Source organism: Podarcis vaucheri (assembly GCF_965113315.1).
Source record: "Podarcis vaucheri genome assembly, chromosome: 15".
NCBI classification, from domain to species: Eukaryota; Metazoa; Chordata; class Lepidosauria; order Squamata; family Lacertidae; genus Podarcis; species Podarcis vaucheri.
The window spans coordinates 35265812-35401898 of NC_138753.1; the positions used below are offsets into that span (position 1 = coordinate 35265812).

The following is a 136087-nucleotide window of genomic DNA, read 5'->3' on the forward strand; positions in this document are numbered from 1 at the left end:
GGAGCGAGCAAGCACAAGCTCCGCATGCAGAAGGGGCCAAATTCATTCCTTACAGTGGAATCTAGACCTGCTGTGGCCTGGCTGTTTGCCCTAGAGTAGGAGCAGCAAACCAAGTGCCTGCCAGACATTGCAGACTACAATTCCCATCATCCCTGACCATTAGCCACACTGACTAGGGGTAATGGGGATTGTAGTCCAAAATTTCTGGAGAGCACCATGTAGGCTATACCTGTTCCAGACCATTATCAGATTGATCTCCCTCCAGGAAGCGAAGATCCTGACAACTAACATGTACACGTGTCAATGCGCTAAATGGCACCAGGAAGTCAGCAGCTTTCGCTTTGTTAGACTTGTACATTTGCTTTTGTGTTTGTTAACAGGTGAAAGCCAAACCGATGAACCACCTGCCAAGGAAACTGCTTTCTCCACCCTACAAAGTTAATGGAGATTGCATTCACGCGACTAAAAGTAAATAGCATTATATGGTTCCACAGGGATGATTTGAGGTGGCATGACTTAGGAGTGTGAGATGTGTTTTCAGAACGAAGACGCTTAGATCTTGTAACCTTGCAACCAAAATAATCACAGGGCTGGAGCAACTCCCTTGTGAAAACGGGTTACAACACCCAGGGCTTTCCAGTTTAGAAAAAAAGGAAGGGGAAATTGGATAGTTGGAACAGAGTGCAGAGGCCTGGAGGAAAGATCTCATTATAATCTCTCCACCTAGCTATTACAGTTTAGAAATTAATGTTTCAAGAAAACAAAAGGTTTCATGTATCCATTTATTTAATTCACCACACAGGGGGGGGGGGAATACAAATTGATTGAAAACAAGCCTGAACTTTTTCCCCCTAAAGTGTCTTTTTTTAAAGCTGCAAAAACCAGAAGCACACTTATGGGATCAAATAGGGAATGGAGGTGACCTAAAAAAGAGAGAGAAAGCCCCTCTAACCAACCACCCCACCCCACATTTGACAGGAATGTGATCCAGCAACAGAACTCGATTCAAGTGATGTTCAGCTTTTTAAAAAATTGAACGCAGAAATAGCAGGCAAGCTTTTACCTGCTTAAAACTTTAGCCTTTTGCCCGAGGTAAAAATACCACAAAATATATGAAGGGGGGACATTCCCAGTTTTCTTTCAGAATTAGAGAAACAAGTACGATGACAGAATCCACCCACCAGTGCTTATTCACCAACAGCTCGGAGCCAGAAATCCTACTGCACTCCAGAAATTTACACTATGTGCCAGAAGAGGAACTTCATCGGCTGGTTGCAAACCAAGAGGTCATTTACTGGCCAGTTGGCGGTGGGGACACGCAATACCCATCCTCTCCATTTGTTGTGTGTTTCTTATCTGTACGGCTACTTAAAAACCAAATGGTCTACAGCTGGCCCATGGACTTCCATGAGATAGCAAAGATTCATGGGCAAAGTGGCTTGGGTGTGGTCTACCCATGTGGTGGAATTGAACTGCACCACATTAGGCTGCTGGGGGGTTGCAAGGAGAGAATCGGGTTTGAAGGCTCCCCTGTGCTCATAATGGACTGCAAATTTATAATTGCACAGTAGACAACCAGATAAGCAAGTTTCCCGCAGAAGAGCATTCAAAAATGCAATTGCTCCATCTGAAGTGGACTCCATGCCACAAACTGGCTTCATTTCTGCAGGCAGAATCGGTTGAAAGGAACTGCAGAAAGGATGGGGGGGCCCACTGTCCTTCAGAGAGGGACAACTCGTGGCTTAACAGGTTTCATTCCATTTGAGAAAGCAAAGGATTTTGAGAGGAAATACACAAGACAAAATGCAACCTCAGGCAAACATCAAAATTACTTTCTCATTCACATTTCATTTCCACTTCCTTGTGGTGAATAAAAATAAAACCAGCCTAAAAGAACACTTGCAGTGTGGTGAAAGCCACCAAACCTAAACTCACATTATATAGAACAGGCTGTTGTGCATTACAACCTGCTCTGTTGAATTACCAGAAATTCGGATTTAGGAAAGAAAACAGCACTGCTATGCAATTACACATACACACACTCATGAACTACCATTTTCAGTGGTGCATTGGTGATCTATTTTACACAAGTGCCCTTCACAATTAAGAAGCGGTGCCTCAAATTAGGTTTCTGAAGTGAAGAAACACTTTTAGACTTATGTAACAAGCAATTAAATTCTTGGTTTTTAGAAGCGAGGGTCTCTTTAAGTGCTAAGACAGTGCATATGTGACATCAAACAGCAAATATTTACAGTTTTATTTTCCTTCAAAATGATCGGCCAAGGGTATATAATCTTTAAATTATTTGTGGCCTTCGGTGGATTGGAACAGCCCCGGACACAACTGCCATCCTCCTGTGACGTTTTGGAATGGGGATACGGCACTATCGATTTACAAATCAATCAAGATTCTTCTCTAAGAAGTTTGGCACAGAGTGAGGGGAGGAAAGGGATTCAAACACCCCCAATCCAAAGTCTTTTATACCAGCAGCCTCCTGATCATTTGACGTTTAGTCTCTAGTGAATCAGAAATATGCCAAATCTATCAAGAATTAGGAAGTCACAAGCCGAGTATGACGATCCTGCCTTTTCACGTATTCTGACATCTCTAGCAGTTATGTCGTTGAAACGTTGAATAATTATTTCTCAAAATTGCCATCTACAAACAGAAGACGTCCGAATGGTCTGTGTGGCAAAACATGCCTCAGCTACTGCAATGGAGCACAAAGGGAACTTCTGGTTCAATACCATGGACAGCAGTCGACAGCCTTCATCAAAGTCAACTAAAAACTCACCAGATCAATTATTATGAAAATGCCAGGGAGCCAGGAGGCGAGGAAGCCAAGCTGTGCATTAGGCACAGTGCCTCCTAAATCCAGCCCTTTGACACAGTAGAAATCATATACCACATCATTTGGAGAGATGCGCACGCGCGCACACACACACACACACTATCCCCTTTGGGTTCTTCTGTTGCAGTATGGGGGGGACACAGTTCAACTTCAAGTAGCCAAAAGGTGTACAAACACTGGATAGAAAGACTGAGGCATAATCATTTCCAAAGTGCACGTGCACAAGAAAAAGCACTTCTTGCTCCTCCCTCCCCCGGGGCACAGCAGCAGAGCTGATAGGCTTCAGGGCTGTACTCATTCATGACGGAAGGCAAGACTTCCTCCATGTTTTGTGTGTGCCCATACTGGGAACAAGGTTTTTTTTATTCAACACAGCATCACGTAAGAATTTCTGGGTTTACTTTAGATCTGCACAGAGAGAAAGAAAAAAGAAAGAAAAAATAGATTTAAATCAACTTACAAATGTACTGATGGTACTCTACACCAGATTAAAGAGAGAGAGAGATAGACATTTAATCTTACACAATGTTGGGTATGTAAAGTTAAGTTAACAGCTTTCTTACAAGTTTGAAGGAATGCCCTGAAGACCTGGGATGGCTAACCTGCAACCCTCCACAGACGCATTCATCTATGAACAAGGATAAACTTGTAAATCTTAATAAGCTACAGATTAATGCTGCATCTTTTCTGGCCTGCTGCATTTGTTGTAATTTACTCAATATGGAATGCTTTGACCTGGCATATCCTTTATTCCAAGACCCGACTTCTTCCCACTCTAGCTGAAGCGCAGTTCTATGCTTCCACCATAAAGCTTTTACCAAACTTGCACAATAAGCATTCAACTCCTGCCTCTGGTTTGGTCCTTTCAGTGCTGATTAGGACTTACTGCACAAACACAATATGTATCTCATGCAACTATATTCATGCGCCTATGATTCTCAGTTGGTAATCAGTAAAAGAGACACGCTATTTAAGAACAGAGAGAACAAAAGGAGAGTACAATTTTTTAATAAGTTGGCCCCTTTACCCTTATATTCACCTGCAGCTGTCTTTGGAGAGAAAAGTCTGGCTTGTATCAGGGATGGGCAACCTTTTTCAGCCCAAGGGTTGCAGTCCCATCTGAGCAAGCTTTCAGGAGGCAGATGTCAGTGGTGGGTGAGGCCAGAGGCAAATAAGGGCAGAGCAAAAACTGGGGATTTTAGTTTTGTTCACACACCAGTCTATCCTATATTCTGGCAAAGAAGAGGCATTATCAGAGTTCAAGGAAACACTCCAGCCAGGCAAAAATACTCAAAGATGGTGCAAAGCCAATGAGGGGTGTGGCCTGGGGCTGCATGTGGTCCCCAAGTTTGAGGCTCCCCATCCCTGGCTTATATTGTACCTTTGTACAGATTCTAACTGCAGTTGCTCAGAGATACAATCAAATCCAACCTGGTCAATAACTTCAGTTGAGTTGCTTAAGAAGCTACAGGGCAAGAACATACCTTTGGTTCCAGTAGCTGATAGTCACTGGATTTGGGTCTTCGGGTTAACTTCGATTTTTTCCCTTCAAGAGCAAAGGCAATAATCTATGGGTGGAAGAACAAACAAGTAGATAAATTGACAGCAGCTAGAGTTAATTTATCAACATTTATATCCCAATGCTTCATTAAAATGTGCAGACCTCCAATTAAAACAGAAAACACAGCATAAAACAAGATGAAAAGGAAAGAGGTCAGAAGATAGTCAACAGCAGGGAAAGCCAATGGGGTGTCCTCTGGGTGTTCTTGGGACAACAATTCCAATCATTCCAAGCCAGTACGGCCAACAGAGATATGAGAAATACAGTCCAACAACATTCAGGCTTACTCCCTAGTACAGTGGTACCTCGGGTTACATACGCTTCAGGTTAGACACTCCGCTAACCCAGAAATAGTGCTTCATTTTCTTTTGCCTGGGTGACACTCAAGGATGACTGAAACAAGGATGACTGAAGCCTCCAAGTACAGTGGTACCTAGGGTTAAGAACTTAATTCGTTCTGGAGGTCCGTTCGTAACCTGAAACTGTTCTTAACCTGAGGTACCGCTTTAGCTAATAGGGCCTCCTGCTGCCGCCGCACGATTTCTGTTCTCATCCTGACGCAAAGTTCTTAACCCAAGGTACTATTTCTGGGTTAGTAGAGTCTGTAACCTGAAGCGTCTGTAACCTGAGGTACCACTGTATATGTTAAAGATGGACAATATGTTAAGGAGTTTAACAAGAAAGCGTAGTGTTTTGAAAACTGTAGTGCCAAAATTTTTATTGTAAACACCAATTAAACATGTATTAACAATTTCTGCTAAAAGTGTGGTATTAACAATGTGCCACTTATGTGAATTGCATATTAATTCATGCTTATCAAAATAATAAATAAAAAGTGTTGCTGACACACACACCCCCACAGTGGCAACTAGGCATTCTGTTTTGGCACCCACAACCCAAGTCCCCAGAGCCATTTGGCTTCTAGGTTTTCTATCCCCTTTCTAACACTGGCAGTTTCACTCAAGATATACTGCTGATACACAAACCAATGTATCCTGGCCCTGGTCCTCACCAATGTATCGCGCAGGCCTAAAGCACACCTCACCTCTGATTGGTCCAAGAAAGTGGTCCCACTACACACCCATGACGCATATTGGGACTGGTGATGGCTAAGTTTAGTATACTGAAACACATCTCCAAAGGACCTCCCTGGGAATGCGCAACGAGGTACAAATTCTAAAACAAAGTAAGAGAAGGCAACCCATCCCTACACATCCCACTAATTTAATGGAAACTCTTATATTCTGCACCACTCAGGAAGATGGGACAAAGTCAGACCAGGGAGAATAATCCTGCACAGAGAGCAGGGGGGTAGATTAAATGTGCTGTAATTAGAAAAGCCAACTTATCACACAAATGTCAATGAATGCTTCTTGTCCCAGCCTTCACTTGAAAATACCATATTTTTCGCCCTCCTTTTTTTTTGGGGGGGGGGGAATGAATAAAAAACATTTCCCTTGCCCCCAGAACAGGCTGCTATCCACAGCCTAGGGAGCCCTGCGGGAACTCCCACGGGCTCCCCAGGCTTGCAGATATCTGCCCGAAGCGCGGGGTGCTCTGCTTCAGCGCGCCCTGCGCTCCGGGCAGCAGGCTGCTATCCGCAGCCTAGGGAGCCCTGCGGGAACTCCTGCGGGCTCCCCAGGCTTGCTGATAGCTTCCTGAAGCCTGGAGAGCGAGAGGGGCCGGTGCGCACCAACCCCTCTCGCTCTCCAAGCTTCAACGAAAGCCTGCATTCGCCCCATAGCACGCACACAGATTTCCCCTTCATTTTTGGAGGGGGAAAAGTGCGCCCTATGGGGCGAAAAATACGGTAAGTTTGACTGAGAAATATAATGATCCTTCTTTTAATGACAGCACTATTATGTCTAGCCAAACTTCTGTCACTACTGCACATATTCTGCCAAGCACCAAGACTGGCTCACACTCACAAAAGTTAAAACACCCACCTTTCGTTTATTGTGGTAAGCAATATATAAGGCAGCAACAACAATGGCTGTGGTCACCAAATAGGCAAAGAAGTGGCTGTTTTCAGGCCCATTCTTGGGCGTTGGACTAGCCCGGGAGTTCCCCATATCATGCTTAGGCTGGGTGTCTTCAAGAGTCCCCTCTCCCTCTCCACCTTCTTTGTCGTTCTCTTGATCTTCTTCAGACTGATCATCTTGAAAGTTTCCATGGGCATCTGCCTGTTGGGGAGGTCGATCGGAATCAACAGGTTTTGCCTTATCGAGAGAAGAATGTGCTTGAGACTCATCACCTTTGGAGCTTCCAGGGACACCTGGCTGTTGGGGAGGTCGATCAGAATCAACAGGTTTTGCCTTATTGAGAGAAGACTGTGCATGAGACTCATCACCTTTGGAGCTTCCAGGGACACCTGGCTGTTGGGGAGGTCGATCAGAATCAACAGGTTTTGCCTTATCGAGAGAAGACTGTGCTTGAGACTCATCACCTTTGGAGCTTCCAGGGACACCTGGCTGTTGGGGAGGTCGATCGGAATCAACAGGTTTTGCCTTATCGAGAGAAGACTGTGCTTGAGACTCATCACCTTTGGAGCTTCCAGGGACACCTGGCTGTTGGGGAGGTCGATCGGAATCAACAGGTTTTGCCTTATCGAGAGAAGACTGTGCTTGAGACTCATCACCTTTGGAGCTTCCAGGGACACCTGGCTGTTGGGGAGGTCGATCGGAATCAACAGGTTTTGCCTTATCGAGAGAAGACTGTGCATGAGACTCATCACCTTTGGAGCTTCCAGGGACACCTGGCTGTTGGGGAGGTCGATCAGAATCAACAGGTTTTGCCTTATTGGGAGTAGACTGTGCATGAGACTCATCACCTTTGGAGCTTCCAGGGACACCTGGCTGTTGGGGAGGTCGATCAGAATCAACAGGTTTTGCCTTATTGAGAGAAGACTGTGCTTGAGACTCATCACCGTGGGAGCTTCCAGGGGCATCTGCCTGTTGGGGGAGTTGCTTGGGATCAGCAGGTTTTAGCTCATTGGGAGACTGTGGAGGAGACTCATGACCTTGGGGGTGTCCAGGAACTGTATTCTCAATGGGAGTCCCTGAAATGAAAAAAAGAAAGAACATTTAGTATGTCACACCATGTAGTTTGCACACAAATGTAAATATACTGCTGTGCTGTGCGCCAGTTGAACTGGTAGGCCACCTGGTGCTCAAACCTCCACCTCTAACAGAGGTGTGCCTCTGTTGTCTTTTTCCATTCTGCCAAGCATGTTTTGAAGCATATCTACTACAAAAATGAGCATTGCAGTGTTCTATACTGCACAGTTCAATTGTGCATTCATCAAAGCTCATCTCATCTTCACAGCGCCCATTATCCCCCATCGCTAATATGCCCTGTGTCTCCCATTAACCGACCTGCACCTCACCATCTTCCCAAATGAAAGGAGCCACTTTCCCAGTGAGGGTCCAGGTAGCCAACTTTAAGGAGTAACTACTGACTAACAAGCAATTTTAGGCAATGCACTTCATGGCTGATCCTCGAGGGCCTCGCTTGTCCCTAAACATGGTTGGAGAGCTCTGCTGTGGTCAGGGGCCTCCGACTACTTTGGCCCCACTTCTACCCCCACCCTGGGCCGGATTTAGGTTTGATGAGGCCCTATGCTACTAAAGGTAATGAGGCCCTTTATATGTCCAGCTGTCCTTTGTCAACAACAAATTGTCACTGTTTTTTGTGTTGAATATATGCTATATGGGATGTGGGTGGCGCTGTGGGTTAAACCACAGAGCCTAGGACTTGCTTATCAGAAGGTCGGTGGTTTGAATCCCCGCGACAGGGTGAGCTCCCGTTGCTCAGTCCCTGCTCCTGCCAACCTAGCAGTTCGAAAGCACGTCAAAGTGCAAGTAGATAAATAGGTACCGCTCTGGCGGGAAGGTAAATGGCATTTCCGTGCGCTGCTCTGGTTCACCAGAAGCAGCTTAGTCATGCTGGCCACATGACCCGGAAGTTGTATGCTGGCTCCCGCGGCAATAAAGCGAGATGAGCACCGCAACCCCAGAGTCGGTCACAACTGGACCTAATGGTCAGGGGTCCCTTTACCTTTACTATATGCTATATAGTAATTTATGGACCTAATAGGTATCTAAAGCCATTTGCACATAACAAATAGGAGCCTACACAACACAAAACACTGTTGCTGTACGTAGGTTTTATTTTATTTGTTTTTTTATCTTATATTTTGGAAATCTACATCCAGTTTTTTTCTTTAGTTTTTTTGGGGGGCCCAAGAAGTGGGGCCCTAAGCTATAGCTTGTTTAGCTTATACGTAAATCCGGCACTGCGCCCACCCCGCAAAAGGCCTGCTCTGAACATACTACGCCGCTGCCTCCACAACCAGTAACGCCCCCCCCATAACACCTTAACTTGGCCTTAACTCCAGGGAAATGCGGGTTCAGAGTTCAGACCCTGAACCTATTCCCCACGGAACGGCCAATGGCGCGGAGGAGAAAGAGGTGGAAACACCGTCAAACGCAGGAGGCAAAGAGCGGATAAGAGCGCCCAAGAGCGCGTGCAGAGCGCGGCTCTCCCTCAGAGCCTCTCAAAAGGGGGGGGCCTGGGAGAGACGCTTGCGGGAAACAAACTCCCCACCTACCTGGGTCACCAATCCCTTCCTTCTCCGAGGCATCCTCCTCTGTGCCCGCGGGCGCCGAAGCGCCGAAGGCAACCAGGCCGCATAGGAGCAGGAAGCCCAGCCACGCCGCCGCCATGCCGGCCTGAAGGGGTTCCTTCCGCTTCTGGCCAAGGAAACGGAAGTGAGATGTCTACTTCCGGTGCGCCCCCATTGTCCGCGTTCCTGAAGCCGCTGCTATCGCGAGATCGGGGCGGGGCGGGGGCCCCGACTCTCCTCCGCGAACGCTTGAGAGGAGGAGGAGCGAAGGAGCGGGCCGATAGTAGAGCTACGAAAAGAAAAAAGGGCAGAGTGACACGCAGCCCGGATTTTTTGAATTAAAAACAAAAAGAACAACCCCCTCAAAAGCTGCCCTTGAAATGGATTGGAAAGGGGAGGGCGAGCGTGTGGGATCCCCCAGCAGTTGTTGGCCTTGGCCTTTTTCCAAAGCAGCGCCTAGGGCAGGGGTCAGCGAACTTTTTCAGCAGGGGGCCAGTTCACTGTCCCTCAGACCTTGTGGGGGGCCGGACTATATTTTGAATTTTTTTTTTTTTAATGAGTGAATTCCTATGCTCCACAAATAACCCAGCGATGCATTTTAAATAAAAGGACACATTCTACTAATGTAAAAACATGCTGATTCCTGGACCGCCCGGGGGCTGGATTTAGAAGCTGATTGGGCCAAATCCGGCCCCCGGGCCTTACGTTGCCTACCCATGGCCTAGGGCAAGCGTAGTGAGAGGATGCGGAGAATGGAGCGGACTCAGCTTCTACAACTTGCAATGAATTTGGTTTCAGGAAATTAAAATGGGCTGCTTGCAATGCATGACCATGTACCATGATAATCCGTAAAAATTTTCAGGGCATGCTGTCATTTAAAGAACACAAGCGATGGCTTCTTGTATGATGAGCACCCTCCCCCCACCCCCAACATTTGCTCTCTTATATGGTCTGAATGGCTGCAGCGCTTTTTTGTGGCAACAGTGCTTTTTCCTTTGCCTCCACTTAGAGAGGGACAACGGATGTCGATCAAAAAAGATCACAGCGTGGAAATTTGTTAAAAGGCTAGCCCAGTGTGATGTACTTCCATCAACCCCAAGCTAGCATGGCCAATGGCCAATCAAACCTTTTGCCCACAAGCTGTTTCTCCAAAATTTATAGCTAAGAAGAGAGCTACCAGAGGATCTTTTAAGTGTATAGATGCAGTGCTGCAAACTCAACCCCCCTTGGAATATGATATGGTGAGGGACAATCCTGATGGTGTAACTACAAATTCCTGGCTGAGCTATTGGAAATTTTGCTCCAAATGAAATAGGTAGTTCTCTCCCGAGAACCAAAAGGTATACTAGCACCATTGAATAGGTTCCTACTGAAAAGATGAATGGAAGCAATTTTTTTTAGACTAAGTTGGATACCTGGACAAAGTGGAAGCGACAAGCGTGGCCAATGGTCATGGGTGATGGAAGTTCTCGTTCGCAACATAATGGAGGGCACCACGTTGGCTGCCCCTGAATGGGCTAAATCACAGTGTGTGCTTTTTAGCATCCTCAGTGTTGAAAGGAGCAGTTAACTGTACAGTACTATGGATCAAAGGGGACGCGGGTGGCGCTGTGGGTTAAACCACAGAGCCTAGGATTTGCCGATCAGAAGGTCAGTGGTTCGAATCCCCACGACGGGGTGAGCTCCCATTGCTCGGTCCCTGCTCCTGCCAACCTAGCAGCTCAAAAGCACATCAAAGTGCAAGTAGATAAATAGGTACCACTCTGGGGGGAAGGTGAACGGCGTTTCTGTGCGCTGCGCTAGTTCGCCAGAAGCGGCTTAGTCATGCTGGCCACATGACCCAGAAGCTGTTTACCGGCTCCCTCGGCCAATAAAGCGAGATGAGTGCCGCAACCCCAGAGTCACTCACGACTGGACTTATGGTCAGAGGTCCCTTTACCTTTACTATGGATCAAAGGACTTAGAGAAGCTCTTCCAAAGGGGTAAATGTGCTGATAATCTCTTACAGCAACACATGTGAAGACGACCTTTTAAGACTTAACAGGTTTCTGTTGGTGTAAGCTTTTGCCAACTGGAGTCCACTGCAGCCATCGAGGAAGGTAGCAGATTTAAAGCACATACACGTCTGCTATATGTACATCAAAGCTTGTTAGAAGGTCTAAAAAATTACTCTGACAATGGTAATGGAGCGCCATCTTGTGGCCTATATGCTTCCTGAGTTCTTAAAAATCAGGGAATGAGTGAAAAGCTTAGATTTTACCATAAACTGGTGGGGTTCTTTTTTGAGACAGAGAGTTGTCAGATCTTTGAGAAGTTTGTCCTGGTGCCCCCTCCCCCCAATTCTATGGTATTCCGTGGAGGCGGGGGAATTAACACAAGATATCAACTTAGAAAGAAGAGAGACAATTCACATTACATGGTTTTTAAAAGTGGATTCAAAAATAATAATTGCAAACTCATTTGGATCGGGCATTTACCCTTCTTTGGTTATAGTAAAGGCTCAAGGTTTTATTCTAAGGCAGAAAATAGAGAAGGGAAAATAACTAGACGGAGAGTCATTAAATACTAGCATCATTGTACTAAGATGAAACAATGTAGTCTCCTGAGCCTTTGTTTGAGTGAATAATGCTGGGAATGGGTGGGGAGACCATAACCCTCCAGATGTTGTTAATCCTCTCATATACTATCTTAATTACAAATAATCAATATAAATGTAGGCATATTTATACTTTGTCTCAATTTAACCATTATTACAGCTGGTGTAGAGAGTTGTAATAATAAAAGCATGTCTATATGCTTCACACTCACTCACTCATTTTTGCCCTTTCTTCGTGGATTAAGGCCGATTCAACACATAAAATTATGGCCCAAACTTTGGGGTGCTTCCAGATGTGGACATTTTAGCAGCACCACATCATGGCTTTAAGATGGAAAGAGAATAGCCACCCTGTTGCAAAATGTCTAACAATGTGTAGTGAAGTGATAGCCAAATGTTGGAAGCAGGGTGATCTAATAATAATTTATTATTTATACCCCGCCCATCTGGCTGAGTTTCCCCAGCCACTCTGGGCGGCTCCCAATCAGTGTTAAAAACAGTACAGTGTTACATATTGAAAACTTCCCTGAACAGGGCTGCCTTCAGATGTCTTCTGAATGTCAGGTAATTATTTATCTCTTTGACATCTGACGGGAGGGTGTTCCACAGGGAGGGCGCCACTAACAAGAAGGCCCTCTGTCTGGTTCCCTGTAGCCTCACTTCTCGCAATGAGGGAACCGCCAGAAGGCCCTCGGCGCTGGATCTCAGTGTCCGGGCTGGACGGTGGGGGTGGAGACGCTCCTTCAGGTATACAGGACCGAGGCCTGTATTGGGACCACTGTGATCACAAGTTTAAATACCCCCCCCCACCAAAATTTACTTTTGGATCACGATTACTCCACACTCAAGCTACAATTTAATGTCGGGACACACACACAAATTCAGCATGAAGGCAATGCCTTTCGGATAGGGTAGGCTTACGAGTGGATTCCTAGAGAGCAGAGTTGGACCGTAATGAAGGAAATGGCTCGAACCTAGAAAACGGTTGAGACGTTTAATATAGGCCATAACCTAGTGACAGGTTGGGTCACCTTCACCTGTGGAAGCACAGAGATATTCTATTAAATTGGAAAAGTTGTATTTTCTGAGTGAAAGGGGCAGAAAAAAAGGAAGCAGTCACGATGACTGGGGTATGTAGCTTTTCTTGCTGCCGCAGAACATTTGTAACAGGAATGCAGAACCGTATTTTTTTCCATTGAGGGCCCAGTTTCCTTGCGGGTAATATGTTGGCAAGATGTACACCATTGGAGTTCATGGCCAAAGTCAGCAGCTGGCAGAGCCAAAAGTTAGCAGGCTGCCTTTCCTTTCTCTTTCTGCCACCCCCACCTCACTCATACATGATACACACATGAAATTAGGCTGGATGTTACTCCTTTGGATTGCGGGTTGCCCTCGCTTGATTTAAAGGCACTGGCCAGAATTGGGGCCTTGGCATTTTTAATCTTTAGAAATGAACGTCTGGAGCTCTTCCCATACTTTGGAGGACATACCCACATGAGTTGGGGGGAGGGGGGAAGGGAGGGAGGGAGGGAGGGAGAGAATCACCACCGCATCTTATTTGAGCCACAGGAGACTGCTAAGATTTCACTCATGACTTTGTGGTTTTGTGAAATGTCACGGTCTCTGCTAACTCTCTGAACAGCCAAGGGTTTTTAAGCCTGCTATGCGAATCCTGATTTCCCCCAAACCGAAACCTTTGCCAAGATTTTTCTGCACGGAGCAGCAGCCGGGATGGGATGGCTCCAACAGCCCTGCAAATGAAACCTAAATGGCCTTGTCTTTGGTTTTGCCACGCTTTTTAAATGGGTTTGCCACAACCGGTTACCAAAAATATTCATTTCCGTGAACGTGACTATGGGCTATGGGAACACTCCTTTCTAAGCTAGCTCTTCCTTTACGATCAGCACGTTTCTTTTGTGTATGCAAGGGAGACCGTTTTTTCATCTGGAAATAAAATGTAATTAGCATTATGTTTTATTTTGCAGCTGCGCCTAATGAATTCATCCAGAAAAGATGAAGAGCTTGGAATAGTTCCCTCCATGCAAACACTGCTGAATATGCTCCCACATAGAGAAAACTGAGCCAGAGCAGGTGAGTTTATACTGTAGGAAAGAAATTGGTTAGCCAGAGGAAGCTAATTTGGCGCTGCTGAGTTTCAATTTGTTCGGCTACCGTGCCTGATGTTGCAAACCACAATCTAGGACACTGAATGACTCATCTATAGGTTTGTGCTGAACTACCAAGAATCTGTTGTTGTTTTCCTTGGTCCACCAGCACCATAAGAGAGACACATCACAAACTATTAATGCTTGAATCCTGTGCACACTTACCAGGAAGTAAGCCCCCCTGAACCCTTAACTTCTGCATAAATATAGAATTACATTGCATGATTGTGATCCCATGCAGACTTTACCAGGAATAGGTGAACAAGGAAACAGCTGTTTCAAGAGTATATCATAGAATCATAGAATCATAGAGTTGGAAGAGACCACAAGGGCCATCGAGTCCAACCCCCTGCCAAGCAGGAAACACCATCAGAGCACTCCTGACATATGGTTGTCAAGCCTCCAAAGAAGGAGACTCCACCACACTCCTTGGCAGCAAATTCCACTGTCAAACAGCTCTTACTGTCAGGAAGTTCTTCCTAATGTTTAGGTGGAATCTTCTTTCTTGTAGTTTGGATCCATTGCTCCGTGTCCGCTTCTCTCATATAAACATGTAAGCTCAGGTGGCATGACTGAGATTACATTAAATGATATGAGCCATTGATGCTTGTGCGACTGAGCCATAGTCTTGTCAATGTCAGTACAGTGGATGCTCGGTTTGCGAACGTGATCCATGCAGGATGCACGTCCACAACCCACAGCAGCACGTCTGCGCACGCGCGGGTTGCGATTCAGCACTTCTGCGCATGCGCAAAGAGCGGTTCAGCGCTTCTGTGCATGCGCGACTGCCAAAACCCAGAAGTCACCCATTCCGGTATTTCCGGGTTTCGGCCCCAACCCAAAGTCTGTAACCCGAGGTATGACTGTATAGGCAATTGTCAAGAGCCTAGGCGGAGGCAGGATTAACAATCCATTATCTTATATCCTATCTTCTTAAGATCTTATCATTTATTTAAATGCTGCCTTTCAGCCAAAATAGCCCCTCAAGGCAGCTCACAAAGAATAGAGAAACATAACTGTAAGAGTGCGAAGGACCATCTCGTCCAAACCGCACCCCCCCCCCAGCAGGAATCTCAACTAAAGCATGCATGACTGATAAACACACAAATGTAAAGGATAAAAATTCAAAAACAATGTATTTAACATTTTTAAGGTATTGAAAAAGTACCTTAAAAATGTACATTCCTGTGCCTGAAAAAGGGGCAAAAAGCATTCCCCACAAAAGTGTTGAGAGAGAGCAAAAGTTAAAAAACAACAACACCTGGGCAGCTGCTCTTTCTTATAAGGGTCCCAGGCATCATCATCATCATCATGTTGTAAACTTAGGAGCAGCAACTTTTTGCAAGGTCTGCTTTGTAAATCAGTGGTCTGGGTGGGCGGGATGCCTTCAAAATAGAAACCTGAAAATCCTTGGGGCACCCATGGCTCTAAGTAAATGTTTCAGAAATCCTCAGAATCCCCTTGCTCCTCAGTTTCTCTTTATTTGGGCATTTATACAAGAATTTAGGGACGCGGGTGGTGCTGTGGGTTAAACCACAGAGCCTAGGACTTGCCAATCAGAAGGTTAGCGGTTCGAATCCCCGCGACAGGGTGAGCTCCCATTGCTCAGTCCCTGCTCCTGCCAACCCAGCAGTTCGAAAGCACATCAAAGTGCAAGTAGATAAATAGGTACCGCTCCAGCGGGAAGGTAATCGGCATTTCCGTGCACTGCTCTGGTTCGCCAGAAGCGGCTTAGTCATGCTGGCCACATGACCCGGAAGCTGTATGCCAGCTCCCGCGGCAATAAAGCAAGATGAGCACCGCAACCCTAGAGTCGGTCACAACTGGACCTAATGGTCAGGGGTCCCTTTACCTTTACCTTATCCTTAAGATTTATACAATAATTTAGCTCTGAGTGTGCTAACTTTTAGCATGAATAAGATTTTAACTTTTCTGTAGCAGTTAGAAGCCGCTCAGCAGTGGGACCAGATGGACTGACTTCTAGATATTACAAATCGTTGAAGGAATGGTTGACTCAACCATTAAAAGAAGTTTGTAATGAGATCTTTGAGGGAAAGAAGGCACCTGAATCGTGGAAAGATGCATATGTTTCACTCATACCAAAGACAGAGACTGAAAAGACTCAACTGAAGAACTACCGCCCAATATCACTACTTAATGTGGATTATAAAATTTTTGCAGACATTTTGGCAAAAAGATTTAAAAGAGTGTTGATGGAAAGGATTCATAAGAACCAAGCAGGCTTTCTCCCTAAAAGACACCTGGCAGACAATGTAAGGAATGTAATAGACATTTTGGAAAAGCTAGAGGTGAATATAAACACTAAAGCAGTATTGATTTTTGTGGACGCGGAGAAAGCCTTTGATAATATTTCTTGGAGCTTTATGATGAAGAACCTTCATGGGATGGGGGTAGGCCAAAGTTTTGAGAATGGTATGGCTGCAATATACTCTGAACAAAAGGCTAAATTGATTGTAAATAATGTAGTAACTGAGGAACTTAAGATAGAAAAAGGAACACGACAGGGGTGCCCAATTTCCCCATTGCTTTTTATTTCCGTTCTGGAGGTGTTGCTGAATATGATTAGAAATGACCAGCAGGTTAAAGGAGTGCAGGTCGGAGCTAAACATTACAAGTTAAGAGCGTTTGCAGATGACTTAGTTTTGACTTTACAAGAGCCAATCACTAGTACGAAAAAGGTTCTAGAAATAATACAACAGTTTGGCCAGGTAGCTGGATTCAAATTGAATAAACAAAAAACCAAAGTTTTAGGAAAAAACTTAACAGATATGGAAAAGGAGAAATTCCAAGAAGAGACAGGGCAGACAGTGGTTAAGAAGGTCAAATATTTAGGGGTTTATTTGACATCTAAAAATGTGAACTTGTATAAAGACAATTATGAAAAATGTTGGTCAGAAATTAAAAAAGATCTAGAAATATGGTCAAATCTGAAATTGTCAATGTTAGGCCGAATTGCGGTGATCAAAATGAATGTATTGCCTAGAATGCTATTTTTGTTTCAGACCTTGCAGATTCTTGACAAGATGGAATGTTTCAAGAGGTGGCAGAAAGATATTTCGAAATTTGTCTGGCAGGGCAAAAAGCCCAGAATTAAATTTAAAATATTGACAGATGCAAAAGAAAGAGGGGGTTTTGCCCTGCCGGACTTAAAATCGTACTATGAGGCAGCAGCTTTTTGCTGGCTGAAAGAATGGATGCTCCTCGAGAATACGGACATTTTGGATCTGGAGGGTTTCAACAATGCTTTTGGTTGGCATGCATATCTATGGTATGACAAAGTTAATAGTATCTTTAAAAATCATATTGTCAGAAAAGCACTATATAATGTTTGGATAAGATATAAAGATCTGTTGGAAAACAAAACCCCTAGATGGGTGTCACCAGTGGAGGCTAAAGCAGTGAAGAAACTCAATATGGAGGTCGGATGGCCGAAGTATTGGGAAATTTTGGAACAGGATGGAGATAAGTTTAAACTACAAAGCCAGGAGAAATTGAAACATAAAGTACAAAATTGGTTTCAATACCGTCAAATAATGGAATTTTTTAAACAGGATAGGAAGATTGGCTTCCAGGTGGAAAAATCAAAACTAGAAACTGAGTTATTAGAACCCAATACTAAGATTTTATCTAGAATGTATAACTTGTTGCTGAAATGGAATACTCAGGACGAAACAGTTAAATCGGTTATGATCAAGTGGGCACAGGACGTTGGGCATAATATCATGTCAGCTGACTGGGAATGGTTATGGAACACCGGTATTAAATTCACGGCATGTAATGCATTAAAGGAAAATATTATGAAAATGGTTTATAGGTGGTACATGACCCCAGTCAAACTGGCAAAAATCTACCATTTGCCCGATAATAAATGTTGGAAATGTAGAGAGACCGAAGGTACCTTTTACCACCTCTGGTGGACGTGCCCGAAGATTAAGGCTTTCTGGGAAACGATCTATAATGAAATGAAAAAGGTACTTAAATGTACTTTTCCTAAAAAGCCAGAGGCCTTTCTCTTGGGCATTGTCGGCCAATTGGTGTCTAAAGGGGATAGAACTTTTTTTCTGTATGCCACAACGGCAGCAAGAATACTTATCGCGAAGTATTGGAAGACACAAGATCTACCCACTTTGGAAGAATGGCAGATGAAAGTGATGGACTATATGACATCGGCTGAGATGACAGGCAGAATCCGTGACCAACGAAAGGAGACGGTGGAAGAAGAATGGAGAAAATTTAAAAGTTATCTTAAGGACTATTATAAACTCAATGAATGTTAAAGTGTTGCGGTTTTCAGAGACAAAGGGATACAGTGATATAAGGTCAGAATATAGAAAAGACTAAGATGACAGAGGTCCGAAGTAACAATTGGGAGTTGCTAAAAAAAAATAAATAATGGACATTGGGATGCAGAAAGGGGGGGGGAGGGGAAGTCCAAGAAAAGAGGTTTATGAAAATATGCTATGAAACTATACGTGTATGTTTGTCTTTTTAAGTGTTTGTTTGTTATTTAAAAACTTTGTAAAACCAATAAAAATTTTATAAAAAAAAAGAAGAAGCCGCTCAGCAGTGAGGAGGCTGGCTTTTCAAAGAAGAAATACACACCCCTATGCGCTGCTTATGTACCGTATTTTTCTGCCTATAAGACGCCCCCATGTATAAGACACCCTCTATATTGGGGGACTCAAAATTAAGAAAATGGGGGGGAGTGCCCCCATGTATAAGACTACCCCCCCTTTTAACATAATTTTTTAGTAAAAAAGAAAACCTAGTCTTATACACAGAAAAGTACGGTAAATTGTCCTGAGCAGTCAGAAAAATAAACACACAAGCTCATTTTTATCTCTGCTAGCACCGCAATGCTCACACAAATGCTACAGCAAAGCTGCCCTCCCAGGAAACAATTTTAGGTCTAACCAACACAAAAACCAGGCTGTGCACTCACGGCGCCTTTAAAAAAGCATCTTTGAAAGGACCTTCTTTCCCTAGAAGAGTTATGGGCACTGTGGGTTACCACCCACAGAATTATGATTCTTAGCTAACTATAGTGCCCAGCATTCTTTGAGGGAAATAAGGTGCTTTGAAGGTGCTTTGAAATCAGAGTGTGTAGAGAGACAGAGATTTAGTTGCCGACAACTTTCTTTCTCTCTCTCTAGGCCATCATAAAATAAAGACTAACAATGCAACAGCAGGCACAATCTGTTTCCCAGCAGGAATGATAGGTCTTAACACATGTGGAACTCTTGTGGCAGTTAGCTTCCAAATTGTATGTAGCATTACCCCACAATATTCTGTCCACACCAGTGGGCATGGCATAGATGCTGTGGGTGGGTGCTGGAGCAGTACAATCCCAAAGTGCTATTTTGTTTTATTTTTAAAAAAGAAATAAATACTTGCCAGTCTCCAACATTTTAGAAACATGGTTAATGGCAGCAACCAGAAATGGTTTAAAAACTAATTTGGGGAAAAAAGAGAAAAGGTTATGGAATGATGTTATAGTGCTATACTCAATTTCACTAGAAACATACATATATACATATACATACATATACATACACACATACACATACATATATATATATACACACACACATATATACACACACATTTATATATATATATATATATATATATATGCAGGTTTTGGTGTCTTCGGGTGTCTTCCCGTGTAAGAGTCGGGGTGTCTGTGCGACGTTTCGACGAGGTCTCACTCGTCATCTTCAGGCTGGTGCTTTCGGCTTCTTGTTACTGGAACAGGAACTGGAACAGGAACAGGAACTGTTCCTGTTCCAGTAACAAGAAGCCGAAAGCACCAGCCTGAAGATGACGAGTGAGACCTCGTCGAAACGTCGCACAGACACCCCGACTCTTACACGGGAAGACACCCGAAGACACCAAAACCTGCATTCCTGTACCCGTGAAAATCTACGAAAGCATATATATATATATATATATATATATATATATATATATATATATATTTGCTTTCGTAGATTTTCACGGGTATAGCTCGCCCCTATACACGAAGCCAAGCCAGAGCACAACTAAATGCAACACAGCCATCTTCTCAGAAAAACTCTTCACAAGCTCAAGAGGTCAAGACACGAGAGCTTTAGCAACTAATCTACACTTAATGACACATGAAAGAAACAGGACACGAAATTAATTTTGCAGATTCCAAATTGCTCTTTAACATGGAACATCACCACAAGAGAATAATCATGGAAGCCATCGAGATAGAGAAACACCCTCACAACATGAACAAGCGTGACGACACGTCCCGCCTGCCAGACATCTGGAAATTAGCCCTCCCCACAAAAACCGACACCAGAACCAGAGGCACACAGAACGCCGTCACCAATCAACCACACCAGACCCAAACCCAGACCCTCTCCACAGACATATTACAGACTCCATCCAGCAACCAAACTATAGTGGCACCTCCGGATGCTGCACCCCCCTGCAATCCCTACACAGATCTGGCCGGCACAAGGCACAAAACCATAGCTCGCCCCTATACACGAAGCCAAGCCAGAGCACAACTAAATGCAACACAGCCATCTTCTCAGAAAAACTCTTCACAAGCTCAAGAGGTCAAGACACGAGAGCTTTAGCAACTAATCTACACTTAATGACCCACCCAGTGATATTCAGAATATCACTCATGAAATCACCCAAGATATCCCTCAAGTAATTAATGACCCACCCAGTGATATTCAGAATATCACTCATGAAATCACCCAAGATATCCCTCAAGTAATTAAGGAACAAAAGAAGAAAAGGCACACTAATCTAGGAACTTCCTCTCTGCCCAGAACGTTGGAGGCTATACACCACACCCCTCAACAGTATTTATAGGAACTCAAACACCAGACTCTGCTCTGTTCCAGTAACAAGAAGCCGAAAGCACCAGCCTGAAGATGACGAGTGAGACCTCGTCGAAACGTCGCACAGACACCCCGACTCTTACACGGGAAGACACCCGAAGACACCAAAACCTGCATATATATATATATATATACATACATATACATACATACACATATACATATATATACACATACACACACACACACACACACATATACATACATACATACACACACACACCCTTGTGCAAATTAATTGAAACAAACAATGAGTTTAGTACAGTAGTTTATTCTACAAAACTCACATATGCATGTACAAAACTCACATATACGTAACGGATATGACCTCCGCTATTTTTAAGCAGCAAGCTGACTCTTTGGTGCTTCTGCCAGGGGTGGGAGGGTTTGCAGAATGTTGCCGGCTGCTGTGTGTGTGTGTGTGTGTGTGTGCGTGTGTGTGTGTGTGTACGTGTACATATAAGTTTCTGCAGACTGGGGAAAAACCAGGATCTCAATAATTGGATGATGGCCTTGAGTGGATGTCCCAGGGGAGGAAAAGAAGTCAAGGAAGCATGGCAATTTGACACCTGCCAAACAAATATGAGTGCTTTAGTGGATGGATTCACATCAGAGTTTTTGGGGAGCCGGAACTCACCGACACCCAGTTCCAGCACACCTCTCAGGTGGGCGCCATTGCCCTCACAAGAGAACAAGGGAGGCATTTGTGGCGAGTTCCAGCGCCTCTTTTTCTAGAAAAATAGCACTGATTCACATGATCCCCCCCCCCCCCGTTTAACTAGCATGTGCTGAACCAACTCTCATAACTCATTTCGGCACCAAACTGCAGGGCTGCATGCATTCCTTATATAGAACTGATTTGTCCTGGCTTCCTCTTGCTTTTCTGCATAACTACACTGAATACAAGGAAGCCGTCCTATATCCTCTTGCAGATTCCTCTCCTCCTGCTGCCCTGGCAGCCATGTGACTACAATTGGAAGCTCTTTAAGCTATAAATTTCTGCCCAGGGAAGCTGAATTAATTGGTTCCTCCTGCGGAACCCATTCACACAGGCATTCCAGTATCAAACTACTCTGGGAGGCCACCACGGCAGGAAGTTCATGAACTAGTTTAAACGACTTTTTTAAAGGCTAGGAGAGAGATGCAGTCCCATGTGAATGCTGCACTAGTTAAATATACCTCCATTCCTGTTAATAATAATAATAATGATAATAACAATAATACCCCACCCATTTGGCTGGGTTTCCCCAGCCCAGGGGTCTGCAACCTTTAAGACAAAAAGAGCCACTTGGACCCGTTTCCAAAGGAAAAAAAAAACTGGGAGCCGCAAAACTTGTCATTATAAAAATAACTTTTTTGTCACTTTTTTATTATTTCTTTGTTTGACCCCTCAGAATTACTCCTCCTCATAGAAATAAACGTTAAATTAACAAGTTACCTTTTTTGTGTGTGTGTTCTTCACTCCCCTTCAAAACAGTGATCAGCGTACATGCCCCCTTTCAATGTAGCGGGTGGGTGGGCGGGAAGGTGACGTCGGGACGGTGCGTGACTAACGCACGCACCGCCCCCATGCGACGTCACAGCCAGTACAGCGCCCGCCACAGTGGGGAGTGTCGGGGCACACAATGCGCCTCCTCCCCTCGCTAGTATCCGCCCCGGAGTCGCGGCAAAGGTGTAAATGAGCCACATGCGGCTCTGGAGCCGCGGGTTGCCGACCCCTGCCCCAGCCACTCTGGGCTGCTTACAACACCTAAAAAACTGTAAAACATTAGACATTAAAAAGTTTGGGAAATGCTGATCTAGTGCAACCGCCTGCAATTCAAGAATATGCAGCTGCCCCATACAGGGATTGAACCTGCAACCTTGGCGTTATCATCACGGTGCTCTAACCAACCGAGCTCGATGCAAGTAACATTAAGTCATCTTAGCTAGACCTATCAAGAAGGAAAAATCTATTCTGCAGCATCATACAAGCACAGCATATTGGCTTTGTTGCCTCCAGTGGCTACCATGTCCAATCTGAGGTGTGCCTCAGTGTCCCTGCAACAGTGCAAAGCATCTTGCGGTCTACCTCTCAGATTGCATCCTCCGCCATGGTCATTTCCGCACCCCACCCCATCTTGGCAGCCAGCTTTGCCCACAGGGGTCTCCATCACAATGGATAATGAAGTCTTCACCTGGCTGGAAACGCTTGTAAAGCACACACATATCATCCCTTTCCTTCCCTGGAGGGTTAATTTGGTCAGAAGAGAAGATCAAAAGGAGAAACAATTAGCAAATTGAAAGAGTTTAATGATGCTAATTAAAATGTATTAAGCGTAGCCTCTGCCTCTGCACCAGCTGCTTGGGCAGGCCAGCGGAGGCTGGGGGGAGGCTTCAGCCTCACCCCGATGTGCAGAACTAGGAAGGAGGACATCTGGCATTCCTCCCCCATGGTCTGTCACAAAAGGTGGGTTCAAGGAAGCCCTCGTTTCGTCTTGTGCCGTTCGATGGTTTTGCATCCAAGTCCCTAATTAGTTCTCTCTCTGCAGGGTCCCCCTGGGACCTCATTAAGCATCTCAGTTAGTAGAGGAGGGGGGGGGGGAGAGAGAAAGAGTTTGATTTGAAGAGAGACTTAGGAGGTGGGTGGGCGCATCTCCGGCACTGACCACAATTAGTTATGCAAGCAAAAGTGGCAGAAGCAAACCTCTGTTCCAAAAGAAAGATGCACAAAGCTAGGAGCACGAACCACAGATGCTACCCACACTCAAGAGGGCCGATAACAAGCTCTTGAAAAAGTGCTTCACCTACCCTCAGCCGCTTAATGAGATGTCCAGTAGAGCCCCAAAGAGGTACAATAATAGTTTTAGGACCTGCCTACACAAGCTCATTATGGCAGGGGAAAGGGGGGTAGGGAGGGAAACAAAACAACTCCCCCCACCCCGCAAACAAAGGCTTGGAGAGGGTGAAAGAGAAGAGCAATAAACTGCCACGCAGGCCTGTGCGCCTTTTGACAGCCCAGACTAAGACTATTAAACTCCCAAGGGAAGTCCATTGGGTTTCTAGGAGAGGCTTGGGGAAGTAACTTGAGAACTACCTCTTCTGTTATGTCTGCACAGCTGCTGGAGGTAAGCTAGAGATTTACCATTTCAGTTTCTTATTATTCCCCACCCCCCAGCTCCAGCAGACTGTTCCTCCAAATTGCTGTGTTGGCCTAATGCTCCAGCCCTCGCCCCTGCTCTTGCCAGCATTGATGCCACTAGGGGCTACCAGAGACAGGCAAACCACAAAGATACCAACAAGAAGCAGACCGGGACTGGCGGTACCAACAGAAGGATGCAGACATTACCTGCCACAACCTGCATAACTGACCAGTGCTTTTAGAGGCTTATTTCTGGGAGGGTCGGGTGGAGAGCAGGAAGAGCAAATAGTTATATACGCATTTCACGGGTGAAAATAGGGACAATCTTGTACTCCCCCAATTGCCAAGCAAAGGTCACATTCACAGCATACATTGAAAGTACTGTGATGTCACTTTAAACAGTCTTGGCTCCCCCCCCCCCCAACAATTCTGGGAGCTGTAGTTTGTTAAGGGTGTTGATCGGTGATCTCTATTCCCCTCCCAGAGCTACAATTCCCAGAGCGGTTTAACAATCAAGCCCTCTTCATAGGGAATTCTGGAAAACCATGCCCTGGTTTTGAGGGAGCCCTTAAAGCCCAGTTTCCTGGTTCATGGGAAACAGTGGCTTACGAAACTAAGAGGGTCGTTCCTGGGCTGACTTAACCATGACGTTTCAGACCAGGATCGTTACAACTGAACTGAGCCAATGGGATGGATCTAAAGAACAGCTTTCAGAAAGGACGCAGCCCCAGAAATGTGCTGCAAACGCCTGAGCAAGAATTTTCACAAGCATATACTCAATGTTGTAATGGTATTTCTTACACATCCACTTGTGCGAGCATTTGACAGGCAAGAATCTGTACTATCAAAGGCACATCCTAGAATTTAGTTTCACTTTTTCTTTGAGCAATTGTTATGTAGTGCAAGGTGTAAAAACAGCCCTTCCACAACCAGGAAGCACCTTCTGTATGCAGAGGGGTACACTCTTTTTCTTTTCTTTTTTAATCCATCCCATCCTCTGCATGAACAAGTTCACAAACACTGGGTTGGTAGTTCACACTTCTCAAATGCTATAAATAGCACAATCAGTGCCACAGGTTCCCTGTTGGGAGGACTAATGTTGTTAATCTGCTCTTGATGTTTTAGCATGCCTAAGAGAATAGCAAACTTCTGGGAGCTTTAGGCAGCAATCCTGTGCACTTTTACTAATGAGTAGATCCTACTGAAGTCAATGGGACATGCTTATGAGTTCCCATGCACATAGGACTGTGCTGTTAGAGAGCCAACAGACACAACCTATGATGCCAAGAGACAATGATGCCTATGGTAAACATATTAAAAGAGCCAGCCTAAATTTCAGGGCCAGTTTCACAAACGTTACAAGTCTAAAACCATTGTGTGCTGTCTTTTCCCCCCCATCAATGCCATTAAATGCTGAAAAAGAGCCATAGGTCTGTAGAGAAAGTCCCAGGCTCAGTCCCCATCAGTCCCCTACCTGAAAACCTGGAGAGCTGATGGCAGTCAAGTGTAGACGATACAAAGCTAGATGTCCCAATGGTCAATACAAGGCAGTTTCCTAAGTGGATCACCAGGAAGTGTATCCTACAGCTTCATCCAGGATGTCTCTTCAATGCCACATAACCTGCCTAATTTCCTTTCATGGAGATATCACACACAAACAGTCCCTAGTGTACAGACAGACACACGCTGAGGTTCTGCACCAGCTTTCACCAATCAGGTGACCTCCTGATGTCTTGGACTACAACTCCCAACAGCCCAAGGCAACCCTGGCTGGGACTAATGGGAGTTGCAGTCTGAAACATCTGGATGGAGGGCACCAGGCTAACAAAGGCACACAAGCAGAATGCAGGAATACTAAAAGCAATAGGCGTCAGATAAATAATACAAGCTAATGAGAACAATCATCCCAAAAGCAAGAACACAGGACTGTTATCGCCAAAACACACCAATGGTATGAGCTTTAGGAAACCCTTGTTGGAGATTAGCAGACGCTTCTTGGAGGAGGCTTTGCAAGAGAACATTTTATGTGCGGCTGCTACAGCTGCTACTAGTTTTCTGGGGCCCGCCGGCCTCCCTCTCTCTCTTGGTCGCTGCTGTTGAGACAGGCTCCTTACTGTGTGTTGGATCTGGCTAGTAATTCACTTCCTGAGCTGTGACATCAGAGCTCTGGCTGGTTTTTTTCATCCTCTATGAAAACAATGAAGTGTTGTGTTTCCTCGCAACTCACCTGAGAATTGAATTCTGTTCAGTTCAGAAACATAAGGAAAGTGCCTGAAGGACTACTCTCATAGGGGCAGTGCCCAAGATGCAAAGCCAGTCATGAATGAAATCTTGTTACTCAGCAACAACTGGGATATCAGAAGCTGCAGAGAAATAGCAAAGGATCTAGGTAGATCTTAATTTGTCTTCATGGGGAGGGGTCAGGACGCTCCCTGCTTGGGATGTGGTGTGGAAAAAGTCTCCAGAACCTGTCGTCAAATGGTAACCAGTTAGGTTGCGGTTAAACTCTACAGATGCTCTTTCCAATGAGAGCTGTGGACAGCATCATCAGGAAAAATCCAGGATTCATAGAATTAACATGATGAGAAAAGTGCAGTACTGCCAAGATTGAGACGCTGCTTCTGAGCTTTTGAAAAATAACCAGCCTGCCATTTTTAGTATTCATCTCTGTAGGTTTCCAGCTTATTAAATAGTAAGAAAGACCTGTTTGGGCTGCCTGGTTGAAAAAGATGGCAACCATACTATGCCACTGTGGTAATCAGTTTAAAGGCAAAGGAGAAGAACAGCTTCCCCCAATCTGCTGCCCTCCAGATATTTTGGAGTGACAAACACAAGCCTGACTATCTTCTTAAATTAACTGGGGCAATTAAAAGAAGTTTTATTACTGATGCACTGGATGGAAATCTGATATGTGGACACGTACCCAAAGACATTTGTACCTGGTAGACTGGAAATTTGTTTTCTTCCACTTCCTCTTCTGAAGGAAAAATACCAGTCCAAAGGTGGAGCATCGGGCTGCTCTAAGTGCGAGGAGCAAAGAGAGGAAGAATGCAGGGACTCTGTGGGCCAAGCAGCTATTCTGAGGGTGTGAGACTAGAGGAACTTAACAACTAAGTGACTTCATGCCATGCTTCCTACTCCAGCCGCTCCGGAAGCAGACAATGTGCTCCTTGGCACAAAGCAGGGCTGTGGGGCTATTTTGCCTGTTGCACCCCTTTAGCTGGTGGAGAATCCAGACCCAAGAGAGCAGAGGGGCTGTGCAAAAAATCATCCAAACAGATGTTCTTTTCCGTATGGGAAAATGCAGTGTAAAACAAAGAAATATTCTCCTGCTGAAGCCCAACATCTGTTTGAAGCTGTATGGCCCTGGGTCAGACTTTAATTATTCTGACAGGTCGCTTCATGCCCTTAATTTTCCATGAAATCTGATTCAAGAGGCTGCTTGTCTGCAGGCAGCTCTTGGGGTTCTCAGAGCGAGGTTGCACATGACCCAGGTGCTCCTTGCCAAACAGCCAATGTTTTCTTGAGACAAGACTTCTTCTTTTCTTTATAAAAATCAACTTGTGCTTCTCAGGAAAAAAGGCCATTGTTGAACGGTTAACAACATGGAACCCTCGAATCCTGTTTTCTGTGGAAAAATAAAAATGATGGAGACACACACACACACAGTTTCAGTAGCGCTTGCTGGATGATCTTCTTGCCAAGGTTTTGATTCCTTCTTAAAGCTGCATCCCGAGACACTGTAGAAAATTCAGATAATTTGTTCCTTTGCCTCTGGACCTGGCTTGTTTCTTCTTCTTTTACTGAAGATCAAGTTACTGATATACGAAGTTATTCTGCTTCCTTCCTTCTCTCTCTCTTTCAGCTCTTTCTTCTATCAGGTACTTTTCTGAGCCAATAAATCACAAGCCCTGACATGCAAGTGTGCGCTCTGCTTTCTCCCCCTGGTGTAACTGAACTGGCAAGGAGCACTCATCTTTTTCAACCTCAAAATCCTGGCCTGGGTAAGTCTCATCTTGCTCTAGGAGCATGAAGAGCTTTCAGGAGTGGCTTTCTTTTGGCACAGAATGAGTTTCAGAGTCTCGCAGCCATAAGCTTGCACACCGAAATTCTTGGCAGAAGCCACAGAAATGCAATTTGGAAAAATATCCTTATAAAAGAAGTAGCTATAGTATCATATTTGCCCATTTGCAGCCCTTCCAAAGTGCCAGGCTAATAAAGTATTTCATTAAAAGTGGTAAGGCCAATTCACCCGACATGGCCAAGAATGCAATCCTGCAAAATCTTGTAACATTAAAGAAGTGGAACCATACCTGAAAAACATGGGAGGGACTCATGCCATGGCCAGTAAGGTCTCATGTGTGTCCAGCATGTGCCCTCTATCTAGGTAACAGGTATCTATTGGGACACACACAGTAGACAAGTAGGAAACTGGCTGTTGGGAAAAGTGAGGCTCATTTTCAGAGGGTTAAAACTGCCATAAGGACTGCAAATCTCCCACCCACAACAGGCAAACTTGAGCAAAATGACCACAAGGTTACTCCCTTCCCCGCAAAACCTGTACTCACTTTTAGCCAGGAATGCCTGTAGAAGAGGTGATACTTTACTACCGGGTGTCACAATCGTAGATTTTCACCTTGCTACAGCCTTCAAAAACACTGCACATTTTCTAAATGGAAAGCACTTTCTAGTACAACTTTCTAGTACTATGTCAACAGATTCCCCATGCATAACAAGCACACGTATTTAGCTACATACAAATACAGCAAGGAGCTATGTGTTACCTGATGGTCCAAGAGTGGATCGTTACTGGAGAGAGAGATTGAGGGTAGCGGAATGCAGAAAGTACTGAGTATAAAGAGTGGGTAAGCCATTAACACGGAAGAGCTGGCAAGCAGCCTTGAACGTTCTGATAGCAGTTTGCTTTCACGCTTAAAGGAGCCAAAACAGAGTCTATGAGGTAGATTTCCACTGGGCAAACGCTCTCTGTAGAAGCACTATCACCTGGCCAGCTGCACTGGTGATGCCCAGGTGTAAATAAATGGATAGCTGGCTAATAGCTTTGCCTTCTGATGGCAGAACAAGGCACTGGAGTCTGCTTATCAGACTCCCTATTTCAAGACCCTAGGTGTCACACACCAAGACCAATTACAATTTTCCCATGTACAATAACTCTGCAAAAGACACATGTGCAGTCACCCCATGTTGCAATCTACATACATTTTCCACATGCTGTTTCTAAACGGAAGTGCTTTCTGCACAAGGAAGTCACAGCATATGAAATGCTCCTGCTTTGCAATTCTTCATAGCCCAGCCTGCAATTAAAATGCTGTGCAGATTGAATCCAAATCTTAAGTTTCATTTCTCTAGCCTTCTTTTAGCCCTCCAGTTAAGCAGCTGCGGACCAGATGAGTATTGGGATGGAAGGCCACTGGGAACCTCGCAGAAAGCACTTCTTGACATTGCTGAAAGGAGAAAGAGAGAGCTACACTGATCTAACCCAGCCTAGCATTTAAAGCAAACTAACTATTAAATGCTAGTCAATCAATTATATTCATCTTTGGTACTGAGCTACATGACTTTTTAATTTAAAGAATTCAAGTAGTAATTTTTGTCCAGTTGCGAGACTACAGCACTGTAGTTGTGGGACTACATTGTTAAGATCAGAGATAAGCCTCTGTAGACTTCCATGGATCAAACTTTGAATGGTAATTACTGGATAGGTGCTTGTTAAAAGGGCCTGCAGAAACTGGGCCGGTTCCAGGCTAGATGCAATTACCCACACTTTCTGTAGTCAACTGAGATAAATTTTAGGCTGTGGGGTGTGCATGTGTCATTTTACAAAGGGGCACTTGCATGCAATATATTACTCACTTGATCGTACTATTAGGGTTGGAGAAGAGTGGGGATTCAAATTGAAGTCATTTTTTCTTTCTTTAAAGAGAACATTACATAAACTGAGTAACCATATTTAGTGAATAATAAGATAGAAGAGTAGTCACAATCTAGAATAAATCACATCTACCAATACCCAATGAAACAGCATATGTGTGCATGAGGGAAATCCTCTTTTTTGTGCTTAATACTCAAGTCTGTATGATGAAAGATGTTGTCTAAGAATGTTAAGGGGTAACTAATGCAAGTTAAAGCAAAACGGGGTGAAATGAGAAATTCCCTAATCTGGCACATATTATTTAAGGCTTAGTTATAGTTCATATATGGTAAACTATTATGGCTTTGCAGTAGAAGACTGCCTTGCCAGGTAGTTACTGGAGCCTCATTATCTGTCAAATGCTTGGTGACCGCTCAGGCTCATTATCTTCCTATTTACATAAATAAAATGTAAACTAATACAAATACCTATTAGTGCTGTTCATACTGGTTCAAACCTGGCTGCAGCTTTTTTTTTTATGGCTCATTAGTCCTTCCTTAAAAAACTGCAGGAATACCAGGAGGCAAAATCAATTCAGTGACCCTTGATAAGGGTAAGACTAACCTTTCCAAAACATGCCTGGGTACTGCACCTATTCTCTACTAATTCTTTCTCCTTTTATGTAGCCTTTGAAAGAGAGATTTACAGTGGTGCCCAAAGCAAACAGGGAGAAGGATGTAACCTAGTTGTGGTTCTTGAGAATGAAGGGAAAGGGGTTCATCACTTCTGGAAAGGGATATGACAAATACCCATTATCTCTCTACGACACGACTAATACAGATGCTGGAGAGAAAACTGTTGTGGAATATTAGAAGAGGAAGAGCAAATAAGAAGGAAAAATGCCAGTGGTCCACAGGATAAAAATAATCAAGGCTACACCTAAAATGCAAATGGAGTACAGGATGGAAATTCTTCCAAGTTCATGTCACTTTCTCATTGAACACTCGCACACAGCAAATTAAGATGCAGATTTATTTTCCTTCGTTAAAATAACAGGCGATTCCCCAAAGCCTTTCCCCCTACTTCCTGCTACACAAAATAATTCTGTAAGGAAACAGGGTGGATTGTCCTGCCATTTTCACGGATCACTCCAGAAAAATATAGGGGCCTCCCCAAGGCTGGGCAGATCTCAACGTGACAGCGAGGCACTGTATTTATCTGGTATTGTGTCTTCTAGTAAATGTTGGAAGTCTTTTACAAAAAGGATGGCACTGCAGGATGGCTGGAGCAAGTAGGTAAAATCAACACTTCGCCTGGCCAAGGGAACGGGGAATAGTAAAAGCAATATAACAAAACATGCAAACACCGTTGAGAGATGATCCATCTGTACAAGTCCATGTGCCCAGGGGGCTCTGACAGGAACAAAAGGCTTGGCTTTCTTTCTTTTTCATCCTGTTCAGGGTTTCATAAAAAAAAATTGTGGGTTTTTTTTGTTTCTGTTTTTTATAAAAATAAAAAAATGGTCTTTAGATAGACTACTGAAAACAACTCTGAGAGTAGAGCACTTTCTTCCTCAAGAGTCACCTTCTGGAAGAGTTCAGAAAGGGTCAAATATTGACCAATAATGGCTTGTCTGCTTTGTAATCTCAATTGTGGCTTCAGCAGGGAGGCGGGGTGGAAATTCTTCCTCATTCAGCCGGTTTGGTTACCAACGAGAGCGGCTGGGCCTGCAACATAGCCAAGGCAGCTTGAGGAGATGGAATGGCTGCAAAGGAAGGAGGCGATGTCAGGAGGGCGGCGTGGGGCATGGAGGCAAATGGAAGGGGCCTCGAGAGGAGTGACGATTGGCTTGTCAGGCTAGAGGAGGAAGAGGAGGAGGCAGCCTTGCTTGACAGGAAAGAAGCAGAGTGCAGAGAGAGCTGGGCTCTGGCTTCAGGCTTGGTAGTCAGGGAGAGAGGCTGAGCCTGTTCAGAATGGGTGGCAGCAGGAGCTGCAGGTGATGCCAAGGCTGTGGAGGGAGTGGCTGGAGAATCCAACATGCTGCCATGAGAGGATGCAGGGCTGTCACAGGATTTGTCAGCTGGCAGGTATGGCACACAAGGCTTCTTGCTCTTTGACACCACAGAATCTGTAAGTGACAAAAAAGAAAGAAGGTTATTTATCGGTTTATTCCTACACGCCCAGTGACTTGCTCGTGGCTGCCCCATGAGCAACATATGGCTGTTCAATTCCAAATGCATTACTGTGTTGACAATGCTAGATTAAGCAGCAGATAAATGCCAGGTAGTAAAAGTAGCCAAATGGTTAGATGGGGGAAAGTTCCTTTGCTACAAAAGCCTTTTTCCTGTATTTCAAAGAAGGCATTCCCAGACAGTGTTGCAAACCGGTGTAGGGACTGGCTTGCATCAGAGCAATCCACAACACTAGAAGACCCTCTAGAAGGCCACACTGAAAGCCCCTTAAATTCAATTTCAAGGATGCTAGACAGTTTTAGGGATTTTGTGAGTTTCCTTAGCTTTATCTCATAGAATTGTAGAGTTGGAAGCGATCCGTCAGGGTCATCGAGTCCAACCCCCTGCAATGAAGTAATCTCAGCTAAAGCATCCATGACAGATGGCCATCCATCCTCTGTTTAAATATCTCCAAGGAAGGAGAATCCACCACTTTCCGAGGGAGTCCATTCCACTGTTGAACAGCTCGTAAAGTCAGAAGTCGGAAGCTCCTTTCTTGTAACTTCAATTTATTGGTTTGGGTTCTACCTTCTGGAGCAGGAGAAAGCAAGCTTGCACCACAAGTTTTGGCTCTCACAAAAGCTAAAACTGGTCTACAATTTAAAATGTACAGATCCTGGAAGTTCTTGCACGAACTCTAAAAGGTTTGGAATTACCGGCTTCTGCACCACATTCAAATCTGGTTTCTTTGGATTCTCAGTTATTTGGAAGTGGCAGCCCTTACTGATAAAATGAGAGCAACTGTTCAAAAGTTCAAATGTAGCCATTTGATATTAAGTGCATATCTTGTTCATTATTCAAGGGGGGGGCACAGACTTGATCAGCGGCTAACTCTTTTCTCCTCTCCACCTGCCTCCTCCATCTGCTTTTCTAATAATCCTATTGGCATCTTGCTATCCCTGTGTGTAGAAGGAAGCTATATAATGCTTGTTCTTAAGTGTTTGTCCTAGGATGGGAGTAATTTACACTTCATTTTCTATTTTACAAGGATTGGAGAGGGGACTGACAAGCAGTAGCAAATATTAGGAATTCAAGACTCTCAGTTTCCCTTCACAGTGAGGGAAAAATTAGAATTGTCATGCCCATTATGGACTGGGGCCAGACTACAGAAGGGCAAGGCATTGGTACTTACTCCCTGTTTCTTGGATTTGTTGCTGAGGTTGTTTCTCTCTTTTTCTCTTCTTTTTCTTACCCTGAAAGGGATAAATTTACAAAAAGTTGTGAAAGGAAAGGAAAGGAAGTCAAGAATATATAAGACTCCTACAGAGTTTCTCTGAGTTGTAAACTTGAATTTTAAAAACAACAACTGTGGAGTATAGGTAAAAAAAGATAGCAGAGAGAAATACTAGGCCATTAAGAAGGTCTACATACTATCATAACTACATTTATTTTGGTTATAATTATGCTTGGAAATCCAGCTGTTTTTTGCTTAAATAGGAAGAAGACTGCTATGACAAAGAACCGCCATCCAACTGGCAGCATACATCTTGAAGAAACTGTCTCTTCACAAGGACAATTTCTTCAAGATGCATGCTGCCAGTTGGATAACGGTTCTTTGTCATAGCAGTCGTCAATGTGGAGTTCCAAGGAAGCATTAAACAAATGCTTAGAAAGTAGTTAGCTTAATCCCTTTACAAAAACCCTTGGAAACGTATGTGCAAGTGTTCAGCAAACACTTAAGAGGTGATGGTTACCAGCAAGGCTTTGTTTCCAGCTGGAACTCACTGGAATTCAGTTCCGGCACATCTCAGGTGGGCACCATTGCCATTATAAGAGGACAAGAGAGTCGTTCATGGTGAGTTCCACCACCTCTTTTTCTAGAAAAATAGCACTGGCTACAAGGGTTATCTTCCCCCTCTGCTACTATTCCATCCCGTGATTGGCCACCTAATCCCATACTTCCATTTCCTTATTTTAACATTGTCATCATTCTTCTGCTTTCTCCTTGTTCCACTTCTCTCTCCCCATTTTTTAAAATCTCTCCAATAACAGCAGCAGCAGCAACAACAACAACAGTGACAAAATCCATGAAATGCAGCTTAATTTGTATGATCACAAAGGGGTAGACATAGATTTCCTGGAGCCAATTATTTATTTTTTGTAACAGAATACATACATCCCTGATTATAAACTTACATAGTTATCTCGTGCAGACCAAGTTGGGTAGAGCTGAGAATGAAGTTGTCGCTCCTTCCGGGCTAGCTCATAGTACTTGGCTTGCTCCTCACGGGACAGCGAATGCCACTAAAGTATGATGTTAGCAGAAAAGATACTGTAGAAAGTCATCTAATGAAATTTGGGGTGCCACCTCCCCTCTCTAAAAATACGACTGAAAAATTTTCTTTCCTTTCTACATAGCTACACAGTTTGAAACAATATGCTATGTTTGGCTCAAGGCCTACATATGAGCAACCATCTTTAACTAGAAGCTTGTAGCCAAAATATATATATATACGAAAGCCATCCTCCGCCCTGCTTTTTTGTTCCCTTTTCCATCTGGATCATCAGATCACAACAGTGCAGCAAGAACTGGTAGAATGACTGCTCTGTGCAACTCTTAAAGGTACAGGAGCCCTTCAGAAGCTACATGCCTCCCTGGAACTCAGTGCCTAGCCTTCCTAGTTTGTCCACATATTTCCTGCTGACAATGCACACCTCATGCCTCTAGGGCCTCTGTGAAATATTGCTTCAGTCATATATTCTCTTTGATCTCTCTTTTCTTCGATGTGGTCTCTGTAACAGGTCCCTACTTTTCAGAATCCTGCCTGCATTGTCCCATCTTAACATTTTCCACAGCACCCCTATCCATCCACCCATAGCCTACAGGACCTCTAGACTTTCCATACTGTGAAGTTTCTCCAGGGCTTCCATTTGCCCCGGTTCCAAGCATCCTCTGCCATTTTCCTCAGGTTTCTCCCCCCTCCCCCCCCACACCTAGTTTTCCTTCGGGTTCTCTCTTTGGTCCACTGCCTCCTCCACACCCTTCCTTCAGTCATCTTGTGATGGATTCCCTGCCCCTGGAGACTCCGTCCTGGCCTGTTCCACAAAACCTCTAAGGCTTATATGCAAAGTCTTCATCTCGGCCAAACTGACAAAAATCTGCCTTTCCCCACAAGGTGGACTTCGAACATTCTAACAGCTTGGTTCCCTGAACAGTTCCTGGACATCCTAAACCAATACAGGAGCTCAGCAAATCGGTACGTGATAATCCATTGTCACAAGAACAATAGAATATGGATGAAACTACAAGCCAACTCTGCGCATGCAGCCCAGTAGCCTAGCTGTCGAGTGAAGAAGCCAATAATTTGTTTTGTACCCTTCTTCCTAGAATCTGGTTGATAGCTGCACTCTCTTTCAGTGTACACTCTGCCACCACCTTGGCCCGCATCTCCTTCATGTACAACATGAATGCATTCAATGGTTTTTTTATATGGGGTTTCTTCTCCTCCTCCTTCTTCACAATAACAGGTGTTTTTCTGCAATAATAATATCTTTCATTACTGTCCCATAGTCCCAGTCATAACCCACAGGCTCTCTCCTACCAACCATGTGCAGGCAACAAAGAATAAGATGTTCGGAGTGAAGAATGCTCTTTCTAACAGGCAAAGTCCAGTGGTACCTCTGGTTGCGAACAGGATCCGTTCCGGAGCCCCGTTCACAACATGAGCAGAACACAAACTGCGTCTGTGGGTCATGATTTGCCACTTCTGTGCATGACATCATTTTGAGCATCTGCGCATGTGCGAGCGGCGAAACCCGGAAGTAACCTTTTCCAGTACTTCTGGGTCGCTGCGGGACGCAACCTGAAAAGACGTAACCTGAACTGAACGTAACAAGAGGTATGACTATACCTCTACTAAAAACCAGTCAGTTGGTTAGATCACATGCATATTGTAATGTTCTTTCCATTTATTCCATATCTGTGAATTAAGACAGCATGCTAGCAATGGAAATGGCACCCTTGCAGCAAGTCGCCTATCCCTCAAGTGTAACATTTAGGAGCTCTAGCTGTGTGAAGTATAGCAGTCATGTTTTGAGAATTCTTGCTCTTGGGTGCAAAAGAAAAATACATGCTGCATAATGGCTGTAATCATATGTAAGATTTAATAAGTGTTACAGCTGGAGTTGGGCAGAGAGGTTGTGTATGTGGGCAGAACTTGTAGCAAGGATGCAGTTCTTTCCCCCCCCCAAAGATATTTGAAAAAAATATTTTTCAAAGATATTTGATAGTTCTTTTGCAATACCTCCATGGAAGAGTAACTTGTGCTTCAGTTCATGCACACTCCTTCTTGCAACATATGTAGACCAAAACCCTGCTGGTTGCTATCCTGTGATATAAACTAACTGAACCAGCAGCCTGGATGAACAAAAATCTCTTCACCTACTGCCAAAAATAACAGAGAGAAGGCAAGCCTCTAGGGACTAGGGACCCATGACTGGGGTGCAATCACTTTACAGGTCACCCATCCCACTTTGCTTGATCAGGGCCTCCAAAGAGGATATGTGTTCTGGAATGTGAATGCCTCTGCCATGTGTCAGTTGCTTCAAACATCTTGTATAGACAGATCTTTTTTGCCCTGGCTTTCCTTGACCCGTACAATTTGACCCTGTTACTACTGAATTATTATATTATTTTTTTGAGGAAAAACCCACAGTGTAGCATAAAAAATGGCAGTGATAGCAGCCTTCCACAGCTAGACTAAGTTGTAGTGACCTTATGAGAAGGGGTGGAAATTCAAAAAAATAAGGTACAGTGGTACCTCGCAAGACGAATGCCTCGCAAGACAAAAAACTCGCTAGACGAAAGGTTTTTTCGTTTTCGATTTGCCTCGCAAGACGAATTCCCCTATGGGCTTGCTTCGCAAGACGAAAACGTCTCGTGACTTTGTTAAACCGTTAAAACCGTGCTTCGCAAGACGAAAAATTCGCTAGACGACAAAACTTGCGGAACGAATTAATTTCGTCTTGCGAGGCACCACTGTACATTGAGAAATAATAATTACACTACACTGATAGTGGCCCTTTTCCCATTATATCTCCTGACAAAATAAAGTATCCAGGCAGCACCTGGCTAGTCTATTACTTACGAGCTTCCTTCAGGACTCAAGCTGGGTTGTGTAGGCTCTTGTTTTACAATGGGTGACACAATGGTGGGATGTGGGATTCCTGAGGGATGAAGTCCATGACCAGGAGGAGGAACCATATGAGGAGAAAACCTGCTAGACATCAAACTGGAGCACAATTGCAAGTGAGATGCTGAAAGCAAATACCTCTAAGCTTAACCATTTCAGACTCTAAACATCATCCTCATGCTCCTATTTCCTCAAGCCCTGCTTTCCAAAAATATTGAGTGTCCTAAACATTTCCTATCTCTCTTTTTCGCGGTACCTTGCCAAGCTACTAGAGAACAGTGAAGCAGATGACCCAAGGATTATGCAGAAGGTCAACGGCAGAAATAGGAGGCAATACTATAAACAATCAACTTATTACTGCCCCTACTGAATCACAGATAACTTTCAGCAGAGCTAACACTTGAACTACAGGGGGGGGATGAATATACACCTGTACATTCTATCTTTTTGCCTTTATTCTGAAGCAACTCCATACATTTCTCATACTGAATATATTTGAATGCTAATTTATTTCTGTTCTGTTGATCTCTGTTCATTATTAGAAAAATGTGTTCATTTTCCTTTACAAGCCTCACTCACTGTTAGTCAAGACATCTATCTGTAAATGCATGCAGTGCTCAGCATGCCACAAGTACAAAATTGCCATTGAGTATAAACACAGGATCATGGGCTGAAAAGTGTTCCAGTTTCTCTATCCCCTGTGGCTTTATTTCCCATTCAGCATGCAGTCCTTTTGCTGACATGACAACCCCATGCAATCTAACAGACAGTAGCATCTACTAGAGAAAATGGATGATTTATACACACATGGAACAGCAACCATTTCTGTAGGTGGGAGCTCACATGTCTGAATGCTCCTCCGTGGGGGGGGGGACAAGATGCAAGGCAATAGACACACAGTTTTTCTATGTGCTGAACTCTTTTTCATGAGAAAGCATGTCCCCATGTGAGCTCTTCCCTGCCATCTAAAGTGATAGGTGCCAGACATAAGTTCACCACCTCAGTGAGAATTAGGCCTCTTTCTCCTACTTGGACCCACCTGGACATTGAGGCATTCATAGCCAAGGCAGGGTATGGATGTCTGAACCCACCTGGAGGAATGGAATACACTGGCTGTCCTTGCCTAAAACAAACAAGAAAAATGAAATCAAGAGCAGGTTCTTCAATGCAATTGCCAGCCACAGATCCAAATACATTTATAATCCAAAACTACCCCAAATTACAAATTTTTATCACTGTCTATGAATTTAAGTATCAATCTAGAAAATGTTTGTGTGTTAAACTAAGATTAAAAAGGTAAAGGTAAAGGACCCTAACCCTAACCCCTGACAGTTAAGTCCAGTCGCAGACGACTCTGGGGTTGCGGTGCTCATCTTGCTTTACAGGCCAAGGGAGCCGGCGTTTGTCCGCAGACAGTTTTTTGGGTTATGTGGCCAGCATGACTAAGCCGCCTCTGGAAACCAGAGCAGCGCACGGAAACGCCGTTTACCTTCCCACCGGAGCGGTACCTATTAATCTACTTCTACTTTTTGGTGTGCTTTCAAACTGCTAGGTTGGCAGGAGCTGGGACCGAGCAACGAGAGCTCACCCCGTTGCGGGGATTTGAACCGCTGACCTTCTGAGCAGGAAGCCCAAGAGGCCTGTCAAGATTCTACCCAGCCATGGAACCACTGAATATGCATGGAATCTCCTATCAGGCAACAGTTTTTCTTATTGAGAATCACAGCTTTCAATGTTTTCAAATATATAATTTTTGCAAATAATGTGGCAGTTGTTTTGACTTGGAAAATATGGTATTAATGGCCAGGAAAGGCTTTTATATACATTAGCTGTTTGTTTATATATTGTAAGTTGCTTAGAGTTACTTGGGTAAAACAGTGACTAATAAATTTAATAAAATAAAATAAATAGCTCTCCATATACTCAATATAGTTAGTGTTGCTGATCCTATTCATCATCAGACTCCAAACCACACATCTTGCCTCCCACCTCAACTTCAATCCTCTCCACAACCACATTCCATGGCCGGAATGACAAGTTAAGTGAAAACCTGAATTTTGCAAACAAAACTTATTATACCAAGTAAGTGAACATATACATTGACACACATATATACACTTACGTAATTTATTCCAAACACACTTGCTAAAGCAACTATCACCTCCAGCCAAGGACTCCTTGAATATATGAGAAGCCCAATACACATACAGAGCTTCCACAGATACATACTCTATTCACTTCAGTGAAGGGGGTCGTTCCCTACATGCAAAGGAATACATGCATAGAATACTCATGGAACTCGGAATAAGGGCACTGTCTTTTAACACTTTATGGTGTCTCCCCATTGAGCAACACGCTCAGTTACAGCTACATCAAAATATTGGATTTCTCCACTGATTTAAAGTGAACATGTCTCATATCCTTTATTGAGGGCATTTAAAAATATTTTCTCACTGTGAACGAGGAAATATTAAATTGTTTATTCTGTCCTTTTTCATAAAGCTATGCCTCTTTCTCCCTTTCTAGTTACTCCATTCCATTTAATTCCACCTTCTCCCTGGTCCCCAAGCTTTCAGGTTGTTTCCCTTTTAGTCAGTTAGTATCCCATGGTCAATCAGTCCTTCCCTTGATTATTTTTTCCTCACTGAAGATTTTTCTTAATATTCCTGCAAACCTCAGAGTAACCCTGAGTCTGCCAATACCTCCCTCTTCTCCATGAGTAGTACCATTTTTGTTACATGTGGATGAGCACGGGAAAGCTTGAATCGAAAACAGAAGAAATGATGCAACAGACTCAAAACTTACCATTATTTTTTTTAAAAAAACACCACCACTTAATGGTCACTTCTAACATTTTTATAATAATATTTTATTCTTTTTTCCATATAGAAAATTACATTTGTTACTCAACAATTATATTCTAATTCAACAAAACTCCTCCTCACCCAACATCAACTTCTGACATTTTATTTGACAGGAAAATAATGACTTTCTTGACAGATAAGTAATTTGAAAATTAACACCTGTAGAAGGCAATAGAAAGACCACTAGCCATGTGAAAATATAGCAAAGTAGTCTTTGTCTCTAAATGCTCTTGATCAGAAATAATTTTTCCCCATGAATAAGGGACTGGGCTGGCCCAGTCTGTGCTGTTCCAAAGCTCTAGGGAATTTTGGAACCTTAAAACCTTCAATTACTCAACTGGGTGAAGAAAGCATAGGATACAAATGTGATAAGTAAATAAATAAAATCTAGCTCATCATATTAATCTATAAGGTTTAGTACCCTATGCATGTGACTCATCCTAACAAAGCAAAAACCACAGAGGTCCCTTGAGCAGATGAAGAGCTAAAAACCAGAGATTGTGGTTTGATGGAACTGAAACAGAACCTTATTTCAGATGCTCGCTGATCATTTAAAAAAAAGGGGGGGGATTTCCACAAGACCAGAGAGGAACCGTTCCTACTGGGCAGGGGAGCAAGAAATGAATAGATTTAAACTGGTGGTTCTTACTGTGGTACGAGCCACCCCAAGGGATGAGGAATTTGCCCAATGGCACCAGGAGACAATGGGTAATACGGAGACAGCTCTGAAGGGTGAGGTGGTCGTGGAATTCCTGGTGATGGAAAAAAACCAATGGATGTTAACACAGTTGTGATGCCCTCAGTCCAACTTTCAGTTTCTAACTGGAATCCTACCTTACCTGAATTTAGAAAATATAAACATATTTTCCCCCAGGAATTTCACACGGTACTGTTCAATAAACTTGCATGCGTCTTTTGACTTTGTTCTGCTTCGATTCTCATAACTATCTAGTTAACAATTATCTGGCAATTTACCACATGCTGGGTGGGGTTTTTCTGGGGAGGAGGTGTTTCCACACGTTCTTAAAACTCACCTGTCTTAGGGTCAATTTCAGGGGAGAGATGGGAAGGTGGTGAACCTGGCGAGAAGTGGTCATTACTGTAGGTGATGAGTGGCGTCAGCGGGTGCATATGATGTGGATGCTGCACTACAGGAACTTTGTTTGACTACAAGAGAAAAGCAGGACTTTAATGCACAATTTAGTTGCATTTCAAAATCTTCTGTTACCTTAGAGAAAGTCAGCTGAGAAGAGAAATAAGTAACGTTTATTCATACCAGACTTCCTGTAATAATATCCAAGAACTTTTCTCAGGTAGAATGTCCATTATCAGCCTTGGCAGGGATGTGTGTACTATTAAAATGGGCTACATCATTTCAAAGTATTTTGTCATGTATTAAATATAAAGTAAATGTTTAAGTTTAAGTTTTCAAAATGGCAAAGAATGGTTTTATTCAGCTAAAATCAGTAATCTAATTCTTTTCTAAAGGACAAAATTACCCAGTTTGGAGAGATCCTTCTGGACCTCTTGCAATCCACTAAGGTTTTCACAATCCTGAATCTTGCCACCAACTCCAGATAATCTATGAACAAGTTAAATACTACCATTCCCCACATATATCCTTGGAGAACTCCACTGCTTACTTCCCTCCATTGTGAGAGCTGTCCATTTACTCCTGTCCTCTGCTTCCTGTTTAGCCAATTACAAATCCATTATCCCATGACTGCTAAATTTATTCAGGAGCTTTGGCAAGGGACACAGTCATAAAGCTTTTTGGAAGTCAAAATATATAACGTCTACCAGATCCTGGATCAGCCCTATTTATTTGGTTCATACTCTCAAAGAATTCCAAAAGTTTGATGAGCCGGATTTTGTAGAAGTCATGCTGATTCTTCCACAGTAACATTTGTCCTCCTGTGTGCTTAATAATTCTAGTTTTAATGTTTTCCAACAATGTACTTCAAGCAGACATTATGCTCACTAGTCTGTAATATCCTGGCTTCCCCCAACTCCCTTTTAAAATTTGTTATGTTGGCTAGTCTCCTCTGGCAATTCTTTCACTCCTTTGTCATCTAGTGGTTCAACTGCATACATTCTTTTTCCACTTGTCTTGTTAATTCAAATTTACTTTGCCATAGTTTGTGTTCCTGTTTATTCTCCTTGCTTGGACAAGACTTCCACTTTTTAAAGGTGCAAGCCTTCTTGGCTTTCAGTGTCTCCTCTACTTTGCTCATGAACCTCACTGGCATCCCCTTGAACTTGTCCATACCTTTCCTAATCTGTACCAGGCCTGCTCTGGAGATTATCCCCTAATTCTCCTGCACAATCCAGGAGTAGAACTCAAAACGAGACCTTAAAATCACTTCATGAGAAAATCATGAAACCAGACACAAAAAATTGGGAAGAACTTTATACAGGTTCCTTACAACTGGAGATGAACTGAAGTATAATTTTTTTAATGTTCCACCTACAAAAGAAAATGAGGATCATAACCTGCAATACTCATTCTCTTTAAATCAACCTGCTCCTGGTAAAATTTGGGTCATTTGACAAAAACTGTATAGAATATGATGGAAGAACTTTTGCTTTCCAGTTACTAGCACACTGTAAAACTGGTTGAACAGCACACACTATACCAGTCTTGTGTCCACTTCTGAGCACAGTTCAGGACTGGTTCTCAAAATCCAAAGTAGCTCAGGACTTTAAAAGACACCTTCTACTGCATCAACATGCCTAGGTTTTGAGATGGTTTTTGCAGGCTCTGTACCATATTCATCTGTCTTTGGAGGCAAGGCAAGTGGTGACCAAAGTTAGGACCTTTTCAGTGGTGGTATCTTGATTTGGAAGCTTCTGTCCAGGAAGACAGTCCTGGCACAATGCCCTTACAATGCTGAGTAAAGGCCCTTTTATTTGCAAATGTTTTTAAATATTTAGTTTCACTTTTCTTTTATGCAGTAGGTTTCGTTTGTTTTGTTTTAATGATTTCAATCATTTTACTGACATTGTTTATTATCATTTTAATTTTTAAAAGCTGTTTCTAAAGCTCTTTGAGTGAAGAGAGGGTAATCTAATCAAGTAATTGTAATAAAACAAAATGAATATCCCTCAGTAACTATACTCTTGCAGTACTCGGAAACGGGATCCATGCCAAAAGACATGCACAACTCCAGAATTGTGCCGCTCAAGGTGACTGCCATGACTGTAACAACTACTGCGAAATCTCCCTGTGATGGGGGTTTCTCCATACTATTACAAATTTCCCAATGATTATTTTATTATTACAACTTTACTAATGACAAAGGGTGCAAAGGGTTTTAGGGGAGGGGTAGTACCTCTGTTAGGGGGCACACTGTGCTCCTTCTGGAGTAGTTTGTCCACCTTTGGTTCCCACCCTGCACTCAGCTCTCACCTGTGTCTCCTACAAACTGTCAGCCTGCAACAGCAGCCACACCCTGGGAAACATCTTTTACTGGCCTACTATACCAGGTGAGGGTAGTCAGTGGGTCTCAAACCCTTGGTGAGTTAGGGACTTCCCCTGTATGCGAAGACAGGCTCCAGTGGATTGAGCAGACAAGACCAATAGTGGGCCCAACGGTCAAGAAGGAGGTAACTGCACATGCTGTAGTGAAAAATGAGGGGCAGATCGGGCTCATCAACCTGGGAAGGCAGCCCATCTGGTAGAAGGAAAACTTCTGCTGCCTTGCAGCTATTACTCATTCATGAAAAAGCCTTCAGGAACCCTGAGGAAAAATCTGCACCTGCTACCTTGTGGGACATCTTCAGGAGAAGAAAAGGCTAAGGAGTGAACCCTATAAAAATCTGGAGTGAAGTCCCTAAGACAGCTAGATGGCACCTTGTATGCCTCCTTCTAGCAACTCCTGCAGCCAAGCTGGTGCCAAACATATTGCTCTGCTTTCCTTTGGACCACATCAGCAAGGCTGAAAGTGGGGTATTGTCATCTGGGCAGCCCAGGACCTCCATACACCCTGCCCAGGCTTGCCCCCCAGAGAGGTCACTTTGGTGCTGCTAACACAGTGGTTTGACTTCACACCCAGAGGCACACTCCGCTGACTCAAGACAGACAGATGCCAACAACAAGTGCAAGTATGCAGCATGAATTTTTGCAATTTCAGTTTCAATACAATGTATACTTGTGCTTTCTCAAGAAGGTTACATAAGGCAACAATATGATTTTCAAGGAGACAAACAATCCCTATATGACAGTAATGGTAAAGGTAAAGCTAAAGGGACCCCTGACCATTAGGTCGAGTCGTGGCCGACTCTGGGGTTGCAGCGCTCATCTTGCTTTATTGGCCGAGGGAGCCAGCAAAGCCAATGGTTTGTCCACACATATATGCCATGTGGCATTTATCTATATGCTTCCAACTTTCCTATCACCAAGCAAACATGGATTCCTGATACTGGGTCAACAATTTACCAATTTTAAAGATGGGAAAGTGCCTAGTTAAGCGTTCCTAGTTCAAAAGACAATCTGTTAACTGCATAGGTTTTCAACCTTTTTGAGTCCACAGCTCCCTTGATCAACTACATTTTTCTGCGGCACCCCTGTGGGGCTCAGGAGCCCCATTATGTCACCGCTTGCTTGCAGAGCTGTCAGCCTCTCACCCTTTTTCGAACACCCTCCCTTTGGGAGTGTTTCATCAGCCTCCTCTCCCATCTCCTTAGGAGTCCTCTGACGATCATTCAAGGCAACCCAAGGTGCCACGGCACACTGGTTGAAAACCACTGGCATAGCAGAAACCTCAAAACCAATGCAAAGTAGAATCCTCAAGCAAGTGAGCCAATAAAGCAAACCCACAGCAAAAACCGTAAACTCTTTCAGACCAAATCACTCAAGAAAGCAAGCTACATTATCCTCAAACTGCCAATAATATGCCATTATATGATCAAGGAATAAACCTCCTGAAAACATTTCTGTTTACATGCATATTGAACTTTCATACTTACGTGTTCTTCCCCTTCATACAAACACTCCTCTTCCTCCACTCCCACTCTGAACTCTCTTTTTGAAACCCACTCAGCCAACATGGTTCCACATTACTCAAGCTTTACCTATCATAAGCTATCGTAGATCACCCAATGTAAAAGGTAAAACTTTACATTAAGATTTAGTTCATGGCGGGATTGGACCTATTACAAGTGGTGATTTTAGGTGTGGAAAGTGTTCCGGCTGTGCACAATCTCAGTAACTAAAACAATCCACAATCCTAAATATGGAAAGGTCTTTACACTTAGAAATTCCCCCACGTGCCAATCCATTAATGTAAAATATGAGATTGTGTGCCCTTGCCCCTTGGTATATGTAGAACAAACGAGCAGAGCACTAGGATTACAAATCAGTGTGAATATAAAAGTAGAATTAGAACAAAGAATATTGGAGACCCCATTAACAGAATATATGAAGTTCATAACTTCCGAACAGATCCACATATGTACTCATAAAGAGGAAGCTCAGTTTGTCAGCAAAAAGCATGTTTAGATTTCCATGTTACAAAGAATAAATTTAAATGGTATGAATGAAAACTTTGATCTAATCAGCTTATTTGGATACAACAAGCAAGCAAATAATGTCTGTGAGGATTGGCGCAAGAGGGCTGCGGGAAAACTAAAAGGTACTTTATATCACTTATATTGAGAATAGAGGGGTGGCTTTTATCGTTCATTCAAACAAAGCTTCCAGGGATGTTTTTGCCTTATGAATTCCCAAAGCCTAAGTCAAGGTATCACGGCTTGGGAATGAAGTGCCTCAGTTTTCACTCTTTTTGAATACTTGTGCTAACTTTAAAAGTAGCCCATGAAGTTAACTATTGCTGAGAAATGGCCATCAATTATTTTCACATGGGAAACTCAGGTTCTGTCTATTCTACCTTACTCTGTAGTAAGTGCGGGGGGCGGGGGGGGAGAGAGAGACTGAAATGATTATCACAAAAGAGGAACCTGAATGCTTAGCAACTTATTATAAGTTTTCAAGGACTTTTACTAAGCATTGGTACCTTGTACTATACAGGCTCTTGAAAAAAACAGCTAAAGTCTGCAAAAGAACCCTGAATATTCACCCAAATGTCTAGTTCAACAACAACTTTTTTGTTTCTTCTAATTTCTTGAATTATTATTTGGTGGCAGAACTTAACCATTTAATTTAAAATAGCTTTTCTATAGACGGACATTCTCTTTTATCCCTAAACAATCAGGATTTGGGTGCTCCCTCAACAAAAGCAGACGCTGAAGAAGAGTGTTTTCAGCTTTTCTGTTGTATCTGTATCTTTGTGCAAGCTCCTAATACTGTCAAGATCCAACAACGATAGTGATTCTAATCTGACAAACCTTCTGATTTTCAACAGTCTTCTTTTTCTCTCCTTTAGGCAGAAACTCCTCCAACTTTTTTTAGTTTACATAAGAGTATTCCTATAGATACTGTCTGACCAGGAAGGGTTAATGCAAAACCAAGCAACAAACACTTACCAAGTGTGCAGGAGAGGGCGACCTTGCATCCTTTAGTGTAGCTCCAGCTGGTACATCTAGAAGTGGCCACTTTACCTGCAGATACTGAAAGATATTGAAATAAAGAAGATAAAGCCACAAAAAATCAAATTGACAACAGATTTCACAATAACTTCATGGCCCAAGAAACCAAACAAATGCAACTTTCAGCATTGTTCAGATACAAAAAGGCTTGAAGCGCAGGATTATGTTTTTCATATCAAAAACCTCCTCACTAGTTATGATGCACTTTTAGTCCATCTCACAGGTCACAAAGATGGCATCATAGTAATGGGAAATCTCTTATGGTTGCCTCCCAGATCACCTTGGTAGCATATGGAAGCTCAGATCATATGGTTTCTTCTTCCAACACAAGCTACGGACATTGGATTGGAAAGAAAAAATGTGACTGGCACAACTCCATATATTAAGAAGGTCTAAAATGTTGCAGATAACACTGTGTCTAAAATATGTAATCCACATGCAATGACATTAAGGCAATTTCACGATTAAAATGCCGCTGATGTTTGTTTGTTTTTTACCTTCTTGCTCATCTGTGATTTATTGATCAGCAATGCTGACTAACACACACATACACAAATATACACAGAGAGATTTGCAAGATAAGGATGGAAGTGTAAAGGAAGAAAGAAGGGGGAGCATATAACCAAACTTATTCCCAGCAATACTGGTGTACATGAGCTACTGACACTAATTTGAGAATAATACCGTCCCATTTAACTCAACAGGGCTTGTGAATGTGTACAAGTATTGTGAGTGTAACACAATGATCCAGCAAATTCTTGTGTATGTTGACGCTTCCACAGAATTCCGTATCTCAAAGACAATAAACGTCATTTTCCAGAAAGTATTTAGTTGATTATTTTTTAACACCAACTATGTAAAACAATCTGCCAGTTTTGTTTTTTAAAACACTGACATTTAATACAGCATGGCACTAAATTTAATTTAGACCAGTTTCAATGTAGTGCTAACATGGAATTTTTATTTTATTTTATTTTCCTGACACTTTGCTAGCAAGAATACTAAAGCAATTTAAATTAACTTGCACCGTTGGATCTCTCACACAATCAGTTCCTCTAACTGTAAGACATAATGCATCTTAGAATTACTAGGTATTTTGTGTTTTTAGCAGAGGAAGAAAATTATTCCATGCCCTATAGCTGAACGCAGTATGTCCTGTGAAATGTGGAGATTTGGGAATGTGGAGTGGATGAGTTGCAGCTGTGCTCTGGAATTTCCCTAGCACACAAATCTTCATGATGTAAAACAGCTGGAAGGAAATCCCAGCATGCTCTATTTAGAGGCAGAACAACCAATAATTTAAATGGAAGATTAACCCTTCAACTTAAAACAAACCTTCACATTTCCTCCAACATATATTTCTACTATCTGTTGCAAGTAGAACGTGATGAATAAGGGCTGATCTGTTACAACAGGCCATAGGAACAGATTCAATCCTAAGAAGGCCACTATCTTCTGAAAAGCTTAAGTTTGGCAATCACAGAACAATACAAGAGAAGCAAAAGCTGTTTTGCTTCATCAGATGGGCTGCATTTCTTCTGCCACCCAGCCCATCCAAAAGACCACACTCGCACTATACATTTAAATCGCTATATCATTTTAAGCAGTCAGGGCTTTCCCCAAATACACATAGACGCTGTAGATTGTTAAGGGCACTGAGAGTTGTGCGTAGACCAATATTCCCCTCACAGGGATACAATTCCCAGAGTATCCTGTGAAAGGACTGTTAAACCACTATGAAATTCTAGCTCTATGGGGAATAGGGCTTTTATGATGTGAACTACCCTGAGAACTTCATCTTCATCATCATCATCATCTTCATCATCATACCTTATAGTGCTCCTGTACAACAAATTGTGCTTGTAATATACGCTGACTTTTGTACTGCCAGAGACAGTATGCCTTTCAGTATCAGTTGCTGGGAATCACAAGTGGAGATAACACTGATGTGTTTGTGTCCTGCTTGCAGGTTTCCCATAGGAATCTGGCCACAATGAGAGCAGAAGGATGGACTAAATAGGCCAGGTATGGGGAACTAGATCTAGTTTCCTCCAATAAAATCATTTCTCCCATTGAGATGCTTGGCTCATGAGATAAAAAATGAAATGAAACAAGTAACAAGAAGTTGAATCAATAACAGCAATATTTTACAATCCGTACAAGTTATCCTTTTTTGGTTGTGGAGACACTTTTTGCTTGAAATGCAGTAAAGGGATCACTGCTGTTGTGCCAATGCTGACACCCACCACCACTGCAGCTCACCCTAGACTATTCCTCTGAATTTGCTTTAGTTGCTTTTATGTGTTTTATACTGCTGCTTTATTGAGTTTTAGGCTATACACTGCTTAGACATTTTTGAAATATTAAGCCTTTTATCAATGCTTTTAATTAATTAAAAATATACAGACTTTTCTAGCAGAAGAAAAATGAGGTAGAGCAAATTTCTGATGTGGCTCTGACCCCTTTTGAACCCCTCTTTCCTAACAGTACCCACCTTCATGCAAGAAACTATGTGGAAAATGAGAGAGGGCTGCAAAAGACAAATATATCAGCACATCCTTGTATATGCACAATGCTTTAGGAGACATCTAGGGTTATACAAAGGATAGCTAGCACTCAAAAAAACAAAAATTGTTTTCACCCTCTTGCAAGAACCCTCCACACACTGCACTGTGCCAGGAAAGGCATAAAAAGTCCAGAGGCCAAGCTAATGATCCATCTGGTTTCACTCTGTGTATTGGGACAAAAGCAGGAAAAAGACAAGAGTTGTAATGATGCAACAAGCCTAGAAGCAGAAACTTACTGAAAGGGTGAGCAAATAACCTTTGGGCTGACCCATGAAAAAAGTCCAGAAAATCAGGTGGCTGGACAGGAGATTATCTGGGAGTTGAAGCAAGGGCTTCCCATCTTGAATCAGCACAGGGCATAGGTGGAAGAGGCTGTAACAGATGTTCCATCTCTCCACAATCAGATGGGGGAAGTTTTAATTGTAGCCTAGGTGTGTTTCTAGTTATTTCTCAGTATTTCCCCCATATATTCTTATTCCACTTACCTTAACCTAAAATAAAACTCCAAAATGTACCATGAATGAAGTGGCCTAGACTGGGAGAGGGACAAATGTGGCTTCCCTGGGAGCAAAGGTCAGCTAGGTAAAGGCTTGAGTGGAGCTTCAAACTTCAGACCCCAAGTGATCTAATATTAAGGAGGGCAAGTGGAAGTTCAATTATGTCAAAGTGGATCTCCTGTATTAAACGGCCGTCAACTGAAACCAATGGGAGGATGATTATTTTGCAACTGCTACAGACAAAGGGAACCCATTCCTTTACACTCTGATTAGAGTCACCAGAGAGAAGGTGATACACTCTCCATTTGTTCTTTACATCACTCAGCCAGTGTGGTGTAGTGGTTAAGAGCGGTAGATTCGTAATCTGGTGAACCGGGTTCAAGTCTCCGCTCCTCCACATGCAGCTGCTGGGTGACCTTGGGCTAGTCACACTTCTTTGAAGTCTCTCAGCCCCACTCACCTCACAGAGTGTTTGTTGTGGGAAAGGAGAATGTTAGCTGCTTTGAGACTCCTTCGGGTAGTGATAAAGCGGGATATCCAATCCAAACTCTTCTTCTCTTCTACTGTATTCTGTGATGTCTATTACTTAGTAGAAGGGGAAACACTGAAAAACATTGCAGGGTGAAATATTTATCCATACACCCTTTTCCTGTAATTGGAAATTTGGAAGAAGATGCAGAAATATGCATTTTCCTCTGCAAAAGGGAAGCGAGTCCAAGGCCAAATATGCATGGCTGTGAAATGTTCCCAAGACCCAAACAACATTACACATGCCATGGAGTTTGACAAAAACATCTGGTTTGGGTTGAGTTATAGCACATGAGACAAATGAATGCTCCTGACCTTGTCCTTACGATGTATGCATCCCTGCCATCTTCAGGCAATGATCTGGCTATGACATAACATCAAGAGAGAACATGCACAATGTTCAACTCCAGCCCAAGCAAAATTATACAACCAATATTACTCTATAAATGCTATTGTGTGTACTGAGAAGCTTGATGACTGTTATGGTGCTTGAGCGTGAAAAGAATGGTACAGCTACGCTGACTGATTAATAGGAGGCATGATGTGTTGGAACTTCCTGTTTTTCTGATTTAACGCAGCCTACCAGAAAGGTGAATATTGGGCTTTTCTAAGGTTTGTAGTGGACAAAGACCTCTCTGTACTTCTGAGATGTAGTAAAGATATAGTTAACACCTCCACAGCAGTGTTGAGCTCCTATGGAAGGCTGCTTTATTTGCTAACATTTGCACCGTATCCAGGCCAGATTCACATTCCTCTGCAGGAACAGAGCAAACATTTTAAAATAAAGAGCAATTGCCAAAGGTTTCCGAACACAGAAGATTCTGGATTCCCCCCCCCCTTGCTTTGGAGATTGAGAACAAAAAATTGGAAGGCAACCAATATACCAAGCACCTTTGGACAAAGGAAGCAGGATTTGTGTACGTTTGACATGGAACAGGAAGAGAGCTTATCTCATTCCTATAAAACATACAAACAGTCCACTGTGACAGACCAGTCTTGCCCACAATGCAGAACTGTTTCCCTTCAACCTTTTACATTTTAACTGTAAAACTGAGCCTCCAAACTCAAAGCAGAATATAGCCAAAACTAACAACTCCATAGCACAAGTGAATGAAACATACAAGTGAGGGCCCTTGCCCTGAGAGAAGGAAAAGACAACTGTAACAGCAGCCGCTGCCACCTGTGAGCCAAGAGGAACGTTTCCCGAGACAGAAAACTCTGGAAAATATTTAAAGAGTACTGTTCACATTTTACAAAACCTGTCTTCCCTCAGGAAAAACAATGCAGGCTACTGCATTAATTATACCTTATTCATATAAAATTGGCACCACTGACATTTGTAAGCACTGGTTTGCAAAAGTTTAAGGCAGAACTTTCCAAACTGTGTGTCGCGACACATTAGTGTGTCGGCTGCAGTGTGTAGGTGTGTTGCGTGAACGCTCCAACGCTCCCCTCACTCCTCTTGGGCTGAAAAGGGGTTAGTTTAATCTCTGGTTTGCTGGTAAAACTGAATTACTGTGTAACGAAATGATGCATGTCTAAAAAGTATGTCACCAATGTGAAAATTTGGAAAGCTCTGGTTTAAGGAAATAGTCTCCATAACTGTATGTGTCTTCTCCTAACTCACTCATTGCAGTGATTTACAGAAGCTAGTTGTCTGGCTGTACAATCATAAAAAGTAAATACATATAATCTGGCAGCCTCCAAATATTATCCCATAGTCCTTCAAAAGCTTACTTGCTATGTGTTGTTTACTCACTCACTCGCCTTAAGAAGGTATATTGTGAATGTTAAACCATAACTCAATTTTAATCCTACATACATTCCCATGTAGAGTATGGAAATTCAACATGGACACAGACACTACTTGTACATCTTATGCTTTAACCCAGTTGTTCTAGCAGTTTTTGTATATATATAATTCTGTGCACACAAAAGCACAAACTGTGGAATGTATCCATGTAACCGAATCCCTACCTCAAGATGAGTGTGGTTAAAGAAAGTTCTCAACACACGGTGGCTCAAATCACATACTATTCTTGTTAGTATTACAGAGTATATTTTCCAAGTTGCCCTTCTCCTACTACTAATTTGGTATTTCTGGAAATGATTTTTCAATTGTTTAAGTTTGATTTATATGCTTTTATTGCATTTGTGTCGATTGTTAAATCACCTTAATGATCTTTTTAAAAAGAGTACAGTCCATAACAGTTAGGCAGAATGAAAGGAGCAAATACTTTAGGCCATTACTTTATGACAGAGTGGAGAATCCGAAGCCCTACATATGTTTGCTGGACTAAAATTCCCATCATCCCTGGCCACGGCCGTGCCAGCTGGGGCTGATGTGAGCTGAAGTCCAGCTACATCTGGAGGATCAAGTTTCCTGCATTAGGAGGACAATGAAGTGAGAGAAGGAAACGATGCATTTGCTCACTGGAATACTGTGATGATAAAATGTTACTGCGAGATTCATATAGCTAGTGCTGAATTCTTGCCCTTTACATAAAACTGGGCTGAGGATCTGTAATCAGATCTTATTCTTCAAGGCTCCTATAACAGCCAATTGTGGAAAAGACAGGGAGCCAGGGCTGTCATCTGTACAAGGAGTATGTTTGGTATGCAGCTGGCCCCATGACCCCCAACTAGCTAGCGCAATGACCTACAGTACACTCTGGGCTCTGAGTACAGTAGAAGTAGTTTCCTAAATGACTGCCTTTGATCTGCTCTCCAAGCCCGAAGATCAAAGCATCTGGTTAGATTGGGGAAGTCCCTGGATCTGGCTGCTGTACAGCTCCAATCTGTTTCCAAACATTGAGTGGTGATGTGAGCTCACTTGCAGTTTACTGCAGAGTCATTTTCAAAGACACTCACACCACCCATAACTACTAGGACACAGTGTGCACCACCCCATTTGGTGAGTCAGCTTTCTAGGAAGCACTGGCAAGAGCTGAGAAGCCATGAAACCCAAAATACCCACAGAAGACGTGCAGAAAGTTCTACCCAATTAAAAGTTCTCTGTGTTGTCGTTTTCCAGCTGGTTTATTTTATGCTCCACCCTTCACCACTCTTGGTCACAAAGGGGGCTTTCTAATCCATTTGGTAAGCAGAGAAGCTGCTGGCGAATGAGGCGGGGGTGCCTCTATGAAGGTTGTATAAAGGCGCCTTCTCATTTTAAACAATTTAAGAGGGCAGCATGTGGGGGTGGGGAAACACTCCGAAAAATATACAAGGAAAGAGACTAAGCTAATGGTACAGGGGCAGTGTGGAAAACTGAGCACCCCTCTAAGTGCAAGACTGCCTCAAACAGACGTTCACTGTACAGCCATGTGTGTATTAAAAAAAAAGAGAAGAGTTAATGGCATATTGAAGCTATAAAAGTTTCAAAATGGTTACATTCCAGAGAGATTAGAACAAGCCCTGGTTGCTTGTTACCTTCCCTCCTCCTCTGCAAGTGGGGGAATGAAAAGGATTTTAACCATTTCTCTCCCACATGCTGTTGTGCCACACACACAGTACAATGCACCCTGCTGTCTGCACATTAACCTGCCATTTGCCAAATAGCTTCCCCTCAGCTGGGGATTAACATTCATCAATTCAAACAACAATCCAGTGGTCCTGCAATCCTAGGCAGGAACAATGGGGTGCAGACAACAGGCCTTGGCTTGCCCAGGACTGCTGTAGTCACTGCATGTCAGCAGTCTCTTCTCTTGGCGAAGAAGCCTGCAGCAAACCAGGAGGCGGAGGAAAGGAAAAACAAAAGAAGAGTTGCTACAACCAATTACAAACGTTAATGACCAGATTTCCTGCCCTTGCTACACACATGGCGTAGATGTTATCTGGACATGAGCAAATTTTACTCTAGTTTTAAACACCCTAATCTAGGGTATTCGGATCTGATTGTATATGTTCCTCTCTGTGTAGACCAGGCACTCACAAGCACCATTCACACATCTCATATTGTATGACATTTAGTATTATTATTTTTTGCAAACAATTTTAATATTTCTCTCATATCTGTCTTCACAGTTGGGCAATACTATAGATTTTGGAATTGTTGGGGAAAAAACTCTCTATAAAAGCCTGTTCTCTGTGAAAATAAATGTACTTCACTTGAGTAGTGGGGGCAGAGAAAAACCTCCTCCTACTGGCAGCTTCAACAAAAATCACGGGGCAAGAGGATTGTCCATCCTTCAGGGTAACTGCAGGGAGTTGCATAGGGGGGCAAACTATTTCAGATAGTTTATCATTGTTTTCCCCCATTCCCATCCCAAATACGGTTTCCTGTATATCACGAGTGATACTTACAGGCTCTCCAGGGCCTAAAGACAGTGTTCTGTTTGGAAGGAGAGGGAACAATGAAATATTTAGAAAGCAGGGCAAAAACCTGCACTGCCAGTCTCCTGAAAGAAACATGTACTCAATTACACTGTTTCCAGGATAAAATGTGCCTGGGGCTTACAGTATTCTGAATGTTGGCTGATGAGGATAACTGGATTACTAAATTGCTACTGACTCCCCTTAGTGAGTGAAGATTGTGGCAGTTCCTATGGGGTCTTGCTGGGTCTTCCCAGTTTCCACGCCTCATCTATTTTTAGTGCTATTCTAAATTATAATAGCCATTTTTGCTGCACAGTAAGATCAAGTGATGTAACCTGGCTGATATAATCTAAGAAATATGTATGTATAATAGAAATAATTACATTAGGTTTCTCTGTTTACCCCTCCCCCCACTGTCCACCTTGTCCAAATCAAATCTAGATTGCAAGTCCTAACTTAGATGCACATCCTTGAAGCGCTGTATGAAAAAACAAACAGCAATAATAATGCTTGAAGCCTTTGGAAGAAGCTGAGCTTTTTTTTCAGGAATACTAAATTAATCTGCCCAAATTCTTGCCAGATTTGTTTGATTTAGTTGCCCAACATCCCTGTACATGAGTGAAATGTGGAATCACTTTTCCAGATGTAATTGTTTAGAGGAAAGGGCTGAAAACCAATTCAGTGGAAGTTAATATAACAAGTTTCACCAAGCAAGGTATTCTGTGAGAACTGCCCTCAAATCAGAAGTGTAGATAGGACTGGTTTAATTCACTAGAGAAAACAACATCACTGGTTACTAAAATATCTCAATTGGTTGCTGGGGGGATGAATGGGGGGGGTTACATCTCCAAAAATGGCTGTTGGGGGAGAAAGGCCTACCACTTGTCCAAATGTCCTTGGCGTTTTAGCCTCACCATTCATTTATGGATACATCCTTTCTATACATCATGGTTTCTATTTATTTGACCGGGCAGAAGAAATAGATTCACCACTGCAAATGGTTTTTTAAAATCATCTTACAAATTAGCACTAACACACTCTTTCAAGGAGTGTTACATAAATGTTTCAATATATTTTAAATATTGCCAGGGAAGCATGTAAATTTAAAAAAATTGGTAAAAATTACTTGCTGATGACATGCCACCAACAGGAAAGCTAACTCTTTCAAACTAAGAACCAGTAAGTGTGAAGATGTGCTGAGTGGCAATAGGTTCATTTCTTGATAATGTCAAATACATATGTTGAAATCCCAACCCTTTATAACAATTAAACAAAATCACACTAAGGCTATAGACACCAAGAGAAATCACGCTAGCTTCCAGTCTTCTAAACAAAAACCCAGACTTTATGCAGTCCAAGAAAAGATGGGGAAACCACTGGAAACACAGAAGGACAATGACTGGATGGTGGTGTTATGTGGATGCCCCATTAAAAATGAGTGAACAAACCTTGGCAATTCCATGCCAAAAGTATTGTGTAGAAGCACCCGTGTCTTTAACAAGTCAACAGCAGAAATAGTGGGGATTAACACTCTTTATAAAAAAATTTATAATCAGCATTTTCTTCTCCAAATGGAGCATTCAAAACAGCTAAAAACACAACATATAAAAAGTAAATCCAGTCAATTAAAATACAAATGCATGCACTCGCACCGAAAAATGATTTTTAATATAAACCCAGAAAACCAGAGCTAAGTAAATAAATAAATCACAATTAAACAACAATAAACTTGAACTGAACTGGAAAAGAAATGTCTTCAAATGCCAGCAGAACACAAAGAGAAAGGTCAAGGTGTTTTACATATGAGGTGCTACCACAGTGAAAGCCCTTTTTTGCAATGCCACCAACTATGCCTTGGAGGGCAGTGGCAAGCACATGATGTCATCATCATCAATCTTACGAAGGTGGGCATGTTCACATAGAAGGAAGTGGTCCTTCAAGTAGCCTGGTTCTAGGTTGTTAAGTACTTTAAAAGGTTGTTAAGTAGAACTTTGAATTGCACTTGAAAATGAACAGGCAGCCAGTACGGCTGATATAATAATAAATGGGTCACATGATCACAATGCTTGGCACCAGTCTATATTTTCACAGCATCATTCTGCTCTGATAGAAGTTTTTAAATGGTCTACATAGAGCACGTTGCAATAAAACAGTATGGTTTCAAGTTAAAATCATTCTCCTTTCTAACACCAAAAACAAAAGACAAATGCAAATCAACAGTACTATCAAGACATGGCAAAAGATACTGGGTTGTATTCAACAATGGTCACACAACGGTCAATAGGTCTGCTGACATTAATAGATGTGTCTAACTTGGGTCTATTAATTTCAATGGGTCTACCACAAATGTAAGTTAGCTGGATACAAGAAATAGTACACAAACAGTTTCAGAAAAAGCCAAGGTGGTACACTATTTTCTAAAATTGACAGCCATAATTTTGCAGCCAAATTCCTATAAATTTCCAGTGCGCTAGTGGGGACAAAGAAGCGATTAGGAATTCAATAGCTTTGCAAATTAAGCTATTATGTTTTTAAGCAGCTAGCCTAAAAAACGTGTCCTCAGTGCCTTTACACTACCCAACCCCCCACACCCACAACAGGCACTTTCTTTGCCTGTTTACATAGCTACAGTATTAGCTGCTGGGTCACCAGGTTTTCACCCCCACCCTTAACAATTAAATAAAGCATTTGGAGAGGGTGGCGTAATTCAGCAGAGCATATTTGCTCCTTGAGGGATACAAGCTAAAGTTTAAACTGCAGTTTGTTTGTTGATGTAACGTGACAGATCACAGGTCTGCATCCTAACAGCTGCAAGAGTTCTAGCAGGACACTCTGCCTCGGGACTATTAACCCTAGGAATGAAAATGTTTTAGAGCTGTGAATTCCAAAAGCATAACAACAAAAGAAAAACTTTTCCAAATTGGGTTATGTGTGAGGAAATGCAAAATTCCAGGTTATAAACCCGCAGAGTCGCTTACATTCCTTAACAACAGCAAATAGACAGAATCTTTGGGCCTCTGTGGTTGTTCATATTTAGACCCTGAAGAAAAGAAGTGTGTGTGCCTCTCTCTCAGTTTTCCATTATGGACAGCATAGGCCCTTGTTTTTAGATTTTCCTCCCCACCTCACAAGACAGTATAGCATGCATAATTGCACTTGCCTCAAATGGGAGAAAATGTTTGCCCTCCCTGCAAATTACTGTTAACTTCTAAGTCAAAACAAAAACCCTCCCAAGGTTTCACAGCAACTATCCCTGCTGCATGTCAAAATTAGGTCAGCTATTAAATTTAATATCAAATCTGCTGGGTGAAGTGAAAAGCTTGTCTCTTATGTGCAATGAAAGGGCTGTATGACCTATGTGGAGAAGATACACTCACTGGGGAAGGACTGAAAAAACTGATGTTGTGGCCATAGGCAGAGCTGCAGGAAGCCTCTGAAAGGCAACGGGGCCTCTCAACCCATGGGAAAAGGGAAGAGGCAGAACACTGGAGCTTCAAATCCAGGCATACCAAGGTTGAACAGGATGGTGGCAACAAGTGGGTCAAAGGTCAACCAGCCAGCCTGCTCTGGTTTCCATGGATATGTGGCCTATTCATACAGTGCACAGAGGGCTCTTCACAGCCACTTACACACAATTGAGCTACTACTCCAAGCTCTGCAGGCCTCGTCTTGGTAGCACAGCACATTAGATGGTAAAGTTTAATGGAGTCAATTAAAACAGAGAATTAGCACTGAACTAGTCCTAGAGAACTACAGAGACACTGTCAGAATTGTCTCATCACAGGAGAATGCCAGTGTAGCATGGACGGAATAATCTGAAGATTTTACTCTGGTATGATATTACCTGCATGTCATCCATGTTATCTGTTAAAACCAAACCGGGTACAGTATCATGAATAGCAATAAGCGCTTGTGGGACCCTAGACCCTGGTAGAAAGCATTTTTTGCACCTTGAGAAAAGCTTTTTTAAAAATGAAAAAAAAAATTATTTTTAGGCTGTTTTACAAACATCTAAAGGATCTCACAAAGGAAGTATGAAGAGTGATAAAATATTGATTCTAATATACAATACCAAAACATTTCCAACATTTTAGTTCATATTGAAACAAAAGGAATCTTAGTTCTAAGAAATCTTGGGAGAATAAAAATGTGTTTATAGCAAACTCAGGAAATTTCCATGGGGAGGGAATTACACAATGAAGGTGCAGTAGCTGGGGGAAGCTATTTTTCTATTAGATGTTAAGTTTATCTTCCAGACCAGGGTTCTAGAACCCTCTTAGGCCTTGTGGCTCATTCGAAAATCTAAGAAATGCTTGTGGGCACCACAAAATACCTATTTCACAGAAGAAAAACTGGTGATACTAAGAACAGCCCCAACACACACACAACAGGCAGAACACCTACACATACACACCAAAGGAAGTAAAACAAACAAAAAGAGAGAGCAGGCAAACCCCCAAATCAAAAGAAAACCAGGAAGCCCACATTCAAACAACCAGTCAAAGCAAAAGCTTCAATTTTTAAAAAATTAATTGGGAAGGGGAGGGTGCTTTGGCACATGCCATGAAGAATGTCTGAGAATTCTGTGGTGTCCACCGGTGCCATACCGAGTTCTTCAACTCCAAACAATGATTGCATGCAAAACATGTCTCCCAAGGGTGTTGGGAGTTGCAGTCCAGCAACATTTAGAAGGCCACATGTTTCCTACTCTTGATTTGAGCCATTAAAGATAGCACTCTGGATTTTTGGACCAGGCTTCCAAAAAGCAGCATTTTCAGTTCAGGTTTCATGCAGATATTCAAGAGACTACAGTACAGTACTCCAGAGATTAGGTCCGAAGCTTCAAATGTCAACATTTTTTAAGCCTACACAAAGCTTTCTCCCAGGGACCATGGATCACGTTTTAATCATATGTTTGTATTTAAGACATTAAAACAATTAAAATTAAACACACACATATACTGTAAAACCCAATGAAAGAGTTTAAGACTTCTGAAAAAAACGTAACATATACTTTAACAAGCTACTGGTGCATGTTTACCTAGTATGCCTTTGCAGCCTGCAAAATACAAAGTTCTTTAGAAGTGCCAAGTCCTAAAATATTTGCTAGACTTTAACAAAGCTGTCACTTTTCTTGATTAATCAGGAAACAAATTGTAAGCGGCAATTAAAATTTACCCCCCTTCATGTCCTTTACTTATCTCCCCCTCTTCCCTATTTTAGACCATACATATGTCTACATTGCCCCCCTTCCAAAGCCTTTAATAATCCTTATCCTCTCTCCTCAAAAGAGGAGAGCTTGTAGTTGTCTGTGAAATTCACAATTTCACAGACAGCACCGGCAGTTGGGAAACTCTATTATTTCCTTTCAGAGGATTTTGCAGAGAAACATTCATGCCAGTATCATAGACCCAGTAAGACCTCATGATCCCATGACACTGTTAAGCTCTCTGCAACCTCTCGAGAAGCAAATGACATTTACTACCAGTGAAACAGGAGCAACAGAAAGAGCCTCCCTCCACCTCACCCCAGCTGAGAGAATGTGCAGAACTGTGGGCAGCTTCAATAAACCACCATTTCCAATCCTGTAGTCTGTTTTAGGCAGTAGGATTCTTGCCATTCCAGTCACAAGATCCTCCTGAGATAAGGGGACAATGAGAGTACACCCCTCCCGTCCAAGATATAGATTGCCCCACCTCCTCATTCAAAGCCTGGGGAAATGTCATTCACATAAAGAGGGAAAATGACTGCGTTTTGCATGATTCCCTTTTGTTTTATGAAGAAAAGGCATCATGGTACACAAGCAGAAATAAATACATTCCAGTGCTGGGCCTTAGGCAGCAGCTAGGTGAGAGCCAGGAACCAGGCACCGTAGGTATTATTTTGCACATGTGAAGACCCAGACTCCTTGGAAGCCTTTGCATTTCTTCCAGGTCAGGGGAGATGCACTGCAGACCTTATAAAACAGGGTTGATTGTTTCTGAACTACAAAACCTATGATCTGACCACAGGCCATGCTGGCTGGGCCCTGTGGGAGTTGTAGTTCAGCAACATCTGGAAAGCCATAGGCTAGCCACCTCTGCTACAAAACCACTTCACCCCACAAGAACTATTCAACCTATGTAGTGGCTGACTACACAGGGCATTAGAATACGGATCTATAAGTTCCATATTCAAGTACAGGCAGTTCTTGACAGCTTGCCACTTTCTTGAAAAGCTGATTTTTCTCAGATCCAGAGAGCTGTAGGGGTGTGGGGAGTGGGTGAGTGTATTACTCCCCAAAAATATGACCAACCCACACTCCATTAACACCTCACCTCTCCTTCTTCCATTAAACTTGGCTGCAGCAATGTTTTGGGGGGTAAGCTTCACAGAACAGCTTGCTAAGCTGTTTCCCCTGCCCAGTTAAACCTTCCTGCAGCAGCGTTTAACAGGAGGGGAGGTGTTTCATACAACAACTTTCTAAACTGCTGGGCTCTTCACCCTTCCTTGAACCTTGCTGCAGACACATTTAAAAGAAGAGGGGGTGCTTTACAACCCCTCCATTAAACAACTTGTATGGGCTGTCCTGCTGTTCCTCAAGCTGCAGTTGGCATGGCCACCTATTGGTGGCCATATGAGCTGCAGAGCATGACAACATTTTACATTTTTATGTATATAGGAAGATAAGAACACAAATCAAGGTTTCATTTATGTGAACACTAATGCCACAAAATCATGTTCGAAGTTTCTTTAGCTATTGATGGTTCCCCATCTTGAAGGGTAACATTATTTAATCCAAGTAAAGTTATTTCAGTTTTAGATAAAATATTTTTGCAGCCAGATCACAGAATCAACCACAGAGTTGGAAGGGGTCTTGTAGGCCCTAACCCCTTAAAATCCAGAGCTAGAATATCTCCAAGAGAGAGTTGTCCTCTACTTCAGGACCTCCCAAAAGGGTCTGCCTGCCTCCAGCTAATTGATTTCATTGCTGTGCTGCTTTTACCATGAAGACATTTCTCCCTAAAGCCCATTAGATCAAGCCATGTCCCCTGGAACAGCAGAGAACAAGTCTTTGCCTTCTTTATGTGACAGCCCTTTGTGTATCTGAAGAATGCCACCACATCTCACCTCTGCATTTTCTTATTTACACTAACAATACATATCTAGCTCCTTTAATCATTTTTAGTAAGATTTGTTTTCAATATTACTGACCACCATTGCCTTCCTCACCTAAGCCCTTTCCAAATTTACATTCTTAAAGCACAGCACCCAAAACAAAACACAGTATAAGGGTCTGGTGACTTCTGTTTCAAGTGTATCTGAAGAAGTGTGCATGCACACGAAAGCTCATACCAATAACAAACTTAGTTGGTCTCCAAGGTGCTACTGGAAGGATTTTTAAAAAAACTTTTTTTGACAGTATTCCACATTAGGTTTAAGTGGTGCAGAATGAAATGGAAAGGTTGCGTCTCATGGCATGGAAAATGTGGTTCAATGAAGGCAGCCTTTAGCCTAAAATTATGTTTTTATATATGCTATAAGCCGCCCAGAGTGGCTGGGGAAACCCAGCCAGATGGGCGGGGTATTAATAAATTGTTGTTGCTGTTGTTGCATTAGCCCTTTTTTTCAGCCACATCACACTACTGAATCATACTCAGCTTATGATCAACTAGAATTCCAAAAACCTTTACACCTAAACAGATTAAACAGACATTACATATGTATATAGTTTTTATTCTATTAATATTTAATTGTTTTTAGTTATAGTTTTTTCTATGTTTTTAGAGCTTCTTGTTTTTATCTGTAAGCTGCATTTAGTCTGGTCAGAGGAAATGGCAGGGTATAAATATAAATATAATAATAGCTATCCTTTATTAGGCATAGCAAAAAATATAATAACCCAGGTATTCTCCATCTTATAGCAGTGCTTCCCCCTGCCACCTGCACTAAAATGCAGAACTTCACACTTATCTCAGCTGAATTTTGTTTTATTAGTTTCTGCACAGTAGTCCATTCTATCAAGTTCATTTTAAATGTTATTACTTACTTCTAATATTCCTTACTTCTACTTACTTCTAGCTATCCCTCCTAGTTTTGTGTTATTTGAAAATGTGCTAAGGATTCCCTTTGTCCTCTGATCTAACCTGTGGTGGGGAACCACAGGCCCAGGAACAAAATCTAACTGACCCTTGGGACTCTCCCTAGGCCACACCCCTCACCAGCTCTGTTCCACAACCTCCTTCAGTAGCTTAAATGGGTGAATTATAATGCCTCTTGTTTGTCTGGGTGGAGAATGGAGAAATCTGACTTTTGTGTAGCTGGAATGTGGCCTGCTCTACAAAGATAAGCATATCTTCCATTTCTCCACCCACTTTTCCCTCTGGACCCACTCTCCATAGGTATATAGTTCCTGGAAGGGTCCCTATGAAGGAATGTGGCCTCCTGGGCCGCAAAAAGTTTTCCCACTCTTGGTCTAAACTGCCAATAGAGAGTCCTGAATCACCCCAATTAAAAAAACCACCTCTCCTGTTTAATGAGAAACCAGTGATGAGCACTATTTGAACATGGTTTTCCAGCCATATGTGAATCCATATGAAAGTATAAAACATATAACCCTGTAAAATGTTTTTCAAAAAGCAAGATACTCCATAGTAGACCCACAATCTATTGCACTAATAACCAAATCTAAAAAGGCTATTATTCTAGCAGAAATTTACTATTGACAGATCTATGGGTGGAATCCAATTATCAATGTGTTGTTATCATTGTAAAGATGCTAACAAAATGGCCTCCCTCGCAGCCTGTTCTAAGAACATAAGCCCGGCTGGATCAGACAAAAGGCCCTCTACTTCAGCATCCTGTTCTCATAGCAGTCAACCAATTGCCAATGGAAAGCCAGCACACAGGTCTTGAGCACAACAGCACTGTCCCATCTGATGTACATCAGCAACTGGTATACTGAGGCATCCTACTGCAGGTAGCTCACAGCCATAGTAACTAGTAGTCACTGATAGCCTCATCCTTCATTAATTTGCCTAAGCCCCATCTAAAACTATCCACATTGGTAGTCAATGCTACATCTTGTGATAGGGAATTCTATGATTTAGCCACGCACTGTGAAAAAGTACTTTTGTCTGTTCTGAACCTTTTCACATTCAGCTTCACTGGATGAGTGAGAGGGAGAAAAGCTTCTCTCTATCTGCTTTCACCACACAATGTACAGTGGTACCTCAGGTTAAGTACTTAATGGGTTCCGGAAGTCTGTTCTTAACCTGAAGCGTACTTTCCCATTGAAAGCAATAGAAAACTGGATTGATCCGTTCCAGACGATGAAAAATACCCCTAAAACAGCAATTTAACACGAATTTTACTGTCTAACGAGACCACTGATCCATAAAATGAAGGCAATAATCAATATACTTTACTATAAAATAAATAAGACAGTATTGTAGATGAAAAAAATTAACATTTTCCCCCCTTACATGCACAGATGACAATCATTGTTTGGATGGGGGGCTTTTATCCATTTCTGCAGTCACACAATCAACCAGAAGCTGAACTGAGCTCCACACGATCCCCAAAACAATGGCAGAAGGCAGAGTCCCCCAGAAGTTCCCCAAACGAAGGAGCAAAGCAGAGACAAAGACACAGGGCAGACTCACATAAACAAATCCCCAAATCCCCTGCAGAATCCCAAAATTTTCCACACCCACCCTCCCACAGGGATAATGTTGCATTATTTTATTGTTGTTAGCCAGGCTTCAGCTGGAGAGGGCGGGATATAAATAAAATTTATTATCATTATCATTATTATTATTAGGTGGGCTCACCTGGCTAGGTGCCACCCATCTTGCTACAGCTGGGGGTGGGGCAAGGGTTAGTAAACGGCTTTTCGGCCCAGGCTCATCTTTGTTTTCTTAACAGCTTCACTGCTCTTGGTCTTCATTAGGTAAGTGTTCCTTACCTAACTTTCGGGCTGGGATGTGACCTGCTGGGCATCCTGCAGATGTCGGGGCCTGGCTCCCGGCATTCGCGGAGGCCTCTGAGTGCTCCCACTGCTGGAGCCCAGTTGCGGAGCCTCCATAGGCCCTGCAGATGTCCGGGCTTGGCTCTGGTCAGCAGCAAGGCCTCTGAGAGCTCAGAACACTCACTTCCAGGTTAAAAACGTTCGTAACCCCCCAAAAAATGTAACTCGAGGCATTCGTAACCAGAGGTACCACTGTATAATTTTATGCAGCACACTGCATCACAATTTAGTTTAACTGTGACATAAAAGTAAAGCACAAACCAGGCCAATGCCATGTCTTACTTTTCAATTATTTCCAAAAAGAACTCAGGTGAATGCTGTATATTACTTAATAGGCAGATTCTTTTGCAATTCTGATTGGTCTTTCAAAAAACATTTTCTTCTGCAATTTTAACATTATTTTTACTGGACTAACTCTCTGTGCTTTACTTACCACAGAGGAAAACGTGATCAATCTGATTAACAGCATCTAGATAGCACAATTATTACCTAAAAATGCAAGTTTGGATGATCCTGTACCTATCAAAATGGTGCCATCTAGAAACAAGTTACCGTATTTTTTGCACCATAACACTCACTTTTTTCCTCCTAGAAAGTAAGGGGAAATGTCTGTGCGTGTTATGAAGCGAATGCCTGCGGGTGGCGGGGGGATCTGCTGCAGTCGTGAGCAGAGGATCCATGGTTCCCCTTCCTTCCCTCCTCTGTGGTTACAAAGCATGGATCCACATGGATCCTCAGGATATTTGCATTGGGCTACTCCAAACTCACTGTCAGATCACATGTCTGTGGCCACAGCATGAACCACAAAAATCATATATCCACTATTTCATTTAGAATATTTTTTTTCTTGTTTTCCTCCTCTAAAAACTACGTGTGTGTTATGGTCTGGTGCGTGTTATAGAGCGAAAAATACGGTAATTGTTTTTTAATACTCTGGGGACTCCCTAAGAAAGAAGCAGCATGTTTGTTTATAATTAAAAGAAAACATTGCTATAAGCAGAGCATGGATAGCCTTATGCATTCCTGCACTAAGAAGTGGGTTGTGTTTAATAACTTCCCTTCAGAGCCTACAATTTTATTTTAAAAACTTCTGAATATTCCAAGGAATATTCCAAGTGTTTTTGCACTAAGAAAGAAACAGCTCAGACCAGACCAGAATTTCCAAAAAAAAAAATTGTACAACTTCAGCATTTGTAAGAATCAGTGCAGAACTTTTATTGAAGTTCCACCCTTTTTGATACAGAGAAAATATTTTCTCTCCTAGTAAGAAAAGCCTGTATTATAGCCCCTAGAGCAGGTCTGAAATCCTTCCAAGGCCAAAACAATACATCAAGGTTGCCAAACCATTTTGCAGAGTTTCACAATAACTGAGACACCATCACAATGTATGGAGGTCTGCTTGCTGATATATACAGCATATGATCACAATGACCTACCTCAAATCTTTCATCCTTTTCTAGGCCTCAAACCACAACCTGCCCACAAAAACCTGGCCTCTGGTGTTTCTGAATATCAGATTCCTTCAACTGCACTTGGCGGTTTACTGCCTGAACAAATTACATTAACAATGCAGAGAAATGTATACATGGCCTTAAATACACGATTGAGCTGGGACCAAAACAAAAGGCAACAGTAACCTAGCAACAAGCCTGAGCCTGCTCCCTACTGGCTGGGCTTCTGGACCCTGCTATGAATTGGGAACCATTGAGTTTCACTCTTTGCTGCAAACAATTAAGGACCGAGAAGTCCCAATTACAGCTGGGATTTACAGCCAAAGAAACATTCTATAAATCACTGCCCCAGTCCCCCCACTCCTTCCCAAACCAAATAATCTCATCCAGATGTTTAGCTACAGCTGTCTAAATGTGTGGTATATTGTTAATCAGTAAGACTGATTTTCTCTGTAAAATGTCAAGGACTGAAGCACAAGAGCTTCATATAAGGAGACAAGGTTTTCTAAGCCTGAAGTCATCAGCTACAACATGTGGCGATGATCGAATACTTATCAGCATGGCGGAAAGGAAACTTGGTTATGTTTTCCATTCTCAAGTAACATAATGTAACTAGTCCCTGCTGTAAAGAATGCTCCTATAGCCTCTTCAAAAACTATTCAATTGTGCTAATCCTTCAATCAATGGATACAACCAGGGCTCTAAAAAAACCCAGGGCTTTTTTAAAAATAAAAATAAAAATCTGAATCTAGAAATCCGATTTCTGACCCAAGAAATCAGAATTTTGTAGCAATTTATGCAAGCAATTTCTTACTAATTTCTTGATTCATTTTGCACATTTCTTCTGATTTTGCTAGTCATGAGAAGCAGTAAGAATATGTAGCACACTGAAGCCACATTCCCAGACACTGGGGATCTTATTCTGTAACCCCTTTCCAGTCTACCTGCAAGATCACCTTACCTCATCCATAAATACCCTCTTGAGCACATCAGTCTACAGAACTGACACTGTTACAAGGGCCACAAAATATCCGTTTTGCATTTATAAAAAGTCAGTGTTTTAGTGTGGTGGCACCAACACTTTGGAACTCGCTGTCTACTGACATCAGGGAGGCAGAGGCGGATGAAGGGAGGTTCGGTGGGGGCAGGCACCACTGAGGGGTGTCACCACTGGGGGGGGTGACAAAACACCAGGCGGCACTCACCATGGAGCCTGCAGCGTGCCCGAGCCACATGTCTCTCCTGGGAGTGACATGGTAGCTTGGGCGCCCGCAGGCTCCATGATGCCCCGAACGGTCCACCCGCTGCCTCCCCCTTAGCTGTAGGGCGGCCGAGTGGGAGGAGGCAGGCAGACTCCTCGGACGCCCCGTGGAGTGTCCTGCCTCAGCTGGCCCCGTCCCCGTGGGCGGCTGGCCCTGCGCGCAGCCCCAGGCGCCCGATCGACTTGCTCCGCCGCTGCAGGGAGGCACCTTCATTGCACTCTTTGGCGCCTCCTGAAAACACTGTGGTTTGGACAAGCCTACTCAGATATTTAGAATGCTGATGTATTGCTAGTTTTAATTTTATATGAATGTTTTAATTGTTCCAACTAATGATCTTACTGTTTTATTCTTTTTGTAAACTGCTTTGAGGTTTTCTACAAGCGGTGTATATATTTATGAGGTTCTTTTAATTATAATAATTACATTTATGAGGTTCTTTTAATTATAATAATTAAATTTCCATCCTACCCTTCCTCTCAAAGGAGCAGAGGGCAGCAAACATCATGTTAAAACAATTTTTTTAAAAAAACAATAAATTTAAAAAACATTAAAAGCAGTTGAAAAAAGAACAATTGATGCTCCAAAAGGTAAACTCTGGACCCAGTATCACATTCTGCATTTTTTCCTGTTTCTGTAAAATCACAGCATATGCAAGTATCTGCCTATAGTCAAGCCCTTTATTGCTCAAGCTAGTCCATTAATACAAAGGTCCTAAACACCACCTAACTCCAAATGAACTTTAGTCTTTAGTCATTCAATAGTTTGCACTTAGTCAGCATGTCCTGTCAGTCTCTCAGCTAGATACTTAAAATTTCACTAATTCTGCAACCAAGAACTAAAAAGCTGCCCTTAAGGTGTTATCAGGTAGTAAAGTATTATCAAAACACTAACACCCGCAAAGCAATGAGTGCTTCCAATAAGCTCCATTAAATAATACCACAAATTTCCTCCTCCCTGGCCGTAAAAGTAAAATTGATGGTGATATAATGCTCCTCCTCCTCCTCCTCCTCCTCCTGCTAATAATAATAATAATAATAATAATAATAATAATAATAATAATAATAATAAATAATATAAAAGCTAACCGTTTGCTACTCCTTTGTTTGTTTAACTCAATAATTCTCAAAGTGGGTGGTACCACCCCCTGAGGGGCATCAGGATTAACTTGGGTGGTGCTAAGAGGCAAGGAAGTGGCAGGGATCACTGGAAGTGTAAATGGCTATCCCTTTGAAAAGCTGGTATCACCAGATCAAGTTCATAATTTTTGTTGACTTAATTAAGCTAAATAGTTTTAATTTGATAAATGTGCAATTAATTGTAACTGTTTTGAATTTTATTGTTTTATTATCTTCCTTGGAGGATCGTGCAAACTGCTATTCTGAATAATCCTTTTTATAGTGTAAGGGGGCACTGGAGAGGAATTTACGGAACAAAGTCGGAGGTGTTTCGGAATCATTGATTTATGGGTTAAACCACAGAGCCTAGGACTTGCTGATCAGAAGGTCGGCGGTGAGTTCCCGTTGCTCGGTCCCGTTGCTCAGTCCCTGCTCCTGCCAACCTAGCAGTTCGAAAGCACGTCAAAGTGCAAGTAGATAAATAGGTACTGCTCCGGCGGGAAGGTAAATGGCGTTTCCATGCACTGCTCTGGTTCGCTAGAAGCGGCTTAGTCATGCTGGCCACATGACCTGGAAGCTGTACCCCGGCTCCCTCGGCCAATAAAGCGAGATGAGCGCCGCAACCCCAGAGTCGTCTGCGACTGGACCCAACGGTCAGGGGTCCCTTTACCTTTAATACCACCATATACCCAATATTTGCAGCACAAAACGTCCAAAGGTTTGGAAGATATGACAAGGTTGGGGGTTTTGGAGGCAGCGCAAGGTATGTCTGTTGCATAGTTGTGAGTGCTGTCAGAAACCTGCGGGTTGTGGCTCAAAACTAGCACAAAACGTGAGCACAGATTTGGAGGCATTTGACAATGTTGTTTTGGGGGATTGCATTAATTACAAGCCTCAATTTGATCTGTCTCTACACACTTGTTTGTTGTGGCACAAAACCAGAGGCTTGAAGCAGAAAAACCAGCTCAAAACTTTGGCATAGTTTTTTTTTTGGGGGGGGACAAGATGTGGGGTGTTGTAGTTAATACAGCACTTTAAATGACTTCCTTAAGACCACTTTTTGTATTAAAAGGGGAACTTCTTACAGTGGATGGACAAAGTGAGAAAGAAACTTGGGGTTGGGGAACCCAGAGACAATTTAACACACCATTCATACATGACACGTATGGGGGGGAATGCTTTCTGGGGTGGGGTAGCAACCATGTGTGCAGTGTCAATGAAGTGGGTCTTTCCCACTCAGCAGCTGTGCAGCTGGGAGGGAGGGTTAACCAAAACTGGGTAGAAAAAAACTTACATTATTAGCCTTGTACATGTGATTGTTTCATTCCATACTCTCCTTCCTGACAAAGCAGGAAGATGGTGAATGGGATTCAAGGGACAAAACTTGAAGCCAGATACATTGAGCCTGGGGGGAGGGGGCAGAGGAGGTATTGGGCCTGTGAAATGAAGAACAGCATAGAGTATATGAATGAGGCGAACAGAAGGAGGCCAGAAAGAGGGTTATTGTGAGCAGTCACAATTATGGCCTCTGTTCTCCAGTATCAGATTTAATGGCAGAGCTAGATATTGACCTTAGACTACTTTCTTAAAAATCAGGATATTCTTTTCCTATCAGTCAGAAGCAATGAATTCCTTTCTAATTCTAGCCAAGGCCATTGTCTCCAATGAGTTTTGGCAAACCCAAATGATGGAGGCTGAATATCTATGAATTTCTTATACACCTGATGATGGGGGGCCAAAGAAAAAAGAGAGGAGGCAACAACCGCAGGGAAAGAAAGGACAGGAGAAGCCTTCAGGAGGACAGGAGAAAGGTTTATTTATTGAAAGCCCAATGCATTTTTAACAGTTGTTTTTCCTCAGGGGTATAATAAAGAAAACAATATAAAATCATAGTACAAAGATTTGTCCAAGCTTTGCTCATAAAGCTATACACTCTTCTCATGATTTCAATAAAGCAGTGGAAAGGGACAGTCAAAGTATTTACCATTTTAATATACCAATATTATGTTTTAAATAATCACATTAAAAGCAAATTAAAATTCAGACAACATGTACCTTACCAACAGAAATGCCAATAAAATGAACTATGGAACAGAATATAAATAAAGCAAAACATAAATGGCTCCAAATAAACAAACATTGATTGCTTTTTTAAAAAAAAATCCCCATTGCATATCATTCTTATATCAAGACTGAAAATCTTCTGAAAAGATTGAAAACCCTATTCTGAAGCTAGTATTTGCATTGGAAGGAAACTTGCACTAATGTGTAGCTTGGCCAGAAAGTTAGGTCTCATAAGACAAAGTAAGAGTTAAATTTCAAGCCTGCTTTCCATCTCCATGACTCTTCTGATCCAGTGAATTATCAGTTGCTGCCCCCCCCAGGTGATGCAATTTGCATTTCAAAAACAACAACATCTGCACCTTAAATGCAAGGCTTTTGCTGAATATATTGTCTCTGCTTCCTGAGTATCAGGTAACTTACACTAAAGACACTTGCAAACTGGATTAAGTGGGACATGTATTTTATATTTTCTTTCATTGAGAGTTTGTCTATCATTTCACATAGTTGCATATTCTCTAGCAATAAAACTATTTACATAGATGTGAAATCCGCATTTTATACAGTTAAAGTCTATACAAAAAATAGGCACCAATATAAAGTAACCAAATATTTTGAAGAATCACAGCTGACAGTATCACAGAGGTCCTCTAGTCCAACTACCTTTTTCAGTGGAAGATGCACCTACAGCATCCCTCACATATGGTTGTCCAGTCTCTGCTACAATACCTCCCCTGAAACAAAGCCTATCAACCCACCAAGCAGTGTTCTACTGTCAAGACAGCTCTTGCTACAGTGGCAACCATTTAAACAAAAATTACTAGCAAATGACTGTTTTACAACATCAATAATGTAACTGTTACACTGAATGCAATGAGGAAATTATGCCACTGTGTCCAGGTGAAGCAGACTTTAACTTGTAGAGATAGCAGATTGCCCAGATATAAAATTTGGCTCAATAGAATATTGTAATTGCCTCAAAGTGTCAGGGCCTCAATTTATCAGAATGTCAGCTTTTGGCACTTGAAACAGCTCTCAACCTCACACTACTAAGTACATTCCAAACATAACTTTTTACACCATATAACTGAGTCATTAAAGAACTGACATATTTATAGAATAGGCAAGTTGAGTCTAGGTATGCAGAGAAAAACACCTTTAAGACTACTTTAGTACAGGTTTTTTTAAAAAAAAGAATAAACAGTAATGTCATTTTAAAAAATCTGGTAGGTGAATTAATTTACAGTACTTACTAGAACAGTTATGAAGTTTGAAAACATGTACATAAATCCCTAACCTAAGAAGAAAAAAGAAATCACAGGTCACATTCAAAATATCACAAGTGGCCCCAAAATATCTGTGTACAGTGGTGCCCCGCAAGACGAATGCCTCGCAAGACGAAAAACACGCTAGACGAAAGGGTTTTGCGGTTTTTGAGCTGCTTCGCAAGACAAATTTCCCTATGGGCTTGCTTCGCAAGACGAAAACGTCTTGCAAGTTTGTTTCCTTTTTCTTAACACCGTTAATACAGTTGCGACTTGACTTCGAGGAGCAACTCATAGAACGCGGTGTGGTAGCCTTTTTTGAAGTTTTTGGTGATTTTTGAAGCTTTTCCAAACCTTTTCGGACACCGTGCTTCGCAAGACGAATAATTCGCTAGACGAAAAAACTCGCAGAACTAATTAATTTCGTCTTGCGAGGCACCACTGTAGTTCCACTAACTTCTATGGAACTAATTGTGCTGTTATGTGTTTGTGTCCAATTGTATTGCAATAATGAACTTCACTGAAATATTTAAATGGCAAAATGTGTTCATTAACTGTACACATTTGTTTTAATACAATCAGGGTGACAAGAAAAACTGGGGTTTAAATTTACTGAAACTGATGATCCTATTAAATGTCTTTGTTTGCTATTTAACTATTATTATTTGACTATTGCATTGTTATTATTCCTGGGATTTATTTATTTTGAGGTGTGGGGTACAAATAGTAATGTAAATAAATAAGACCCAAGTACCCTTCCACTAACAAAAGCCTCTTCTGCTTATAAAATGACTGATTCCCACCTAGTGGAAGAACACTGTGGGAGAAAAGTGACCCCAAATCCAAGAAAGCTACTGGATTTTCACAGGCTCTTTCAGAGTCTGTTTAGAGGCCTCTAAAGTTCATATACTACCGTCTATTTCTTCTTTATTCACCACATATCTAATAGGCTGTGTCTGTGCATTAAATCAAGTTTAAACATTATGAGGATAAGCCACAAGAAGCCTTAGGTGTTCATTCTCTTCTCTTTCCACATCCCAGCATGGCCATAATAATGAAAACCATAAGCTTCCACTTCCATTTCAGATTGTCTTCATTTTATCAGGGCACCCCAACCCTAAAATGAGTTTGATCTTAGCTACGGTTCATTGAAACAAGACAACTTCACAATCCATGGTTTGAAGTCAAAGCTGGTAAGAGGCTCTGGCCCCTGTGCATCCAGAGATGGACAAGATCAGGGGTAGGCAACCTAAGGCCCGTGGGCCAGATGCGGCCCAATCACCTTCTCAATCCGGCCCGCAGATGGTCCGGGAATCAGCATGTTTTTACATGCGTAGAATGTGTCCTTTTATTTAAAATGCATCTCTGGGTTATTTGTGGGGCATAGGAATTCGTTCATTCCCCCCCAAAAAAAAAATATATATATAGTCCGGCCTCCCACATGGTCTGAGGGACAGTGGACTGGCCCACGGCTGAAAAAGGTTGCTGACCCCTGGGCAAGATCCAGGAGAATCCCCAAACTGTATACTTGGTTCTTTAGAAGGAATGTAACCCTGTCCTTAATAGGTTGCATACCTCCATAGTGCAATATATAATCTATTTTGCACTCAAAGCAAACAAATGACTGTTTCTCTTTCTGAAAATATAAAAAATAACTGCTGGATATAGATATATAAGAGGCTTCTCAAGAGGTTTTCTATAGCTTGCTCCCTGACCCCCCAAATTTTTACTTTTTAAAAAAACGTGCTGCTCTCATAGGAATCCCACTGTGATTCAAAAGATTAATATTGGCCATACTTACTTTTACACTCCAGCCACACCCCCTTTTACATTCAGCTCTTGGAGGGTTATGACCCTTAGCCAAGAAAAAGCTGATCACACACGTAGTCTAAAATATAAGCTACACTTCATCCAATGTTCTAAAGTAATTTTTGGGGAAAGTTGTGCGACACTCAATCTTGAATTTGCACAATATTACATTTTGGGAGATCTAAACTACTTTAAGACTGACCAATTAGCAAAATAAAAAATGAATTAAGTAGGTAAGTCTCATTGGTCTCCCACAATCAGGTGCATAAGAAATCCATAGCCATTCACAATCTACTGTCTCCCTTTGCCAAAACACAATGGGAAAGGCTCAGCTATGATTAGAAAGAAACTCACTGTTTGTGTGTGATGTGAAAGGAAACTCCTAATTGATAAGGAAGCGGCCTGGGTCCAGGGTCAATCTATGCTCTGCTGTTCTTCCTTTCTTGTACTTGCTATTTTCCTAGTTTGAAGCCTCCTCTGCCCCCTCACTCTTCTTTCTCTTTCATAGTACTTTGTTTTTAAATTACACCCAAACTGAAGGTGTTACACTTGGAAGTACAGATTGGGGCAGGAAAAGAGAATAGGCAACAATGCAAGAATGTTCAAGGTCTCCAAACAAGCATCAACCTTGAGACTGGGGCTCATAGCTGCTAACTTACAATGTACAGTGGAACCTCGGGTTAAGTACTTAAGGTCCGTTCTTAACCTGAAACTGTTTTTAACCTGAAGCACCACTTTAGCGAATGGGGCCTCCTGCTGCTGCCGCACCACCAAAGCACGATTTCTATTCTCATCCTGAAGCAAAGTTCTTAACCCGAGGTACTATTTCTGGGTTAGCGGAGTGTGTAACCTGAAGCGTGTGTAACCTGAAGCGTATGTAACCTGAAGCGTATGTAACCCGAGGTACCACTGTATTTGGTAAAACTCCTCTCTGGTGACAGGGAAGCTGCTCCAGTGTGATCCTATCTCAAGGAAAAACGAGACAATGGTATCTTGTCATATAGTGAAATAATCCTTTGCTCCTGCTTCCTCAAGAATTTACACCAACAATTTCCTTTGGCTCGCAGGCAGTACTGTAGATTTAGAGAATCTGTTTACCATCTAAAAGCTAAAAGGACTCACAGGCATGCAGCAGACGCAAGGCAGCTAATCCATAATTTACTTCAGATATACATACACATGTAAATTGCAAGTTGCTGTAGCAATTAGAAAATGATCAGAACTGTGTTCCCATGTTTCAGGGAAATCCTGACATTTAAACATTTGCTGAAGTAATAGTACAGAGTATGAGAAAAAATGTGAAATAACTGTTAGTATGAAACCTACATTTTTTTTTAAGACTACATGTTCAAGCACCCGTTTCATATTTCTTTGAAGAAAAGCCTTGCATTCCATCAGTGTGGGCAGAGAAATAGGTTTTAAGGACTTCTTGCAAAATGAACCCTCAGTTGTCATCATCCACCAACAGGTTCTACAGAAGCTTGAAAGGTGCTTCTGTTGCAGAATTACTGAGTGTTACATGCAAGGTTACATTGACCGATACGTGCAAGTTTTTCAGTTAAAAAAGAAAAGGTAAAACTCAAACATTTACTCAGAGCATTAAATTTCAAATGTTAATTTTCTACTATTACATAGCCCTTGATAACAAGGAACTAATATATGAACTCCTTCAAGAATGTCTACCTGAGTTCACCTATTGCCCAGTTTGTACATCTCAGTCAGTAACCAACCCATAATTAATGGCTTTCCATAAACATGGAGAACACTCCTAGTTTGCTCCTATCCCAGAATTAACAGGACCCGCAAACCACAAACCATAGCTTAGTATTGTGTTAAAACCAGGGATTGCTGTTTGTTGCTCTCATCAGCACTAGGGGAGGACTAAAATGGTTTTCATCTACATACTTATGGAAACTATGGCAGGGTTGGGAAACATCCAATCTAGGGGCTGAATGCATCCTTCCAGGCATCTCTGTCGACTTTCCATAGACCACATCTCTTACTCGCCCTCACTCTACACCTTCATTGAGTGCCTTTTGCTCAGTGGAATGCATTTCTGAACAGTGTTAACACTTTTTGCTTGACACACACACACAGAGAGTGGGGTACTTGACTTTTGCATGGTTGTAATGTAGTTTATTGCACAAAAGTTACATCTGTTGGTCCACCTACTATTGCCACTGGCCGCTGAAAAATGTTCAGCAACTCTGAACTATAGTACAGTGGTACCTCGGGTTAAGTACTTAATTCGTTCCAGAGGTCTGTTCTTAACCTGAAACTGTTCTTAACCTGAAGCACCACTTTAGCTAATGGGGCCTCCTGCTGCTGCGCCGCTGGAGCACAATTTCTGTTCTCATCCTGAAGCAAAGTTCTTAACCCAAGGTACTATTTCTGGGTTAGTGAAGCGAATGTAACCCGAGGTACCACTGTATGTGCAAACATACCAGGTTGAACATCAGGCTGAAATACAGGCATATAGTGTGGTTTTCTTTTCCCTCCTCACACATTGCGAATGGCAAACTAATGTAATTCAGATAAATATATAGAACAAGAACAACAAAGTAATAAGGGCACAAACGCCTGCTGCAGCTGCAACAGCCTTGGCCTAAAAAAAGAGTTTTATTAGGAGCAAGTCATGTGCTTGTTGAATCTCCATTTGCCCTGTCCCTTCTCTTCTCTGCCTCTGTGCCTGGTTTTGGCAAATATGTCCTGACTTTTTAAACTGCAGTTTCCATCAGCGCTGCTGGTGTAGTGGTATCATGCAAGATTCCCATTCTTGCGACCTGGGTTCGATTCCTGGGCAGCGCAAAAAGCATTTTATGTTTCAAGAAAAAAACTAATCAAAGTTAAACTGCAGTTTCTAATAAAAAAATTCCTTCCAGTAGCACCTTAAAGACCAACCAAGTTAGTTCTTGGTATGAGCTTTCGTGTGCATGCACACTTCTTCAGATACAATCTGTAACTGCAGTTTCTAATGACATCCAAACAATCAAATTCTGATCTGGAGGGAATATTTAACCAACAGTTTCTCAATTTGGCTTTTACAAGAAAATATAGTTTAGGAAATCTCAACCAAAGCTGGATGTGCAAGCAAGTTAGGGAAGGAATGAGGAGATGGAAGCATCCAGACACATGGATTGTTCTTGTATGAACTGGGCAACAGTGTCAATTTTGCATGTCCAATGAAGAATTTTGTTCCTTTCTGTAGTAACATGCTTGACAAGTAAGAACAAGCGATCTTCTATCTTGAATAAATTGTTACAGCATAATTACGTTCTGAAAACTCAGTAAAATATTATGGCGGGGGGGGGGCAGAGAGAGACTTCAACTCCCTTTCCTCAGGGAGGCAGATTATAAATAGCTTCATTCCTGCAAACTACAGAAAACAGATTAAGGAATGTCAGATGGTGAGACAGCCACAGACAGCAAAACAAGCAACTATATACTATCATACTTAAACTGCACAGCCTTGTGAGAGGGTACAAATTTTAGAGTTATTTGTACACTCAGACAAGTCCACATTTAGACTTTCAGGCATGTGAGAATCATCTCTCATCAAAAATCAAATCTCTTTTAAATCACTTTTTAGTGATATGTCAGGCAAACACTAATCAGCATTAGCCACAGAATGCTACTGGCAGCTGCTTTTATTAAATATTATCAGCCACTTTAAAAGACATCAAGTTTGCCCATTCTGTCCCCCTCCGCGTCCTGTGCGCACTCACACACACACACACACCTCTCAGCTTCTGCATCCACAACTGATTACATCATCAGCTACCTGCCATGTCCATTGCCTTTTCTGGGTGTGGGGAAATGGCATCAACTCAAAGCCCCAGTAAAGCTTGTTCACTGTTCTTTGTTGTTTATCATCCTTGCCTTGCTAAGGCCTAATGCTGAAGCTGCTAGTTCTAGTGACTGCCCAGTGGCTTTTGTGTGCAGCTTTCAGCTCTTGTCCATCAACTTGAATGGCTCTATTCATGCCTATTCAGACATTGTCACTATCCAAGCCAAACTAGATACAATCAGTTGGAAGAGCCTTGCCCAGCAAATGGAAATCCCACCAGCCAAAAAATGCCTTCAGGAGTCCATGATTGTTACTCTGTCTTCAGTTTGTTAGATAAACCAAAAGGAAGTGACAGGGAATGAACATGTGGAACCACAAACAGTTTACAAATCATGTAATAGCTCTTTAAGAATTCTGTATCAAAGAAAGTAGAAATTATTAAGAAAAATATCCCTTCACTCTAAAGACAGCAATAAGGTGTGTGCTCAACCTGGCACCTGAGTAAAACCACCTGTATAAGGCTATATTAGAGCATTGTGAGTATGCCTCCATTCCAGCAAGTGCTGAAGTGAAGTTTTGTTATCTTTCACTCACATACAATCCCTCCCTATTACTTTTTAGATATAAAAATACAGAATAATTCAATTTTAACTGGTGCATTTGTGAGAGATATTAGACTTAAAGGGTTCTCTCCTCCCCCCCCCATCAGAATGATAAAAGACTTTCCATCACTATAAACAGAAATATTTCTTGGATCGGTAATTCCATCCAATCTCGTCCATCAGCATTTGACATACAGAATTCACGGGCTAGCTCAGTTGGTTAGAATGTGGTGCTGATAACGCCAAGGTTGCAAGATCACTCCCCATATGGGACAGCTGCATATTCCTGTATTGCAGGAGTTTGAATTAGATGATCCTCAGGCTCCCTTCCAACTCTACAATTATATGACTCTGTTTATTTCTCACAATATTTAGTTCTCAACTCTTATTTCCCTTCTACAACATACTCTTATGAGAAAGAGCTGCATCACTGTGGTTTAGCAGAAAGAGTGCTGGACAAGGAGTTGGAAGAATGAAGATTCATATTTTTATCCTGACTTAGATTCTGTCGGTAGCCACCTTAAAATAATTACAGGAATATATTTTGTAAAATTCATACCATTTTCATTAAAAACAGAGACAGAAATAGCATGGGGGTATCTTCCCCCACCGCAGCCTTCAGTTATAAGAACAAATAAGTTATATTGAAGGTGGTCTAGCTTTTCCAGCATTGCTGTGGATTTCTATTTATGAATAGATAGATTTCTGTTCTTTGTAGAAAACCTGTCTGCTATGTCAAATGAAGTTTGTTTGTTTGCTTGCTTGTTTGTTTGTTTGAATTCATATAACATCCTATACCTGAAGATCTCAGGGCAGTTCACAGAACAAAATCAGAATATAAAACCACAAAATATAAAATCAAAATAAAAACAGCAACCCAATAACCCCCCCCCCCAAAAAAACCCCCACACATTTTAAAATGCCATAGGATTGAAACCTACTGATCTGGTTTCCAAGCGCTATAAACAATTTTCATGCAACTCTATTGATATTCTACTAGCAGGATTCGGATACAAAACTGAAGTAAAGCCCTCAACCAGCACCCAAATCACTTGATCAACTGGCATTTTGAGAATGTGCATTGAGTGGGACCCAGAAGAGTGGGTCATGGGTGAAGAAGTCACATAACTGCCTCATTGTGTTCCCAGCTTATAACTTCTATTTTTATTTAAAAGACTCCCAGAGCCTTTTGCAAAAGCTGCGCTGTTCTCAAGGTAAAGCAAGAAGTCAAAAGTGGTAAAGATGCAAGAAAGGCCTATGGAAAAGGCAGGAACCACCCAAACAGTACACAGTATCACAATACTATGTAGGCAAGTTATTACTGCAAATTCACCTAGATGTGACAAGTGAGCCTCTTTCACACTAATTATGTTAGGCTTTTAAGGACTGACTAGCCCACAGTAGTGATTTATTAATCACTGATCATTTCCATTAACTGAACTGAAAGTTATCTTGGCAGTGAGGGATCTACTACAATGTCACATCTTCCCTTGCCACCAGGGTAATAAGAGAAGCCTAGAAGATGGCAGAGAACTCCTTTTACACCCCAATATAATTCCTCTCTCTTAAGATGAGACTGACAAATTCTCATTTCTGGACTGCTGGAATGATTAGTCCATTTTATACACTTGTTTCAGGATACTCCAGAAACAATAAGTGGTTCTTCTGAGTTCCAAAATGAGTAATTGTATTCTCCAGTTCTTCTTTCCCTGCTACCAAAGTCAGGCCAGGAGAGAAACAATGGCTGAGTTAAATAATCTAAACCAGCTGCACAGAACAACACACATGCACAACACTCCTCTAATGAGGCCGCTTAAAGTGAGGTACAATGAAGGGCAGCCTGAAGCACTTTGTTGCTGTAAGCTGAAATAGAATTGGGGGAAAACATCTTGTAGGTCTTCTTTAGCCAAATGTTCAAGGTAAATTTTTAACCAACTAGCATAATGTAACAGCAAACAAATGTTAAATAGCAAGAAACATCTAAAAAGTATCAGCAGAAGTTTTCACCTTCTCTACAAGAATTTCAAAAGGTAGTTAAAAATGACATATTTCGAAAGTTCAGAATAACAGAAAAAGTCATAGAAAATTCAGTGTGATAAACCTCCACCAAGAGCTCTGTGCAAGAACGCTACAACACAGACGTGAACTTAAAATTAACATCCCAGCACTCACAGGCATAAGGTACTGATGGGATTACCCATTCAAACCCCTAATAACTCATGACACAAAAACAAAAAGTGGCAAGAGGGCAAAAGAAACCTGACAATTTCTATGCTGTTTGATACAATTTTATTAATTATGTAAACAATGAAGCATATGGCACGGCAGTACCTGCAGTATATACCGTATTTTTCGGCCCATAGGACGCACCTAGTTTTTTGGGGGGGAAATAAAGGGGGGGAAATTTTATTTCCCAGCCAGGTGCGCTGCGCTAAGCCCGAAGCTTGGGGCGTGCTGAGCTTAGCACGGCTCTCCCACAGCTAGCAGAGCGCTGTGCTAATCCCGAATCTTGGGGCGTGCGGAGCTCAGCGCGCCCCAAGCTTCTGGGTGCTGGCAAGGTCTCCGCTAGCCGTGGGAGAGCTGGGTCTCCCACGGCTAGCGGATAGCTTCCTGAAGCCTGGAGAGCGAGAGGGGTCGGTGCTCACCGACCCCCCTCGCTCTCCAGGCTTCAGCGAAAGCCTGCATTCGCCCCATAGGACGCACACACATTTCCCCCTTCATTTTTGGAGGGGGAAAAGTGTGTCTTATAGGGCGAAAAATACGGTAATATTTGATGGTATGTATAAGTCATCCTACCCTCCCTGCTTTTCCTTTTTTCCTATCCCTTCCTTATTTCTGTTTAGTTCAACTATGTGCAGTCGACAATTAAAGGATGGAAATTAAAATATGTAAAAACAAATTGCTGAAGGCTTAAACTACTGCTTACCTGTGGTCACCAATCTAAATGAAATATGCTACAGCACATCATATTGTAACTGCTCCAGCACTTTCTCATGATCTAGTTTACAAAACTTAAGACTTTAGTTTTATTTTAATTTTTCTCTGTTAGTTGCATAACAACATAACTTACAACAACAAAGTTCATATACGGTAATTTGCAAATAAAAGCCAATAAAAATAAATTTAGAAAAATCAAACATGATGGTGTGTTCATGCTATTTCCTATGGGAAAGAGAAAATCATACAGGAAAATTGTCTTGTATAGAGAAGTTGTAAGAACTTTAAAGACTTTTTTTGTAACTTATAAAAGACCTTCTGATGCACCATTCTATCAAAAATATTCACCACAAGAAATGTAAGATATCTTATGGTCTGATGGGGACAGAATGTAAAGGTGACAATTCAAATGGCTGGCTCCAAGTACGATAAAGAGTTGCTCCACCTTATTTTGATAGTTTTCTGCTGAACAACAATGGCGTTTTGCTAAAATTGCCAATTGGTACATTAATAGTTACACAAGTATCCAGCTTACTCAAGCTGTCTGTGAAAAATACAAGACGGATTCCAGGAGGGAGAGGTAGGCAAGCAAAGACAGCACTAGGAGCATGCTTCTGCTCCAACTGGACTGCTTTTTGTTTTAATTGTATGGCTTTAAATGTATTCGTTTTATAAATGTTGTGAGCCACTTCAAGAACTCTACTCAAAAAGTGGGATATAAAGCAAAATAATATTTATTTTAATTCCCCCAAAACCTTGTTTCTAAACATCAATATTCTCAAGTTCTCTTAAACAGAAAAAGATCAGCCAGAAGGGGAGAAAAGGTATGCACCACTAACAACACATACTCAGGGCTAGTTACCCCAACAGCTACTCTTGTCTAGTCTCAACCTGTTCTCTGAAAGCCAGATCTATATTGTTCTCAACTTAAGATAATAACAGGTGATGCCCATGTTATTCATCACTTGGCAGAGCTATGTTCATTCCCAAAGAGAGATTGTTCTGTTAACCTCACTGCCGCAAGATAAGTAAGCTAATCTACTTTACTTGCAAGAGGAGGAAATACCAGAACAATGGAGAGAGATTTGGAGAGTATAGTGTGAGTAACACAATATTTCCACTGCCAAACACCTGAGCTCCTAAGCATCACACACTAACCCTCCATCAACAACAAATGCTGCTTTCAGATATGATTCCCAAAGGAGGATTTTTCTATTAAGCTCTTGAGTCTATAAAGTCACCATGGTACCACTGTACTCTTAAGCAACACTGGCCTGGTTTGTATGTAATGGCAAGTCAAAACCATGGTTTCCCGTGAACAAGCAGTGCACTAATGCGAGCTCCTTTATTGCGTTCACCCCTTTTCTCCCTGTGCCACGAGGAAACAAACCAGATCACTAGCTTAGCATTACAAGCAAACCAGTGCTTGTGATTTCTCCCTAAACAAACCACAAGTGGCAAGCCAAGAACAAACCTTGACTACTACTTGTGGTTTGCTTGAAAAGAAATGAAATCATGAGTACTGGTTTGCACATAAAGTTAAGCCAGTGTTCGCGTTCCTTTACTCTCAGTGCAGCACAGGGAAGAGAGGGGCAGGTACATGATCCAGCACAGGGCTAGTTTTTTTGTCTTTTGTTTAGCTAGTTTTTAGTCTTCAGTCAGATAAGTTTTTATACAGTTAATCTGACTCTGGTACTTTTTGGGATGCTTTGAAAAACCTCAAAGACTATTGGCAAGGTCAAACAGCTCTGTGAGCAAGCAGAAGATATCCTCCCCTGACTTGGAGAAGACGAGCAGTTAGCCAACACTTAATTATCTGAGTTGCTTTAACATTCATATCTCTTGGCCAGGAATACACAAATAAAAGTGATGGTTCAGGCAGGCAAACAGGAATAGAATTGCGGGGAGGCGTGTGCCATGAGCAACAGCAGACCCTATGAATTCTACACAGGGCTGGTTCAAGTCACGGTTTGTTTTAGACCATGGCTTACCATTACAGAGGTTGATTTAGGGCACTGGGCGCCAAGCTTAGGGAGGCGCTACAGGGTGCCACAACTATGATGTAGTGAATTGAGCAGAACAGAAAGCAAGAGGCAGGGGGGCACTAAATTGTGACCTCACACAAAGTGCCACAGAAATTTGGAAGACAGAAGTCCACCCCTGACTGTTATGTGCTAACTGGACCACTGATGATGTTAGAGTCTGCAGAACTTCAAAATGAATTCCGATATTTTCTCTGAAAGCCATATAAGCAAAAAACTAGCATTTGTACCAGACTTAGAAATTGTCATGATCCAGGGAGTGAGCAGCAAGAGTCCAGGGCCAGTACGCCAGAACATGGGTATGGGCTGTGGTGCTGGTAGCAGAGGCAGTCCAACTGGCAGGTCTGCAGTCAGGAACAAGTCCAACAGAGGTCATGGACAAAAGGAGATCAGCATGCAGCATAACTGGACCTCAGGACCTGGACCTGGAGCTTGGCAGAAGACCACGCTATGGCAAAGGCCAAGGGGGAAATGCAGGCCTTATATAGTCCTCCTGAGCTCGTTCCCAGCTGCAGCGCATCTCATCACCTGACTGCGCTTGCCGGCCTGTACCTGATTCCCATAAAGCAAGCACAGCCAGAGCCTGATTCCTGCAAACCCTGACAGGTTTCTCATTATTTAAATCACCATTTCTCAGATCTCCTGTGGCAAGTAAAAAACAAACAAACTTCCAGGTGACCAAGTAGGGAAGTTTTTAAGCTATAACCTAGTTTGTTGGATTTTTTACCTTTTAAGTTATCAATGTATAATACCACAAATTACTAGTGTAAGCATGTGTAAGTAAGCAGACATAAAACTTCTGCAGACTTATTCTGCATGGCAGGTTTACACATAGCACTAGAAAAACATTTCCGTTATATAGATTCTAATATCTCCTAGAACTATGTTCTTGTAGCCACTGTAGCTCAGTGGCAGAACATTTGCTTCGCATGCAGAAGGTTCCAATTTCAATCTCTGGCATTTCCAGGTAGGGCTGGGAAATTATAGAGAGCTACTACCAGCAAGTGTAAGCAATACTGAGCTAGATGGACCAATGATCTGACTTGGAATGAGGCAGCTACATGTTCCTATGTACAGTGGGACAGAAAAGGATTGCAAATATGACTTTGAACAATATGTAACTCTCCACACCGTTTCCCAACTATAGCCCACACGGGATTATATTAGTCATAATCCTACATCAGTGAAGTTTACAGAAGCAAAGAGGTTGAGTGAGGGTTGTAGAAAACAATAAAATAAATACGGTAGTTTATTATTACCATTGGCTATGCACATCCACCACCCAATTTATGTTACACTACCGAGTTACAGGAAAATATGTACTGAACTCCTTTGACAAAACTACATGTGAACTAAAATTTCAGAAGATGGGGAGAGTTACTAGTGTATTACTAGCTGTGAGAATCATCTGCATTTATTAAAACTGCTCTTAATAGAATAAATTGTTAACAGAGAGAAAGGTAAATAAGAACCATTTCCTTCCTCACCCAACCCACTACTGCATTTATGAATTTGGTCAGCACCTGCACAGACTTTCCCAATTCTGATAATGAAAAGGTGATCAACATACTGTTGGCACCACACACCCAATTCCTGATTATTTCCCCCCACAAACTAGTGTTGAAGAAGCTGTTTGAACTGCCCTCAAAGTCTGCTCTGTAGAAAATGTAACTTCAAAAAAGAGACATTGCACATACTTTTGTAAACCAAGAAATCTTTAATAAAAATACATTTTTAAAAAAGTCATATTTCAAAAAGTGAAAATCCAGACACAAAAGTTGTTGAGTTATTTTTGCAAAATCTAAAGAAAAAATGAAGTTTTTGAGCTATTTTTAAGGAAATCTACACTTCCAGACATAGTCGCAATTGTTTTCTCTTTACCAGTGAAATTGTTCAGCAAACCAACCAAGGCAGTTTTGATCCCCAAACCAGATCTGAACCCAGAATAAAATATTCAAGTTCATCCAACAGTGCCTCAAACAGACCACCACCACTACCCTTCAAGCACTTGTCCAAAAGAGAACATAATTTTAACTACCAGATTGTTTGCATTTTAAGGCAATTCCAAAGAACGCTATTCCAGCAATGTTTCCTTCTGCTATACAAAAAGAGCTATGTAGTCAAGAAAGAAGCAACAGAGAGAAATTCATCAGTTGATTCTGCCATCTTTGACAAATGTCCACAACCTTTCAATACTGTCTAAATGATAAGTATAATAGGCCAATCCATTTTCACTTCTCAGTTCTACAAGTCCCATAACATTTGCTGTTCTGGCAAACCACTCTAACGGGTGGGTGGAGTTAATATGTTGACACCACCTGGTGTCATGTGACCCATTTCCCCTTTGCAGGCCACACTGCAAAGAAAAATGTCAGCTGATCCGAGTAGGGCTTTGAGTCAATGCCAATGAATTGACTAGCACTGACTACAAGAAATGCTTTTGGAAGGGAACTGCTCCACTCAAAAGCTCTGTTTAGAAGCTTCCAAGTGGAACCAATCCCAGCAGGGCTTACATTGGGCACCCAATTTGAAATGAACAATCAGGAACAGTATTTGCTGAGCAGCAATCAGGAGCTCATTTTAAAGTTCCTGAATGTTTCTTTGCAACTATATATATACCTTATCCACTGTATATTGTAGGCCAGTGTTTCCCAACCACTGTTCCGCGGCACACTAGTGTGCCGCGAGATGTTGCCTGGTGTGCCGCGGGAAAAATTAAAAAATTCGAAAGATTATTTTTTTAAGTCAAATTTTCGGTTGGGGCGCCGTCACTAGATGACCCCTGGGGTTCCCTCCCTCCCCCCGCTCTGCGCCTCCCTCCTCCTCCTCCGGGGAGGCCCTTCCTGGCTCTCGGCCAAGGCTTGGCGGCTGCCACTCACTCACTCGCTCGCCCACCCGTCCCTCCATCCCTGCACCCGGCCTCTCCCCCTCCGTCCCCGGCACGGGGGCTGCCGGGATCCGTAGTCCCCTCGCCCTTGGGCTCCGCGCCCGCGCGGGGTGCGCAAACTACGTTTCCCAGTGTGGCCTGGCGGGCCGGGCGTTTTGTTTGAAGCACTCTTCTCCCGGCCATGGAATGAGCGTGGCGGCGGCGGCCGGGCGGGCAGGGGCTCTTCCGCGCAGACCCCGCGCAGCCTGCCTGCGCCCCCACGGAGATCGGGCGGCAGGATGGAGCCCGGGGATCCCCGCGGAGGCGGAGCGGCGGAGGCGGAGGCTGCCCCACAGATAGGGCTGCGTCGGGGAGGTTTATTTTTGCAATGCTGCATCCGCGCCGGAGGGGACACATCGGACCGCGGGGAGACCCCTTGGCGGGCGGGCAAGGCAATGCATGCGTGCAGGCGTTGCATGGAGTGCAGTGGAATGCAATGGCAACGCGGCGCCCTGCATGCATGCATGCAACTTCCACCGGCGCTCCGGACTTGGCAGGTGAGGGGGGTCCCCAGTGGGCAGCAGAGAGAGCCGGGAGGGCGAAGGGGAGCCAGGGGGGAGCAGCGCTGCTCCCCGAGCCGAGCCCGGGGAGGGGAACTTCGGCGTCGTTGCACCGGGTGTTGGAAGCGGAGGCTGGCGGGGGCCCCTCACCTGCAAAACCTGGTCGCCTCTCATATATTTCGTGCATTGCATTCATCGCCCGCTTTCTCCTCCAAGGAGCTCCCGGGGGCGCGCGTGGTTCTCCCCGTGTTATCCTCGCAACAACAGCCCTGCGAGGTGGGTCAGGCGAGTGGCCCAAAGGAGCACCCAGGGATTGTCCTGGCCAGGTGGGGTGATTTGAACCCTGCTCTCTGCCCGGTCTTCGTCCTCATTTAGCCCCCACATGTGCATGACTGAGGTTTTCCCCCCTCGTCTTGGCTATGGTGTGAGTCTGTGCTGTTAATTAATGGGGTTCTGCCTTCGGAGAAGATGAGCCAGCCCTCAAGGAGGTGATTATGTAATTTGCTAGCAATTCATGTCCCTCCCGGCGTGACGCTGCGCGCTGACGTCACGGGGCTGTAATGGTGGTGTGCCTTGAGATTTTTTTCATGAAACAAGTGTGCCTTTGCCCAAAAAAGGTTGGGAAACACTGTTGTAGGCCACCTTTAGCTCCTTGGAGGAAAGGTGGAATATAAATGATGTAGATGTAGTAGTAATAATCCATGACATATACGGTATCTGATGATATCAGGTGTGAGGTGAGTGTGCATAACTTGGGGAAATTGCCTTACAAGTCAAATTAGGACCCCTGTCAGGCCTGCAGTTTGGAGGTGCCACACTACTGCCCCATACGTTGGGTACAGACTTCTCCCACACCTTTCCACATTTACTTCTACTGACCTCTCCAGCTAACTTGACTACAGAAAGTTAACACACTGTCCAGTTCTTTTGAGTTCACCTCCTGCTCCTCCCAGATTGAACTTCTCTCCCCATTTGTCTATTCAGACAGTATCCCCTCACAACTTTCCACAACTGATACTGTGAAATAATCATCCCCTTTAGGAAGGCTTAAGTGTCTCTCACTCCCAGCTGGCAGGAAGCAAGTACATGGCCTGGATGATATTCAGGAAGCCTAATATAGCACAGCCCTGTTTGTTCACAGTGCCTATTTTAGTTATTGGGTCTGTGGAAGGAGAAGATTAGCACCATGCTTGACTTGGCTAGTGAGGAAAGTGCTGACTTCATGAGCATGCATCTCCGCAAAGAAGCACACCTCACAATTTGAGCCTGGTTTATTTATCTGACGTAAAGGAAACCAGAACACTAAAGCACCAAAATCCCACATTATTGTGGAAAGCTTCGATTGCACAATTTGCATTGCTATGCTGCAAATAAATATTTATCAAGAAAGGAGTAGTAAGCCAGCATTATGGTACTGATACAGAACCCTTTCAGAAAGTTGTTAGAAACAATGTTAAACTATCTGCTTTACTAGTAGTAGAGGTTCCTTCCACACAAACCGACATCCATGCATCCAAATCAGAGTCTTAAGTTACAACAGAAGGACTTTCCCAGAGCACCCTCATTCTGCATTTATTAGGTAAGAAAGCAGCTGCAACTCATCCCAAAAAACATTTTTTTAAATGCTACGCAGAACTTGGGGTTTATCTAATGCCTGAAGCAGTTACAGAAAGAATAAGAATGTAACAAAACAATAACTCTAAATAAGAAACAGACTTTTTACCAGGAAAAAAGAGAAGGCTTCCCCGGAGACAAAGCACTTAGGCTTCTATCTAACCTTCTAAACCCTTTCCCAACGCGAGGCACTCAAAAGAGCAGAATAAATTAAAATAAAGCAGCCAGCAAAATCAGCTCCTCAAAGCACAGCAAGGGACTTAAAACATGGATCAATTCCAAGTTCTTCTATTACAGTTGCTCCAAAAAAACCCCAACTTTGTCATTTGCGAATGACATTCTAGTGGGCTCCAGCTATGTATCAGTGCCACACATCACACTATCACTACATATATCCTAAAAGTTTTTCTTTGAAGGTAACATTATTATCCGGTATCTTTGGGGAGAAAATCCTCAGAATTCTGCCCTTCCAATCCTACATAAGCAACTGCTGTCCGTGAACCCTTTAACAAGGTGAACTGATAGGTCAGTAGATGCAGAATATGAGGCCATTAGAGTTTCAGAGATGTGTACATTTTGCTACTCTTGTAGGCTTGGCAGCAGGGGTGCCAACTTGATTGAATATTGGGGAGCTCAGGTAAGCCCCGCCCTGCATAATCAATCACATGACACGGTGCACGCACACCATTTGAATGGCAATGCCATCAACTGGGAGAGGGGTCTGCCCCCCTCAAATATTTTATTGGGGGACAAAGACCCCTCGGCACCTAGGATTTGGCTCCTATGCTTGGCAGTGATCCTGTATAGGAAGGATATGAGTTTAAGTATATGTGGTTGTAATACTGTTCAGTGTGGCTGGTTTTGCTATGAATGCTTGGCTGGTAGAGTTATTGTAGGAGACAACAAATGTTGTAGTGGTTGTGTAAACGAACGATGAGTGTGACACTGTGCAAGTTATTATTCTTCATTAGACTTGTTAGTCTGTTGCAGAGTTCTCCAAGCGACTTACAACATATTTCAAAACGTATATGATTATATTGATACATTCATAACAATACACATGCAATTCATAAAAATATATACAAAAATCCCACCTCACAGCAGTCACAAGGAGCTTTGGCAGCCCAATGCAAGCTTTGGGGAAAGATATGTTTTTACCTGGCTTTGAAAAGATTTCAGTGTAGGGGCTAAGTGAACCTCATTGGTTGTGTGAATAGTGTGTGTTATGTCTGCTGGGAATTTGTATCATGCTGCTGAGTAGTTTTCTCCAGTCTTACTTATATTGATATGGTTTTATGGACATTGGGGATTTATGTATTTTTTGTAAAGTAAATCAGCTGAAACTGCACTTCCTATAAATCTTTGTATTTTGATTTTCAACTCACAGGAAGGCTCTGCAGAACTTCCATTGGCCAGAGGGGTAAAGCTCTTACATGCTTAATGTAATTTTCTTTAAAGTGGGTTTCTTCTTCTAATTGAAGGTAAGGGACATTGCAAAATCAAATAACCATGTGATCTCTCAGTTTTGGCATTAACTTCTATTCATAGATGAGAGCAGGAGCAAAACAAATAGAGGGATCTATGCTAATTGTCAAGCTTTGTCCCTACATAGCTGGAATTTTAGTCAAGCAGTTTCCAACTACTGAGGGATAGCTCTCCAACCCCTAGCCAACATCTTCAATGTCTTTTGTCATGTGCTTCTGGTTCTAACCTATGCCAAATTATTATAAATTTTGTGAAAATGAAGGTATGTTTAACATATATTACATACTGAACAGAATTGCAGCCTTAATATTTATAACTTATACAACAGTTTTGTATGTTTTGTCCATAAGGCATATAATGCTCATATACTTGCAGAACCAGAAGTCTAAATGCTAACGGACACAATCAGAACCAATCTCGTGAAATTTCTTTAATACTAGATGCAGTGGTTCTCACACTGGTGTAGCAGGATAGGGTGGCAAGTGTGACAGGAAGATTCAAGGAAAATCAAAGAAACATTTTAAAAAATCAGTGTGGTATATTTTAGTAAACTACAGTATCAAATTTCTTTTATTTGCGGACTATGGATAAATATAATTTCAGAATGAAATGAAAATCATCAAGTGATACTGACAGCAATCCTAGTTGTGATCCAGAATCACCGTTCAAACAGAGAGCTGAAGACTCCTTTAATTTGACACCAGTAGAAGGCCCAAGCAAACCTCCCAAAAATAAAGTTTGTAGACAATATGTGACTAGCTATCTGAATCTCAGGTTCACATAGACAGGAGATGAAAACGTTCCTCAGCCTATGTGTTTGATCTGCAATGAGAAGTTTTTTCTTTTCATTTTACAATGTATTTCTTATCAATAAAAAATTCAGTGTGACATGAGCAATTTTTGTATTTTGAAAGTGGCCCAGAGAAAAATGTTTGAGAACCACTGCTTTAGAGACTGCTAGATCACAAATGTGACTGCCCAACAACTTGCTGGGTTTCATTCCCTTCAAAATCAATGCTCCTGCCTTTATTTCCTTTTCTAGATGAAACCAGCATTTTAAGTTTTGGTATGAATGTTTTCTTTATTTCTTTAATGCAGGGAATATAATGGTTGTACATGCTGGTACCAGGACATTCATGAGGCAGCAGATTCACTCATGTTAGTGACAGTAGAAGCTGCCTCTACTGTATCAACAAGGCTAACCAGACATACTCCTTTATGGCAATCAAGGCAGCCAGACCTCCTTCAATTTTCAACTAAGAAAATAAGGTAGGTAGGTAGTTTAGAGACTTTATGGTACAGCAGGAACAAAGCCTTACAGTACTGAAGAGTGGTTTCTTTGACGTTTGACTAATAAAGCAGGTACTTCTTTCCAACATGAGCTACCAAAATTGTAGAGAATTGATCTTATATTATTGGACCTGCAACTAATTTTGCATTGCAGTGTACGAAGGAGGTGCAGAACCACTATAAAACAGCAAGAATAATTAAACACACTAGGCTCCCTGTATTTAAGTGATGTAAATGACAATCCTAACCCCACTTTCCTACTAGGATAAGCCCCAGACAACTTAACATGACTCACTTCTGAATAGACATGATTTTCCCATACTGTATATTTTTAACTTCCCAGTGAGCAATCAAGTAAGACTGCCTGCATATTATCACCAATATCTCCATTAAAATATGGCACGAAACTTAATTTATCCACAAAAATGGAACATCCAGGGAAGAAAGCCTAAGGCTCTTTTTCTCCCTGTTAAGTATCCTGATATTCAAGCTTCTATCATATTTATATCCCATTGTTCTACATGGAGATGTGTCTCTCAGAAGGCTAACACATTTCCATTAAAACAATTACAATAACTATACAAATAAAATCATGTTCAACTACCAGCAAACAAAAGAACAAAAATAGCGGTAGCATCTGATGCATGAAACTGGGGAAGAAGTTCAAAGTCTGGCTGCCATGCCACCACAGAAAAGACCCAAATCACTCTGGCTACCCGCCTTATCTCTGAATGGCAGGAGCATACTAGGCAAGAGCCAAGTACAAGATATTAATATATGGGCAAGTTCTTGTGGGAGTAGGCCTGCTCCCAAGCCATTCAGCCGTTAACAATCATGTAAAAATGCAGTACAGTGCTACAAATTAACCAAGTGTTTCCCACTAATACTCATACAAAGCTGGCAAAATTACTATAGGTTTCCAGCATCTGTTCATTATTAGGGATACAAAGTTCAATTGATTAGGTGTTATAACAAATCGATCAGCTAAAAAAATCCTGGATGACTTGGGCATATTTTGAAAAGTTATAATCAATATGAGTACTGTACTTAAAATCTGTGGATACCTGCCACCATCTTAAAAGCATTCCCCCTTTTCTTACACACAGGGGCATGCTTCTGGGATTATTGCTTGCTATAACACAGGCCTACATCTTATTGAAACAAAGAAAAGTACAGTACATACATACATACATACATACAGTATACATACATGGGGGTCACATTCCAGTGATCACGCCTAAACCCCAAACTGCATGTAGTCAAAACACATTGGGTTCAGTCGCAGATGGAACTGCCAACGTCTTTTTGCTGGACACCCATCCCTTTTCTTTCTTTCTTTTCAATTTGCCTTGTATGTTCAGCTGAATGTGTACCAGTTAAATGTGTACCAGTTAAATGTGCATAAGTTGCAGGCTTAGGTACTATACCTTTTGCCCCAGAGCTACTGCTTCTACTCAGAAATGTATGCAAATAAAATTGATTAATTTGTTTATTCAACTAATATTCATGATTAAGCTACTGAGGTTTCTTTAATTGAGTGAAGCCTTATTATTTTAAAACTTTCTGGCACTACCAACATCTCAAGAAACAAAATAAAAAATAAAAAAATTCCTTCTAGTAGTACCTTAGAGACCAACTTGGCAGGGGGTTGGACTCGATGGCCCTTGTGGTCTCTTCCAACTCTATGATTCTAACTAAGTTTGTTATTGGTATGAGCTTTCGTGTGCATGCACACTTTTTCAGATACTTGTAACATCTTAACATCTTAAGATTTATGGATTAGTCTAAATCGAATTTCTTACTCTTCAGAATGAAGCAGTAAGGCTGGTGATCTTTGATGGGAGAACATATCACAGATAAGGTGTTCATTGCACAATTCAGAATAATAATAGGTTTTTGTTTAAGCACGCAGGCAGGGAATCCCCAATGGCCATAATACACAATGAGCTCCTGAGGGTTATGGCATTTGCAGAGTTTGGAACTGGAGTTGGGACATTTGGGTTTGTGCTTAGGGGGATTCAATTTGCTGTCTAACGCTTGGTCAATTTCCTTAATCACTTCTTTTAATGTCGGTGAGGACACACAATGTCAGCCCATTAACAGCTTTTAAAAGTCTTAAGTCTCCTGCTTAAATGAGAAAAGCAGTGCAAACAAGAAAAGAAAGGTTGCAGTTAAATTTGCCACTGTGTAGTAATCCTTTTGTTTGTTCCTTTCCAATCAAAATTTACAGTCAAATGTTAAGTCATTGCAAAACTTACTTCCCTACCCCTCCAAAAGTAGGGAGGGGAAAATTCAAAATATGGCAGAGATTTTCTCTTTTAACCACTCACTAAAGAAATCTTTTAGCAAAAACAGCCAAGTCATGTGGCACTTTAATAAGGATAAAATTCTTTATAATATATTCTTATAAAGTATTATAATAAATTTACTATTCTTTAAGATGCCACAAAATTATTTGTTGTTTTTGTTAAAGATATGCTTACAGAGCTGTTTTGATGGGGCTTCTTGGTTTCATTTTTTGGCCTTTTGTTAAGCAAGTTTCTACAGGACATAAATAAAACAGTAATTCCATCAAGTTCAAAAATATGCAAATTTGCTATATAAATCAACTTCAGTGGAACACTGTAGTTATAACTGTGTGAAACACAAGCTTTAAGGAAAGTAGCTTCTTTTAGAGGAAGAAAGCATTAATAATGAGTTTATGACCCATAGAATCATAGAACTGTAGAGCTGGAAGAGATTCCTGAGGGTCATCTAGTCCAACCCCCTGCAATGCAGGAATCTCAACTAGGTCATAAATGAGAGGTGACCATCCAACGTCTGATTGAAAACCTCCAAGGAAGGGAGAGTCCACTACCTCTCGTGGGAGTTTATTCTACTGCTGAACAGCTCTACATAAAGCACTACAACAATATAGCCCATTCTTTTTCTATTTCTGAAGCATTTATATTGATTCATTTTGTCTTACATGAAATATGCATGATATAAAAACTAAAACTCAAATATAAGGAATGAAAACAGCTTTTGAAATTCACAGAATCAATGACTTGCAACTTTAATTAAAATTGATAAAGGCAATCAGTGAAATATTTCACTTCAGTTCTTTCAAGGAAATATCCTACATGCTTCAAAGTTATTTATCATCAAAGTTATTACTCAAAAGTGACCAAACAGTCCTCTGGAACACTGATGGTTACTCTTTGTGTGACTATTGCTATGTTTCAAGCAGCACCTAGATTTTGGTGCTTTGATTGTTTATTTTGAATTGGTAATATTACATTGAAATTGATAAGCGTTTGGTTTCTTGTATTGATCAGATAGTTGTTCACTTGCTGCCCCTCCAGATGCTTTGGTCTACAATTCCTATCATCCTGACACTCTCACCATGATAACTGGGGTTGATGGGAGTTTAATCCAAAACATTTGGAGGATGCCTGATTGAAAAGGCTGATGTTACAGTTAATCTTAAACATAGTAAAGTCACTTCCTTTCTTGCATACAAATTCCTATTTTCCATCTATCAGAATGTACCATGATGTAGCATTACATCTGTAGTTAATTTGTTTTAAACTGTTTTTAATGCTGTATCCCGCCCTAGGACCTTCTGGTGAACAGAGTGTAATAAATATAATAATAATAATAAAAATGACTAGGATTAGCTTTAAAAAGAACTTGCAAACCAGCTCACTCTTGGTCTATCAATGATCAGCCAAGTTATATCTGCATAAAGCCTTAGAATACCCTGCTCATCATTATCTGTAGTTATAACAGTTGTTATTGATTGATATTAGGAGGACTGAAGCTTAGTTATACAAGGCACTTCTTAAACCCTTCTCCCAATAGGCAGACCTTTAAATCCTGTTGGAGAAACTTTACCTCCAATAAGCACAACTAGAGATTGTTTCACTAAGAAAGTAGCTATAATTTTTGTTAAATAAATATAAGCATGTTGAAACACCCCTTACGCTCGTGCAACCAAGTTGTCATAAACGGCAAAGCAATCAGAAATTCTTATGCCATTCAATGTTTTTATGTGATCATATAACAAGTGCAGGTACTCACTTCCAGACCCTGCCTCAGCAGATCATATTCATTAAGCATCTTTGGCCACCCACCATGAACTAGTCTAAACAAGAACCTTCATGCATCCAGTTTAGAACACCTGGATACATAGCAGGGGATTCTAGATGGCTTGTTCTAAGAAACACACATATTTTACACAGGTCTGTTGAGAATCACTGTTAGGATGCAAGAACCGAGAGTGCATCCCAAAACATAAGCAAAACTCCTCTGTTGGTGCACAATGTGTGTGATGCACAGTTCCCCAAGATGGCATGCCTAAACTAAAAACAAGGTTTCTTTGGAATGCAGTTTGAAAATGAGTGCTAAAGAATAATGTTTCTAAGTTAGCTGATTTCATGGCAGTTATTACTGGAGTGCAAATAAGAGATGCTAATTTTAACAAACTTCCTCTCTAAGCCTATCAGTACCTAAATAGACTTTAAATGTCATTCACTGATATTATTTACTTCAACAATGCCAAGGGTAACTTCTCTTAGATCTAATCCTTTCAACTGAATTCTAAATGGACACACACCCACTCCTTTCCCTCCCCAGAACTCTGATCACAAATAAATGAACTCCACAGAAGAATTGAAGAAAGATGATGAAATTCACACATTTCTTGAGCCTATCAACTCTGTGTAGCAACAGCCTACACACTCATTTAAACAGTGAAATTGGGTGGGGTAGGGAGAGAAAGGATAAAATCCATTAAAACAAAATTTATCTTCAACTCAAACAGATGAAAACTCTTCAGCACTGTAAATCATTAAGTTGAAAATGAGCAGAGAAATTATTCAGGAGATTGCCTATCTCCAAACTTCCTCACTGGAAAAGAGATATCTTTAACATTCCATGCAACAAGAGTTGCCCTCAAATGATGTTTATTATTCTGTGATATCAGCAGTAATGCAGAACTCTTCAGTGGGGCAAAGGGGCATAAAGGAACACCATCTATCACAATTCACCTTTATAGAAGAGGAAGGAAAACTTTAATCACACCAATATCTCAAACCAAAACAAAGCACTTACTGTGCGAGCACCACCTGGGGACAAGGCTCCACTGGGCAGGTAGGGGCTTCCTAGCTCTGGGATCATCAAGAAGGGATAACCTGGATAGTGAGTCCCTTTAAAGAAGCCTCCATCTTGCTGTCTTCTGATTACTAGGGAAGAAAAAGACACTTAGCTAAAGGCTGCAAACACAGTGTTTGTTTCAAAATGCAGCCCTAGGGATTAAGGAAAGTAGGGTTAACTAGAATTACAGAACAGAAAGAAATAAGATGTGAGATTTGCAAACCATCTAAGGCATCTTATGTGTATGTGCTCTATTTTGCAGTCAATATAGCACTCAGGTCTTATTTGAATTGACAGTATTTACCTGCAACTGCAACTGAATTTATGCCCATGCAACTGATGTACACTTTTGTTTTTACTTGGAGGCAAAACAAAACTCCCAAGTAAGAACAAAAGTATGCATATACTTCTGCATGTGATACTAAGCACCTACTTCATACTTGGTAACAGCTGGGTTTCTGTGGTTAGTAAACATGACCTCCAGATGACCAAGCAAGGAAGCATTACAAAAAGTAATGGGGTGGTTGTTGCTGTTTTATTTTTAGGTCATAAAATACTAATATGGAATGCAGGGTACTGAAAACCTGCTGCGTACAAAAAGGTTACTAGAAGACAATTGCAAAGCTGACTTACATTTTTAAGTCACAATGAAATCTGGAAGATATGTGTCAATGTAAATATTTTTTTTAAATCTGTACTAACAAGTAGATAAAATTACACCACTGCATTACATGTTAAATCTTTTAAGAATAACTGTTTTCTTAGATACAAACACTAATGTGGATTACAACTTCTACTGCACTCACAGGTATGCAATTAAACTAAAGTGGAAGAAGCAAAGAGAGATAACATCCCAAAAGGGTGGCTGAAAGAATATAAAGCATAACCAAAATGATTTAAGGCAACAATCAACAAGGGAGTAATTCCCACTGAATTAAATGGGACTTATTTCTGAGGAAAGATACTTACATTGGGTTTTTAATTTTGTTTAAAACACAGTCTATGTTTTCTTATTCAGAAGTAAGTACCATTGTTTTCGGTGGAATAACGCTTCCAAGAAAATATGCTTTGGATTGCAATCTTAATGTGTCTATGGGTTGTGACTATTAAAAAAGGCGGAGTAACCAAAAAGTTATTTGGTAAGTGCAAATATTGGTGTACAAATTCCTACTCCCCCAATCCAAGATCTCCAATCTTTTTCTCCCTTTCATAAAACTTGAGTTTCTGTATCTATATGGAAGTATATCCTCCTAAACCCAAAGGGGCTTACTTCTATGGAAACCTGCAATCCCATGTTTACTTGAATTCTGTAAGGCTTGCTTCTGCATAAACATGCATAAAGTTCTGCTGTACCTCACACTAACCCTAAATCTGTTTATTCAGAAGTAAAGCAACAGATTTGGCTAATCTGTTATAGAAAGCTCAAAGAATGATAGACTTACTACACACTCCTATATGTTTACTCGGAAGTAAGCCCCACTGTACATAAACGGGGCTTATTCCCAGCAAGTATTGATAGGACTGGTGTCCTCCTGTGGTATAACATACGTCGCAATAATCTTGAGAAGTACCACAATAACTTCTGTTTGTGTGTTTCCCCAAAGGCAAGGACTTCAATATGTCTAACTCCAGAGCAGCTCTGCCACTTAATGCTGGCTAACAGTGGCCCCAACATCAGCATACCAAACCCGATCAGGCCCATATAATCCCATTAATTGAAATATCCCTGGGTGCAATCTTGCACCTACTTCCTTTACGGACTCATCTCCAGCGGCTGTTATCTGTGGAATCCAAAGTAAATCCCGCTAACTGGAAATCTCTCTCCCCGTAATCAGGATCGCAGCTCCGCAGTCAGATGATAGGCGTGTTTACTCAAACGCAAAGGCCCGCCGAAAATGCCTCGTTAAATTTTATGGCAGCTCAACTTGCGAGCAAGAGAACTTCAGGACGGCGGGGGTTGGGGGGGGGGAGAGAGAGAGAGAAGCAGCGACACACATACAAAAAGCGCGTGGCCCTGATTTCCAATCTCGACTCGCGAGTCAAGGCCTCTTTCGAGTCAACACAGGATCAGGGCCAAAAGGGGGCAGCAACAAAAGCCAGCGAGGAGACGGGACGGCGCGGCCAAGGGAAGCTCCTCCTCCTCCTCCTCCTCCTCATTCCAGAAAAGTGAAGGCGAGGCGGGGGGGAAACGAGGAGTCGTCGCCGCCGCGGGTCCTCCGTCTTCTGAGGAGAGAGCGCCATCTCCCCTTCTCCTCCGACCCCCGCCGCCGCCCCACAACGCTGCCTCCCCCCCCCCTCATTTCGAGGTTGGGGAGGGGGGCGCATATATATATATATATATTATATAGAGATAGATATTTAAAGAGGGTTCCTCTACCTTCGGCTGGAGAGTCCCGCGGCTTCTGAAAACTTTCCCGGGGCTGCTGAGGCGGCCTCTCCGCCTGTGGGGGGAAAAAGGCACAAAGGGGGGGGCGGGTTGAGGCGTTTGCCCGGGACGAAGCCTTCCCCCCCCCGCTCTCCCGGTCCCCCCCCCGACTCAAAACAGCAGCCTCTCCCCCCCCCCTCCCCACATTCGCTCTCTTTTGTCGCCCCCTCCCCCCCCCCGCCATCAACTTTTTACCTCAGAATCGGAGCCGGAGGCGCTGCCGCCGCCGCCGCCGCGGTTCTCGGACTCGTGCACGAGCGACGACTTGAGCTCGTCCAAGTCGCCGTGCGCCGAGCCGCGGCCCCCGGAGCCCTTGTCCTGCTCGTCGCCTTCATCCTGGAAAGGGATGAGCTCGTCCGGGGCGCCCAGGTCGTCGCCGCCGCCTCCGCCACCTCCTCCGCCGGCCGGTTGCAGCTGAGGCATGGTGCGGCGGGGTCCCGGTGCGGCGGGGGGCCGCTCCCCGCACCCCGCCTGCCTCAGCCCGGCCTCTCGACGCAGCCCCGTCCCGCCGCCGCCGCCGCCGCCTCCTCCGCCCGAACAAAGTTTTGACACTCTCCGGAAGAGAGGAAGGCGCCGAAGAGCTCCTCTTCTCCTCCTCCTCCCTCTCTCTTTCTTTCTCTCCTTCTTTCGGAGTCGAGGGAACGGGATAGGCGGGAAAAGGAGGAGGTCGAGGGGGAGGCGGCACCCCGGAGGCGGCGTGGGGGGGGGGGGAGAGAGGAAGGAAAAGGATCCCGAGAGTTGCTCCGATGCAGCCGCTGGCGGGGTCCCCTGCCTAGCCCACCCGGGGAGGGTCGGGAATGCGAGAGCGAGGGGCCGGGAGGGAGGAGGAGGAGGAGGAGAAGGGGAAGGGAGGGAGGAGGAGCTCCCGCTGCAAATTGACACCCCCCCCCAGCCAGCGGTGGAGGAGGGGGAGGGTTACGCCCCCCCCCAAATGACGGCAAGTACACCCACCCACCCGCTTCACACGCCCCCGCGCGATCACTTTCGCCCAGGGACCCCCCAGCTCGGCTTCACTCGGGTTACCCTGACCCACTCCTACGAACGCATGTCCTCCTTCCCTCCCCTCAAAAAAAATTATTCTTTTTATGTTTTTGAACTACTATAGGGGGGGGGGGTTTCAGGGGACGTGCAAAATAAAGTGGGTTCCAAAAAAAAGGGGGGAGGGAATTGGAGCCCCTGTGTTTTTGTAAACGCCCCTCTTCCCGCAGGGGGAAAAAGCCGCCCCCTTACAAATATATATATATATGATGAAAAGGCTCTTCTCTGCTCAGTATTTAAATGAGACTTTAGTTAAAAAGGAAAAATTGTTTGCAGCCCCATCCTGGCCTTGGTTGGTTTCAGAAGTAAGGCGCAATCCTAAACACTCTTTGCTCCCGTTTAGTTTAGAGAGGTTTGCAGCACGGTCTTGACCGTGCTTACTCAGAAGTAAATGCTATGGAATTAAATGGGATTTTACTCCCTTGTCAGTAAGGGTTAAGCTTGCAGCCCTGCTTCCCAGTAAAGGGAGGGGCTTTTGTTCTGCAAGTCCCACTATGGCTTTCAGTGGGACTTACTCCGAGCTAAGTTTGCATAGGATAGGTGCTTGGCAGCCTGATCATCTACATGTTTCTACAAGACTTGAAGTCTCAATGTGAGGCTTCCTTGCCAAGTACATGTGCTTTGAATTGCAGACATAATCCCGCAATGTATCTGGCAGTACTGTACTTATACCTGAAACTCTCAAACACATTCCCCAGCATGTTACTCACTTCACAGGGGACGGTGGTAGGGACACAGTCTGCTGGCATTTGTGCATCTTGCATGTGCATTAGAATCAAGAAAATATATCCAACTTCTAGAGACTTGTGGGAGTGGGCTAGAATAATTCCGCTGCAGGGTATGTGTTGGAAACCAGATTTTTAAAAGACATTCCCCAAAGTCAAAACGAGCAGAGTTTTACAGGTGACAGATACAAGAACATGAGATTCTTCCTAGAGCATGCACACATGTTGTCTCCCTCTCCTTGCTGTCCAAACTCGCATAAAAAATAATTATTTCTTCCCTTGCTTTGATTTATCTCTTCAGCCTCTTAAAGGCTACTTGTGTCTTTGGTGCAAGCAACTGCCTCCTGCCATACCTGCACTGATTATTGAGAGGTGCCCCAACTTTAAACCTCCAGCACCTATGATTTTAATGGATTTCCTCAGCTTTCTTGCTTCCGTTAAGGTGGTTATGGGGAACCTGTGGCCCTCCAGATGTTGCTAAACTACAATTCCCATCAGCCTCAGCATGCATGGCCAATAGACACTCGCCTCTTGGTCTATTGACAGCCATGTGTATTAGCCTTATGGTAAGTCAGACCATTAATCCATCTAGCTCGGCTGTCTGCGCTGACTGCATAGGAGCCAACTCCTAGGGGCCAAGGTCCCTTCAGCCCCCCAATAAAATATTTGAGGGGCTCCCCCCAAGTTGATGGCCATTGCCATTCAAATGGTGTGTGTGTGCACCATGTCATGTGATTGATTGTACAGGGCGGGACTTACCTGGGCCCTCCCCCATATTTTATTCAATTTGGCACTCCTGACTGGCTGGTAGCAGCTCTCCAGGCTTTCAGCCAGGGTTTTTTCCTGGCCATACCTGGAGGTCCCAAAGAGTGAGACCTTCTGCACATACAAGGCACATTATGTACCACTGAACTATGGTCCTTCCCCAAAAACTGGGCCCAAAGTAAGAGAGCAAGGCTGCGGTTGCACCATACATTTATAGCACCCCTCCAATAATTCTGGAAACTAGTTTACCCCTCATAGAACGATAATTCCCAGCTACAGTTCCCAGAATTGTTTGAAGAGGTTTGAAATGTATGCAGTGCATGCAGCCCAAGTAAATGGGAAGCAGGGACAGCAGCAAGAAGTAAAGGACTCTGCCCCAAAAGAGGGCAGCTTGTGTGTGTGTGTGTGTGTGTGTGTGTGTGTGTATGCACGCATGCCACTTTTCCACATAAATGTGCCCAAACTAGCTGAAAACACATTTCTCTTTTGAGGGAGAACTATTGTTCCTTCCTCTCTATCTATCCAATTACAATAACATTCTAATTCATTTCAAAACTTGAAGTTGACAATCCAAACAGATAATTCATTTTGATGATATTGATCATAACATTTTAAATGCATTGTAAAATGAATAGTCATTAAAGCATATCAGCTGATATCAGCTAGTTAAAATAAACCATAATCAGATGTGATACACATCTCCAGTGCAATCATATATTCAGAATTATATAACTGACAGACAGTGTGTAGCAGTACTAGCAATTAAAAGGCAGTGTTAACAAATAATACGTTGGTGGAGGCATCTTGCTCAAAGCGCGCGCACACACACCCCAAAACCTGGGGCCAGCACTGCTACAGGAGTTATGGAACAGCCACCTTGCTCTCAGCAAAAAGTGCACTGGAGGCTGTGAAAATGCTATACCTTTAAAGCACACCCGAAGCGCATAAAAAAAACCCCCAAACCCTCCAATAATTCTGGGCACTGTAGTTTAAGGGTTTCTGGGAGTTATAACTGAGGGGTAAACTAAAGTTTCCGGAATTCTTTAAGGAAAAGAATGTGTGTCAAATGTGCTTTAAAGATACTGTACAATGTTGCTCTCTGTGCAGTGTAGAAGGAGGGTTTTTTTAAAATTAAGGTTTCACAGGAGCAGTAGTTAGAAAGCAAACAATGGGTCTGAAAAGGTGTACATGGACACAGCCTACCACTCCAGCCCTTGAAAACATGCAAGTCCAGCAGATATTGAAAAATCGCAGGTATTTTAAGTGTTGTAGTACTGAACTATTAAAAATGTCACAGCTTTCTTTCCAGCTTAATCATCAAAATTGAGGAATTGTGTGTTTAGGGATCTGAAGCTTTCTGAGGATTGTGCCGTTTAGAAAAGATGTGCCACCCAATCCTATGCATGATTAGTTCTCTGAAGCTTTTCCCTAAGAGTTCCCTAAGATTTATAGCCTTAGTACAGTAGAGTTATTTTATTTTTCTATTTATTTTTCTTCAAAAGCCAGACATTGAGACAAACCCCTTGGAAAAGCAGTCGTATTGAAAAACTATTAAATCTGTTAATGTACCACAACATGTAGGTGAATTCCACATGTTAGCTGCTACCCATCTGGATTTGTGCACGTGTTAGCCAAATGGTAACCTTTGGGGTCCTGCCTGGGAGGCCTGACTTCACACAAGCAAAATATTTTACCCCTGCACACAGGAAATCTAAGCCTGCGTCATAGCCATCTATGCAAGCAGCGACACAAGCACTTTTATCATGTGAATTTGGTGTCAGAATTTGGTGACGAGTTGCACGGACATTAACTACTTACACAAGCACATATTGAACAGTGATCGGGGTACAGGGCCGTCTTACCCATAGACGCTAGGGGTGCGGGGCACCCGGGCGCCGGGCTCTCAGGGGCGCCAGGCTGAGAGTCTGGGGCCCAAGAGTTAAGTTCGGGAAAGAGCCCTTCCATCGGTCGGAGCACCGCGGCGGGCTCGTCTGCTGCAGGCGGCTCTGCACTGTGAGTTCAGGGGCTACTGAGCCAGCAAGATGCTGAGGGGGTTGGCCGGCTCCGCTCTCCTGTGTGTCTGGGACTGGGCAACCTGGGGGAGGCAGCGCCGGGCGGATCTTTGCACCCCGGTGCCGCATATGCTTAAGATAGCCCTGTCAGGGTACATGCAGTGGCCTGTGAAAAGCCGCTTAGGATGTGGCCAGCTATAATACACATGGGTTCACTCCATTCCAAAACTAATTTCTGGTTAGGTGAGCTGGCTCACACAGCCTCTTGGAATTCGATTTCTCTTTATTGTCTGTGCTGTTTCACTTGCTGCTGTTTGCATTCCCATGTAGGTCCTCTGAGCCGCCTCATTTAAATGGCTCTCACTGAAGATTCAGGCCTAAAGATGAGCCTCGCTGCTATTTAGAGCTAAATTGTATGCATTTACTTCTCCAGATTACATTTTGGAGTTTTTCTAGTTTGTCACAGGTTTACTTTGGTGTGTCAACAGGTTGTTGTTACACAATAATCTCTTTTCTTCTTCTTCTTTTGCCTTTTACACACAAAGAACACTGAAGCCACAAAGATTTATTGGTTTTTTTGCCACGTGTGAAATTGCAGCACAGTGTCCAAGACAAATAGTGAAACAGTTTTCCAACTGGCAAAAGAAAGCAAACATGGTATCCCAGCTTATCATGCTCTAGGTGTAACATTTTGCTGAATAATGATGGCAGGAATTAGCTGACTATGCATTTACTGTACTTCATTTTGGCAGTGGGCTTGTTCTAGCCTTGCCTTTTCAACCCATCTCTGAAATATTTGGGGTGAGGAGTGCCCACTCAGACCCAAGGTTGTACAGGCTCTTAGGCCATGACTGTATATTTTAACTTTTACTTTCTATGGAAGAAGAATTGCTACTTAAAACATTATTTCTATAGTGTCCGATGTGTCTTTAAACCATTTCCACAACACACTGGAAGTCATGTCTGTCTTCACCTGGAGAGTAAAGTGAAAAGTACTCAACGCTTTTAGAGCCTGCTAAGAGCTGGGGAGGTATCACATCTTAACAGAGCACATGCAGTGCATGCAAATAGGTTCGATTTCTAACATATATATTTCGGTCCTAGGTGATGTGAATGTTTGCATCTCTGGAGACAATATTGGGCTAGATGGACAGATATTCATTAAAGGCATGAGGTATAAACTCAAATGAAAATAGGTTCTGGGCAGGGCACTGCGCCTAAATGTTTGGAATTATGGTCATGAAATTATGTTTAATTGCTTTATTTTTATGTTTGAAAATCTGGCTAGACAGAATAAAGTACTTTTTCAATGCAGCCGCAATAAGTGGTGGTGGGTGCAAACTTGGGTAGCTTTAAAAGAGGATAAGACAAACTAAGGAGGGGGTTGTCTATGTTCTACCTCTACTGCCAGAGGCAGAATGCCACTCAATGCTAGTTGCTGGAAATCACAAGTGGAGAGAATGCAGTTGTGCTCAGGTCCTATTTGCAAACTTTACATAGGCATCGGATCAGCCACTGTGAGAATAGGTTGCTAGACCACATGGTTGACTGATCCAGCAGGCCATAGCTGTCAACTTTCAGATTTGAAAATAAGGGATCAGCAGTCTCACCTGCCCCGGGGACAGTCTACAGGATATCTAACAATCCGGGATAGCAATGGGAAGCAGTGGGAAACGGCGCTGGAATAAGGGAATTTCCCGCAAAAAAGGCATCTTACTTTTTTGTTTGCTTATTTTTTGTGTGGTAGCTCAGTTGGTAGAGCGTGAGTTGTGGGTTTGAGCCCCATGTTGGGCAAAAGGTTTCCTGCCTTGCAGGGGGTTGGACTAAATGCCCCTTGTTGTCTCTTCCAACTCTCAGTTCTTTGATTCTATGATCTGCCCCACACTTCTCGGTATCAAAGCTCTCTACAGAGCTTGCAGTTTAGAACAATAACATGTTGAGATTTGATTTTAAAAAAATGTGATGCTTTACATTGTGAACTTTATCTGGAAAATGCTTTCTAAATCTTTTTTACAAAATTAAAAAGTGGATGCCCAAATATTCTACAAATATTTTTAATAATTAAATTTATTCATTTATTTTGTGCACTTTGAATCTAGAAACGGTTTCAAGTTCAAACATAAAACTTTTACATCAGTGGTATTTGTCCTTGACTGATAAACATGCATACACTCAAGCTGTTAGTTAGCTATAAGAGTTCAGTGACATTTACCGTATTTTTCGCTCTATAACACGCACCTGACCATAACACGCACATCGTTTTTAGAGGAGGAAAACAAGGGAAAAAATATTCTGAATGAAACAGTGGACGTATCATTTTTGTGCTTCATGCTGTGGCCACAGACATGTGATCTGATGGTGAATTTGGGGTGACCCAATGCAAAAATCCTGAGAATCCCTGTGGATCCATGCTTTGTAACCACGTTTTTGCACCATTGCAGCCCCAGGCAACAGTGGGTGCGTGATTTTTTTTGGGGAGGGGGCAGGCTGTAGCCATGGACATGCTATGTGCTCTGATGGTGAATTTTGGCTGACCCAATGCAAAGATCCTGAGGATCCATGTGGATCCATGCTTTGTAACCACGTTTTTGCACCATTGCAGCCCCAGGCAACAATGGGTGTGTGATTTTGGGGGGGGCAGGCTGTAGCCATGGACATGCTGTGTGCTCTGATGGTGAATTTGGGGTGACCCAATGCAAAGATCCTGAGGATCCATGTGGATCCATGCTTTGTAACCACATTTTAAGTGGGGAGGGAAGGAAAAACACAGAAGGCTAAGAATGCAGGAGAGGGCTATAACGTGAGGAAAGGAAGGCAAAAGTTTCCCCCCACCCACCCACACAAGCCAGCCACTGTTTAAGGATTTCATCCTTTTAAATGGAAGAAAGCATATTTGAATGCTGTGTGTCTCCAAAAACAAAAAGCATGAAGTCAAATCAGAATTTTAAGCCGAACCTGTAATCTCTCTTCCCTTCACAAACATTGTTCCCTCCGGAGCAGGGACAGGATAGAGGGACGCTCTGCTTTTCCTCTCTACTTGCCTGGAGGGGAGGGGCTTTCCCTGCTCTTTGTTCCGTTTCAGCAAACACAGCAACGAAACAGAGAGGGCGGGCAGTAAGACCCTGAGGCAGAATGCAGGAAAGCAGCAACTTCCTGTCTCACGGAGCTCCCTTCTCCCTGAAGCGCGGTTTGATTTTTGCCTTATTTTTCGGCTCCAGAGACCACACATTCGCTGCATAACACGCACAGACATTTCCCCTTCCTTTTTAGGAGAAAAAAATCTGCGTGTTATAGAGCGAAAAATACGGTACTCCTTAGTAATTTTACATGGAGCCAATTAAGATCAGACTTGTTTCACATTTGGTGGAACTTTCTTGTTTTGAAAGTATTGATCAGTAATAATCCATACTGAATACAAAATGATTATATCCAATTCTATGTCCAATCAGAGTAGACCCATTAAAGTGAATGCCCATGACTACCAGGTTCATTCATTTCAATGGGTCTATTCTAAGTAGAATTTAGTTGGATACAGTGCTCTGTATACAGAGGAGTCCTATATATGTTTGTCTATGATTGCTGCTATAGATGAGAGTTCAGGAAGTGATTTTTTAAAATATAGTTGCCGAATGATGGAAGAGCCAGAGACAAAGCTTTGGCAATGTATCTATTTTACAGCTGCAATGATTTTCTGGGCCAGGCCCTGGACATAATCACTAGCTCTTAAAAAGCAGTAGAAGAGGATGCAGCAGTTTGGGAAACAACGGCAGTGGAAAAGGCCATCAACTCATAGGAAGGAAATGGATCAGTGGAGGAATTTTGGAAAAGTTTACGATGATTTATATCAGGTGTGGGGAACCTTTGGGCCTCCTGATGTTGCCAAATACAACTCCCATGAGCCTCAGCAAGCATAGCCAATGGCCAGGGGGATGGGAGTTGTAGTTCAGCAACATTGGCCAAAGTTTTCCCACATCTGATACGTATATTGCTGTTGCTATGTATGGTACTGTACAAAATACAAGAGGGCAAGGTCCCTGTCATGAGATAATAGCAATCTATCAATCAACACGGGAGAAAAAGGAAAATGAAAAGAAATGGAAGCCGGGGTGAAGGTGTATGGTCCGGGTTAGGGAGTCTGCAGCCCTCCATCCATTGTTGGACTACAACTCCCACCATCCTTGACCATTGACTCTGCTGGTTGAGGCTGATGGGAGCTGGAGTCCAACAGTGGCTGGAGGGTCACAGCAGCACACACCCCCCCTTGCATACACTGAAGAAGAGCACAACAGCCTTAGGCTTCTTTACGGCCGGGCATGGGAACTTGGGGATTGTGCCAAAGGGTTCACAAAATAATGGTCATGCTCATTATTATTTTTTACCACACTGGAAGGGCAGTGTTGTTCTTGGGCCGTATTATGTTTTGCTGATTTGTAGGCTTAGTAGTTGATGCTGTAGCTTTTCTGCATTAATAATAAAGTACAAAGAGTCAGACTTTTGTGGGGAATGCTCTTTGCCCCCCCCCTTTTTTGCAGGACAGAAATGTATTTGCTTTTCAACACTTTTGAAATATTATTTTCATTTTTGAATATATGCTCTCATGAATGCCGCAGCTGAGATTCCTGCATAGGAGGGAGTTGGACTAGATGACCCTCGTGGGTCCCTTCCAACCCTACAATTCTATGGGTTTTTTTTTTTGCAATTATACATTTTCAGGCATCATAGGCTACATGCATTTTCAAACATGCACCACTACCCCCTGCTGGCCAAATTATCCTCTTCTGACAGGCCTTACACAAACACACATACACACGCAAACACCTGCGCGCGCGCACACACACACACACAGTTCATAATGTACAGTATACATATTTTTAATATATACCTTGCCTTTCTACTGTTTAGGTGTCCAGGGTGACTTCCAAACTTATTTGAAAATAACTGGTATCAATCTTAGTGGGGCAGGCAAGTGAACCTTCGTACTGCCCTAGAACAAAGGAACAAATTCCCTTAAGTCCATGCCAAACGCATCAGACCCACTGAGACTTTCTTCTGGTGCATAGTGCTTGTGCCACCTCAGTGTTAGTAGCAGGCGTCCTTTCTGGAAGCACCCACCCTACAGACCAGTTTTGGAGCAGGATGTCAAATCCTTAAGAAATCGCATCTGTGCATGTCTGCAGCACCGGAAATTGCTTCTGCGCATGCCCAGATGCTGAGAATCGCTCCTGTGCAGAAGCAGTTTTCGGCCTCTGGACATGCGCAGACGCGATTTCTGGTATCTGGACTCACCGAATGGGCAGCTCGGTTCGGGGGTGGCTCGTGGGCCGGTAAAACGGTCTTGGTGGGCCGCATCTGGCCGATGGGCCGCACATTGCCGACCTCTGTCCTAGTCTGACACTCCATCCATTACACTACACTGGCTACAATTGCCCTCTTCCTTCCCCAATGCTAGTGACAGCTCTATCTCTGTTCTGTTTGTGCATATTACCAGGAAGCTTGGTTTTGCTTCGTTTAACTCTTTCCATGGCTTCATTTGGATCTTCTGGTACAGTGGTACCTCGGGTTACAGACTCCGCTAACCCAGAAATAGTACCTTGGTTTAAGAACTTTGCTTCAGGATGAGAACAGAAATCATGCAGCGATGGTGTGGTGGCAGCGGGAGGCCCCATTAGCTAAAGTGGTACCTCAGGTTAAGAACAGTTTCAGGTTAAGAATGGACCTCCAGAACGAATTAAGTTCTTAACCAGAGGTACCACTGTACTCTGTTGCACCTGCTGTATTAAATGCCAGTACTGAAAAATCTCAGTTCTTGCTTAGATGCCTTCCCAGATCACAATTGCACCGCAGCAGTCTTTCCCCTACCAGTTTCTCCCGAGTTCACCCAGACGCTACTTAATCAACTTACAGATGTAAACTGGTTTAAAAACTGGATTCTCTTGGGGAATCCTGTGGATTTCATGAAGGAGGGAACCTGAGGTTCTTAGGAATTTAATGGGACATAAGTTACTTGCTGCTAAGTTGTTCTTTTGATTTCAATGGAACCTAAAGAAAGAAAGAAAAAAAGAAAGAAAGAAGATTCACAGGAACTGTATTTTGTTAAGAGTGCTAGAAGCTGTGGCTTTGGGAGTGGTAAACTACAGTTCCCAGGATTATTAGGAGGGTACTTTAAATGTATGATGTGTACACAGTCTATATCTCTGGATTTGGCCCTAAGATTATCTCAGCTTGAAGCGCAGCACAATTTTTAATCGGGAAAGGCTAGCCACACTCATTTTTTGCAACAAAGCAAGTAATCCTTGTACGTTGGCCTGTAGTTTTTGAAGCTTAAAAATAGGAAGTTCAAGGAGAAGTGAATTTGAATCGGCTTCAACACCCTGGAGTAACCTTCCACCCCATTGTAACCATTTTGGTCACTGACCTTAGGTTTGAAATAACTATTTTCCCTGCCCTCCCTTCCTCAATCATTCTTCTTTTCCCCTTCTTCTTCTCTTTGTGCTTAACACTGTTTCCATAATGGACAGGTTCTGCAAATAGTGCCCCCTTCCTCTGCAGATGCAAATATACGGTAAGTTTTGAGCTATGGGGGGGATAACACATGTAGCACTGACTGCGTCTTTGACTTGATAAGCACTCTGGGGAGGGGGAATCAATTTCTGTTCCTAAGGTTATTTTGTGGTGGGTGGGTATGAGAGAGGCGCTCTCATAGAGCAACTGAGCGACAGCTTGAAACCGCACTATTCCTTGATCTCAGGGAAAAGAACAAGACAGGAGTCCCAAATCCCAGCTGTGCAGAGCAAGGATCAGAGCACTAATAATATGACTGTAATGATACATGAGGGAGTCTTTTCCTGGTCTCATAGAGTTCAGCATTCCTTCAGAGAAAGCAGCTTTTGAATCCCAAGCATCATGTACACCTCTGGCTGGCTGTAGCGGCTGCTTTGTTACATGGACTGATTTCTTATTTGGGGTGCGTGGGTGAGTATGGTGGGGGAGAGACGTGTTTTAGGCACTGTTTATCTGCAGCCCTCCCATATCCCGAGGCTAGAGTCAGGTAGAAAAAGCATTTGGTGTTGGGGCGACTGTCAAGAGCGAATCTTGATTGACAAATTGGAGCCCCAACGGAGCTCATTAAACCCAACCTCAGTTCTCTCCTGGGAAGCCTGAATACTAGACCCCTGTTTTTCTGCTATTAGAATATTTTGACTCCTCCGTTGATCAATTGAATGTGCCTTTTCTTTTTTTCCTCCAGTATTAATTCAGTTTGGAGTCACAGATGATTTTCCTGCTAATGAAGAAACACTGCATGCGGTCATCAGGAAAGGTGAGGCCGCCTTTGCTAGAGGACCTCAGGCAGAATACAGCGTGATTATTCATGAAGACCTCTGTGCCTGCAAATACCCTTCTTGCCTTCTCTCCAGTGGGCCTCTTTCACCCCATCTCTTGTCAATTGCATTTTATTTTTTAACATGAACAAAAACTTAGAGAAATAAATGAAGAAATGAAGAACAATGCAATCCGGTTTCATTTCAAAATAATTTCGGGTAACAGTCATTCTTGCTGCTAGCAGCAAGCGTAGCAGGAGGTTGGACTGGTTGACCCTATGATTCTGTGAAATGGGCTACCACCAGACGGCATTTAGTTCACACAAGAAAGCAAAGGCAACTGTGTTGGCCTACACAAATGATTCTAAAATCCACAGGAGGACAATACCTTTATTAGTCTAATCAAGATGTGAGATCAAGAGCCAGGAAGAAGAAGCACATAGTTAATGCAGTGTATAGTTGAACTTTGGAACTCACTGCCACATGAGGCAGTGATGCCCACGAATTTAGATGGGTTTAGAGGATTAGGCAAGTTCATGGAGGAGAAGGTTCTCAATGGCTACTAGCCACAGCTGGAGAAATCCCAGTTTCTGGAAACCATAGAGTGGGAGGGAAGAGTGCGCTTGTGCCTGGGTTCCTGTTTGCGGGTTTCCCACAGGCATCTCTTTGACCACCAAGAGGATGGGATCCTGCACTAGGTGGGCCATTGGCCTGACCCATCGGGCTCTTATGTTCTTGTGTTTTCATACAGCAAAGGGCTAAGGGGTCTTGCCCAAACACCAGTTTACAGTACTTAGCAAAGCTCGAACACAAGGCACTAGCTGGATGGTCCGGAGTAAAGGATTGTGGGAAAGGGTCCACATTAGCCCTTATGGAAGAGGAAAATCTCAATGCACATACTTTCTCTCACTCACACACATACACACACAGTTCGAGCCCAGTTCTCAAGTGAAGATAGTTCAGTAGCTTCCTGCTCCTGGTCTTCCTTATATTCCTCACATATTGCAAGCACAGTGAAGATCATTAAGTGTGCAGGAATATCTAGACTGACTAAGCAATTAATACAGTGGTATCTCGGGTTAAGAACTCATTCTGGAGGTCTGTTCTTAACCTGAAACTGTTCTTAACCTGAAGCACCACTTTAGCTAATGGGGCCTCCCGCTGCCGCTGCGCAATTTCTGTTCTCAGCCTGATGCAAAGTTCTTAACCCGAGGTACTATTTCTGGGTTAGCGGAGTCTGTAACCTGAAGCGTATGTAACCCAAGGTACCACTGTACTTACAGTATCTGGAACAACAGCAAAAAGAGAACTCGAAACAAAAGCTTGTTCGCTATTTTGTGACCTTTTAGTTGGCCTAATAAAAAGCATTGTCCTATTTATGTTTTGCAATCATTTGGTGTTGGCTTAAGCCTTAACATATAAGAGTAGCAAGGAAGTGGTTTTTAAAGGTTTTCTTTCTGTGGTCCTGAGGACACAACCAAAGGCTCTTTTAAAACATAAATCAATCTGTATAGGTATATCCGAGTCTCTGTAGGTACAGACAGATTGATTTATGTTTTAAAAGAGCCTTCGGTTGTGTCCTGAGGACTTGGATTCGGAGGTATCTAAAATTAACTCAACATGTACAGCTGTGTTTCTCAAACTTTAGGTCACCATGCCCTAATGGGGAGGTCAGTGGCAAATCACATACTTTCCATGTAGAAGGCCTCAAGGTCAATCCCCGGCATCTCCTGCTAAAAGATCCCAAGCAACAGGCTGGGAATATCTGCCAGATAGTGTGTGAGGTTGTTTTTAGGCAACTTCTTAGGATAAATTAGCTGGGTGGGTGCCTAGGAGTCTCGATTCAAAACACACGAGACCTTAATAAAAATAACTAATCCCCACACACCTTTTCTCTAAGCTTCCCCTTGATGCCAGTAATAATAAGCTTATATATTCTCCCTACAGAGGAAAGTACGCCTGGCACCATCATTAAACAGCTTCCGGCAAATGCCGAAGGCTCATCTGTTTACTCTGATTTTTGACACTCGGGGTGTATGCTTTTAGGGCCCACCTTATTTTTGTGATCGTAATTTGTTTTAAACTGTTTTTTAATACTGTGTTTTACTGTTGTAACCCGCCCTGGGACCTTAGGGTGAAGGGTGGGTGAATAATAATAATAATAATAAATCTGAATAAGGATAAGGAAGCTCCTTATAGGCTTCTGTTGTAGTAAAACATTTTGTGCCCCATCTACACATTGTGGTTTACACCTTCTCTCAATCTGTCTTGTACCACCCTATATTGCTTCACCTCCAGTCTAAGGGGCTCACGGCAGTCAGGGACTTGGCAGTCTCATTCTGGCAGGAGGGAACTGGTTGCTTCTAAGACACAAAAGTGGCTTTTAAAAAAAAGTTTTGCTTCCTGTGCCCCACACATACCTTTATTCTGTCTTGTGGTTGCTTTGAGTGCAGTGTGAAAAACCTGCTTACCCAAAAGCAACACAGAAACCTGCTTAAAAGGTAAAGGGACCCCTGACCATTAGGTCCAGTCGTGGCCGACTCTGGGGTTGCGGCGCTCATCTCGCTTTATTGGCTGAGGGAGCCGGCGTACAGCTTCCGGCACATGTGACCAGCATGACTAAGCCGCTTCTGGCGAACCAGAGCAGCGCACGGAAATGCCATTTACCATACCTTCCTGCCGGAGCGGTACCTATTTATCTACTTGCACTTCGTGCTTTCGAACTGCTAGGTTGTTAGGAGCAGGGACCGAGCAATGGGAGCTCACCCCATTGCGGGGGTTTGAAATGCCAACCTTCTGATCGGCAAGCCCTAGGCTCTGTGGTTTAACCCACAGCGCCACCCACGTCCATTAAGTATAGTGGTACCTCGGGTTAAGAACTTCGTTCTGGACGTCTGTTCTTAACCTGAAACTGTTCTTAACCTGAGGTACCAGTTTAGCTAATGGGGCCTCCCACTGCCGCCGCTGCACAATTTCTGTTCTCATCCTTAACCTGAGGTACTATTTCTGGGTTAGCAGAGTCTGTAACCTAAAGGGTCTGTAACCTGAGGTACCACTGTATACGGAAGCTCCTTATAGGCTTCTGTTGTACTAAAACGTTTTGTGCCCCATGTACACATCGCGGTTTGCACCTTCTCTCAATCTGACTTGTACCACCCTATATTGCTTCACCTCCAGTCTAAGGGGCTCACGGCAGTCAGGGACTTGGCCGTCTCCAGAACTGGTCATTTCTGAGACACGAAAGTGGCTTTAAAAAAATGGTTTTGCTTCCTATGCCCCACACATACCATGGAGGCTGCTTCCCTTTGGGGCAGGAGGCAGGGAGGATGACAGTAGGTGGCGCCAGAGTCAACGATGGGCTGAGCTGGCTAGTTCTAGTTTTGTACCCATCACCCTGCTGAGCTCCACAAGGGCAAAACTGAGACCAAGGGGGAGGAAGAGGAAGGGCGGTAAGCAAGAGGGCAGGCTGGTAAGGGGGGGCTGAGGGCGGAATGGGTTTGGTGGGGAAGTGCCCTTTTCACCCAAATGGACCGGCCTCTACTGCCGCTTGCGCACGCACTGACACACCCACACGGAAGCATCAAGGAGGGGTGTCTTGAGGCTGCATGGTCTCACCAGACCACATTTGGGGACCCCAGAAGTAGACAATACTAGGCTAGATGGACAAAGAGCCTGATCTGGTATAAGCTGGGTTCCTGTGTTTCCAACAACATGAGAACACCCATTTTTAAAGCCTTTTTCTGTTCTCACATTTGTCATCCACCACCAGCTTGCTTCAACTTTCAGGCGCGACGTCCCTGACAATCCATTGGGCAGAGGACTACCATGAACCTTGGGAGGTTGTGGACTCTCCTTCATTTTTAAAAGCAGAAGTTGGATGGCGATCTGTCACACAGATTGCTGAGGGAGGGTTGGACTAGATGACCCTCAGGGTCCCACTCTGCAATTCTATGATTCTACGAAGCCTCAAGATATGCTGTGGTTCAGCAGTGGAGCATCTTGCTTTGCGAGTAGGAAGTCCCAGGTTCAATCCCCTGCAATTCCACACAGGTCTGGGAGAGACTCCCTGCCTGGAACCCTGGACAGCCACTGCCAGTCACTGTAGATAACACTGAGTTATATCAACCAATGATCTGACTTTAGTATAAGGCAGCTTCCTGTGTCCCTGTAAGTCCTGGCTGGAGTGGTGATGTTAATGGGGAAGTCTAGGGAGCCTGAGCCCTAGGTCTTTTGCCCTAGATCTCCTTCCCCATCTCTCTTTAAAAAAACTACAACATTATCGCATATATATATATTCGCTTACAGGAATCCACTTGTACAATAATGCATGAACATTTTATTCAAGTTTTATTTAAATTTGTGTCATGGGCCGATGCGCTGAGCCGGTTAAGTACCTACCTAGCAATGTCTCTGCCTGGGGGGGATTATTGGAGGTGTATTTGACTAGAAGAACATGATAGGAATCAAATCCCAATTCTCTCTTAGGCAGTGATTTATTTATTTTTCTAGAAAAAGACATGTCGGTGCTCTCCATGAAGCGGTTACAGGAAGTGCCACACTTTTTAACAACGAAAAGGAAAGAGGTGCTGGTACTGTGTACCTTTGAGAATCCCCGGGGGGGGGGGAGGCACTGTTTTTAGGGATTCTTAACTCTAGGTCCCTCCAGATTTCCTTTTTATAGCATATCCATTAAGATTTGTGTTCATGGAACTACAGAGGATTCCTATGGGATCCCATTTCCAATGCTTTTCCTCCTGCACAAGGCAGCCAGTGCCTAGTTTGCAACTTCCTGCCGAAATGCTGGAACTTTTCGTGCCACAAGCTTACTCCTGTCCTGCTTCTGTTGTGCTGTAGCCCCTCCGGACGACAACAACGTTGTAGTAATGGAGAAGCATTGCTGACTGAACCCACCACTAACGCATGGTTATTGTGTCGAGAACTGTGACGTTAACATATGAGAGTGCTGGAGGGGAAATAGTTAAACAGGTTACCCAATCAGGACCCAGGGGGTGGAGTCAGAGGGACTATAAAACCAGCTCTGGGAGGGGCGAAGGGAAGAGTTAATTGGGAGTTGGGTGGTTGGTTGGAGTGGGAGTGAATTGGGATAGAGTCTGTGGGTAGGTTGAGTTAGTATAGCGAAATAAGCTGAGTCAGGAATAGTTAGGGGCTAGGAAAACAAGTAAATATCTGAGAGGTGGTTTAGTGAGTGAGAGCAGGTAGCGGAAGTTATAGGTCTGGATAGGCACCCCATGATTGTAATTGACCAATACCGTTTATGAAACCACACACTTGTTAAACTGCAATAAATAAACAAAAAGTTATGTTCCAATTTAACCCTGACTGGACTCAGTATTGTACCAGGTAGGGCCTGGGTTGTGGCAGCGAGAAATAAAAGTGGTGGCACAGGGATCAATATACAGTGAAACGCCTGGGGACCCTGTGTGATCGCCACAAGAACTTGCTGCAGAATACACCTGCAATAAAACACCAGTCTGGAGGGTGTCTGTGGACGGTGTTAATTTTCGGATAACTTGTTATTTTAGGACATGGTGGTGCAGGATACTGTACTTTTCAAGAGTCGGCTTGCACATATAAAGCCGGGTGTAGGAGGGACTAAGAGAGAGCCATGAACCAGGAAGTCTGCCCTAGCTTGAATCTGTGTGAACACGCTGTACTTTAAGTAAGCCCTTAAGCAAGCTGTTCCCACTAAGCCTCAGGTCCCTGCACACACACACACACACACACACACACACACACACACACAATTATAGAACCACTTGTTTACTAGATGACATGAAATATAGGTATCACTTCACTCACCGATGGCATTACACAAGTGCACTTGATTTAAACTTTCTAAATAGCATCCAGGCGGAATTTACAGAAATCATTAAAATGTCTGGGGAAACCAGGGCATATGGCAACCCATGTCAGAAGTGTTTATTTAATTTTTTTGCGAATCTCCTAAAAAATAGCTCCAAAAATTAAAAAAAATAATAATTATTGGCTCAACAGCTTTTTTGCATGGATGTTCACTTTCTGAAATACGGCAACCCTAGATTGTAAAGAATGTCTGGGTTCGACTGCAGCAAAAGAAACAATGCGTACAAAAACTCTTGTCCATGTTCTGTTCTTTATGCATTTCTGTGCATAGCACCACCTTGTGGACACCCAGTCACATAGCTTTGTGGTGTCACACCGCTTTATGGTATGTGTGTGTGTTTGGGAGGGGATTTTGTGTCTCCCCGTGTCCTTTACTCAGATCCCGGGCTTTCCTTTCCCTCCACGGTTTTGTAAACCTTGCAGATGGCCATCATCTCTCATTATTCGATCCTTGGAAAGCGCCGCTCAGGATGTTGGATTTCTTTTTGATAGGTACATACGCCCAGAGCTTTGCCTTCTCTGCAAAGCAAACTCTTAACTGTTCTTGTTTAGGAATAGTGTTTGAATAAATATCGCCACTTAGCAGCTGTTTGTGTCTGGTGGTTCAACTGTCCAACCAGCTGTGTGAGAAGGCAAAGCATTAGGAATGTTAATCCTTTCAAAACATCTTGTCAGCAAGAAGAATGTGCCTTTTCATGTAAGCATTGCAGCAAATTTGTCTGGTATTTATGAGGGGCTGGAGACTTTCCCAAACAAAAAGCTTGGCCTTTCAGAAACTTTAGGCCAGACGGGAACCTAATTCTCACACCTCCAGCATCACAAGCAAGTGGGCAGTGTGTAAATCAGCTCCTTCTGTGGCAACTATTCTTTCTGTTGGGTTGCGGGACGGAACCTACGATTAGTTTTCTAAGAATTCCTGGGGCGAAAAATATGAGCAGGGAGTGCTAGAAGTCTTTTTCTCAACACTATACCATTTGAATGCAGCTTTTAAGATTTTGAGAAACTGTTTTAAAATTATTACCGGGTGGAATTCCTCTGCGGAGTTCTGAATTTGCCCTCTCCCTTGTATGAAAAATGAAAAGAAAAGTGTGTGTGTGTGCAAAGCACCTGCTAAACTAGGGTAGGAATCTGAGATATCAGATTTGGGCTGGATTGTATGTACACTTAGGACATTTCAGTCACATCCTTAGAAATTTAGGTTGTGCAATTACAGTGGTACCTCGGGTTACAGACGCTTCGGGTTACAGATGCTTCAGGTTACAGACTCTGCTAACCCAGAAATAGTACCTCGGGTTAAGAACTTTGCTTCAGGATGAGAACAGAAATCGTGCAGCGGCAGCGGGAGGCCCCATTAGCTAAAGTGGTACCTCAGGTTAAGAACAGTTTCAGGTTAAGAATGGACCTCCAGAACAAATTAAGTTCTTAACCCGAGGTGCCACTGTATAGTTGTTTAGGTGCTGCTGTACAACAAACTGACCTCCCCTTCTTCGACGACAGGGAAATGTACTGGAAAGTGTGGGATAATGATTCCTTTGATGCAACAGTCATGTCTCTTCCCCCTAAACAAATCAGAATGGATGCTCATTAAATAGCCAACATTGTCTAATCTTCCTGCAAACAAATAAGGATGAATGCTCAATAAGCAGGTCATTTGGAGGCGCCTAGATCTCAAAATTACTGCCACGGGGTTCTGTGAGTGCACTGTACCCCTTACTAGGCTACAATTTCCACCACCCTTAACAAACTACAGTGCCCATGATTCTTTGGAAGCCATGTGCTTTAAATGTTGGTGTGTACTCAGGCCTGGTCTTTGGCTGGTTACACACCTCCATTTACTGGTGTAAACACTGGTTTCGAGGTGGCCTGCATGTGACTAGCCACAGTCCATACCTATTGTGCATTTTTGTGTGTGCTCCCAACAAGGGAGGTACAGAAGCTGCTGACATGAGAAAGGACCTTTTAAGTGGTGGCTCCCCATTTATGGAATACTCTCCCCAGGCCTAATTTTATTTATCCAGGCCTTCAGCCATTAGTTTGGTAGGCACTTAGTGTATGACCTCTATTTTGAGCTCATTCATTTATGCAGTGGTCACTAGCCCTCAAACCAAACATGGCTCACTGGCCCTCTGCATTGGGCATGCTAGGCTGCTTTCAGGTATGGGGCAGGTAAGGTTGGTATTTCAAAGGAACAATTGGGAGCTTAAAGACAGAAGTACTGTTTTGGGGGGACAGGAGGCGGGCAGGTGTGGAGGATTCCCTGGCCCTGAATGGGGTAACTGTGCCCCTGAAGGACCAGGTGCGCAGCCTGGGAGTCATTTTGGACTCACAGCTGTCCATGGAGGCACAGGTCAATTCTGTGTCCAGGGCAGCTGTTTACCAGCTCCATCTGGTACGTAGGCTGAGACCCTATCTGCCTGCGGACTGTCTCGCCAGAGTGGTGCATGCTCTGGTTATCTCCCGCTTGGACTACTGCAATGCACTCTACGTGGGGCTACCTTTGAAGGTGACTCGGAAACTACAACTAATCCAGAATGCGGCAGCTAGACTGGTGACTGGGCGCGGCCGCCGAGACCATATAACACCGGTCTTGAAAGACCTACATTGGCTCCCAGTACGTTTCCGAGCACAATTCAAAGTGTTGGTGCTGACCTTTAAAGCCCTAAACGGCCTCGGTCCAGTATACCTGAAGGAGCGTCTCCACCCCCATCGTTCTGCCTGGACGCTGAGGTCCAGTGCCGAGGGCCTTCTGGCGGTTCCCTCATTGCGAGAAGCAAAGCTACAGGGAACTAGGCAGAGGGCCTTCTCGGTAGTGGCGCCCGCCCTGTGGAACGCCCTTCCAGCAGATGTCGAAGCGATAAACAACTACCTGACATTCAGAAGACATCTTAAGGCAGCCCTGTTCAGGGAAGTTTTTAACGTGTGATATTTTACTGTATTTTTGGTTTTTATGGAAGCCGCCCAGAGTGGCTGGGGAGGCCCAGCCAGATGGGCGGGGTATAAATAATAAATTATTATTATTATTATTATTATTATTATTATTATTATTATTATTATTATTAAGCTCCTGGTTGTTCTTTGGATCCAGGAAGGCACGCACCTTTCTGGCCGTCAGCCGATGAAAGGATTGGACCATGTCTTCAATCCCGTCCCTGCTGAGCATCTCTTCAGACCACTGATATTTGAAGGGAGGTGTTGAGTGATGACAGGCCAGCTTTGGCTTACCAGAGTTGAGGCAGGAAAATAAAGCTCTAGCCCTCTGGACAGAAAAGGGTTCCTGATCTGGTTCTGTGGGTTGGATGTGTCCTTTTTCATATATATCCTTTCGGATCAGCATTTTAGGTCCTTACGCGTGGCTTTAAATTTCCTTGTTCCTCCTTTTCTGTCCTTGCCTTCTAAGTTGCTTTGAGACACCTCTGCGTGAAAAGCGGCAAATGAATATAAAATAATGATAAACATTCTCCGAGAGCACCCATTTGGGCTGATGGGAGGAGCAGCTTCCAAGCTCCTCTGCTAGACGCTTCCAGAGACAAAGCTCACACACAAAGCCCTCAGAGCTGCTGGATCTGAATCACTAGCAACTTCATTGATGTGGATATTGGGGTGGAGGGGAGAGAGAGAGAGAGAGAGAGAGAGAGAGAGAGAGAGAGAGATGTCCTTCAGGGCAAGGCAGTGGAGGCTGCTCTATTAGGGTGAACAAGACCCTTCCTGCGAACCTCTGTCTGCCCTTAGCCAGTTCCCACCTGTTTATGTACATCCAGTCCACTAGGGGGCACTGCCAGTCAGCTCCTCCTCCTTAGTCTCCTTGCAGAACTCAGCAGGGAACATAATGGCGGCAAGAGTAGAATTAGTTGGCTTCTGCCTGCCACTGGCTCTGGCTCCACCTTCTCTTGGTCTTCCTACCTTCCGCCCCACCAGTCTCACTGGTTGCCTGCCATCACAGTGGGAAAGGGAGTTGCGATCGCTGGGTGACAAGTCTTCTGGCCCTGCCCTGTATGAGTGATGGAGCTGCAGATCGAAAAATCGAGGATGCGCTATGTCTTAATTTTCACCTTACGTTTTGAATCAGCACACACATTTCAGCCAACAGTGACATTTCCATGTATGGAAGTGAGAGCTGGACCATAAAGAAGGCTGATTGCCGAAGAATTGATGCTTTTGAATTCTGGTGCTGGAGGAGACTCTTGAGAGTCCCATGGACTGCAAGAAGATCAAGCCTATCCATTCTTAAGGAAATCAGCCCTGAGTGCTCACTGGAAGGACAGATCCTGAAGCTGAGACTCCAGTCCTTTGCCACCTCATGGGAAGAGAAGACTCCCTGGAAAAGACCCTGATGCTGGGAAAGATGGAGGGCACAAGGAGAAGGGGACGACAGAGGATGAGATAGTTGGACAGTGTTCTCGAAGCTCCCAGCATGAGTTTGACCAAACTGCAGGAGACGGTGGAAGACAGAAGTGCCTGGCGTGCTCTGGTCCACGGGGTCACGAAGAGTCGGTCATGACTAAACGACTAAACAACAACAGCAATATCCACCACTGTATAACTTCCATTTGTTGGGTTTTAACTTCCAGAATTTTTCTCCCTCCCCCATTTTCCCCCCTTTTGCTCTCTTTCAATGGTGATTGTGTGCATCTGACTTGGCCTCTCCTTGGCCAGGCGAACAGTTCCAGGGCCAGTTAACTGCATTTCCAGATGGTATTAACTGCTGGGACTGGAAGCGTTCACACAGTTTTCCCCCGTAGTGGGGATATCCCTAAGAAAAAGAAAGAAAGAAATTCCTCCCTTTCTCCTGGGAAACTTCCTGCAGTCGGGCACACAGCCAGAGACTTGGGAAGCAGCTGTGTAGACAAGCCTGCAGAGCAGGGACGGCTAACCTTTCCTGGTGGCTTGAGGGCCACAATTAACTTGGGTGTGGCCACCCCACATTTTCTCTCTCTCACATGCAGGATGCACGTGAACACACAGCACCCTTCCCACCCTAGATGATCCCTGCAGATCAACTGAGGGTGGATCCTACTGCCCCCTCCTTGCCTATCAAATCATTGATGACTGGGAAAAGGGATGCGAAATATACTCGGAGTCGAGTGTGGATTTCAGGCTCTTTATTCAGCTCATAGTAGTGAGGAATGAAAGTTCCCCCAAAATATCTGCTTTATATACATTATTTACACAATGGACCGCACGGGATTGACTAATTCCAGGATTCTCCCGTGGGCCAATCAGGTTGCGGATTCACTTCCATCTGGAGCTGGATTGGGTGGCTCCTGCAGACCAATCAGACTGCTGCATTGTTGTAGGACCAATCAGACTGATGCATTCTGAATTCTATTGTTCTAGGACCAATCAGACTGCTGCCTTTTGGATCCTATTCAACTCAGTACATAACAGGATGCTTTAGGGCATTGAGTGGAGAGGTTTAAATTTCTCTGCACAGAGCCTTGCGTCATGCCTACTTTAAATCCCCTCCTCCCCTTTCTTTTGCTATCACCACCACCAAAACCAGTGAGATCTTGTGGGGCCAAACACATCTGCTCGGTAATTCAAGTCAGGCCCCTAATCCTACTGTCAAGAGAACGCTTTCATTTTCCTAGCGTGGTTGAGTCACTGCTAGAATCTGAAGGTTGGCAGCAAAGCTTTTCTCATGTAAATTTCCCAATTAAAAATGAAATGTCAGAATATATTGCAAAGGCTGTGGATATTTGGATAGGTATTAGGCTGCAATCCTATATCCATTTATCTGGCAGAAAGCTCCATTAAGCTCCATGGGACACTGAAGACATACTGGTTTAACCGTCATTCCTTTGCCCAGAGAATCATGGGAATTAAAAAGAGTAAAGGCAGTTGTGTTGGTCCATGGAGGATGGGTATAAAAAATCCACAGGCAGGCAGCATCTTAGGACCAGCCAAACTAGCAAGCAAGCATTCCAGTTCTTATGAGTTCTCAATCAGGCTGTATGTTAAAGCAGGAAGAAAAACAGGCTTGATGTTAAAATACATGTTAAAGTCTGGTCAGCCTCAAAACAAGCTAACATTAAACCACATGTTATGAAGCTATCTTGTTAAACAAGCCAGAGTTTGTTATAAATCCACAACCCCTGGTTGGCACGCAGCAAGCCAAGAGTCATCGACATTTGAAAGAAAAACTGCTGAAATTATCATCCCTACAGTGTGGAAGATTTACTGTGATATGAGAATATGGCAATTCCTTCCCCCTCCTCCTCTAGTCCTGCTAAACCCTGGTTTAATGTGACGTGAGAATGCAGCCACCCTCTCTCTCTTCTGTTCCTCTAGCTCTGCCTCTTCGTATTTGATTATTATTATTTTTTAAAGCAAGCAAATGCTCTGATACTACTTTTTCAACCAGGCTTCAGTAAAGCTGTGACTCGCTGGTAGGTTCAAGCCCACTGGCTGAAGAGCAACAATCTGTAAAATCTTCATTTGTTTTGTGTTGTGTTGGTTTCCCTAAAAGTGACCGGCTATTAATGTAAGAATGAAAGCTTGTCTTCTGATAAAGGGATTTGTCTCACTCAGACGCATATTGGTAATGAAGCTCTTTGGGTTCGCGCCAACATTTTGACATGGATGCAAAAGAGAAAAACTACTTTTGCCATTCCAGTGGTATCAGCAGGTTGCAATTTATTGTGCCCGTGTTCAGAGGCCTACGCATGTCATGTTGAAAAGCATAGTAGTATTGACCCAGTACAAACCTAGACAGCATCTTAAAAAGCAGAGACATCACCTTGCCGACAAAGGTACGTATAGTTAAAGCTATGGTTTTCCCAGTAGTGATGTACGGAAGTGAGACCTGGACCATAAAGAAGGCTGATCGCCGAAGAATAGATGCTTTTGAATTATGGTGCTGGAGGAGACTCTTGAGAGTCCCATGGATTCAATCAAACCTCTCCATTCTGAAGGAAATCAGCCCTGAGTGCTCACTGGAAGGACAGATCCTGAAGCTGAGGCTCCAGTACTTTGGCCACCTCATGAGAAGAGAAGACTCCCTGGAAAAGACCCTGATGTTGGGAAAGATGGAGGGCACAAGGAGAAGGGGACAACAGAGGACGAGATGGTTGGACAGTGTTCTCGAAGCTACCAGCATGGGTTTGACCAAACTGCGGGAGGCAGTGGAAGACAGGAGTCCATGGGGTCACGAAGAGTTGGACACGACTAAACGACTAAACAACAACAAATTGACCCAGTATGGAAAGTACATAGGGCAGAAGGCAGAGGCTGGAAAAGCTCTTTCTTGCTTCCTCTTTCAAGGCTCAGATTAATTCTTCTGGATTGGACATTGACCCAGATCTTTTGGGAAGGTGAAGGGTTCACACACTTCCTTCTTTTGTCTCTGTTTCAGGGAGGAGGTGGTGGGAATGGCCTGGGGAAGAGAGACAGAAGTGACCAGAAGGTGTGGTGCCAACAGCAGTCGGTCAGAAATCCAAACATGCCCATGTGCCTAAGAAAGTTGGTGACTCTGCCCCCCACCCCACATTGCTTCCCATTTATAATTTGCTTACTGCAACAACAATATGTCTAAACTGAAGGCACCAGCTAACCTCGGTTCTGAGGGCATGTCACTTCAAGGTTCCCAGTTTTACTACCACAGTGACTAATGAGAATGTTGCAAAACTTAGGCTGGTGCCAAACTTGCTGTTTTCGCTTGCTGGAAAATAAATAGCACAACACCGTAGGAGCAATTCTGCCACCTAACGGACAGCCCAAAAATTGCTTTCAAAATAATGGGGGGGGCGGGGGGGCTATGGGGCGCATGGCTAGATTTCCATTCCGTTTCCTTAGATTAACTCTCTTTAGGCTAATAGGCACGTTCAGTAATGATACAACCATCCTGCGAGAAGACAACCTTTTCTCTTAAGTTTTTATTCAGCTCCTAGCCAAAAGATGTTTCCTCAAAGGGCAATGGTGGCTAGAAAAGTTTGTTTCATCTGCTTTTGAGGACTATTGACTGCTTCGCTGGGAGTTAGACTGAAACCACTGGGCCACTGGAATATAGGGGGGGGCTAGATGATTCGTAGATGAACTGATGATGCTTTTAAGCAGCGATGGGGAACCTCAAATATGCCCCCCTCGGCCTCTGCATGCCTCTTAAGAAAGATGTTCTGGGGTAGTTGAGGAGCTGTTGTCCAATTGGCTGGCCAGCAATGCACGGGATCCTTTAGAACAATACATTTATTTAATGAGTAAAATGACTGTAAGAATCCTTTAGTTGCATAGGCAACTCGGCCCTCCAGATGTTTTTGGGACTACAAATCCCATGATCCCTAGCTAACAGGACCAGTGGTCAGGGATGATGGGAGTTGTAGTCCCAAAACATCTGGAGGGCCAAGTTTGCCCATGCCTGCTTTATGTTAACAGGGTATTGGACTTCTGGGTGGGGTGCGAAATTCCTTTTGTTGTTACTCCTACTCCTTGTATTATTTTCTGTGGCCGAGGTGTGTGTGTGTGACAGAAAAGTTCCCTGCCCCTGCTTTAGAGACTAGCATGCTCTAGGTAAAGGTAAAGGGAGGCCTGACCATTAAGTCCAGTCGTGGCCGACTCTGGGGTTGCAGCGCTCATCTCGCTTGACTGGCCGAGGGAGCTGGTGTATAGCTTCCGGGTCATGTGGCCAGCATGACTAAGCCACTTTTGGCTAACCAGAGCAGCGCACAGAAACGCCATTAGTAAATAAACCCTGTAAAAGGGTGCTGTAATGGCTATGAGTTACTCGTGCGTAAACTGGTGCCTCTCTAGGCTGATTTGACCTGGTTAAACCTTTCTGACTGCACAGCCCTTGCTCATCGCGGCTGCCTCAGTCGCTGGCAGAATCCGTCAGTGGGCGTTTCTTGAACCTCTTCCAGCATAAAAGTTGTTTGACACCCAGTCTCCTCCTCCTCTCCCTGCGCGGGAGTCTTCTGTGCAGGGAAGGCGTGGGTAGCGGAGGACCTGGGCTCTCCTCACTGATGTCCAGTGAAGAGTCCTGGAGCCCTCTCTCCACTTCCCCCGTCTGCCTCCCTTTCTCCCTGGTGTTGCGCTGTTTAGCTTCCCCCTCTACTGAGTTGTTTCTCCCCCTGCTGCTGGGTCCTTCGCCAGCAGAATCTGTGAGCCTCCCCTTCGCCTCTTGCTCTGATGTCAGTTCCCTGACAGGTGCCAACTTGAAAAGAATATTGTGGGGGCCCAAGAAAGCCCTGCCCTGCATAACTGATCACATGATGCAATGCACACACATCATTCGAATGGGAATGCCCATCAACTTTGTGGGGGCCCGGCCCTCTCAGATATTTTGTTCTGGGGGCCAAAGCCCCCACAGCCCCTAGGAGTTGGCTCCTATGCTTTGTAATATTCCAGTGCCACCTTCTCTCACAATAAAATGGACCTTGTAGTTAACACCCCTGAACTTCCTGCTACATTAGGGAAGTGGAGAGCTTTGAAATAAAATTATTGATAATAGTGTGCACTATGTACTGCCCCAAAGTTTAAAAGGTTCATACAGTGGTGCCTCGCAAGACGAAAAGAATCCGTTCTGTGATTCTCTTCGTCTAGCGGTTTTTTCGTCTTGCGAAGCAAGCCCATTGACGGATTAGCGGATTAGCGCTATTAGCGGCTTATCTGCTGATCGGATCAGCTGATAAGCGGCTTAGCGGCTTAGAAAAAGGGGGGGAAAGGGGAAAAAAACCAGCAGGAACTCGCAAGACATTGTCGTCTTGCGAAGCAAGCCCATAGGAGATTCGTTTTGCGAAGCACCTCCAAAACGGAAAACACTTTCGTCTAGCGAGTTTTCCGTCTTGCGAGGCATTCGTCTTGCGGGGCACCACTGTATTTAAATTTTTACAGTGTGTCTACTCAGAAGTTGGTCTTATTTTATTTAATGGGGCTAACTCCCATGTAAGTGGGACTAGAATCACAGCTTTTGCAGCATTTAAAAAGGCTCTTCTTTCCTGAATCCAGCAATTTATTAAAGACAGATCCAACAAGAAGTGCAAGAAAATGGACCTTGAAGTTGAATGCCCTTGAAAATTACTACTTCTCAGGCAAGTAGAGAGCTGTGTGATAAAATCAGCATCTTAATCCTAACAATCACCATCATCATAGCAGCACAATCACTATAAGTTGTCCAGAAGTTAAAAAGTAAAAAGGTAAAGGTAAAGATAAAGGACCCGTGACAGTTAAGTCCAGTCGCAGACGACTTTGGGGTTGCGGAGCTCATCTCACTTTACAGGCCGAGGGAGCCAGCGTTTGTCCGCAGACAGTCTTTCTGGGTCATGTGGCCAACGTGACTAAGCAGCTTCTGGCGCAACAGAACACCGAAACCAGAGCAGCGAATGGAAACGCCGTTTACCTTCCCGCCGGAGCGGTACCTATTAATCTACTTGCACTTTTGGGTGTGCTTTTGAACTGCTAGGTTGGCAGGAGCAGGGACCGAGCTCATGTGAGCTCACCCCATCGTGGGGATTCGAACTGCCGACCTTCTGATTGGCAAGCCCTAGGCTCAGTGGTTTAGACCACAGCGCCACCCGAGTCCCTCCCAAAAGTTTAAAAGGCCCCTTTTAATATTTACCCTGCAATCCTGCTCATGTTGGTTCCATTCAGTTCAATGGAACTTGCTCCCAGACAAGTGGGGCTAGGACTGTAACCTTATTGCATATAATATTACAGTGGTACCTCGGGTTAAGAACTTAATTCATTCCGGAGGTCCGTTCTTAACCTGAAACTGTTCTTAACCTGAAGCACCACTTTAGCTAATGGGGCCTCCTGCTGCTGCCGCGCCACCGAAGCACGATTTCTGTTCTCATCCTGAAGCAAAGTTCTTAACCCGAAGTACTATTTCTGGGTTAGCGGAGTCTGTAACCTGAAGCATATGTAACCCGAGGTACCACTGTACTGCCTTTGAAAAGGGTCTTATTTTTTGAATCCGGCAATTTATTAGAACTAGATGCAACAGAAAAAGCAGATGTGCAAATGATTCAAGCACCTCCTTTTGTCAGTGATGTTGTCATGGCCAAAGAAAGAAGTCATGCGCCTCCCCAGGGAAGAGAAGATGCAGTAACATGTTGCATATCCCAACTTCCCTTTTTCATTGTTGCACCAGAAGCATACGGGGCAAATGAACTGAACATTATGACTGAATGAAGGGGGTTGGGGAATTCAGGGGTGCCTTTTCATATATCACCTAAATTTAGGGTGGGGGGAAACTGGCTGATCGCCAAAAAAAAAAGCTCAACCACTAACTTTGGTCTCTTAAAAAGAAAAAAAAGCTCTGCCCCAACCGCTGCCAGGGGTTAAACTAACCTCCTTCAAGACCCAGGCACTCGCGTGACACACCGGACACACTAATATGTTGCGACACACCGTTTGGAAAGCTCTGCCCTAGACCAAATGTATAATATTAATAAGCAAGATTCAGAGCACTGCGGGAGAGGATGTGTGGCATTTTTATCTTTGGTTGTTACTACTGTATGTGTCAGGGAACTGACCTCAGAGGGAAAGGAGGTGATAGGGCTCCCAGAGACTGGGAGAGACTCAACAGCCAAAGCAGGGACCAGCAGGGGGAGCGCGGGGTCTCTGGAGGAGGATCTCAGGGATACTGAGAGAGATGCAGCAGCGCAGGCAGGAAGCAGGGGGGAGAAAGGGGTGAGAGACACGTCCAGTGAAAATAGTGGGGAGGTGTCAGAAGCAATTGCAGGGAGACCCATGCTTCGTCGGAAGCTGTCACGTCGTGAGTCCAGGAGACGTGTTTCCGTTAAGGAACTTCTTTGTTGGAGGCGTTTCCGCAAACAGCCACTGTCGGACCCTAACAGTGACTAGAGCAGACATGTCTGAGGAGCTCTGTCACACACAGAGGTTTGTGGGGCCGCACAAACTCTGAAGGGGCACCATTTTAAGCACAAGCAGCTAATCATCCCCTAATAGCAGTCCGACAGTCTCTGTACGCTGCCTGTGCAGGAGAAAGCATCATGAGCGACCCAGCCGGAGCAGGGGGAGGAGCTGATCCAAGCTTGGAAGAAAGATGCCGAGCATTGGAGGTCCAACTGGCGCTGCAGACGGCGAGGCTCGAGGAGAGGAGGGCTCAAGATGCAGACAAGAAGGGGAGAACCACTCAGTTCCCCAGAAAGGTACCAGGATTGGTGCAGAAGTTTGGGGGGGACCCCAAGGATTACCATGCCTTTAGGACTGAAATGCAATATGCCCTGAATGTCCAGTTTGATGAGTTCCCTGATGAGGAATCTCGAGTTGCTTTTGTAATTGGGCATCTTGAGAAGGGCGCGCGAGACTGGGTTCGACCCCTGATGGCAACGCACAACGATATCCTAAAGGACACTATGAAATTTTTTCGTGCAATGGATATCATGTTTTCCAGCGACGTTGAGGAAGGGGCGGTGCGCAGACAGTTAATGGCTTGCAAGCAGGGAAGCAGATCTGTCCGTGAGTACTGGACTGAATTTACCATGCTGATTCACAGATTGGGGTGGGATTTATCGGCAGCACCCATTCAGATGCTATTTGAAGAAGGTCTTTCTTCAGCTGTGAAAGACGAGCTGGCCAGGAGCCCCAGGGCGGTGTCTATGGATCAGCTGACCAAATCTGCGCTGACCATTGGAGCGCGCCAGGAGGCAAGAGCCTTGGAGAGGCGGGAAGGGAGAGGGGAACGTTGGAAGGAGTTACGCATTCCAGACATTCCTGAGCCAGCTTTCCCGCCGGCAGAGCCGATGGAAATCGGAACAGCCCGCGCGCGCGCAGTTTCAAAGCCCAGTGAGGGGGCGAAGAAGGAGGGAAAGGGAGCCCGGAAATGCTATCTCTGCCAACAGCCAGGCCACTTTGCCAGAGTCTGCCCCCAGAGGAAGGAATGGCAAGGGATGGTGGGAACTGTTGAGGGGGAAGAGCAGGGAGAAACGGAGCAGGTAAAAGCCAACGCCTGGTTGCCATCAGGGCACTGCAGCCAGGCCAAAGAGCAGTGAAAGTGCCCCTTCCCCAAGTGCCAGTGCCAGAAGCTCCTCGACCGGCTCTAGTGATTGAAGTGTCGCTAGAGCTGCAAAATGGACACCCCCTAAAAATAAAGGCACTGTTGGACTCAGGCAGCTCCTGCAATTTTATGAGCAAGGAGTTTGCTGCTGAACACCAGATACAGACTATCCCTTTAAGCAACCCCCTGCAGGTGACCACGATCGATGGCAGGGAACTGTTGGGAGGAGGAGTCAGCTTGCAGACCATCCCAATGATAATGAGGGTGGCAAGGCACACAGAACTGATAGCGTTTAATGTGGCCACCTTGGGAGGTGCTCCCATTATTTTGGGAATGAGCTGGCTAGCCCTACATGATCCGCTGGTGGGCTGGCATCAAAGAGTGGTTTCCTTCGGTTCCGCACATTGCTTAGAACACTGCAGGGGGGAAAAGGGGTCAGCAGGGGCCCAAGCCACCCTGGCAGGGACTGAAGTAGTGGAGAAGGGGAAGGTGCCACCACAGTATGCTGATCTCAGCGACGTGTTCAGCGAGAAGGAAGCTGACCAACTACCTCCGCATAGACCCTTTGATTGCCAGATCAATTTACTCCCTGGAGCACAGCTTCCTGTAGGCAAGTTGTATGCCATGTCAGACAGGGAAATGCAGGAGTTGCGAGCGTTCATTGACAAGAACCTGAAGAGGGGCTTCATCAGAGAGTCCAAGGCAGCGGGGGGTAGCCCAGTGTTTTTTGTGGACAAAAAAAACACGGACAAGCCGAGGCTGGTATGTGACTTTCGGGCCTTAAATGCAGTGACAGAGCCGGCGGCTTTTCCTATGCCCAGGATTGATGATATTTTGACCAGGGTGCGGAAGGGAAAGATTTTTACAAAGCTGGACCTAAGGGGGGCGTACAACCTGATACGTATAAGGAAAGGGGATGAATGGAAGACCACCATGTTCACCCCTTTGGGGGCATTTGAATACTTAGTTATGCCTTTTGGATTACAAACAGGCTCCGCGTGTTTTCAAGCTTTCATGAACCACGTACTGGGGCCTTTGCTCTACAAGAATTGCGTGGCCTTCTTAGATGACGTGTTGGTGTATTCGGAGAATGAGGAGCAACATGTGAGAGACGTCAGAGAAGTGTTGAGCAGGCTGCAAGCCAACCGACTGTGGGTGAAACTGGAGAAGTGTCAGTTTCATACCAAGGAGGTGGAATTCCTGGGGTACCGCTTGTCAGACAAAGGGTTGGCCATGGACCCCGGCAAGGTTCAAGCGGTGCTGGAATGGAAAACACCCAAGACCAAGAAGGATGTGCAGAGGTTCCTAGGGTTTGGAAACTTTTATCGTAAGTTCATCCGCAACTTCGCCCACCTGACGGCGCCCATCACGGACTGTCTCAGCAGCAAAAAGAAGTTTGTTTGGACGGGGGAGGCGGAGCGAGCGTTTGAGGAACTGAAAAGGGCCTTCGCCTCTGGCGAACAACTTCTACATGTGGATTTACAAAAAAAGCTGAGGGTCGAAACAGACGCGTCGGACCGAGCCATAGGGGCGGTGCTTCTTCTGCAGCCGGGGAAGGAGGGGTCGGAGTGGCGACCGTGTGCCTTCTTTTCGCGGAAGCTGAACAAGTCTGAGAGGAACTACACGGTGTACGACCGGGAACTTCTTGCAATTTATGAGGCCTTCCGGAGATGGAGGCACCTACTAATTGGTGCACAACAGAAGGTGCAAGTGTGCACGGACCATAAGAATCTAGAGTATTGGAGAACTGCGCGAGTGCTCAACCAACGGCAGTTGAGATGGGCCCAGGAGTTCTCCAAATTTAACTTTGAGATTTGTTACGTACCAGGCCCGGAGAACGTTAGGGCGGACGCTCTCTCACGCAAACCTGAATATTTGGAGGGAGAGGGTGTACCCGAAGAGACCCATGTCATTCCCGAGGACCGCTGGGTGTGTGGGGCGGCATTGGTGGGGCAAAGGGAACTGGTAGAGGGAACGGGGCAGGATGTATACGCCCAGGACAAACTCAGGAGTCTTAGGAGGGAGGGAGACAAACCCGGGGGTTTTGAGGAGAGAAATGGGGCGTTGTACTACAAGGGAGCGTTATACATACCTGAAGGGGAATTGAGGGAAAAGGTACTCAAGCAACTGCACGATAACCCCACAGCAGGGCATTTTGGGCAACACAAAACCATGTGGCTGGTTACCAGGGAATTCTGGTGGCCCAAGGTCAGGGAAGATGTGCGTGAATATGTGAGAGGGTGTGACCGTTGCCAACGAGCCAAGGGGGAGAGGCGGGCACCGGCAGGTTTATTAGAACCACTACCCACGCCGGAAAGACCGTGGGAGGCAGTGGCAATAGATTTTATGACTGATTTGCCCAGGTCCAAAGGGAAAACAGCCATTATGGTGGTGGTAGATCTGTTAACCAAGATGGCACACTTTATAGCCTGCTCACATGCGGTCACAGCAGAAGAAACCGCCAAATTGTTTGTGGAAAATGTGTTTAGGTTGCATGGCGCCCCCTTGAGGGTGGTTTCGGACCGAGGGAAACAATTTACTTCCAGGTTCTGGAGGAAGCTCATGAGCTTACTGCATGTAGAGGTTAATTTCTCTACTGCCCGTCATCCAGAAACCAACGGGCAGGCGGAAAGAGCTAATGGTGTCCTCCAGCAATATTTGAGGTGTTATGTTAATGACAGAGAGAATGATTGGGTGGAGAAGCTGGCGTTGGCAGAATTTGCTTACAACAATGCAGAGAACGTGTCCACGGGAATGAGCCCTTTTTTGGCCAATCACGGGTGTCATCCCCGAGCCTTCCCAGGGGGGGAGGGGGAGAACTGGAGCGTTCCAGCAGCAGAACAGTTCGTTGAAGAAATGGAAGCGATCCATCGCCAACTCCAACTTAATTTAAACCGGGCGAAGGAGGAATATAAGAGGCAGGCAGACAAAACCAGAAGGGAAGGGGAAAGCCTTAGGGTGGGAGACCAGGTGTGGCTGTCCACCCAAGGGTTACCATTTAAAGGAGGTTGTAAGAAGTTAAGACCCAAAAGACTGGGCCCATTTGAAGTCACGCAACAGGTCAACCCAGTGGCTTTCAGACTCCGGTTACCGAACCACATGAAGTTGCACCCAGTGTTCCACAGATCGTTGCTGTCACCGTATATAGGGGACAGAGAGGGGAGGGTCAATAGGGGACCAGCGATGGAGGAAAAAGAACACAGCTACCATGCAGCGGAGATCCTAGATTCCCGGTGGAAAGGAGAGCAAGTAGAGTATTTGGTAATGTGGGAAGGGGAACCGGAGTCGGAAAACACCTGGGTCAGAGCAGAGGATGTAGATGACGAGGTTCTAATTGAAACTTTTCATCAGAGATTCCCTCGAAAACCCCAGCCAGTGGCGAGGTTCCGGAGGGAATACTTCGCCACCACAGACGAAGAAGAGGAGTTGGAGGGGTTCTCTGATTCCGAGGTGGAGGAGGATTCAGCGAGTCGGAACAAAGACCGATGGAGGGAGATGTTCGAGACGTCGGAAGATGAAGAGGATTCGTTTCGGGGTTTCAGCTCCTCACCGCCCAGAGGAGAGGGAGGGGGCGGGGGGGAAGGGGGCCCTGGAGGGGAGGTGGATGTCAGGGAACTGACCTCAGAGGGAAAGGAGGTGATAGGGCTCCCAGAGACTGGGAGAGACTCAACAGCCAAAGCAGGGACCAGCAGGGGGAGCGCGGGGTCTCTGGAGGAGGATCTCAGGGATACTGAGAGAGATGCAGCAGCGCAGGCAGGAAGCAGGGGGGAGAAAGGGGTGAGAGACACGTCCAGTGAAAATAGTGGGGAGGTGTCAGAAGCAATTGCAGGGAGACCCATGCTTCGTCGGAAGCTGTCACGTCGTGAGTCCAGGAGACGTGTTTCCGTTAAGGAACTTCTTTGTTGGAGGCGTTTCCGCAAACAGCCACTGTCGGACCCTAACAGTGACTAGAGCAGACATGTCTGAGGAGCTCTGTCACACACAGAGGTTTGTGGGGCCGCACAAACTCTGAAGGGGCACCATTTTAAGCACAAGCAGCTAATCATCCCCTAATAGTATGCCTGCCGCAAATTACTATACTGCAGTGTGGAGTGCTTCTGCCCTTTTCCAGGATACTCCATTTCATATCCGCATCCTGGTGTTTCATTACCCTAGGACCCACGTACCTATGGGACCGCCTCTCCTGGTACACCCCATGGAGGACCTTAAGGTCCACAAATTACAACACCTTGGAGGTCCCAGGTCGCAAGGTGGTTAGATTGGTCTCAACTAGGGCCAGGGCCTTTTCAGTACTGGCCCCGACTTGGTGGAATGCTCGGTCACAAGAGACTAGGGTCCTGTGGGACTTGACATCTTTCCGCAGGGCCTGCAAGACAGAGCTGTTCCGCCTGGCCTTTGGTTTGGACTCGGTCTGACCCTTATGTTTCCCTCCCCTTACGGTTTTGATCTCTGGGCTACTATTAAAATGAGGCTGCATTTTAAATTATATTTCAAACCTGTATTTTAAATTGGTTTATTATTATTATTATTATTATTTATTTTTATTGTAATTTTACTGGTGTTAGCCGCCCTGAGCCTGGCTCTGGCCGGGGTATAAATTAAAAATTATTATTATTATTATTATTATTATTATTATTATTATTATTATTATTATTACCCTACCCCACCCTGTCAGTCAATCAGCAATCCATGCTACTGAAGATGCTTGGGCCCAGAGTGCTTTAAATGTATGTTGTGGGTGTGACCAAAGGGGTCACCAGCTGTGTCTTGCACAAGTGGAACCTGTAACCATTCTGAGAGGGTGCTTAGATACATAGCTGTGCTAGCTGAATAAACTATTCAAAAGCCCTGCATAATCGACCACATGGCCTGGCACATGCACACCATTTGAATGGCAATGCCCATCAGCTTTGTGTGTGTGCCCCCCTCAAATATTTTATCGGGGTGCAGGCGGGCGAAGGCACCTCGGCCTTTAGGAGTTGTCTCCTATGCAGACATAAAAGCTATACCAAAAACGAGAAACCAGAGGCCTTTCTCCTGGGCATGGTCAGCCAATTGGTGCCAAAGAAGGATAGAACTTTCTTTATGTATGCCACAACAGCAGCAAGAATACTTATCGCAAAGTATTGGAAGACACAAGATCTACCCACCTTGGAAGAATGGCAGATGAAGGTGATGGACTACATGGAACTGGCAGAAATGACTGGCAGAATCTGAGACCAGGGAGAAGAGTTGGTGGAAGAAGGTTGGAAAAAGTTCAAAGATTATTTACAGAAATACTGTAAAATTAATGAATGTTAGAATGATGTTGGATAGGAACTAAGTGGTCTTTTGCTGTAATGCTATAAGGGAATATGAGAAAATTAATAGGTAAAAAATTAATGTTATAATATTTAAAAATTGAAGATTAAGATGAGTGAAGAGGGGAGGGATTTGCTGAATTAACAATTTGAACTGGAATACATAAAAGGAAGGCGCGAGGAGGTCCGGGAAATAAGCAAATGAAAAATATGTGATGGAAAGACTGAATTGTTTTTTTAACTATTTTTATTTTGTATTTTTCTTTTTATTTTGTAATCTTTTGAAAATCTTAATAAATATCTTATTAAAAAAAAGCTATACCAAAAACGGTAAGAAATGTTATTTTATTATAGCTGCTCAATTTGTCAAAGCATCAACGTGGCAGCGTAACCATAGATAAAACCTCCACCCCATATTAATTTCAGGATCGTGACACTCCCCCCCCCCCGGTGAAAGATCCCTTGCATTGCAGGGGATTGGGCTAGATGAACCGCGTGGTCCCTTCCAACTATTAAAATTCTTTGATTCCTTAACTACACGGAGGCCACCAAAAACAAAGCTCAGCCTTCAGTTACAAGGGCTTGCTTTGCTTTGCGGCTCGATTATAATTTGCCTCCTGAAAAAGAAAAGAAAAAACCAAATCCGTAAGGACACAGCTTCCGCTTGGCTTGAATTATGTCCAAATATTTATTTTTCTCGTAGGGGAAAAAGAAAACAAAAACACACATACACTACAACCATGGAGAAAAGGCATTTTGGGAAACTGAAACAAACACCCACCCACCCCCGGATCAAGCTCAAAATGAAATACAGTGGTACCTCAGGTTAAGTACTTACTTCGTTCCAGAGGTCCGTTCTTAACCTGAAACTGTTCTCAAGCTGAAGCACCACTTTAGCTAATGGGGCCTCCCGCTGCCACTGCGCCGCCACCGCACGATTTCTGTTCTCATCCTGAAGCAGAGTTCTTAACCCGAGGTACTATTTCTGGGTTAGCGGAGTCTGTAACCTGAAGCGTATGTAACCTGAAGCGCATGTAACCCGAGGTACCACTGTACTTACAACACTCCGATGCAATGAGGTTGAGGGTAAGTTTTTTCATAGGTGGTGGACCTGTAAAAGGGTAATAATTCATAATGAATTGGAAAAAAAAGTTTAAAACACTTTTCCAAAAACCAAACCAAACCCAGAGTCCTTTTCGTTGGGGCTAATTCCTTTTTTTTAATAATAATAATAAATTCCGTATTTTTTGCACCATAATACTCACTTTTTTCCTCCTAGAAAGTAAGGGGAAATGTCTGTGCGTGTTATGGAGGAAATGCCTATGGGCGGCATGCCTACGGATTTTCCTCCTCTAAAAACTATGTGCGTGTTATGGTTGGGTGCGTGTTATAAAGCGAAAAATACGGTACATTTTGTTTGCATACATCCAAATACATTTTCCATCCTTAATTCAGGCTAAGCCTAAGAATAAGCAAATACATAAGATTGGATTGGAAAATGCATTAAGATAAATTCAACAGCGTAAATAAGTTTTGATGGATGCGATAATGGAATACTGAATGGTTTAGTTTATGTAAAATATGCAGGGATTTATGTTATGCAGACTGAACCAAGGAAAGAGAAGAAGGGAAGTTAATGATATCTTAAGGATGATTTTTTTTTCCAGAGAGTGGGATATAGACAGAGTTTATGTAAAAGAACATTGTCAAAAGATCAACCCATTGGCAGGTTTTGAGTGAGCTTCAGCGTGCAAATAGGATAATTGCATAAAACAAAATTTATAGCACGTCAAATAATATGGAGAAAGTAAAGTTTCGGTGCGTATTTAAGGAATTTGCAAGGGGACGATCAGAGGTCTTAACACATTTAATCACAAATGGATGTACAAAGCAAGCATTAGCTAAAGAATGAATAACCGTTTATTTTTTATTTCTCATTTTGCCTACAATATCTATTGTGCACTTCTGTTACCAAGTTTTCAATCAATAAAGCCAAAAAAGAA

The 136087-nt window shown here is 43.5% G+C and overlaps 2 protein-coding genes and 1 long non-coding RNA gene across 4 annotated transcripts; 1 reads left to right on the top strand and 2 right to left on the bottom strand.

The window, feature by feature from the left end:
* Positions 1 to 768: 768 nt before the first annotated feature.
* Positions 769 to 9176, bottom strand: TGOLN2 (trans-golgi network protein 2). Its single transcript, XM_082200554.1, has 4 exons — positions 9022 to 9176; positions 6359 to 7470; positions 4336 to 4419; positions 769 to 3259 (listed from the first exon to the last, which is right to left on the bottom strand). Exons 1-4 carry the CDS (start codon positions 9134 to 9136, stop codon positions 3254 to 3256), a joined length of 1317 nt encoding a protein of 438 aa, XP_082056680.1. The 5' UTR covers positions 9137 to 9176; the 3' UTR covers positions 769 to 3253.
* A 21537-nt stretch (positions 9177 to 30713) lies between these two features.
* On the bottom strand, positions 30714 to 98531 carry TCF7L1 (transcription factor 7 like 1). The gene is made up of 12 exons (XM_082200459.1): positions 98289 to 98531; positions 98046 to 98109; positions 95627 to 95757; positions 46406 to 46489; positions 40957 to 41089; positions 40572 to 40674; positions 38098 to 38181; positions 37014 to 37157; positions 35243 to 35402; positions 34063 to 34170; positions 33059 to 33119; positions 30714 to 31823 (listed from the first exon to the last, which is right to left on the bottom strand). Exons 1-12 carry the CDS (start codon positions 98514 to 98516, stop codon positions 31384 to 31386), a joined length of 1740 nt encoding a protein of 579 aa, XP_082056585.1. The 5' UTR covers positions 98517 to 98531; the 3' UTR covers positions 30714 to 31383.
* Positions 98532 to 99259: 728 nt separating this feature from the next.
* On the top strand, positions 99260 to 110108 carry LOC309519614. 2 transcript variants are annotated; one of them, XR_014213877.1, is made up of 2 exons: positions 99260 to 100422; positions 109382 to 110108. It is a non-coding gene; the product is annotated as an uncharacterized lncRNA (long non-coding RNA). The 2 variants fall into 2 exon arrangements; XR_014213878.1 differs by lacking the exon at positions 99260 to 100422 and adding an exon at positions 102228 to 103290.
* The last annotated feature ends 25979 nt before the right edge of the window (positions 110109 to 136087 follow it).

Coding starts and splice junctions, on each gene's coding strand:
- TGOLN2 (XM_082200554.1), bottom strand. CDS start 9,136: ATGGCGGCGGCGTGGCTGGGCTTCCTGCTCCTATGCGGCCTGGTTGCC. Junction 7,471..9,021: donor GGAAGGGATTGGTGACCCAG/GTAGGTGGGGAG, acceptor TTTTCATTTCAG/GGACTCCCATTGAGAATACA. Junction 4,420..6,358: donor CTTACCACAATAAACGAAAG/GTGGGTGTTTTA, acceptor TTCCACCCATAG/ATTATTGCCTTTGCTCTTGA.
- TCF7L1 (XM_082200459.1), bottom strand. CDS start 98,516: ATGCCTCAGCTGCAACCGGCCGGCGGAGGAGGTGGCGGAGGCGGCGGC. Junction 46,490..95,626: donor CCCCAGGTGGTGCTCGCACA/GTAAGTGCTTTG, acceptor AATATCTTTCAG/TATCTGCAGGTAAAGTGGCC. Junction 35,403..37,013: donor TTGAGTCCTGAAGGAAGCTC/GTAAGTAATAGA, acceptor TTATTATTGCAG/AAAAACACCTGTTATTGTGA.